This window comes from Ovis canadensis, chromosome 2 (genome assembly GCF_042477335.2).
Source record: "Ovis canadensis isolate MfBH-ARS-UI-01 breed Bighorn chromosome 2, ARS-UI_OviCan_v2, whole genome shotgun sequence".
In the NCBI taxonomy this organism is placed as follows: Eukaryota; Metazoa; Chordata; class Mammalia; order Artiodactyla; family Bovidae; genus Ovis; species Ovis canadensis.
In genome coordinates, this window is record NC_091246.1 from 247,249,076 (window position 1) to 247,391,292 (window position 142,217).

Here is a 142,217-nt window from a genome sequence, read left to right on the forward strand (position 1 = left end):
TCTGACTCTTTGTGACCCCACAGATTGCAGCATGCCAGGCTTCCCTGTCCTTCACTGACTCCCAGAGCTTGCTCAAACTCATGTCCTTAGCATCGGTGATGCCATCCAACCATCTCATCCTCTCTTGTCCCCTTCTCCTCCTGCCTTCAATCTTTCCCAGCATCAGGGTCTTTTCAAATGAGTCAGTTCTTCACATCAGGTGACCAAAGTATTGGAGCTTCAGCATCAGTCTTTCCAATGAATATTCAGGACTGATTTCCTTTAGGATGGAGTGGTCGGATCTCCTTGCAGTCCAAGGGACTCTCAAGAGTCTTCTCCAATACCATAGTTCAAAAGCCCCTGTTGTGAAGGCCACTTCAAATTTGACGCAGACCTGCAACATGGGAGAGGCTGTAGCCAGAGCCATGGGGTTTCTGAATAGTGGGTACCACGGCTGACACGACCTATGTACGGGTCCTGAAGAACAATAGGGTGGACAGAAGGAGAAGGGAAGGAAGGGAAAGAACAAATGCCCAGAGGTGGGAAAGCCCTACCTGAGAAGCAGGATCAGTGTATTATGGCTAGAGAGCTGGGGGCATGGTGGTGAGTGTGTGTCGGGGGGTGGGGGATGGATGAGAACAGAAGGGAGGGCTGGGAAGAGAGCATAGAGCCGCTGATTGGACTTCTACGTCTTGGGCAGTGAGGAGCCAGGGAGAAGGATAGGGTCTGATCAGACACATGTTTTTGAAGATTCACCTTAAAGGACAGAGTGAAACAGGGGGACAGAAGGGCTGGTCTGGGTCAGGAGGCCATGAAGATGCTGCAGGTGGGATGCAGGAGGAGTGGAGCGGCAGCAGGGAAGCGAGAAAGGCAGGAAGGGAGGAGAGTCAAGAAAATGAGGAGAGAACAGAGAGAGCCGCACGAGAGATCAGCCTGGAGGGGCCTCAGCGCTGCCCCCAGCTCAGTGCACCCCTTCTGCAAATGTGGGCACTGCAAGCCAGAAACCAGGGTGTGTCCAGGCTTAGACCCTCAGCCCAGTGTTCCTTGCCCAGCAAATACAGGAGCCCAGCTCTGGAAGCTATCATAAGGACCCTGTCTGCAGGCTCAGCTCCTGAGGTCCCCTTCCTGGGGGTCAGCACCACCCCTGTAGAGAGGCAAAGACCCAGGGCCTACTCCCTGACCGCAGGGGAAGCTACACCTTGGGAGACAGGTACAGGCCCGGGGGATGGGGTGGGTTGGGAGGTGGGGCTAACTATCATGAGGCCTTTTGAAGGGAACTTGCCAGAAGGTAGGAGTGGGGAAAAGGAAAGAGCAATTGACACTGGGATGCAAGGGTCAGGCTGTGAAGTGGACCAGCTATGCACTGGCAAGGACCATGCCCACTTCATGGGCCCCTTCCCTGGCTAGTGCAACGTGCCCAGACACCAGGGAATGTTGTCACCACCATCAGGGAGAACAGAGCGGACCGTCCTTACTGACGATCGATCTGAACTTCTCCTTTGGCCCCTGGGAAACTGAGGCCCAGAGAGGGACAGAAACTTGCCCAAGGCTACACAGTAGGTCAACGTCAGAGCAAGGGCTAGAACCAGATTGATGATCCCGGGCCAGAGCTGTCAAACACAGACCACCAGGCTATTTTTCAGGTTCAAAATCTAGGGCTACAGCGGAACAGCAATGAGCTGAAGCACCAAAAATGTATCAAGGTTATCCTTGAACCTGGAAGGTGTCTCCTGGGCTAAGTCTCCGTCCTTACAGGCTGGGGCTTCCCAGCACGCTCTGCAGTCTGCCCACACCAGCTGACCTCCAAGCAAAGTGTTTCCAAAAGTCAAGGGAAATTACTTCCTGCCTCCAAACCCTCTGCCCTCATCTGCTAGGCTGAGTCCGATCGATTTCAGATTTGGAAAATAACAGCTGTTTTCCCTGTGCTCATAGCACAGATCAATAGAAATAGCCCTGTCCTTGCCAGGCCAGACAGGTTTGCATGGTGGGTGGGCAGTGGATCTATACCAACCCAAGAACTTGGAATCCCACCTGCCCCAGCTGTCTGGGGAGAGGCCAGGGATATTAAGGGAGAGAGGCCAGGAAATATATACATACACAACCCACTGTTTCTCAGAGTGAGTTCCCAGGGGAGGGAACAGGGTTTGGGGATGGGAAGAATGGACCACATGGGGCAGGAGGCAGAGAGGTGCTAAGAGCCCAGAAGGTGGAAAGCTGTGGAGCAACTTCTTTGAGAATGCATCTCACTGATAGAGGAAAAGTGAGGCTCAGAGAGGAGCCAAGACCTCAGGGTCACAGGTGAGTGAGGTCAGAACTGGGATTCCCAGATCTGGGACATGGCCTGTTCTGCCTCCTCGAAACCAGAACCAACCAGGAAACTAGAGAGAGGGTCCAAGAGCCATTACCCTTGCTCCACAAAGACAGACAAACTCCCCCTGGCTCAGCACAGGTGCTACAGTGAGTAGTTTAAGCACGTGGACCACGAATCAGACACCTGAGCTCATATCGCAGCTCTCCACAAATTGGCTGTGTGACCTTTTGGTGACTTCAGTTTTCCTACCTGTAAAATGGAAATAATAGCATTTTTCTCAGCTGTGAAGCATTCAGAGCAGCAAGCCAGGGCTCAGTAAATGTTAGCAGTTTTATTTCCCAGCACTTGACAATTAATGGTTTAGTAAATAAATGAGGACCTTCTCCAAGATCACAGAGTGAGTCAGCTGCAAAACCAGCACCAGACATCTGTAAAATGAGTAGAAAAATGCTGAGAAGAGGCAAGGAGAGCATGCCCAAACTTGCTTGGGACAGTGCCGGTCACATGACAAGAGCGGACTCTGCCTGAACTCAGGGTTGGGCTCTCATTGGCCCATCTTGGGTCACATGCCCAGCCACAAACCAATCAGAAAATCTCTGAGTGGCCAGGTCTGGGTCACGTGTTGGCCCCAGAGATGGGGGTGTTGCCACCAGAACGGCAGGAACTGGACCGCAGGTGGTGATATGGCACAGAGAGGTTAGCCTCTCACGTCCGGAGCTCGTGGAATCTGAGCAACCAGGAAGAAAAAGAGTAATACCGCCATCATTTCCAAGCACTGCCCATGGGGGTGCGCACCCCATGTAGCAAGTGAGGACACTGGGGCAGCGCTGAGTCATTAAGAGCCTCTGAAGGCAGATGCCTGGGAGGAAAATATATGGAGCTCGTCTCTATCAGGGGCCTCCTCAAATTTAACTGAGAAGCGTCACAATGTTCTCCTGTCAAATGGCTGTTAGGAATGTAAAAATCAACGGTAATGATAGCTTGCATTAATTAAGCACGTACTATATGCTGGGCATGGCTTTAAACATTTTTCATGTATCAGCTTGTTTAACCTATGTAATATTCCTATGTGGTAGGTCCTGTCATAAACTCCACTCTACAGATTAGGAAATTAAGGTGTGAGTAGGTTAAGTAACCTGCCTAAGGTCCTACAGCCAATTATTAGGGGTTTCAAGAGAATTTCAATTAACCGTGGTTTTGCCATATACAGGGTGGAGATTTCAGTTAGTATCTACAGAGAACACCTCCCTTCCGCTTCCTCCCCATTGGACAAAATAACTAATGTTACCTCAGCACCACCTACTTGCCAGGCATTTTTCTGGTTATATGACCTCCATTTAGTCTCTCACTGGCAAGAGTCATCCCCATTTTACAGATGAGGACACTGAGGCTTGGAGACGCAGAGTGTTGTGTGCCTCAAGTCACACCCACACCAGAAAGAGCTGAATAGAGTCGACTGGCCAGGACCCCTTCTTGCCCTGTGGTGAGGACCTGGATAAATGGAGCCTAACAGTGGTGTGCAGTGGAATGTTCCCTGCCCATCCCAGCTCTCTCCCAGCACATGTCCCATAAATGTATCTTCCAAAAGGATGGGAGTGGCCTGGGTGCCCCATGGGCTGCTCTGTCTCAGGCCTGATTCCCGGTGACCTTGGCATCAGCTCCTCCAGGACCACAGCCTGACCCTTGTTTTGCTCAGAAAGCCCACACATCATTTCACACAGGAAATTCAACCTGGCCCTCTCACGTCCTGTTCTCAAGAACAGGGGAAAAAAACCTGTAAAGTGAGTCGCTGTGTTGTTTTTTAAGCCGACTTTGAAAAGTTTCCTGAGAGGGAGGGAGAGTCAAGAGAAGGAGAGAGAGAGAGAGAAACCTGCAGGTAGAAATGGGAGGGGAAATGTGTCAGAAGGACCAAGAATCAGAAAGGAAGAGAGATGGAGCCGAGGGGGCTTCTGGGAGGAGCCCACCATGGGAAAGCATCAGATGGCACCAGCAGGTGATGGAGAGAAACAGAGTAGCGAAGGGAGCCAGTGGGGCTGAGAGAAGCACAGGGGGAATCTGAGCCTGGGGAGGAGCCCTACCCCCGCCTCCAGGGCCACCCTCACCCACATCTCAGCTCCACCGGCCTGTGCTCCCACCACCCACTTATCCAGGGCAGTGGAAGGGGGCCTCATCTGGGGGTAAGACAGACCTTTAGATGTGCGCTGGAGCCAGCTGGTGCTGGTTGCTGTGAGCTTGCAGGAGGCAACTGTGAAACCCTTGGGAATTTTGTAGGTCAGTTGTTGGTAACTTGAAATTGACCTTGGTGGGAGTTACACCATAGAAGTTGGCCACAAATCAAGGCTTTCTTTCTTTTTTTTTTTGAAAGCCAGAACACCACTGCCTGGAGTCCAATTCCATCCATGTCTCTTAACAGCTGTGTGTCTGTGGTCTTGTCACTATCTAATCCTCTTTCTCCTCCTGTGCAATTAGAAGACTGATACCCACCTCCCAGGGCTGTTGGGAAAATAAACCAAGAGTCTGTGTGAAGCACCTGCACACAGCAGACACCTAGCATATGCTCCCTTCTTCCCTTGGAGAACTTGGAACCCTGTTTCTCTTCACCCTCTTTGCTTCCCCTTCACGTCTGAGATTCCCCTGCTAGAGGAAGATGGATTTAAACCTTCCTGTCATTCAGTAGAAAAGTACTCCTCTTCTGGGTAGGGGAGGACATTGGTATGTTTCTCAGGCCTTTAGTCGTTTTAATTCAGTAGGTATTAAGCCCTTTGTAGGCCCCACATGCCAGGAAGGGCGTGGGAAGGGAATGGGGAGGCTAGAGGAAAAGATGGAGATGAAGATGTATTTCCTAGAATCACAGAAAGGAGAGATGAGGTGGCATATCCCAAAATGACTGATGCTCAGAAATACTGACACGTGGCTTTGAAACATGGAAATCAGGGGAGGCTCCCGAGGAAGATCACATTTGAACTGGGCTGTCCTCCCTTCCTCCCTCTGTTCCTCATTCCCCCTTTCATCATTCGATTATAATTTATTTGTTCATCATTCATTATTCAGCCAGCATTTCCTGCCCACCTGCCCAGCTGAAGTGATGAGGACACAGGAGAACATGTTCCCCCCTCCCTCCTGGAGCTTGTGGACAAGTTGGGGAGACAGGCCCACAAGTGGCCCATTTTAGTGAGTCATGGTCCCCTTTGCAGGCTGGCTGGATCGCGACACGTGCAGATGGTCAGGCGGTCATTCCAGGAAGAGGAAATGGCAGGAGCAAAGGCCCAGAGGCTGGATTGGGTGGAGCATGCTCAGAAGCAGTGAGGAGCCTGAGTGGCTGGAGAAGCAAGACAGGGAGGAGAGCAGGAAAGTGAAGCCAGGCCCTTGAATGCCTGAGACAGGACCTTTTGATTCATAGGGTAGGACCGTTTCCAAGGACTGACAGCCTAAAGCGAGGAGGAGCGGGGAGGAGGGTCCCCAGAGACCCCGGTCCCTAACACCAGCGCTGCCTTCCAGACAGCCCTGTTCCATGAGCCAGCCTTCCTCTGCAGAGCTAGGCAGCTGCAGTGGACGCCGTGTTTGGGGCACCCCCAGCATCTGTCCTGTCTTCCTTTGAAAACGCTATCTGGATTTTCTTGTGAGGAACCACCCGTCCTTCCTGCTCCCTCCTTGTGGTTCTGCATCATCTGGTTACAAGTGAGATCAGGCCACTCCTCTGCTCAAGATCCTCCAATGGCTCCCACCACCCTGGAAAGATGAGAAAAAATCCTTCTCATGGGCTTCAGGCCCTACGAGCCTGGCCTGTGTTACTTTCAGACTCCTCCTCTCCCCTCACTCACCCACTCGGTTCACACCAGTTCCTGCACTTCTCCTGGGAGCACGCCAAGCCTGCTCTCACCTCAGGACCTTTGCATGTGCTGTTCCTTTGCCTGGAATGTTCTTCCTCCAGGTCACAGTGTGGCTCACTCACTCATTTCATTGAGGCCTGTCCTCAAATGTCCCCTTGTCAGAGAGGCCTTTCCTGACACCACATAACTTTCAGTCCTCTTATCTTGCATACTGTTTGCTTCTTCATGCTCTTCGCTGTCCGACATATCCCATCTTTGTTTGTGCTTTGTGGTTTATTATCTCTCTGACTTCTCTGGGCCTGGCCAGTGAGAGCCCTGAAGTGGTTTATTATCTCTCTGACTTCTCTGGGCCTGGCCAGTGAAAGCCCTGAATCCAAATGCATCTAGCCCTTGGTGTAAAGGTGAGCACATGATCCAAACCAGGCCAGTGAGACCCTGTCCTGCGATTTGCCTAGATCTATGGAAAGGCTGAGATGGCAACTGGACGGAGAAGGCAATGGCAACCCACTGCAGTACTCTTGCCGGGAAGGTCCCATGGATGGAGGAGCCTGGTAGGCTGCAGTCCATGGGATCGCTAGGACTCGGACATGGCTTCACTTTCACTTTTCACTTTCACGCATTGAAGAAGGAAATGGCAACCCATTCCAGTGTTCTTGCCTGGAGAATCCGAGGGACGGGGGAGCCTGGTGGGCTGCCATCTATGGGGTCACACAGAGTCAGACACGACTGAAGCGACTTAGCAGTAGCAGCATGGAAAGGAGAGCTCATTTCCTGGGACTGCTAAACTGAAGAAATGTAAATTTTTGGGTACTGAAGGCCACAGAAACTAAGAGGAAATGGTGCCTGAAAATTGGGCCAAGACCGAGGACGGCATTCTGGGGAGCTGCAGAAGAAGGAGAGAGACCTTATCCTGATAATGCTGCTTGAGCCTCTGGATCCAGCCATGCCTGAAGCCATAGCCCCTTGGAATTTTCAGTTATGAGCCAATCATTAGACCAGTCTGAGAGAAATTTCCATAATATGGAACCATAGAAGTCCTTACCAACTCAGCTCAGTCCTGGCCATCCCACTGTGAGAAGCTTTTATCTACTGAACCACAATCAGAAGAAAGTTTCAAGGATAGCAGGGGTTTCTTGAAACCATATCATTTGAGGAACTGTTGAAGGCAGATTAACCTGGTGGCAAAAAACCCCACAGGATTTAGAGTCAGAGCAGGCTTCCTACTCTGTCCTGTATCGGTTGGGTGACCTTAAGAAACTTCTTCAACATCTCAAGGCTCACAATGGGAGTGCCCACCTCAGGGACAAGGGCATGAGATAACGTGAGTAGTATTCATGGCTCGGCATCTGGAGAACAGCTGATAGGAGAGCTGGCTTAGAGGCTGGAGACTTTGGTGTGGGTGAGGGGTTAGCATAGTGCTGGACTGGGCAGAAAGGGACAGCGGGGTGGGAGACAGAATGGGAGAGGGCAGAACTGTGGCTACTGAGTGAGCAGACTCCAGCTCAACGTAAAAGGGAAGTTTCACCTAGTCAGAACTAGCCAAAAATGCCATGGGCTGCCTTAATAGGTAATGAATTCCCTGTCACTAGAGGCATGTAACCGTTTGCAAATGGTATAGAACTGGCTCAAGTGTTGGGCAGAGGCAGGCACTAAAGTCTCCTGAGTTCCATGGAGGGTAGGGAAGCATCATGAGCCAGTTCCCTGGAGATTTCAGTTTCAGCCAAACTGGTCCCCAGGGGACGATTCAAAGCCTGACTCCACCCCCAAAGCTGTTCAGACGAAACCCTGGGCTTTGTCACATAAATGTGCTTTTTCTTCAAATCTGCAGTTTCCAGTTCAGAGTGATTCCATCCCCTGGACGTACCTCAAGGCAGTGAACAAACAAACATGTAGGCGTCACCATCAGACCACAGAAAGGAGGCTTACCTGGTTCCCTGGCCAGAGTCTCAGCAGTTGGCTCAGGACAAGTCACGTGACCTAAGCAGGCCACTGAGTGGCAACCCCAGAACTTTTGCTGGAGTTATTTGAAAAGCAGCCCTCCCTTTCTATGGTTTGCTAAGCTTAGACAATAACTTAGAACATAAGGCAGCTTTCTTTGTGCCCCATGAGGAGAGCCTGCTCAAGAATGAAGTCAGCACAGAGGAAAGAAGAACAGAGAGAGAGATTCTAAGGAAGAGGTCCACTCCGGTGAGCCTAGAACATCCACAGTTTGCAGAGGAAGACCTATGGGAGAGCTGACGTGGCAGTTCCAGTTTGGAGGTCTATCTGCTGACCTCCTTCTCCGGGGAAGTCAGTCTTTTTTCTCTTAAGGCCATCCACTGATTGGATGCGGCCCACCCACATTAGGGAGGACAATCTACTTTACTCAAAGATTTAAATGTTAACCTTATCTAAAAATCCCTTCCCAGCAACATTTAGAGTGGTGCTTGATCAAATATCTGGGTACTAGCACCTCGCCAAGTTGGCACACAATATTAACCATCACGGTTGGGTTCCTGTCAGTTGCAATAGGGCTTCCCTGGTAGCTCAGCTGTAAGAATCTGTCTGCAAAGCAGGAGACCCTGATTCGATTCCTGGGTTGGGAAGATCCGCTGGAGAAGGGATAGGCTACCCACTCCATTGTTCTTGGGCTTCCCTTGTGGCTCAGTTGGTAAAGAATCTGCCTGCAATGCGGGAGACCTGGCTTCAATCCCTGGGTTAGGAAGATCCCCTGGAGAAGGGAAAGGCTACCCACTCTAGTATTTTGGCCTGGAGAATTCCATGGACTATACAGTCCATGGAGTCGCAAAGAATCGGACTCAACTGAGCGAGTTTCACTTTCAGTTGTAATAACCAAGGGAGTTCTGACTAGAAGCAGGGGAATGGACCAAATGACCTTTCTGTCTTTTTCTAGCTCAGGGGTTCCACCTGAAACAGAGGCAATAGAGTGTTTTAGAAAGAGCCCTGGATTAAGTGTCAGAGCTGAGCACAAATATCTTTTGTTGTAAGAAAAGACATAAGAAAGAAGAAAGAGTAGGTTGAAATGAAAGTCAGTGTGAAAACAATCTGATCACTCCTCTCTGCTTCTTCCAAAACACTATTTGATGGAAGATGTTCCAGCTGGAAAGATAAAGTGTGGAGTAGAAACACCGAGATTGTGCACTCAGGAAGGCCTCAGCATGGTCTCGACGCTGACACTTCCTGGCGTGTGACTCGGGGGTGTCCCTTAGCCTCTCTGAACCCCAGTTTCCTAGCATGGAAATGGTGGCAGTAGTACTGACATCACCACACCATTATGTAACTTTAAGGAGGTTGGTTCTGTGAATTCTAAGGCTGCATATAGTAGGTGCCTAATATATGTGAGCAAAACCTGAAAGGGTAGGAAATCCAGTGAATGCCTTCACTGATGCCCATGCTCTACATCACACGGTGCCAGACACTCAGGGGGCGCCAGAAGCAGAAGCTAACATCTTGGCTACAAGAAGCACAGAAGAATGGAAGCTTCTTGGGGGAGGGGCACTAAAGCCGGGTCATGAAGGGTGAGCAGGATTTAGACAGTGGCAGAAGGAAGGGGGGGACTTCCAGAAGGAAAAATCCCCATGAACAATGGTCTGAATTTTTTAGGTGCAAAGCATACCCTATCCTGACTAGTACAAGATACATAATTAGAAGCAGCAAGAAGGTTACCTGGAAGGCCTCAGACTCCAGGCTGAAGAGTGGGCAGATGTTACAGTGGGTCCTAGGGAGCCGTGGGAGATGGTATAGCAGGAGAGGACCACGCATTTTGCCTCCCCTGGGGCTGCAATGGAACCGAAGTATCCATCCCAGCCCGGGCTCCAGGAGTGAGCGGCCTCTGCCCATGCCCTCCCCAGGTTTCCCAGAGGCCCAGCTGAACGGTTAGAACCACCGAGGGAAGCAGACAGCAACCGGCTCGTCTGACACCTCGACCACATACAAGACAAGAGGCTTATCTGATGTGCCTTAATGTGCAGAGTTGACAGAGCAGGCAAGGGAAGTGTCTTGATTTCTCTCTTGCTTCTGGTTGCTCTGCTTTGGAAATATCACTGTAGGGGCTGGAGTTGGGGATTGGAGTGGGGGCGGGTGTGAGTCCTGGACTGTCATTATTGGGCCACCAGGAGTGGCAGGGCCCAGGATGACACCGAGGCCAGGCCCCTGGTGCCGGTGTAGTCGCTGGCCCTGCGTGGCTGGGACGAGATTCCTCTCTCTCTCCTGCACCTGAAATCCCACCGTCTCAGCTGCCACCCTGCTGGCTGAAAGCATGCTCGCCTACTCACCAGAGCGCAGGGGAGGAAGGTGGCTCTGTGGTCGGGGCCTCAGAGGGAAGGCCTTCGGGTTGTTTTCTGGGAGTGGATTCTGACGGGGGAAGAATGGAAAGCATAGAGATGCTAAAGGTTGGGGGGACAGGACGAATCAGGCAGGATAAGGGACAGATGGGGACCCTGGGACTTCTGAAGCCCGTCTCTGCCGCCTTTGGCACAGAGCTCCCATGTGGGTCACTCACGCCTCCTATTCCCCCGCATCCTGTCCCCACCACACCAGACCTTGCCACGGAGCCCCCAGTTCCCCAGGCCATGGTTCACCTTAGGGAGTTTCTTTCCACCTCCCACCTGCTCAGAACTTGACCCTTTCCAGAGTCCGCCACCTCTCTGCAGCCCTCCAGGAGAGCCTGCCCCTCCCTCATTTCCCCACTGTCCAGGCTGCTTCTGGACACTGCCCCGAAGAGTCCCCGCCTTGTCTCCCATGGAACCTTCTGCTCCTCTGGGCCGCTCACCTCTTCACTGTACCTTGGCTGTGGTCCCCTGGCCATGCCCCCTGGCCACGCCCCCCACCCTTCCAGCCTAGGCCCCCCCACCCTTCCAGCCTAGGCCCCCCCAACCCTTCCAGCCTAGGCCCCTCCCACCCTTCCAGCCTAGGCCCCCCCCACCCTTCCAGCCTACCCCCCCCACCCTTCCAGCCTAGGCCCCTCCCACCCTTCCAGCCTACCCCCCCCCACCCTTCCAGCCTAGGCCCCTCCCACCCTTCCAGCCTAGGCCCCCGCCACCCTTCCAGCCTACCCCCCCCACCCTTCCAGCCTAGGCCCCCCCCACCCTTCCAGCCTAGGCCCCTCCCACCCTTCCAGCCTAGGCCCCCGAAGGCCTTTTTCCTCTTTGCTCCAAGTCTGAAACAATGAATGAATTGAATGGAGGAGTGAGTCAATGATCTGGCATCTGCTGCCTCCACTGAACCCCTCCCATCTGAACTGCACCCCGTTAATCACCAACGCCATCCTCCTAACCGAATCCACGGTCACGTCTCAGGTTCTCTGCCCCATTCCCTCCCATCCATGACACCTTCCTTCCAAACCCTGGCCTGGATGCCCTCTACTTCCCAGTCACCTTCCTGAGCTCACCGCGCCCCCCGCCATCCCTCTGGCTGGTGTGTCCCAGCTTCTTGCCCTCCATTTGGATCTCTTCATACCCATTCTTCCGTGGCCCTGTGTGGGCAAGTGAGGCCCCCATTCCTTTCGGGCTCCAGAGTGATACCTCTACCTGCCTGCTGGACACCTTCTCCAGGAGACCAGCTCAGACATGGCAGGACCAACCTGGACCCCTTGCATCTCAGGCCCTCCCAGGTTCCGCCCGTGTTCCACCCTGTGCCCTCCCACTAGACAGGCCCCAGCCCAGTGCTCCTTACCACCGTCCACCCAGCCTCTAGACCACAATGCCAGAGCCACACTTGGCTCATTCTAACCAGCATCCTAAGTGCCTCTTGAATCCATCTCCCCTCTTTCTTGTCACTTCCAGCCACTGTCCTGTTTCAGGCCTTGGTACTCAAGCCCAGACATCACTGAAGCCTGGATACCTCCCTGCCTCCAGGCAGATACCTTAGGTATAGGTAAGGTGTCTTCAAACCCCTTTTCCCACCCATGTAACTCTTCCCAACTGCAAACCAGCCTCTGTGCTCCCACTCAGTTCCCCGCATGGCTCCCCATGGCCTGCCCAGGAATCAGGGCAGACGCTGTGGCAAGACATACCTGCTGTGCCTTTTGAATCTCCTTTGCTGCTTTAAGGCCCACCTGTCCACAGTCCAGACCCAGGTAGGACTGATGATCAAATACAGAGTTCCCAGTTAACTCTGAATTTCTGATAAATCGGAATCATTTTTTAGTGTATCTCAGGCGATACTTTGCCTCCTGCATTTTTATTTGCCAAGTCTGGCAACCTGAGGTCCAGAGCCACCTCACGCTGTGTCCGCTGACCACTGGCCACCAGTGGTCTTGACCACAGACTGGCTCAGTTGACCCTTGGCATGTGGAGCTGACCTTGTGTGGTGGGAAGGCGGGGAGCCGCCGCCTTCTGACCGTTGCTCTGCACAACTCTGTTTTGGCTGCTGCTGTGGCCTGGAATACACTGTTGTTCAGTCACTCAGTCGTGTCCGACTCTTTGAGACCATGGACTATAGCACACCAGTCTTCCCTGTCCTTCACCATCTCCCAGAGTTTGCTTAAACTCATGTCCATTGAGTCAGTGATGCCATCCAACCATCTCATCCTCTGGTCCCCGCCCCCTTTTCCTCCTGGCCTCAGTCTTTCTTAGCATCAGGGACTTTTCTAATGATTAGGCTCTTCCCATCAGGTAGAACACACTTCTCTGGACTAAATGCCCATGACTCATCCCCTCGTTTCCTTGGGGTGGGGGTCTCTGCTTATTTGTCACCCACTGAGAGGTGCCCCAACGACCTACCTAGGCCAGCCCCTCACTCTCTCTTTGTCCCTGTTCCTGCCTCGATTTCTTCATCTCACGGGCTCCACCCAGCACGACGCCCACTTACCTGTTTGCTGTTCTTGACCATCTGTCTCCTCGCCAAGGACCCAGCTTCAGGAGGACAGAGACCTTATTCTGCTCACTGTGAATCTTAGAATCGAGACTCATGCCTGACACACAGTCAGTGCTGAATGAACACCTGTGAGTGGAACAAAGCGATGCAGCCTCCTGCCATTTCAGCTCTCTGCCCTGGGGAGCCACACACGAGGTGGCTGGACACACTGCCCCAGCTCCCCAAAGTAAAGGGCACCTTGGAAACCAGAGGGGACTCCTCAAACATTGGTGGAGGGCTCTTTGGAGAGCCATCACATGGGAGTGGGTGGAAGTGGCTGCAGACCTGGGGATCTGTGCTGTGACAACCCCCAGATGCACGTGGGCCACAGACCTTGCCCCCCAAAGACCTGCACCATCGAGCTCCTTCCCGCAGGCAGCCCTCTGGCACCGCAGAGCCCACTGTGAAGGGCAGCCATCCCAGGACACCCAAAGGGCAAGCCTTCCCCAGTCACAGCTCCATCTGTGACCTGGGCCAGCGGGCAGAAGAAAGGGGGGATCTTAACCTTTATGTGGGCCCTGGGCTCCTTCGGGAATTTTATGAAAATGAGGGGCTGGAAACTACATATCTGACATGATTTTATGTGTGGTTTCAAGGAGTCCCCAGGTACCCCCAAAGCTTGTATACTCAGGGGAAGAATGCCTGCTGTGGATTTCTGAAAATTCAGCTATGATAATGACATCTGGGGAAAAGAAAGAAAAAAAGGAAAGAAATAGACAGACCCTGACTCAAGAGAGAGAGACACACCAAACTATTGACAGTGTTTAATTTTAAGTAAGAGGTGTGGGGTGATTATTGTATTTTTTTTTTCCTCTTTGGTCTTCCCAAGGCTTCAGCATTGTACATGTGTGGCTTTTGTAATTAGGGAGGGAGACAACTAACTATAGGGAGAGGAGGAAGGCAGGAGGGGGGAGTTGGCCCCAGGGTAGGGGGCAGGGCAGGCAGGCAGGCCTGGAGGGGGCTCCGGGAGGCAGAGCCCAGCTCCACTCAGGGCTGTGGAGCAGCCCCTGACCTGCAGGGTCAGGGACTTGCCTGGCTTGAGCCTCAGTTTCCCATCCATTAAATGGGGACAAGGGTGACCTTAGCCAGCAGGTGCGGGTGGCGATGGAGCAGTAGGGGCAGGGAGCGTGTAAAAGTCCAGCAAACAGAGCTGAACCCCCAGTCACCTCCCCTCCCGCCCTCCCCCTCCCCCGAGGCAGCTTCAGGCTCTTTGATCTATTTCCTCGAAAGAGGGAACTTGAACATCCACGCCTGAGGGGCAGGGTGGGTAGGAGCTGGGGTTGGGGGTGGGCAACTTCCCCTAAGCCCCTCCAGGTTCCTGGAGGGCCCCTTCCCCCACACCAGGGACAAGACCATTTTCCGAGGGTCCTTGGTCCTCTGAGGGGCCACAGGCCAAGGAAGGGGCCTCCTGGGTGGGCTGATGGGCAAACCTGAGCCTGTGGGGCTGACCCCTGGGGCCAAGGGGACTTGCTGAAACCACCTGCCAACTGGTTGCCCCAAATCCAGTTCCCCGATGCCCTCCTGACCCTCAGTTGGGAGTACAAGTTCAGAGAGGTTGAGGTGTTCAGCCTGGGTGCACAGCAGCAGGTGGCAGAGCTGCAAATTTAACCCAAGTCTTTTCCACCCACCGCCTTGACAGGTGCTGTTGTCGCCCCCATTTATAGACACAAACGGCAGAAGGGGTGTGAACCCAGGATGGGTGGCCTGGCTGGCAAGCCCGTGCCTTTCCACGTGCAAAACTCACTTCAGTTCGGCTGAGAGCCATGCACTGAGCAACACACGATGGGTGGCAAGCCCCAGGTAGGCATTTTGGAAGCAGGGGCCCAGTCGTGTTTCATGCACAAGGTCCATGCTGTCAGACCCTGGACAGAGCACCAGCCGCCAGCCCAGGATCCCAGCGAGGAGGGATCTCAGCTGCACGTTCGTCTCCTAGGTCTGCCGAAACGAACCCTCACCGACTAGGCAGCTTGAAACAGCAGAAACCTGTTCTTTCACAGTTCTGAGGGCCAGGACTCCCAAATCAGGGTGTGGGCAGGGCAGTGCTCCCTCCCGAGGCTCTCGAGGACAGTCCCTCTCTGGCCTCGTCCCACTTCCGGTGGGGCCAGCGTTCCTTGACTTGCGGCCGGATCCCTCCGGTCCCCGCCTCCTCTTTTCCGAGTGGCCTCCCTTTGCCTCAGAGACATGTGAGACGGCACCTAGGGCCCACTGGGTAAACCCAAGTAACCTCAGCTCAAAATCTGTAATTTAACCACACCTGTTACCATATAGGGGCGGGCTTCCCTGGTAACTCGGCTGGTAAAGAATTTGCCTGCAATTCGGGAGACCCCGGTTCGATTCCTGGGTCGGGAAGATCCACTGGAGAAGGAATAGGCTACTCACTCCAGTATTCTTGGGCTTCCCCTGTGGCTCAGCTGGTAAAGAATCCGCCTGCAATGTGGGAGACCTGGGTTTGGTCCTGTATTGCCATATCGAGTTTCCCAGGTAGATCAGTGATAAGGAATTTTCTTGCCAAAGCAGGAGCTTCAGGAAATGATCCCTGGGTTGGGAAGATCCCTGGAGTAGGAAACGGCAACTCGCTTCACAATATTCTTGCCTGGAGAATCCCATGGACAGAGGAGCCTGGCGGGGCTACAGTCCATAGGTTCACAAAGAGCCGGACTCAACTGAGCATGCATGATTGTTACCATACAAGGCCATGTTCTCTTTTTGCCATATAAAGTAACCTTCACAGTTTCCAGAGACACTTTTGGGGAGTCACCACTCAACCCATGACAGGCAGGCAGGCCTACGGTGAGGTGTTGGGACCGGCTGTCCCCTTCTCCAAAAATGTGGGGCAGTCCAGGGAGACCCCTCATGGGGGGTATTAGTCGGGGGACAGGTTCAGAGGAGACAGCCTTATCTCAGGGAGGTGGGGCCAGGGGCCCCAGGGCTAACCTTAACAGGAAGCCACCACGCGGGGTGTGGGGAGGGAGGGTGAAGGGTCACCCCGTCCTTCTGCCCTTGGTGACAGGGGCTGCAGCCTGCGTGCGTGTGTGTGTACACAGCCCCAGTCCCCCTTCAACTACTTCTCTAGAGAAAGCCTAACGCGTGCACGTCTGACCGCGTGACACCCCCGCCCCAGGACTTACCAACACTCTCTTCACCTCTGGCTGCCTTGACATCCTTCCAGAGCTGTCCCCGCCTACCTGTTCAGCCTCCCCTCTGCCTGGGCCTACAGCCTTGATCTGCAGCTCCCGGGTCAGGCTGGCCCCTTGCCCTCCTCTGGTCCTCGGCCCGTGCTGTGCCCTCCTCTGGCCCTAGCCCACTCCTCACAGATCTCACCCCTACCCACGGGTCACCACGGCTCCTGACTCTGTAAAATGTCACTTCACCCGTGGCTAAAATGAAGTAATTATTTGTGAAGTTACTTGTTGAATGTTGATTTCCCCCTCCAGCCTCTAAGTCCCATGAGTGGAGAGATCGCGCCTGTCGTGTTAACCGCTGGGTACTCAGTACCAAGCACAGAGTGTCACACATGGTAAGACCACAATGCACAACTGTTGAGTAAATGACACGAACGTCAAGCCCAACGGCCCAAGCCTTCTCGTCTTCAGTGTTTCAGAAAAGGAGGGCCCTTCATTCAATCACTTGTTTGGTCACGCGATCATGGATTCGTTTGTCAAACATCATGGGTGCTTGCTTAGGGGATCTGGAGACACACTTCCTGTTTTTGCAAACTCACAGAGGGTGGAGGGGGCCAGACATAGGAAAGACAGCAGCTAGAGATACGGAGCGAGCAAGGAGGTTGGATGACAGAGCAGTTTCGTGGAGGCGTGAGCTTTCTACGGACAAGAAGCAAGGGCTGGGGGCAGGCAGGCCTCTCGGGAGAGATTATAGGAGGGGCAGAGTCCTGGAGATGTGAGGACCCCACACCTAGCCTGGAAGGAAGATGGAGGGAAAGAGCAGGGGTTTTCCTGCAGAAAATGGGAAGTTGTTGAAAGCATAGGCAGAGTACTGGCTGATTCTCCACCTACCTGGCTGATAGATGGAGAATGAGCTGCCATCCCACCAGACAAGAAGCAACACGGGGATTATTTTGAAGGCAAATAGCGTATTTAAAAGCAGAGACATTATTTGCCGACAAATGTCCGTCTAGTCAAAGCTATGGTTTTTACAGTAGTCATGTAGAGATGTGAGAGTTGGACTATAAAGAAATCTGAGCACCAAAGAACTGATGCTCTTGAGCTGTGGTGTTGGAGAAGACTCTTGAGAGTCCTTTAGACTGCAAGGAGATCCAACCAGTCCATCCTAAGGGAAATCAGTCCTCAATATTCATAGGAAGGACTGATGCTGAAGCTGAAACTCCAATACTTTGGCCATCTGATGTGAAGAGCTGATTCATTTGAAAAGACCCTAATGCTGGGAAAGATTGAGGGCAGGAGGAGAAGGGGACGACAGAGGATGAGGCGGTTGGATGACATCACCGACTCGATGGACATGAGTTTGAGCAAGCTCTGAGAGTTGGTAATGGACAGGGAGGCCTGGCATGCTGCAGTCCATGGGGTCACAAAGAGTCAGACATAACTGAGCAACTGAACTGAAATTCAACAGTCAGGCAGAAGAGTGATCCAGGACCTAGCTTGGGGACAGGGTTCATGACTGTGCCACTCACAGAAGAAGGACAAGTAGGTTCTGAAGAAGCCACTTTGGGAGCTGTGGCATCTGCATCGTCTGTGGAACCTTTGAGTGGACTACCGGGGAGATGGTTAGCTAGTATTGGTTTTTCTCCATTCCCCTAACTCGGGTCTGCTCATTACCTTTCCCTACCCCTGCTCTGTGTGCCTCGAGGCGGACATCTGTGACCTACTTGGCCTTTGTGCTCTCTGACCCCCCTGCTGGGTTCAGCCAGAGGGAGGCGCTGCTGGAGGGGCTCCTTGCTCACCTGGCCTGCCTTGGTTTGGGCAGTGCCTGTATTCCTTCTGTGAGGCACCTCCCTTCCCAGAGCTATTGGCTTCCTTAGCCATCTCCCTGCCTCGTCCCCTCATCCCATTGGTTTCCCATTGCTTCCCCTTGCTGCTGGAATCTGGAAGCATCAGCATACCTTGCTGGCTCCCTCATCCTGCCCCACCTCCACAAAGTCCTGCTGCCTTAAACACTCCTCAGCCAAGCCTTTGGGGGGTACCACCTGTTTCCTGCAGGATCCTGACTGATGGACCCTTGCAGGGCCATCTGTTTCTGGGCTCTTCATTCTATTCCATTGGCCTAATCGTCTCCTGCTAGTACCTCTCTGACTTGATGACTTTAACGTGTCCTAGGTCCTGATATCAAGCAGGATAAGCCTTCTTGCTTCCCTCTTACGGACCTGTCTTATCTTTTCCTGGCCACTTATTCTTCCGCATGGGCTTTAGAAACGGTTTGTCAAGTTTTATGGAAAAATCCTAGAATTACTAATATAATTTACAAATGAATTTTGGGAAGAACTCACTGTTATTTTTAAAATTTATTTACGTTTAACTGAAGGACAATTGCTTTACAATCTTGTTGTTTTCTGTCAAACCTCAACATGAAACACTCACGTTTTCTAAAGTTGGGTGCTCCCAAACACAAACGAGATAGACCTGGAATCCTTATTTCAATCAAAATCTTCCCCACAATCTAGAAAACAGAGGAGAGGTTTGAAGGCCTGTGTTCACCTCTACTTCCCAGGTGTAGAGTGCTGTTGTTGGCTAAGTAATTGGTGCTGGTGTGTTTTTTTCGGTTTGAGGGGTTATTTTAGGTTGTCTGACTACAAAATCAGAGAACAAGAGAAAAGATAATAGTAGCAAAGCGTAGGAACCTGGAAAGCATCTGTTCGGCAAGACACTGACTTGGCAGACCTGAGTGGCCTAAATCCCCACAGACATGCCGTGGGAAAGCAGAAAGCAGCTCCATTTCTTACAGAGCGAAACGGCCAAAGACTCAGGGATTGGGCACAGGAGAAACATCCAGAAATGGGGTGGGGAAGGAACTGAGAACAAGAGGGATGTTTGAAATGCAGGAGGGCTTCCCCCAGAGCCCAGTGGCTAAGAATCCCCCTTGCAATGCAGGGGACGTGGGCTCAATACCTGGCCGCATGGGTTCGATCCCTGGCTGGGAAACTAAGATCCCACAGCCACAGGGCAACTAAGCCCATGTACTGCCAACTATGAAGTCCAAGCACTCTGGGGCCCGTGTGCCACAACTGAAGTCCATGCACTGCAATGAAGACCCCGAGTCCTGCGGTTAACACCTGATGCAGCCGAATAAGCAGATAATAAATAGACAGATAAGGAAAATCTACAGGAAGCAGGTAGCCCCCTAGACTCTCTCTCCTATCTCAGGAGGATACTTGAGGTTTATTTTTTGGAGAGAAAGAAAACAGAGGGTCTCTAGACAGTCAGGGACCAACCACATAAAAGGCAGGGGCTATGGCATAAAAAATGAAGGATCAAGAGAATGTTACATATATGCATTCACAACCTTCTTGCCCCCAAACACTGGCAGTCAGTCCAGTACCTTCTAAGCACATTAGGAGAGTCTACCCCTAGGAATCCGAGCAGACCAAGGTGAAAGAGCTAAAGATACTGGCCAAGAGAATGATCTAGTCTGACCCTTCTATGAAGTCCAGAGTCAGGCTCACACAATTACACAGAGCTTCTTTCATTATAAATAGGGCAGACAGCTAAGGGTCATCAGCCATATGAAGAAAGCCTCTACCAAGAAAGATAAGACAAAATAAAATGGAAAAATAAAGCAACTCAAAAGAAACACACTAGGCAGGAAGATGAAATATGGTTTTAAGTCTATCATTAATATCGTCAGAGTGATGAGAGAAGGTACTGCATCTGTGCAATAAGAATAGACAGGAAATGCAATAGCTAGAAAATTGAAAAGTACACATTCAAATTACTATAACAAAAATTAGAATAGAGACATGGAAAGAGAAAGATGAAGATATCCTCCCCTGAAAGACAACACAAGAAAACAGAAAATAGGAAAGGACAGAATTTTAGAATTTATGAAAATCTTAAATGATTCAGAACTTTGGAAGCCTCAACAGAAAGAGAGAACAGTGAAAAAGTAAAAACATCAAAGAAATAATTCATGAAAACCGCCCAGGACTGATCACGATAAAAGTCTAAGTCATAGGATCAATGAAATGTCCAGAACAATGGGGGAAAATAGGACCATACAAAAGGCATGTAATTGTGGAATCTTGGGACATTTGGGACAAGGACTATCATCAAAACTTTCAGAGAGAAAAAAAAATACTCGATTTTCAGAGATTAAGAATCAAAATGTCTTTAGACTCATCAGTAGCAACATAAGAAGCAAGAAGACAATGGAGAGATACCTTTGAAGAGAGGAAATTATTTTAACTATGACTTCTATGCCCAGCCAAACTACCCATGATGTATGACTAATGACATAATCAAATGCTCATAAATAAATCTACCTCTTATGCACCCTTTCTTAGGAAGCTACTAGTAGATGTGCTCCATCAAAACAAGGAAGTGAACCAAGAGAGAGAGGGTGGATCCAGAAAACAGAGCCTCCGGTGGAAGAGGGGGCAGAGAACTCTAGGGAAACAGTGTAGAAAGCTCTCTGATTGGTAACTGAGCAGCAGACCTGGAGAGCAGCCAGTCCAGACTAGAGCAGGTTAGAGGATTCCAGAAGAGAGGACTCCATACGTGAATAGATACTATTGAATTTCATAATAGGAGATGTGGACAGTTATGGAGAGTTTAGGAACACATTTGTGGTAAGCACACAGAAAATTATGCAAATGAAAAGCTAAACAAATTACAACTCCAGGGAAAACAAAAGGCTATGCAATCAAGGAAATGTGATCAGAGCATATTATATGAGCATGTACCCAGCTGAAAAAAGGAAATATTAGCAGACAGCTCATCATCTAACCAAAATAACTACTATCCTAGAAGGATAGAAATGGTGCATGGTAAGAAGTTCAGGTAAAAGGAGCTAAATCCTCTTCCACGGGGAAAGTCCATAGGTAATATCTAAAACTGAAGAATCACAATGAGCTTGGTGAACATGTTATTTAGAGAAACAGAAAAAAAAAGTGAAATTGTTAGTCACTCAGTCATGTTCGATTCCTTGCAACCCCATGGACTGTAGCCCACCAGGCTCCTCTGTCCATGGAATTCTCCAGGCAACAATACTGGAGTGGGTAGCCATTCCACTCTCCAGAGAATCCTCCTAAACCAGGGACTGAACCCAGGTCTCCCACATTGCCGACAGACTCTTAACTATCTGAGCCACTAGAGAAGCCCGTTAGAGAAATAGAGTAAGTACTAACAGTCGAATGTGTTTTTCTGTGAGGATTGGTGAAGAGTGCCTTATAGAAGTACTTGACTGTTTAAGTAACTTCAAGGGGAAAAAAGTTTAGATAAAAATTAATAAACAAAGCAGACTTCTTCAGTCAAAGTGATGGAGAACAGGCTCTTCCATTCAGCCTATGCCCTGGGACCACCCTCCTCAAGGGCACCCTGAGGCACTGACCCTCAGGACTTTCAACACTTTTTAAAAATCAGGACCCAAGGGGATTGCTCTGGTGGTCCAGTGGTTAAGACTCCACACTCCCAATGTAGGGCACACAGGTTTGATCCCTTGTCAGGGAACTAGATCCCACATGCCACGACTAAGACCTGGCACAGTCAAATAAATAACATATTTTTTTTTGATGTCCAAAATGCTGCAGCATGGATAGGGGAAGTCAAGCTCTGGGATAGGCAGGCAATGGTTTTGTGCCACATCTATTGTGTCAATTAAATTACCTCTCAATTAAAAGACGCTTGCTCCTTGGAAGAAAAGCTATGACTAACCTAGACAGGGTATTAAAAAGCAGAGACATTACTCTGCCCACAAAGGTCCATCTAGTCAAAGCTATGGTTTTTCCAATAGTCATGTATGGACATGAGAGTTGGACCACAAAGAAGGCTGAATGTCAAAGAACTGATGCTTTTGAACTGTGGTGTTGGAGAAGACTCTTGTCAGTCCCTTGGACTGCAAGGAGATCAAACCAGTCCATCCTAATGGAAATCAACCTTGAATATTCATTGGCAGGACTGATGAAGAAGCTGAAGCTGCAATATTTTGGCCAATGAGGTGAAGAGCCGACTCATTGGAAAAGACCCTGATGCTGGAAAAGATTGAAGGCAGGAGGAGACGGGGATGACAGAGGATGAGATGGTTGGATGGCATCACCTACTTCAATGGATAGGAGTTTAAGCAAACTCCGGAGTTGGTGATGGACAGGGAGGCCAGGCGTGCTGCAGTCCATGGGATCACAAAGAGTCAGACACGACTGAGTGCCTGAACAACTACTGTGCCAATACGTCACTCCCCTGATGTCATGACAGCTCAGAAGGGTTGAGAGGATACTGAGGAAGATGCCTTTGAAATATGAAATCCTTATTTCTCAGAGCCAAGAGATGCCTTAGAAATCACACACCCTCCCCCAAAGAGTTCCCCTAAAGCACAGATTGGGCATTTTCTGGTCTTGAGTGACCTTTGTCCAGAGGAGTGACAAGAACTGTTGGAGGGTCATTATTCCCGGGATAACCCTCAACGAAGGAGAGACGGGAGTAGGAAGATACATACTCCAGCTCCCTGGCCTCTGGCGAAGCAGTTCTGCGTGGGTTCCACCCACTTCCTCAGAGGGTTCCCGGAGGGGAGGAGCTCCAGGGATCAGAGCAGCAAGCTGCTGCTCCTGCACCCTGTATGGGTTGCCTGCCCTTCCCTGTGCCTCTTCCCCGATTCCTCACTCCTGCTTGCTGGTGCCAGCCCCCAAATAAACTGCTTACACTTATTCCCTAGGTTCAAGGTCTGTCTTTGGAGGAACCCCAAAACTAAGACAGGGTTTCCCAGGTGGCACTAGTGGTGAAGAACCCGCCTGTCAATACAGGAGACAGAAGAGACATGGGTTTGATCTCTGGGTCGGGAAGATCCCCTGGAGGAGGAGGGCAGGGCAACCCACTCCAGTATTCTTGCCTGGAGAATCCCATGCACAGAGGAGCCTGGTGAGCTACACAGTCCACAGGCTTGCAAAGAGTCAGACACGACTGAAGTGACTTAGCACACACACACTCAGACTAAGACGGTGATCTCACTCCTACCTTTTACATACAAGGAAGAATGACCCTGAGAGGGGGAAAGGACTTGTTTGATTTCACACAGCAAATTGCTCGCGGAACAGCGCATAGTGGAAAGAAAATCTGGCTGCAAGTCAGGTGGTGTCACTTTTTGGCCTTAGCTGTGTCACCTAGCGGAGAAGGCGATGACACCCCACTCCAGTACTCTTGCCTGGAAAATCCCATGGACGGAGGAGCCTGGTAGGCTGCAGTCCACGGGGTCGAGAAGAGTCGGGCACGACTGAAGCGACTTGGCAGCAGCAGCAGCAGCAGCAGCAGCAGTGTGACCTAGGGCGAGTTCCTGCCCCTCTGTGAGCCTGTAGCCTCACCGGCCAGGACTTTCTCCTTACCCTAGGCAGCCCCTCTTCCTCCTACAATGCTGCCGCTTGCATGCAGATGCTCAGAGCATCCTATTTAAAGTCAAGAAAATGCACGCGCACAGTGAGGAGGAAGCCGCAGCCCTGGATGGTAGCTAATTCTTTAATTTCCTTGAGGGCAGCAGAAATTCCTGGGATACTAGATCGGTGGCATATGAAATGCCTCACCATTTCCCAACCGCATAATGACACCCCCCCTTCCTTTTGCCTGGGTCAGCAAATTTGCTGGCCGGCACGCCCCTGCAAACCGGGTCATTATGATTGAAGGAGAGAGAGAGAAAGGGAGGGAGATGCAGGAGGTGGGGGGCGGTCATTAAGACCAAATCATTTTTTTAAAAATTGTGGCCCTATCCAGACTCCTCTGGGGGCCCAAACCCCTCAGAGAAAGCAGCAGGGATTTGGGGGGGGGTGTATCTGGAGTGGGGGATGGGAAGCTGGCAGCAAAGCTTAGCAAAGCCTTCAGGAATTCCAGCAGATGAGGCTCACCACCACGGCCTAACTCTGCAAACTCCGGTGGGTCCCTTTTTCTTGTTGGAGCCTCAGTTTCCTCAGGAAGATGGGAGATTCTAGTACCTCCAGCCCCCACAGCCCCCAGCACACCCAAACACCACTTGTTGGGAGAGTGAACTGAGGCCATAGGGGCTGCACCCCGGAAGCTCAGGGGCTGGGGTGAGGGTCTGAGCCAGAAGCCCTGAGTCGGCCACCTTGGGTAGATCCTGGCCTCGCTGTCTGCTGTCCAGGTAATTTTGAGTGCATTCATTCGTTTCCCTGAGCTTCGGTTTCCTCAGTGGTAACGTGAGACCAATGGCTGATTAAACAGACTATCAAATCCTGGCACCATCCGTCCTGAGTCAAACTTGGGGAAGTTGCTTAAGCTCTCTGAGACTGTCTCCTTGTCTGTGAGTTCATTTACCTGAGGCTCTTGGGAGAGTGCTTGGCCTATGGGGAGTGCTAGTTTAAGATTACTGTTATTATTATTATTTTCAGGTTTGTGGGGAGAAAGCACTGGGTGTGGGGAGGTGGTCTGGCCCCAAACGAGCCTTCCCTGAACAGGAGAAGAGGGAGCCCTGAGCCAGAGTCTGCAGTGTGTGACCCTGGGGGCGAGCGTGGGGGGCACACCCTTCCTCGCTGCCCTCCTGCCCCACCACCACCCCTCTGAGGGGTGCCCACCTCCGGCAGGGTTTGTGGTCACACGAAGCCAGTCCCTCCGCAGGTCGAAGCCCCTGGCAGAGCTCTTTGATGCTAAAAATAGATTATTCCACTGAAAAAACCCAGAGAAAAAGATCGTTTTATGAGCCAAAAGGGGCTAGAGCTTGGGGTTTTCTTGCTTCCTCTGAGGGGCCTGGGACTCTGAGAGAGGAAGCATGTTATGGGCAAGGCTTTCCAGCTATCATAGGAACACAGCCTGGAAACCTGGGTTCAGGTGGCCCTTGACTGGAGTTGGCCTTTGGAACTCAGCTGCTGGAAGCAGGGCCTTGGTGGGACTGGGGCTGGAGGCAAGAGTCTGCCAGGGGGCCACCAAGGACCCTGGGGAAGTGGTGAGTCAGCCACATGCCCCCTCCTATTGCCCAGTTCTGCCCTGCCCCCGACCCCACACACAACAGCCTTAAACATTGCCGCTGAGGCTCTCTTAGACCGTCAGCCAGAAAACTGCTTACCCCAGCCAACTGCCTGCGTGTATTCCTCCCCGGGGTGGTCCCTCCTCACCTGCCCACCCTGGGAGAAAGACTTTTGATTTTCCCCATCTAGCAGATGAGGGCGCTGAGATTGGGAAAGGACCAGCTGACACCAGCATCACACAGTCAGGAAGTACCTGACTCCCAAGACCCCAGCACCTCAGCCTCCCTGGTGGTGGGGGGGGGCGGGCCTTGAGGGAGACAAGGGAAGTCAAGGGGGGCCCTGGGGGTGGCTGGATGTGGCGGCAGCAGACCAGCTGTTGACTCCCTCTTACCACGCCTGAGACTGCAGGTGAGGCCCTTCACCTCTGCCAGCCTCAGTTTCCCCAGCTGTAAAAGGGAGAGAACCATCTCGGCTGTGTCTGCCTGGGGTGTTCGCGTGCTGGGGGCAGTGGGACAGGGGCCCCTGGGGTCATGATTTTAAGCAGTGAGGAAACTCAGTCCAGAGAGGGAGGCAGCAAGCCCTTCCAGGGGGCAGCTGACCAACCCAGCCTGGGCTCTTCCCTCTTCAGGCGGCTCCGTGACTCCTCCACCCACTTCTCTCTGCCTCTTTTGACAGAGAGCTTGTGGCTGAAATATATCCAAGCCCAAATGTGTGCTAGTGGTAGAATTCCAGGCGGAAGGAAAAGCCACTGTGTGGAGCTATGGAGGTCCCTGGTGAAGCAGATGCTGGGAGTAAAGATGGTTACAGGATAGTCCTCAGTACCCCCAAGCCTCTGGCAGCCCCACTGGATGGCAGCGAGGGGTCCGGCAAAGGGAGGCCTGCCTGCAGAAGGGGGCTGAGACCGGAAGGTGGAGGAGAGGGAGGGGGGAGTTCTGAAGGGGGCACCCTGAGCAGTTTTCTGAAACAAACAACAGGAAAGAGAGAAGCTGGGGGTGGGGCGGGGAGAAGCCCAGAAAGCGGATGGTGGGCAGGTTGGGTTTGATCCTGCTTCTTCCACCTGCAAACTGGGTGCCCTTGGGCGGGTCTCCTGGCCTCTCTGACTGCCCCCAAGAAATGGCTGGAAGACCACTTTGCATGGTGGGCTGTCCTGAGAGCCCACTACTGGAGATTCTGTGCATAAAGCTCCCATCATGTGCATCCCACCTGGTAGGTTCTTAGCTAATGACCCTTGATCTGGGTATCCTGGCCCCTGGGTAGGAGGCATGCCTGCAGAACTCATCTGCTACCCTCATCTCGTGATAGATCAGGGGGTGGTGACCTGGCTGGTGGGAAGAGGGAAGATGGAGTTGGTGGGGGGGTACATCTTATCTGGACATCTCTGCACTCAGCTCTGAAGGTGGAGCCCCCTGGGCAGCCTGTGTATTTGCGTGCTTCGTCGCCTCAGTCGTGTCTGACTCTTTGACCCTATAGACTATAGCCTACCAGTTTCCTCTGTCCATGGGATTCTCCAGGCAAGAATGCTGGGGAGGGTTGCCATTTCCTTTTCCAGGGGATTTTCCTGACCCGGGGATTAAACCCATATCTCCTGCATTGCAGGTGGTGTCTTTACCTGCTGAGCCACTGGGGAAGCCTGCAGTAGATATCAGATATCATTCCAGCACCTTCCTTGGGCCCAGCAATGTGACTGACTGCTGGAAAGTCGGAGTTTGACCTTGGAGACCAGTGCCCACCTCAAATCTGCCAGCTATTTGCTCCAAGCTGGCTCTGCTGACCCCTAGAAACTAAAACATGGGGTTAATCCCTGGGATTAGTCTTTTACTCATCAGAAAAGTGAGAGACACACCTATCCCACAGGTGGTTGGGAGAGTCCAGTGGGCTCAGAAATGTGCCATCTTTGTAAAGTTCACAGACAAGCCTGGAAGCCAATGCTTCTAATTCCCCAGTCACAGTCACCCAAAGCCCTAGTGAAGACATCAGCTCTGCACACAGGTTAAGAAAACAAATTTCATCACCATTCACAGTAGGTGTTTTCTTAACTGACCACAATGTAAGTGGCCCATGGAGCTCATGGGTAATTCTGGGGTAATATACCAGTGGATATATGACTGGGTGGCAGGTCCCTCACTGGGACCCACACCTTCTGGCCCCACCAGCCCACCAAGCTGTCAACTTGCCAAATATCTCTTGGCTTTGTTCCCATACCCATTCGCTCCCGTTGGGTTTCCATGGTTACAGAACTCCAGGGGCCACCATGCCAGTTTGGGGCCACTTTGCCTTCAGATCTATATACTCCCTCTCCTGTTTGGCTCTATAATGCAGAGGTCTGATTCCACTGAGTCAGCCTGCTCCAGCTCATTCAGCTATCAGGAGGCACCGGGAGGAGATGGAAGGATGGGAGGAAGGGAGAAGTCTCTTTACTCTTTGTCTCAGGGGCCTCTCCGTGGCGGCTGAGTCTCCTCCGTGGCTCCCGTAAATGCGAGACTGGCCCACCACGCTCCTGCTTCCACGGGGGCACTGGCGATGCCACTCTTCCTGTGTCCCTCGGGTGGCGGTGGCTTCTTGCTATTGGGGCTCCTCCCCACCTCTGTCTTCTCAGCTCTTCCATCACCTGGGTTTCCAGTAATCCCTGAACTAAGGCCCTTCCCTCGGTTTCCATCACTCTACGTGGCTTCTGCTCTCGTCATTGGACCCTCACTAGCGGTGATGTGATGTTACGGGTGGTGTGAGGCAGAGCGGGGGTGTCTGTTTCTATGAAAACTTTCCAAGGTTGAAGACCTTGGAAAGATTCGGTGAAGGCAAGTTGCTAAAAAATAAACTGAATTAAGTGTGGGTGAAACATTGTGAAAGACTGGGCAAAAGGGTCAGAACTGCTACCGGGTGCTAATCGCTTCATAAGCATCTTTACATTTGTGTTCCACATTAAAGAGGACAAACCTGGACATCGTAGGAGACTCCTTCTGGGTTGATTAAAGACAGAAGAACAAGAGGGAGGCCATTTGGTACACACTGATAAACTTACACATAAAAAAGGAGCATCATTATTTTTTTTCAGTGATTTCCTTCTTCAACCAAAATTTTAGATTAAATGGTTCAGAGGCATCTATGGTATCAGATTTTTTTTTTCTAGTGGGGAACAAGAGGACACTCGACTGCTCACTGCATACCAAGAGGGTGCATGGTCAGAAGTGGCAGCAACGGGAGTCCTGGGAACTGGGCAGCTACCACGTGCCGGGCATACTCAAAGTATGTTTTTCATTTAATCCTCTTTGCAGTTGTAAGTGGGTCCCATCTCACAGGCGAGGAAGCAGGCTCAAAGGAAAAAGCCTTCACCCATGATCTCACAGCTCATAAGGACCAAAGGCAGGCTTCAGGAAGGTGCTTCCCTGGGCACCCTTCAGAGGTTCGTGCAAAGTCTGGTGCACGCTTCTGAAAGGGCACGTGGAGATTATAAGCCTCTTGAGGGAGAAACCAAGCTTGTCACCCAGCAGGCCTTTGCTGCATGGTCCCAGGAAGGCAGCAAACCACCTGCCTCACAGATGTACCCTCTATGGGCCCCCCTCCTCCCTGGGCCTGAACTCAGCTTCCCAGGGAGGGGGAGTCCCTCAGAGTGACCAAATTATAGGTGTTATGGGGGAGCCCACTCTTACGTGTGGAAAAAACAGCCAAGTGCGTAGGGTGGTACATTAGAAACTCGAGGCGGCGTCGGCAGAGTGGAAACAGCTCCTGGGCAGGGAAGCAAGGGGCCCGGGTTCCACTGACTCACTGGTGAGTTCAGAGTGTGTCTCTGCCCCTCTGGGGGCCTCAGTTTCCATTCTGTTAAAGGGGGGTCTTTCCAGTTGTTTTCATCTCTGATCAGTTTCACAACATGGCAGACTCCAAAACACTCCAAATTTAGCCAGGAGGCCAAGACCCCTTGGCGGGCTGTGCCGCTGACCCACCCCCTTGCCCACCGCCCAGCCCTGCCCAGGCCGGGCCAGCCGATGAGTTTCCAGCAGGGGCAGTCTATACTCCTATGTGACCATGATGTCTCTTTTCCTGCACTTACTCATAACAGAGCCCGAATTACGTCACCCAGACTCGGGCAAGGAAACCAGCCTTCATGGCGTCCTCACCTCATTGCCTGTCCTCCGAGAAATGTGTTATCCCCATTCTACAGGAAAGGAAACTGAGGCCCAGAGGAGGGCAGTGACTTGGCCCCACGGCGTTGCAGCTGGGGTTCGGCAGAGCTGGACTAGAAGTTGAATCTGACCTCACAACCCTGCACCTTTCACTTAAACCTGTTTCCTCCCTGGAGAAGTTAGAACCCCCACCCCCACCCCCAGCAACTTGCCACTAGGGAACAGAAGACTGAGTTTTCAGGAGGACGCAGGTGAGACTCAGACAGCGAATTTCCAAGGTCATCCCACTCCCAGGTGACCCAGTGAGGCGGTGAGCAGAGGCAAGTCTCCCCGGGACCTGGGACAAGCTCCTCCTCCCCCGGATGCCCCTTCTCTGCCGTGTTAGCCTACAGAGATGACGGGGCCTGCGCCCAAGCTTGGGCTCCCTAGGAGAGGCCGGGTGGTGGGGCCCAGGCTGCAGAGGGCTCTTGGGAGCCTCGGGATTTGGCTTAGAGGACACTGCAGAGCCCTGGGGTGTTGTGGCTGAGGCCCAGCCTGGTGAGCCAGAGGCTGACATTCCAATCCCACTCAGAATACTGTGTGGCCTTGCACGAGCTGACTTCAATGTCTCGGGCCTCAGTGGTCTTGCCCATGAAATGGGAGATAGAGCTTTCCAGGGAAATGCTGAAGCTTCCACCCTCCCCCCAAAGCCTGACCTGGCTTCCGGGAAAACACGGAAATGTGGAGTTGAATCATCTTCCATGTCTTTCCTACTTCTGAGTCCCTCTGGGAGTTGAAGGATGCAGGGGGCTGACGAGCTCCCACTGGGAGCCTGAAGGGTGGGGGCGGGAGGGCTGGAGGCAGTGGGGACCGGAGAGCAGGAGGAAAGGCCTAGAGACAGGCAAGTCCAGGCACCTGAGGCGGGAACAGAGAACCCCATAGTATCGATGCACAGGTGGGCAAAGTGAGCAAAGGGCCTTGAACGATTGGGTGCAGGCCTCCGACCCCAAGCTCTGCACAAGGCCCCTTGGCAAGGCCGTGCCCCCTAGGAAGCCCTTTCTGGAAGCCCAAGGGCTCCAGGGTGAGCACTGGTGACGCCCCTTCATGTATTTCCCTTGGTGCCTGATCCCAACTCCCATAAAATCTCCCCAAAGTGTCACCCAGCCACCCGCGTGGATACCTCTCTGGGACTGAATTGGTTGACGATGGCCGGGTGACAGCCACCCACAGCCCAGGTGGGGGGCGCCTGGAGGGATCCGGGCTCCTGGGGCTCCCTGCTACCTGGGCCCACACTGGCCTTCATTAAAAAGGAGTCTCCCACAGGATCCAAACCACCACCCAGCCACTCCTGCCCCAGCCTCTTCCAGTTCTGCTTTTGGGCCGCGTGCTGAGGCCAGCCCCACAAATAAAAGCCATCCTTTTTTTTTTCCTCTCTCTCTCTCTCTTTTTTTTTTTTTTCTAAAAAGGGAGAGAGGCAGCCACAAGATCTTCTAAGAGGCTGTGACATCACGGCCCAGGTGACTGCTGCCCAGCCAATGGGCCAAGGCCGCGAGCTGGCTTCTTGCATCCTGTGAGCTGAGGTTGGGTTGACACCGTGAAGGCCTGGTCCCTCAACCACAGAACCACAAGGCCAGGCCCTCGGCCGCCTTCGGGGGGCCCTGCGCCGGAGCTGGTTGGCTCCCGGTCCTCCCACCCCTGGCCGCCCTCGCACCCACTGAGCTGAGCTCTGACGGGGGCGAGCCTCATTCATTCATTCCCGCGGTGCTCGGTGCTGGGCTGCCTCGGCTCTCACCGCCCCGCGACTCCTGCCCTGGCTGCCGAAGGCCCCTTCCCGCCATCTAATGATACACTCTGCATACGCTTCTGTTGAAAATTTGTGGCGAGACATTCCTGTGGGACCGGGAATCCAAATTCTTGGGTACAAACAGAAACTTACTTTCCTTGGGGATTTTTTTCCTCTCTCGCTCACACACACACTCTCGCGTTCTTTCCTTTTTTCTTTTTCATAGCAGTAGGTGGGGGTGGGGGGGCAAAAGAGACAAAACGACACACACACAAAAAAACAAAAAGCAACTCCCCCCCCCCACTTTATTTTCAAAAGTAGCTAAGAAAAAATAAAACAACAGCCAACCAAGTTATCCCAACCCAACCCCCAGAAGGGCTGAAACCTCGCCTTCCTCCGAGCGGGGCATGGCATCGAACAGCATCTTCGATTCCTTCCCGACCTACTCGCAGACCTTCATCCGCGGTGAGTAATGAGCGCCCTTTCGGGTGGGGAGCTGGGGCCAGGCCCCGGACCACGACCCTCCACCGCCTGCCCCTGGCTGCCTTCAAGGGCCCAGGGTTGGTTACCTAAATCCGCTGGCTTCTGAAAGCCGGAGGTGGGAACTGGGCTTGGTGGCCTCCGTGGTCTCCTGGAGTGGGACATGTTTGTGAACTTTTATCCTCAGCTGGTGGGAACCGTTCGTGGTGGGGGTCATGGATACCACAAGACCTCAAGACCTCAAACACCAGAGCTCTGAGGGTCGTGAGATGGAGAAGACATGGGGGTGTCTCTGTGACCCCACGAGGCTTCCTGCCTCCCCCGTGGAGCTCTGGGCCCTGCAACCCTAGCCCCTGGCCCTCCTGGGGTGCTCAGACCCTCTACCTGGACTCAGGTAGATACTCAGATTCTCCCATTCCCCAGGGCCCCGGCCGGCTTCTGCCCAGAGCTGCGGAGCAGGCAGGAGGCAAGAGTCTTACATTGGTGGACTCAGAGACCTTCCCAAGGACCTTCCCCTAACTCTGCATTTTCTGAGGAACCCCTGGGACTAAGGAAGCAGAGGGAGAAAGGGGTCCAGGCTTTTGCTGGAATGCATGCAGCTCTGGCTGGCCCTGAGCCTGGATCAGAGTTTGGGGAGCAGGCCTCGGGAAGGTTTGTGGATTTGGTCACGGGGAGAAATCAGTTGTTTCTATATATAGCCGAGAGGGACCCAGAGGTCTAAGTTATGTCCCTCAAAAAGGATTTAGTTCCCAGATTCCCCACTGGGAACCTCTGATTGAGGCTAGAACTCGGGGGGAGACTGTTCCTGCTTCTGTCTGGCCCTTCGAGGTGACGTGCCCGGGCCTCACACAACACCTTGTTGCCTTCCTCCTCACTAGTGGGAGCCCAGAGGGGGCTGTGGCACCTGAGATCGGGGGTCAAGAGACCCTGAGGCCAAGACCAGTGGCTACCCTGCTGGGCAGCCTTAGACAAGTTACTTAAAGTCTCTGTGCCTCAAATGAAGGCCCCTCTGGCTGTGACATTCTGATTGCCTGAGGCTGGGAATGGCCTGTGTGTGAGGACAGGGCCTCGGGGTTGTAGACGGGGACGACTTCTCCTCCGGAATAGAGGGATGGAATGGAAGCCAGAACTCCAGGGCTTGGGGGCTAGGCCCTGCCTTTGCTCTGCTGAGGTGGTTAGCTGAGGTGCAGTAGCCGGTCTGACTGTCCATCTGCCCATCTGCCTGTCCCGCTGTGGACTGACTCCAAGCCAGTCCTTGGGCAGCCAGCTCTGTGCAGGCATATTTGAGTGCTTATTGTTCAAAGGCTTCTGCATGGGCTTGCCTGAGGGCTGGACCCGCTCCCTCCTCCCTGGAGAGGGGCTGAGGCAGGCTGTGTGGCTGCAGTTGGGGGACTGAGTCGGGGAGACGCGGGTTGTGGAGGGCTGCCATCCCCGTGGTGGGGGCACTCCAGTCAAACCTGCTTGTGGCCGGTGACCAGCAACAGCCCTGGGTCTGGGAGCCGAGCGCCGTGGGCTCCTTCCTTCCAGCGGCTCCTATTATAACGCTGCTCCCTTTGTAGTCCTGCGAGCTAATTAAAGGCAGTGCTGTGGCAAGAAAATAGGAGTTTATAAAAACCATTTGCTGGGTCTTTGTAATCTGTACTTCTCCCTCCATGAGCAAGATGGAGAAACATTGAGTTCAAAACAAAGGAAATTTAGGAGCCGGGACTAAAGGGCCACCCACCTAGGGTGGGCTCCTGAGAGATGGTAGAGGTGACCCAGAGGGAGAGGGAGGGGACAGCTGGTGGCTTTGGGCTGGCTGCGTGCACAGAGCTGGGAGGCTGCCGCGCAGAGCGCGCTGATCCCTGCAGGGTGATCTGGTAAGCAAGGCTGGGGGGGGGGGGTGGGGTGGGGTGCTCTGTTTGCCATCTGAAGCTTTCCCTGAAGTTCCATGTCCTGTCCACACCGTCTGGCCCCCTCTGTCTTGCCCAGTTCTATCCCCCCGACTTCCCACTCACTTAGAGGGACCTGCCTCCCAAATTTTGTCTCCAGAGGTTTCCCAATTCTGGCCCCAGAGAGATCCAACCCTGGGGTCCTGCAGCGCTCACTCCATGCTAATCCAAGCTTAACCTGCTGGGAGCCGGGGACCTTTGCAGACTCTCAGGGAGCCTACGGACTCCTCAGAATCGTATTTTTAAATGCATAAAACAAAATACAAAGAACTATTAAAAAAAAAACCCTAAAATCTACAGAAACGCTATCTTTAAACTATCAAAAAAGCCAGTGTGTGACACCGTGACCACGGGCCTCTCAGTGGCGACGGTAAGGGCATGATGCAACGGGGATGGGCATACACCATACTTCAGGAGAACTGTGACAGCCTGAAGGAGACCGAAGGATGTCTGCGATTTCCACAGGTGACAAAGTCACTGTGGAAAAAAGATGCTAAACTTTAGCTAGAGGTCAGTGAAAAGAAAGACGTCATGTGTTTCCTGCCTGAGTCCATGGAGGCCCTGAATTCAGGCCTACGGTCCTAGTTCCTTAGCTGGAAATGGTAGAGCAAGCAGGTCTCAGGACATCACCGCCTCTTGAAAGGTTTTCCAAGCTGGATCCCGGATTCCAGAACTCCTCTCAGTCCTCTGTGATGACGAGGTCTGGGGAGAGCCTGGCGTGTGTGCACGTGTGCCGGCCAGGCTGCTGGGTCCATGGGATCCTCCAGGCAAGAATACTGGCGTGGGTTGCCATTTCCTCCTCCAGGAGATCTTCCCGACCTAGGGATCGAGCCTGGGCCTCCTGTGTCCCCTGCAGTGGTAGGCAGATTCTTTACCACTGAGCCACCTGGGAGGATGGGGAGAGCGTGGAGAGGCATTTGATCCCCATCTGAGTCAGAGGGTGAGGAGGGGACGAGAAGAGGGAGAGGCTTACCCCACAGAGCTGGCAGACTGATGGCAGAATTCCAGGCACTGAGTGGGTAGAGGGGGCTCCTGGGGTGCAATTCTCCGCCTTCTCCCATCTCTTGGGAGATTCTCCCAAGGATCCTCTCCCGAGGATTCTCCCAGGCAGGAGAAGGGGTATGAATCCTCTCTTTGACAAATGGGGAAGCTGAGGCCTAAGAACACATTGCATGACTATGGGCAAGTCCTGCCCAGTCTCTGGGCCTTGGGGTCCCCACCGGACAAACAGGGCTATGGCTTGGGAATGCCTGAGGGCCTGTCCACAGCCCTTGGAGGGCCAGCACCTTCATTCTGGATCTGCCCACGAGGCCCATCTCTGCACCCTCTGGGGTGTCTTCTTGCAGCAGGCCCCCCCTCATAATACCCCCAAAACGCACCCTCCTCAGGACACTCAGGGAGGGTACCCCTCCAGGGAGGGGACTGGAGGAAATGGGTCTAAACTGCCATGTGCAGGAATCGCAGGGAAGCAAAGGTTTTCCCTGACTCAGTAATTCCACATAAGGTCATCAAGGAGGAGATAATGAGATTCAAGCTGGGTTCTGGAATCAGACACTCCAGGCTCAAGTCCTGCCTCTGCCCTTCAGAGCATCATAGCCCAAGGCAAGTTGCTTCACCTCTCTGTACCTGTTTCCCCATCTGTAAAATGGGAGCGATGATTACACCAACCTCATGGGCTCTGGAGAGAATTAAACAAGTAGGGTACCTGGCACAGAGTAAGCGCTTGCTAAACGTCTTCATTTTTCAAATTATCTTGAGCCTGCCCTTGTGCAGGAGCTCAGCTGCAAGGGTGACTAGGTCAGGCTCTCCACCCTTGAAGAAGTCACAGTCTAGTGTAGAAAAAGATGGGTGAACTGAAAATTGTACCGGGGTGGGATAAATGTTATAAGGGACTAAGAACAAGAGGGCTGGGGGATCAGAGAGGGCGACTGGCCAGACAGTTCTCCTGGAGCTGGGCCTTGCAGGCTGAGGAGGTGACCAACGGGGAAAGGATGTCCCAGGCAGGGGGTAAAGTGGGGAAGCAGGAAAGGATGCGATGATGCCAGGAGCCTTCAGGGATGGCTGGGGGGCGCCATGCGGGGTGAGCTGCTGGAAGGGGACCAGGATGGGCCTGTCTGGCTGGGGTTCTCGGAGCAGTGGCGGGCAGTTGACCGACCGACAGCTCTGCCCCTGAAGACAGCTGGAAGGAATGGGAAACGGCCTCTCAGGTGGGAGGCAGGCTTGTGCAGGGGCAGGGGGTGAACAGAACGGCCCTGGGTAGAGTCTGACTCAGAGGTCACCAGACAGCGGGGCAGCTGCTCGGACCAGAGAGGTCACTCACTGTGTCCTTTGCTCAGCTCTAGGCAGTGGGCAAACAACAGGGGACTCTCCCAAGTCCCGGGCACCCCATGATGGTTGGTCACCCCGAGCAGCGTGCCCTTGGAGGCTTCCCCTCCCCCACAGCCCCGGGAGATGAAGGGACTGACCGCCAGCCACCCACACCCACTCCGGCGCTTGCCTGGCGCCACCTCTGCGGAGCCCCTTTGACGGCGGCTCCTGAGGCCGCCCTGCACACGCCCGTCTCCCCAGACCACCCTGCCTGTCCAAAGTACCCCCCAGGCAGGAAGGGCATTCCTGGGAGTCCCCCCACTGGCCACAGGGTTTGGGCAGGCATGAGGCGGCCCCACACAGTGGGACTGTGTGTCCAGGCCTCACCCGTGCCCACGACGGCGGCCGGCGGCCCCCAGCAGCCCTGCTGGTCACATAGAGAGCCCATTGACACCCTGGCCTGGAGGTGGCCGCATCAAAGCTGAGGCCTCCTCGGCTATCCAGGGGGTGGCGGGGGGTGGGGGGAGCTCTCGGGGGAGATGGGGGCCAGGAGTCGGATGCCCCAAGCAACAGGGCCTGACCTTCCAGAAGGCTCTGAGAGCAGGAAGGCAGTGGCACCCCCAACCCACCCTGCCCCATCCTCACCTGGGAGCCAGTCTGGATACCTTCATTGACGGGAAGACTGGAGTCCGGGCTCAGGGTTCAGTGGGGCAGGAGGATGCTGGTCCTCCGGCCGTCTCCTGGGGATGCCTCATCTACAGACCCTTCCTCAAACCCACCAAGCAGGGGGATGCCCCACTGGCAGCTAAGGACCCTCACCCAGTCTTCAAGACTGAGCTCACACATCCCCTCTAGCCAGCAGTATTCCTCAGGACCCTGTGGCCATCAGGGACCCCTGGCCTCCTGGGAGCTTCAGATCCAAGCTGGCCTGGGCCTCAGTCAGTCACTCCTGCCTTGGTGCCCAGTAGCCTGCCTTACCTGCTGGAAGTTAGGGGGACAGGGGGAGGTGGGAAGGAAGGGTTTTACCCCCTCAGTGGATTTGGAGCCCAAGTCTTCCATCCCACCCTCCTTGAAACGGCACGTCCTGGAGGAACACAGCCAGGTTGGGAGCAAGACTGTCCTACCTGGAGACATGGCGAGAAGCAAGAACAGTGAGTGAATTCAGGAGAAACGTTGGAGCTGGCAGGCAGAGCACCTCCCACCTTGGTTTATAGATGGGGAAACTGAGGTCCTGAGAGGCGTGTGGTCTTGCGTGAGGCCGGGACACAGCAGGAACACCGACTTTCCCCAGCCACTTGGGGACCAACCTTACACATAGCTCAGGAGTCAGGCCAGGTTGAAGCCGTTAGGTTAGCTGGGTGACCCAACACGTGACTTCAGCTCTTTGAGTGGGTTTCCTCCTCCGTAAGATAGGGCTAGAGCGGTTGCAAGAGAGAAGGCCACCCTGCCCTGAAGGCCTGCATGGCACTTGGTCTATAGTGAGCGCTCGCTCAGCACGGCCACCTCCTCAAAACTCTTGGCCCTGTGCCCCGCCCCGTTTGCTAACTTGCCACCTGGCGGACATTCCCACGTCTCACCCTCCAGCTCTGTCTCTAACACTGACCCCCTGGTGTTAATGCTGGAGAAGAAAGCGCAGGGAGCCTGTAAGAAGGACCGTCAGGCCCCTTGTCAATGGCTCCAAGAGACGGGGATAGAGAAGAGCCAATATGAAGTGCAGTTAGTCACAAGCCCCGGCGGCCGCTAGGTCCCGCCACTTCCTTGCTATGTGGCCACAGGCAAAGTGTGGCCTCTCTGAACTCAGTTTTCTCATCTGTACAATGGGAAGAACAAACAGTAGCCACCTTAAGGCATGCTGGGTGGGTTAATGAGCTCATGTATATTACATGCTTAATAGAGGTCTTGGCGCAGAGGCAAGACCTCCCCAATTATGGAAATTATGACTATTTAGTGTTCCTGTTTCTCCTGGGCAAGAGTCTGACTCTGAACTGGATGGGGAAGGTGAGAAACCCACCTCTCTTCTCAAGGCCCAGTCTAAAGACCTCCTCTTCTGGGGAGCCTTCCTGGGTTCCCCTCTTCTCCTCTCCAGGCCTCAGGAGTGCCCTGCTCCTGCCCGCACTACCCCCTACCCTCCTCCTGGAAAGGGGGGTGCCCCCGGGAGCAGGTTGGGCTTAGAGGAGGGAGTGGGGGTGGTGAAAGGACCAATGACTGGATGGACCAACACGGACCCTCGGGAGGGTTCCAGCTTCTCCGCTTACTTCCTCTTCACCGTCTGGCTTGTTCTTTGAAACAATGCTTGCTGGTGGGAGTCTGAGCTCTCATGTCCAATCGGCACAGCCGTGTGAAGGTTTAGGTTCCTCTTTGGGGTTTTCATTTGCGTCTGGGAAAAGTGTTTTTGGCAAAAGGTTCAGACTTACGTGTGGGCGGAGAGGGCGGATGCCCATAACTTATGATTTGCTGAGGTGACCGAAGTTAGTCCCCCCTAGAACATCTGACTAAAATTCCACCATGGCCTTTGGCCCCTCTGGGGTGAAGGGTTGCCCACTGGGCTTTTCTAGAATGCAGGGTAATTTCAGGGATCTGCTCACCTTTGTAAAGAAGAGAACAATGGCTGGGTGTAGAGCAAGCGGAAGACATAAGGGAAGGAAAACTTGGGGCGTGCAAATGAACGGGGTGAAAGGAAAGGGGATGGGGAGGAGAAGGGAGGTGCATTTTGGTCATGCCCCTGCCTCAGACTCAACTCGCCCAGGTGCCCTGTGGCTAAAGACAAACACACCACTATGGCCCCAAGAAGTGCCCTCCCCACCGAGGACTTTCCTTCCATCCTCCTTGCCTCCCATGGAGGGAGCCTCCCACCCACAGCTCTGGCCAGCAAGATGGTTGGAGCAAGGAGCCTCATGTCCTAGGTAGCAAGGGTTCATGGCACTGAGCCTGGTTCTCCCCTATAAGCAGCCATGTCCCCTCCCAGAGGGCGGAGGACATCACCCGTGGGAACAAGTCCGCCTTAGAAAAAAGACTGGAAGGAAAACACGAAAATGCTGTAGTTTGTGCTACATGATGCAATGATAGTGAGGAGCGTTTATTTCTAATTCTTTTGATGATTGTAGGTTTTCCAAAATTTTTTAAATTTTTATTTATCTATTTTTGGCCATGCTGGATCTTCGTTGCTGTGAGTAGGCTTTCTCTAGTGGAGGCAAGCAGGAGCTATTCTCTAGTTGTGATATGCAGGCTTCTCATTGCGGTGGCTTCTCTCATTGCAGAGCACGGCTTCTGAGGCAAGTGGGCTTCAGTAGCTGCAGCATGTGGGCTCAGTAGTTGTGGTTCCCGGGCCCTAGGACACAGGATCAATGGTCTTGGCGCACAGGCTTAGTTGCTCTGGGGCATGTGAGATTTTCGTGGATCAGGGATCGAACCCAGGTCTCCTGCATTGGCAGGAGGATTCATTACCACTGAGCCACCAGGGACGCCTGGTTTTCCAAAGTTTCAAATGCTGAACACGTATTGCTTATAAATTTAGAGGGGATAACTTTAGTTTTTCAAAACAAAGAAGAGGAAGGGGCAGCCCCGCCCTGCTAGGAGCAGGTGAACTGGGTCCCCTGTCAGTCGGGGTTGCAGCGTGGGGTTGGTCTGCTCCCGCCCAGCCAAGACCCCACTGGCCGGCCCTGGTCTCTGTTCCTCTCCCCACGCCCCTTGCCTGTCACCTTCCTCCCGGTCTCTCTCCCACCTGGCAGTGGAGCGAGCGTCTGTCCTGGGCCAGGCAGAGCCGTACACATAACAGGTGCTCAGGAAATGCCAGTGGCCTGTACCGTGGCCCCAGTCTGAAGACAGGTTCCCTGAGGAGGGCTGGTTTCCCTGGATTCTCCCATGCCCAGTGCCCAGGACCTGGGTGCAGTGTGGGCCAGGTGGTGCTGTTCAGTAGACATTTGCTGAGTACCATCTGCACTCCAAACACTGCGCTTGGCACTGAGGATTCAGGTGCGGACCAAACAGACAATGTTGCCTGCACTCCTGGAGCCTGGTGATGTATGGAAAGAGTTTTTCTCAAGAAAATGCCCCAATGAGAAAGGCCAGCACCTCTTTGGCTGATGCCTTTCCTATCGATATAGAATCTCAGCCTCCTGGGATTTCTGTAAATCTTCCCATGACCCCACTGAATCCTCATCACAGCTCCGTGCGCTGGGCACCACTACCTTCATTGCAGAGATGAACAAACAGAGGCAGACCAACAAGTGACGGGCTAAAACTAACATTTCATAGAAGACCCTAAGGAAAGGAGACGGGAACCATGTTTGTTAATGACTTGCTATGCCAGGCACTGTGGGAGCTCCCATCTTAGTTAATCAGTTAATCTCTAACCCATGTAGTAGGTGTGATCGAAGTTTTACAGATGAAGAAACTAAGGCCCAGCAAAGGGAAGTAACTAACCCAATGTCATGCAGCTAGTAACCACCAAAGCCCAAATTCACATCAGAATCTGTCTGATATCAAAGCCAACCCAACAAAAGTCTCCTTTCTACCTGGCAGACATCTCTTCTTTAAGGTCTCAGCTTACCACCTCCATGGAGGCCTCCCTCATTCCTCCAGGCAAGGTGATCCATATTCTCTTCTGTGCTACTAGAGTACCTTCAGGCCCTTCTCACATACTTCCAGGCTTCCCAGAAAGGATAGGATCCGGGATAGCCAGATCTTGGAGGGAGGATCATTGATGTTCCAGGCAGAATAAATGGCATCAGCAAAGGTATGGCAGCAGGACCTTGCAGAGACACTTGCTAAGAGACGAGAGGGCCTGGGGAGTCCTGCAGCAATGTGGAGGGAGAAGATGCTAGCAGGAAGGTAAGCCAAGCCTAGAGCTGGGCATGGCCTTCAAGGCAGTGGGGTCCAGGCAGGATCCGAGCGAAGCGGTGATGTGGGGCACAGCATCCCGTGATGCACCGGGCTGCTGTCTCTGAAATAGGCCAGTGCAGACGTGCGCCTTGAGCTCCTGTGTGTGAGTAGAGACCACAGGGGCCCTCCTGCACCCGCTTGCAAGTCCTATTTTTATCACTCTCTAGACACACATCTTAGTAACTAAAGCAAACTTGTTCTCAGGCACGTAGAGTGCACCATGGATGGGCTCGTCTGTGGTCTGACGAGGACAAGCCGATGGTTCAGAGCAGCCAAAACGAGACCCATTCCGGGGAGAATCCCGGGACCGGTGCCCATGGAACAACTTGCAGGGCACAGTGCAAAAGGAGAATGCAGGGCCCCTTGTTCGAAAACCATTAAGAATTTAAGGATGGCAAGATACCGAGCATGAAACCAAGAGTGGGGCTCTTCTTCTTTTTAAAAAATATTTATTTATTTATTTTTGGCTGCACTGGGTCTCAGATGTGGTGTGCAAGCTCGGTGGTTGCGGGCACAACTAGCTTAGTTGCCCCGAGGCATGTGGGGTCTTAGTTCCTCGACCAGGGATCGAACCCGAGTCCCCTGCACTGGAAGGCAGATTCTTAGCCACTGGACCACCCAGCAGGAAGTCCCAGTGGGGGCTCTTCTAAACAAGGGACACTGTGTGACTGCTTGGCCTGCATGTCCGTGAAGCCGACCTCCCTAGAACAGGAGGGACCTGCCCTGAGCAGGAGGGACCCTGGGCTGAAAATGAACCTCTGTCTGCTTTTCCTTCTTGTGCTTCATTCCTTTGACTTGTACAGGCTTCCATTCTTCATGTGTCCACAATTTTAAAAATAATAATAAACTAAGTCTTATGTAAGCACATCCCTTGAAGCTTTTAGAACCAGGAAGAACTTTAGGGAAAACATGAATTCACCAAATGCCCACCCCTCCTGCATTTTAGGTTGTAGATCACCTGAAGGACTTAGGAAATGTAAAAATAAACTCTGTAATCTCAACACCCAGAGAAAACCGCTATCATTCAGTGTATTTCGGTCTAGACTCGTTTCCCCTGTGTCTGTTTTTTGCCTCTAGAGCGTTGTTCCCTTTAAGGGTAAGGCTATACAGAGACTATGACATATTCAAGAACTTCACCAAATATATTGATAATCAGTATGATATATGTTGGGATATGTCTTGCAAGAGTCTAGAGTGACGCTATTCCATAGAACTTTCTGCGAAGATGAAAACGTTCTGTCTCTACAGGCTGACGCTGTAGCCACTCACTGTGTGTGAATACTGAATGCTTGAAATGGGCTGGCCCAGGTCCACAATGAGTCTGAATAAAGGACTGAATTTTTAATATTATTTTACCTTAACTATTTTTATTTAAATAGCACATGTTGGACCATCTAGATCTAGAAGAACATATGTGCCCAACTGTCAACCCACATTATCTCTTGAGGTGAGGTTATGAAGTTTTTCATTTTCCAACTCAAAATGTTTGAAAAATTTTATACTCAACCATCACGAACTGCTTTCTGTAAGCAGAAGAAAGCTGCTGAAGATTTAAGTTTGTAATGTATTCAGTGCTATGGCAGGGAGGCTTTAGATTTTTAAAAGCATATCACCAGGGAAGATCGATCCTGGAAGAATGAGATCTATTTTTATTTTTCCTATCAATGTGCAAGAGAAAGAATGTGGGGTTTAGAATCAGAAGCTGTGGGTTTGCCTCCTGTATCTGCCACTTACTGGCTGTGTGGCCATTTAACCTCCGTGAACCTCAATTTCCTCATCTGTAAGATGGGGATATTGATGCTACTGACCTTGCCAGGATGCTGTGGGGACTGAATCAGACAGTGATGATGAGAACCCAGGGGACCAGCTGAGCAGTGGAAGCGAGTTACTGGAGATGATTTCCGTAGAGGTGGAACCGCTCACTCATCTCTGTGGGGGGCACTGCTCACATCTCTGCCATTTCCTAGAAACCAGGAAATGAGGGGGACATCTCCCGACGTGTGTTCGGCAGATGTCATCAGGTGCCGAGCAGAAATGAAGGGGGCTCATAAAAAGGAACAAAATAATGCCACTTGCAGCAACATGGATGGGCGCAGAGATTGTCAGACATAATAGAGTAAGTCAGACAGAGAAAGATAAATATCGTATCATATGTGGAATCTAGAAAAATGGTACAGTAAGTTATTTGCAAAGCAGAAATAAAGTCACAGATGTAGAAAACAAACTTAAGGTTACCAAGGGGGTGGGGCGGGGGTGAATTAGAAGATTAAGTTTGGCGTGTATACACTGCTGCTGCTGCTGCTGCTGAGTCACTTCAGTTGTGTCTGACTCTGTGTGACCCCATAGACGGCAGCCCCCCAGGCTCCCCCGCCCCTGGGATTCTCCAGGCAAGAACACTGTTGACTAATGCGAACCTACTGCACAAGGAACTCTACTCAGTGCTCTGTGGTGACCTAAATGGGAAGCAAAGGAATCTAAAAAAGAGTGGAGATATTATATATATATATATACATATATATATATATATATGATTCACTTTGCTCTATAGCAGAAACTAGCATAACACTGTAAAGCAACTATAGTCCAATAAAAATCAATCTAAAAAGAAAAAGAAGTGAAGGGGACTCTGTGACCAAATAAGATAGAGAATAACTGTACCAACCAGTGCTCCACTGGGGGTTTTGTGGAGGACTTTTCAGACTTTGTTTTGTTTTGTTTTGTTTTTCAGACTTTGATATGCTAACAAACACTGGCTTCTCAAAGGAGCTGGTGCGCTGAGAGCCCACTTAGGGAAAAGTTGCTCTCGGGACAGCTGTTAAATCCATCATAGCTGCGGGTGCTGTGGGAGCAGAGAGTTATCTTCTCAAGGACCTAGGAAATTATGTGAAACTTAAAAGGGAAATTTGCTGGATCCTAAATACAAAATGGAAAGTACAAAATTGGAATCAATAAATGCAAAATTGTCTAGCATTCTCCAGGCCAGAATACTGGAGTAGGTAGCCTTTCCTTTCTGTAAGCATAATTGTCTAGAAAATATAAATTATGACAATTCTTAAAGAGTCATATTAGTATCAAACACTTACATGACCCTTACTATATGCCAGGCACTAAGTGCTTTGCTCTCTTAATCCTTGAAAGTGAAAGTGAAGTCACTCAGTCAAGTCCGACTCTGCGACCCCATGGACTGTAGCCCACCAGGCTCCTCCGTCCATGGAATTTTCCAGGCAAGAGTACTGGAGTGGGTTGCCATTTCCTTCTCCAGGGGATCTTCCCAACCCAGGGAGCGAACCCGGGTCTCCCGCATTGCGAGCAGACGCTTTACCATCTGAGCCACCAGGGAAGCCCCTCTTAATCCTCACAACCTTACAAAATGGATACTAGTATTAAGCCCGTTTTATGCGTGAGACTACTGAAGCCCAGAGACATTAAACCACCTGCCCAGGACCATCCAGCTGAGGCTCTAACCTGCACCTGGAGCCTGTGCACCTCACCATAGCACGTGGGCTCTGAGTTACTAACAACTGAGGTTTTCCCCGGATAAAGGACCAGCCCTCGGCTTCCCCCGGCCTCCTTCCTGGGAAAGGCTGGTGGCACTTGCGAGAGCCTAGCCAATCAGAATTGGCTCTGCTGCTTTCTCTCTGGTGAGTCATTACGCTTGCTGGGTTGCAGTTTCCTCATCTGAGAAACAGGCCAGCGGTCATTGGAGGACCCACATGGGGAGGTCTGTAAAACATAGCCCGTGGTCTACGGAGAAGGCACTTGATGGATGGCGGTCTTCTCCTTCATCAGTGCATAGTTGGGGAAACTGAGACACGGAGTGGTGGGAGCCCGGAGGTGGGGGAAGTTGAGCCAAAGGTGAGCTCAGAGAGCACTCCAAGAGCCAAGCCAAAGTCCGATGGCTGACCCAGATCCACAAAGGGCTCCTATCCCATTTGGCAGGGAGAGACCCTGCTGCCCCTCTCCTAAGAGCACTCTGAGCCCTTCGGTGGGGGCCTATCCCCCCCGGGCTCCTCTCCCTGGAGTCCCTCCCACCTGGTACAGGTTCTGTGTGATCCAGCACTGTGCCCCAAGCCTCCTGCCTAGGCATCTTGCAGCAGTCCTCTGGAATTTTCTATTTGGGTCCCCCATGTGGGGTGAGCCGCACACAGACATGCTTCTACCCCAGTTCATGGACCTCTTGCTTGTCCAGGGGAATATTCCTCTGCCCCAAGTCACCTCTGAAATTCTGGACTCAGCACTTGATGTCACTCTGAAACCCCAAGCGGTTGGTATTTTTGTCCCCATTTTGCCGAGGAGGAAAGTAAGGCCCAGAGAAGTGAAGACACTTGTCTACATTCACATCGTGTGTAAGGGGTGGAGCTGGAGTTGGATGCCAGGCTCTGCTCCCCACTGCCACGGGGTCCCCCACGGGCACAGCCCAGGGCACAAAAGGCAGCTCCTGAGTGCACATGCTGGATACACACCCCACACTCCCCCCAGCACCCCTGCATGTCAGGGGCTTTGTTGCTGGGGTAGAAGTTGAATGACTGAGCTGGGGCCCTCCCTCAGGCAGGGCCAGCTTCATGGGCTGTAACCCATGGGATGGCGCAGCGCTCCAAGTTCAGAAGGTCCCCACACTTGTGTTTCATGCTCCACAGTTGCCTCTTGACATTCCTAATAACCCTATCCTTGGCTAAAAGGGGCTGCTGCGGGGTACATGCCAGCTCAGACTCCAGGGTGGCCCCATGCTCATTCAGCCGAGGCAGGATGGAAGCTGGGCTTCTCTGCCCCCTGCCCCAGGTTGGGGGCGCTTGGCCCAGAGTGGTGGGCCTGGGGCATTGGATGGGCTCCTGAGGGTCTCCCTGCCTGAGCAGACAGTGGGACGAGTGAGGCAGGCACCTGGCCTCGCCTTTGGACACATGGTGGCCCTCCTCGATAAGATCACAGAGGCCCCACTGACGGGAGGAGGCGGCACTACAGCTCAGTCAGCGACACTGGGTTGGGGACCAAGCTGTGGTGTGTGCCCATTTGGGGCTCCGTTTAGGGCCTGCCTTGTTCACAGCCAGGTCCCCAGTGGTGAGCTAGGTTTGATTCCCAGGAGGGCTCAGTAAATACCTCTGGAGGAACAAATAAGACAACACAGTTTTCCCAGAGGAGCCAAGCCCTGGATTCCAACCCTGGGATGATCTGCACTTTCAGATTAGCCAGCCCTGGCTCTGAATCTTAGCCCTGCTACTTGCTCCCCATGGGATACATGTAACCTCCCTTTCATACAGTTTCCTCATGTGGACAAGGGGGAAAATAACAGTTCAGAGAATTAACCAAGACAATACTTCAAGTGCTTAGCTCTGCCCGCAGCCCTAGTGAAATGCTCAGGGTGTGAGAACTAAGATGATTATATCAAAAAGCTCTGCCAACTCCTTCCTCCTCAAAGATGCACGGTATTTACTCTGATGCTAAGATTTCCAGCTTTAACATTTTTTGGGTGGTTTTTCTGTGTTTCTCCAACGTTTTCATTTAACTCATATTACTTGTATCACAGGGACGGGGTGTGTTATATAAGGCACTCAATTAACGTTGCTCAGACAGTAAAGAATCTGGCTGCAATGCAGAAGACTTGGGTTTAATCCCTGAGTCTGGAAGATCCTCTAGAGAAGGGAATGGCAACCCACTCCAGCATTCTTGCCTAGAGAATTCCGTGGACAGAGGAGCCTGGTGGGCTACACAGTCCATGGGGTTGCAAAGAGTTGGACACGACTGAGCGACTTCCCTAGTTGCTCAGTGGGAAAGACTCTGCCTGCCAGTGCAGGAGATGCAGGAGACACATGTTCGATCCTTGGATCAGGATGACCCCCTGGAGGAGGGCCTGGCAACCCACTCCAGTATTCTTGCCTGGAGAATCCCATGGACAGAGGAGCCTGGCGGGCTACAGTCCCTGGCGTCGCAAAGACAGAGCTGAGAGATTGAGCACGAGCGACTAACACAATTAATGTTATTTATTAACGGTATTGTTTGAAACAGACAATAAGAAGGAGGTAAGTCAGAGTCAGCTGCCTGCAAGCATTCACTGGGGTCCCAGCTCCTTGGGGCCCTGATGGCATTTGGGGGCTGTGCCTTCACCCACATGCACCCCTCCCCCACTGATGCCACTGTTTCCCATGATCCATCCCCCAGGGGCACACCTTCCCCACATGTACCCCTCCCTCACTTGTGCCCCTCCCCACCTGTACTCCTGCCCTTCAGGCGCCGCTCCCCCCCCCCACCCACATGCCTCCCACCATCGGGTTAGACCAGCCCCAGTCCAGGGCTCTGGGTAGGAGCTGTGGGTGTGGTCGGGCCACCGTCACAAGCTGCCCCAGTTCAGCAGCCAAAGTCTGGCACCCCCCCATCTACGTCAGGCCCCCAGGCTGTGTGCCCAGCAACCCCCATGCTCCCCACACCCCCACTCCCACAGGCAAACACACATCAGAGGCTGCACCCACTGTGACAGACACCCGACTTTTCAGGAACCCCTGCCTGTGGGGACCCGGGGACATCTGGTGGTGTGGTCTGAGGGAGACCGCAGGGGAAGCAGCTTTGCCCCTACCCAGGCTGGTCCCCGCTTCTCGGGCCAGGAAGTTCATCCTCTTCCTGGGCCGGGGGGGTGGAGGGTGGTCCCCAGACACCTGCCACTGGGCCGTGTCCATGTGGCTGATGCTCCGAAAGGGATGAGGCCTTTGGGAAACCCAGGACAGATGGGACAGAGTGGCGGCCCCAGCTCAGAAGGAGGCTCTCCAGCTGGGAGGTGCTTCAGAGATGCCCGGCGGGGACCTTACAAGTGGGGAAACTGAGGCCATGCAGGAAGGGCCCGCCCTGGGTCACCCCAGAAAGGCAGAGGCAGAGGAGGCGGGAACAGAGAGGCAGTGAGGAAGGCAGGCCCGGCCCAACCCCTCTGGGCTTCGGTTCCCCTCCCATCACATGGGGATCACGCGGGCACCTTCCAGATCCAGCAGCCTGATCTGCTGGGAGCTTTGGAAGGCTCCAGGGAGCTCCAGGTGAAGTCCCCTTAGCTCCCTGCCTGCTGCGGGAGAAGAGGATGCAAATAGGAGGGGTCCCCAGGGACCTGGGTTAACCCCCCGCCGAGCTCATTTCTGGCCTCTTCTTCCTGTGGGGTTGGTTAAAAAATAGCTTCCCATCTGCCGGGGCTGGAGGGGGAGGGTCCATCTGGGGCGGTTAGGTACCCCCAGCCTGGCCTAGGGCAGAGACTTGCCTACTCCAGCCCCCCGAGGACCAGGCTTGGCAGCCTATGATGACGTGGCCTGTCTGACAAAGTTCTCTCCCTTTGACTCAGCACTGAGTTATCACCACTGCTGGGCTCAGACAAGCCACATGCCCAGGAGGCTGTCCTCTGAGTCCCTGCTCTCCCATTTCACAGATGGAGAGGGTGAGGGCATACACCTGCACCGGGACAGAGGGCAGGATCTGGCCCACCCAGCTTGCAGACCAAAGTTCCCTCCTGGCTTCCCAGTTACGCTGGGACAGTGCCCCATCATGCAGCAGCTAGAAGGGGCAGCGGCACTGGGTCTTTGCAGCCCCAGGTTACAAGGTTCACAGCCCTTTAGGGCAGGACCAGTGGTCTACAGGGGTGCAGCCTCTGGGGGGCGGGGCAGAAGTCAGCTTTACACCAAGTCAGGCCAACCGGAGCTGAACCCCAGATGCCCTGTTTCCTTGCTCTGTGACTTCTACAAGCCACTTAGTTCTTGGGCCCTTGGGGATCCCATCTGTAAGATGGGAGACAGTCATCCCAATCACTAAGGAGAGTTGTAGGGGTGCACAGGGCCTGCTCTGTGGTGAATTCAGTCATTGACTTATTAACACGCGTGATGTATACGCAGGCCTGGGGCCGTGAGCACCCTCAGAGATGTCTCAGGCTGCTGCATTTAGGACCCAGTGTCTGAGATGGAAGTCACGAGCCTCAGACCATAACGTGGACAAGTGGCTGAGTACATGAGTATCTTCAGCCTGGATGGAACCAGAGAGGCCTTGGATGTAGATGGGGCCATTCTTCTGAGGAGGTCAAACGATCCCCAGGGTTTCCTGCCAGGGCCAGGGGTGGGGTGGCGCTGGGGAGCAGCGGGCAGGTGGTGTTGCGGGCACAACAGTGTCCACGTGGGCTTCCCAGTCCTAGAATGTTCTCCAAGGGAGGACCCAGGAACACCCCCGAGGCGTCCACACCGGGGTATTCCAGGCAGTGTCTTCTTCATAACTGAAATCTGGAAACACCCCAAAGGGCGGACCACGAGGGAGCACCTTGGTGGTCCAGCCAGAGGTGGGAGTCTGTCCACACTCAACCCCCACCATTCCCAGTCAGCACAGTCACATCACCCACAGTTGAGGAGAGGATTAATAACACGGGGAAATGCACACTGTAGGTTGGTGAGTTTCAAAACCGGGTTCCAAACATGGAATATTATAAGTTCCCACCATTAGAAAAGAAAAGAAAGAGGGAGGGAGAGAAGAAATTGAATCTATACATACAGTAAGGATACCAAAAGGCTGAAGACCAAAATATTAACAATTGTTCTGGGTGGCAGGATTATGGATGGTTTTAATTTTCTTGTGCATAATTTCATTATTTTCCAATTTTTCTTTAATGAGTATGCATTATCCTTCTAATTAGAAAAAAATGTGTTTTGTTTCCAGAGATGGGGGTGTAGGGGTTAGAGGTTGTTCTTCCCCTTTCATAGACTCTAAAACTGAGGCCCAGAGTGAGACAGATGTTCACTCATTGCCCTGTTCATTCATTCAGTCATTCATTGGTCCTTAAATCCTTCCGGAAAGCCCCCTAGAGGAAGGCTCGGTTCTAAGTTCCTGGGCCAAAGAGCTGAAAGTACTCAGTTCTGGCCTCAGGGTGGTCACAGTCTGGGAGAGTAAAGGACACAAAAGCAAGTCCTTATAATGCATTCAGAGGAGGGGACAAGTCCTCCTGGGAGCATCAGAGACAGTCTCACAATGAAGGGGAATTAGGACCAGGCTTTGATGTATGAGCAAGGGTTCTGCAGTCAGAGAAAAGCGGGAAGCCACCCCTCACAAAGCACCATGGGCTATTAGAGAGAAAGCATCTGCTATGTGTGGGAAAGTGTATCAGGAGATAAAGTGAGAATGTTCTGTGAGGGAATTTAAGGGCCTTGAGTTGCTTGGCTCTGCAGGCTGTGTGACTGAGAAAGTTACTGAACCTCGGGGGCCTCAGTTTCCTCATCTGTAAAATGGGCTAATGACCTCATTGAGTTACTGCAAGAACTAAGTTAGCAATCATAAAGCACTCAGAATGGTATTTGGTATACAGGAATGGTCATGAAACTGTTTGCTTTTATGATTGGTTGTTATATACCCTGCATGCATTCTGGGAGCCAAAAAGATTTTTAAGCTAAAATTTAATGTTCGTTCATTCATTTATTTATTTCAGTCATTCAACAGAAACTTATTGAGATCCTAGTATGACCCTAAGCCTTTTTTTAATCACTGGGAGTAGAGTTACCAGACAAAATACAGGATACCCAAGTCAGCTGAATTTCAGATAAACAATGAGTGACTGCACTTGCTGGGACAAGTTTATACTGAAAAAGTGTTTCTTGTTTATCTGAAATTCAATTTAACTGAGTATTCTGTATTTTTATTTGCTAAATCTGGCAAGTCTAACTGGGGATGTGAAACCAAATGGAAAAAGATTTGCTGTAACAAATCACCGCCAATGCAGTAGTTTAAAGCAACAGACATTTATTATCATACAAATCTGGGGGGTCAGAAAGCCTGCATGGGTTTCACTAAGAGTAAGGTGTTGGCAAGGTTGTGCTTCTTTCTGGGCTATGGGAGAATCCACTTCCTCATCTTGCCCAGCTGCTAAAAGCCATCTGCTTTCCTTGACGAGTGGCCCTTTCCTGTCTTCACAGCCAGCAATGCTGGGCCAGGTCTTTCTCATGCCACCATCTCTCTGGTTCCCCAGCTTTCCAGATCACAGCTCTCACTGACTGCCCTCTTCTGTCTCCCTCTGCCACTTGTAGGGACTCTTGTGATGGATTGGGCCCATCAGATAATCTCCTTGTGTCAAAGTCCTAAACCTTCACCATATCTACAGAGCTCCTTTTGCCACATGAAGTAATGTATTCAGTTTTAGGGGCTGGCATATGGGCATCTTTGGGGGCCATTAATCTGCCTGCTGCTGGGGCTCCAAGAAGGCCTTTCACTGGGGTGTCAGGGACCTGACTGAGGTGGGGAGCTGAGCCATGTGGACTGAATGTAAAGACTTTCCAGGCAGAGAGGACAGCACGTGCAAGGGCACTGTGGTGGGGATATAACTATGTGTTGAGGACCAGCGAAAAGGCCAGTGTGGCTGGAGTGGGATGAGGGAAGGGGAGAGTGGAAAGAGATGAGGACAGACAGATGCAAGGTGGGTGTGGTCGTGAAGAACCCCACAGGGCTGACTGGAAGGGCAGAATCAGTGATGTCCCTCTCCCCTCCCCGCCCTCATCTGCCCTCAACCCCCACCCCCAAGACCATCCTGATCTGCTAACACCCACTCATACCAAAGGCCAAACTGCCCTCCGAGGTACGGCAAGCTGAGAAGGAAAAGGGGTTCCAATGAATTAGACTTAAGGATCTTCAAGGTCTTCCCAACACTAGGTATGCTCAGTTGCATCTGACTCTCCACAACCTCATCGACTGTACCCCACCAGGCTCCTCTGCCCATGGGATGTCCCAGGCAAGGATACTGGAATGGGTTGCTGTTTCCTCCTGCAGGGGATCTTCTCAACCCAGGGATCAAACCCTCATCTCCTGTGTCTCCTGCACTGGCAGGCAGATTCTTGACCACTTGCGCCACCTACCACTTGTGCCAACATAGATGCTTATGTTGACCTGCTGTGATTCCCACACTCTTAAGACCCTCTGATTCTAGGGATCTTATATTCCAGGACAAAAGCCTCATAACAGTGTGACCTTAGGCAGGTTACTGAACTCTGCTGAACCTCAGTCTCCCTGCCTGAAAGTGGGGGTGATCACAGAACCCAGCCCCCTGGGCAGAGGGATGATGCCAGGAGTTAAACTGTACCAAGTACTCAGCACCGTGCCTGGCACAGAGTGAGCACTTAAAAGCTGTGCGTCCTGATGACAAAGATTCTGACATTCTTGGAGTCTTGGAGCCTAGAGTCCGAGACCCTGCCTCCAGGAGCCTGACACTGGCCAGCTGTAGAATTCCAAGTCTCCGGACCACCCCCCTACACACACACTGCCAGCGTGCCCCTAATGCCCTGGCCTCCTCCACGTGCTGGGTGGCAGGCCTACCCCACAACCACATGAGAGACCATTCCCCCAGGGTGTCCCCACACCTGGGAAAACCGGCAGCCTGCCCGGCGCTGGCCCCGCCCAGTGGCTGGAACACCGGGCAAGATCAATGGAGCCCGGCTGGGCTCCCAGGCCCGGCACCTTGTTCCAATCAGGGCCGGGCGCCTTCCGCTCAGGACCCCCGCCCGGGGTTGGGGGGCCCAGCACCACCCCTCCCGGGCCCTGCCCAGCTGCCCACGTTTCCAGCCCCGTGACCCCTGAGGAGCTGTGCCCAAGGCCCAACTCCACTCCGGCTGCTGCCTGCCTGGACTTGGAGGTTTTAGAACCTGCTGGATGGTGGGGTCTGGCCTGAGAAGCACCAGGCTGGGTATGGGCTTGAAGGAGTCCTGTACGAGCCCCTCCCAGCTCCAGCTCAGTTTCTTCAGCGGCAGGTTGGGCTACTTAGATTCAGTCCCCATGTGCTTCTCAAGGCTACTGTGGGAGAAGCAAAAAGGGAGACACAAGATTCGGAGTCATGGACACTCCCGGTGCAGAAAAGGCAGGAGAAGGCAGATGGGAGCAGCAGCTTCCTGCCGCGCCGTGGGCCCTCACATAGGTTCCCCACTTCCTTCCTCCATCCTGAGTCCTTCAACCTCAGGTCTTGGCTCAGATGTCACCTCCTCCAAGAGACTTTCGCTGACAGCCACCCTGCCCCGTCTAGGGAATTAGTGACCCACCCACTAGGCTTCTCAGGGGGCGCTGGTGGTAAAGAATCCACCTGCCAAAGCAGGAGACATAAGAGACGTGGGTTCAATCCCTAGGTCGGGAAGATTCCCTGGAGGAGGGCATGGCAACCCACCCCAGTATTCTTGCCTGGAGAAATCCCATAGACAGAGGAGCCCGGCAGGCTACAGTCCATAAGGTCGCACAGAGGTGGACAAGACCAAATCGACTTAGCACGTACACACTAATTTTGCTGGCCTGTATATGTATTCACTCCTTGTTTATCTTCCGTCTTCCCTGCTGGAATCAAAGCCATCAGGTCCATTGCTGGATCCTCAGCACCTAAAATAACTCCTGGCAAATAGTAGGCGCTCAAAAAACGTTTGTTGACTGAGTGAATCTAGCGCCTCCTCCATCCATTTGCTTATTTCTCCCTTTCCTTTCCTTCTCTTTCCCTCACCAAATGCAGGGCTCCCCTGTATGACTGGGAACATTCTCCCCTATGCTCCTGGGATAGACCAGGTTCTGTGAGCTAAGGACTTTCAGACCATCAAGCTCCCCTGCCCACTTGGTTTGTCTGAAGTTTAGAGATGGAGCAGGAGGAGGACCCAGCCCCACCCAGGTTCTGAGTACATTCTAGGATCCCCTTTCAGAAGCTCACTCAGGGGCGCCCCGAAAGTCACAAGTGATGAACATCACCTTCTTGCCAGTGACAAATTCACGCCAACAGCAAACGACAAAGAGTGCCCAGTGTCTGAGCCTGTGGTGCAGACATGCCAGGTGGGAATTCATGAGCTTGCTCTAGTCTCTGTTTGGCACTGCCTTTATCCTCAGCCCCGCCCCAAGGGCCACAGGCCTGCTAGGCGAGGAGGGGCAGAACACTGCTCGCCACACGTTACTGGTGTCACTCTGGGCTTCCCAGGTAGCTCAGTGGTAAACAACCTGCCTGCAGTGCTGGAGACGCAGGAGACATGGGTTCGATCCCTGGGTCAGGAAGATCCCCTGGAGGGGGGAATGGCTACCCACTCCAGTATTCTTGCCTGGAGAATCCCATGGACAGAGGAGCCTGGCGGGCTGCAGTCCATAGGGTCACACAGAGCCGGACAGGCAGGGCAGCTCAGGTTGCCAAGGTTCAAAAAGCTCAGCTCTGACCTTCACCCAGGGTGTGAACTGGAGCCAGTTATTAACCTTTCTGTGCCTCAGTTTTCCTAGTGGTATAATGGAAGTAATAATAAGGTTACCCACTGCAAGGAGATCCAACCAGTCCATTCTGAAGGAGATCAGTCCTCGGTGTTCTTTGGAAGGAATGATGCTACAGCTGAAACTCCAGTACTTTGGCCACCTCATGTGAAGAGTTGACTCATTGAAAGACTCTGATGCTGGGAGGGATTGGGGGCAGGAGGAGAAGGGGACGACAGAGAATGAGATGGCTGGATGGCATCCCCGAGTCGATGGACGTGAGTCTGAGTGAACTCTGGAAGTTGGTGATGGACAGTGAGGCCTGGCGTGCTGCAATTCATGGGGTCGCAAAGAGTCGGACATGACTGAGCGACTGAACTGAACTGAGATGAACACACAAGGTGGGCTTCCTAGGTGGCGCTAATGGTAAAGAATCTGCCTGCCAACGCAGAAGACATAGAGCCCCAGGTTCAATCCCTGGGTCGGGAAGATCCCCTGGAGGAGAGCATGGCAACCACTCCAGTATTCTTGCCTGGAGAATCCCGCGGACAGAGGAGCCGAGTGGGCTACAGTCCATGGGGTCGCAAAGAGTCTGACACACTGGAGCAACTTAGCCCCTGTGCATGCAACACATGAGGTGGTCATGAGGATAAATGACATGATACATGTAAAGTGTGAATAGCATTAGTTATTGTAAAAGAGGGGCCTGGCCCCTGGGATGAGGCTGCTGCATACAGCAATGCACGATTTCAGCATCAGTAGACCTTGGTTCAAATCCCAGCTCCACCCCTTCCTAACCGGCTCCAGGAGACTTATTCAATGCACTTCAGTCCCTCACCTGTAAAGAATGCCCAATGACAGGTACCTGGAGGGCTACTGGTAAGGTCTAATGAGCTTGGTAGGGACCGTGCTTAGCAGGGGCTAGAAACACTGAAATTCTCAGCATGGTGGGGTTGTCATGATGAGGATGGCGTAAGGCCACCAGATAGTTCAGCTGAGTGAGCTGGTGGACAGGACAATCTGGTTGAAACAGTGATTTCGCCAAGAATAAACATGTCCCAATTTTGATGCACCATGGGCAATTCTGCAACTCTATGCAAATTTAAGCATTTTTGTCTATTCTTTTTTCAGAAGTTTCAGGGAGGGAGAGCTTTTTAAATATTTTTTATCTTTTGCTGTTCTTTACTGCATAATATAGTAACAGGGGGTATATATAAATATTATTTAAGTTATAATAATAAAATAGAGACCCTTAAACCTACCGCTCATCTTTTTAGAAACCCCACCAAGTGGACCTTAGGGCTCCCACCAACACCCCCTCCCCAGTCACATCCCTCCTCCTTCCCTGCTGCCAAGGTCAGATGGAGGACCCACTCTCCTGGTCTTTGCGTTAACCATCATCTTGTTTATACGCTTTTTGCTTTCGATGTCATTTTCCATTTATGTGGAGATACTTTGGAATAAACTGAAAGGCAGAAGTAAAGGATGTGAGCCGTTGAGCTACTAAAGTTTACTTGTGGGGAAACCATGGAAGATGGTCAGCCTGTGTGCTCAGTCATGTCTGACTCTTTGCAACCCCTGCTGGACTGTAGCCAGCCAGGCTCATCTGCCCATGGAATGTTTCAGGCAATAATATTGGAGCAGGTTGCCATTTCCTCCTCTAGGGATCTTCCCAACCCAGGGATCAAGCCTGTATCTTTTGCATTTCCTGCACTAGCAGGCGATTTCTTTACCACTGTGCCACCTGAGAAGATGGTCAATTCTCCCCATTTTACAGATGAGGAGACTGAGGCTAAGGTCACACATTAGCAGGTAAAAATGCCAAGGCGAGAACTCAGAGTTGGTAGGCACTGTGTCACTAACTGTCAGGTCACACGTGAAACTTTGGTTTCATTCTCTCGTTTGTTCAATAAGTGCTTACTATGAGCCAATCTAGGCTGGACACTGGCACATCGTCCAGCTTCCAGTCCCATCCAACACTTGTATTCCCACTACAATATCCTGACCTCAACTTGAATACCTCCCACAATGGGGAACTCTCTACCTCCCGAGGAAAATCTCGTTCTGGGAAGGAGGTTAGCAGATACTGGGGATGTGTCTGAAAGCTCTGGGCTCACAAACCACCTAGAGAGTCAATGCCCCTAGACTAAGAACAAATAGAAACTTCCATAGCCAGACCTCAGCTCCTCCCAGTGCCTCAAAGTTGGGTCCAGCTGCCTGTGTAACCTTGAACAAGTCCCTGACCTTGCCTGGGCTTCAGTGCTCCCAGTTCCAGATTAATATGGAATTCTAGAACATTGAAGATGGACAGTCCTCCTGGGGATTAAGCGTGTGCCAATGCATTTCTCTCCCTGGTGGGGTTTGTTGGAGGCCCAGAGAGGGAAGGAACTTGCCTGGGAACACCAGCAAGGAATAAGGGGCTAGAGCCAGGTCATAAGTCATGACCACAGTTAGGCTCCATTCAGCCCCAACTTTCTGATTCACGGAGGACTGGTTTGAATTTATAAAGGTGCAAGGCACAACTGCTTCCCCAATCGATGAGGGCAGCAGAGGAAACCTGGAACATGAAAGAGTGGACAAAGAAGGACTTCCAGATGTTTAGAAGGGAAAGCTGGGGCTAGGGCTCCCACTACATCCCAGGCCAGACTTAAGGCAATGACCCACACAGAAGACCTAATAAATTTAAAAGTGGAACAAACAGCTATAAAACTGGGACACCCGCCCCCACCAAGTCCTATGGATCTAGGCACAGGCCCACTGCTACCCAGCCTGGGAGAGAGTGCTCCACTCCCCACTGACTGGGTATGACCATGAGTCCCTTCACTGGTCTGGCCTCAGTTATCCCTTCGTTTTGGGAGAATAAAAAAACCTGCCCATATGCAACACCGTCCCCACTGGGCATGGTGAACATAAAGGACCGCAGAATGGGGAGCGGTTCAGACACTGGCTTTGGTGTCAGAGGGACCTGATTCCCTGTCTAGGATTCCTAGCTGCATGGAAACCTCTCTGAGCCTCAGTTTTCCACATGTGCCGAAATCAGAAAGTTGTTCTGAAGTTCATCTCAGACAATGTAGGTGCTCAGAAAACACTCTCCCTGGGCCTGGACCCATGCAAGGGGCCAGGGGACCTGTGGCAATTGGCTAATGGGAGGACCTGTTGCGCAGGACCGGTCATATCGTTGCAAAATGAAAATACAGGCCCCCTTGTTCAAAAAGTAATGAAGAAATGTCAAGGCAGGGATGGCAGAGCAGAAGCCAAGGGTAAGGTCTGGGCGACTGCACGGCTCATGGGCCCGGGAAGCTGGCCCCGTCTGTGGGGACATCTGGCATGGCTCAGACTCGGTTCAGGTTGAGGGGCTGAGGCCCTGACACCCCGGCTTCCACCAGCAAGCGGAGGGCCACCCCCTCTCCCCGGGGCTGCAGCTGGGATCACGACCACTGGGCCCGGCCACGCTCGGTGGCTGTCGGAGGCGGCATGAAAGACCAACTGTTCTCCACCTCGTCCTACCCCGTTTTTATCTCATGCCATGCATACAGCGCATAGCTGATTTCTTTCCGCAAAGAGCTGCGCTTTTTCTTTTTTTTTCCTTTTCCAAGGGCAACGCTGGAAAGCCATGTGGCTTTTATTGCTGGCAGGAATGTCTGAGGCGTTCCTCCACCACCACATGAAATGGAGCCGTAATCTTCATCTGCGTAAGGCCAAAGCCCCTGGTCTCCTCAGAGCCATCGGCCTCTGAGATTAATTAAGGCTTCACAAGGACTGACAGTCATTAGAACCTTTTTGGGGAGGTGGAAAATCCCTAATGGGACTGGCTGGGCCCGGGAGCCACTGGGTGGGCAGGGAGGCGGGGGGCAGCGAGGAGGGCCTGCCGTGGAGGGGAAACTACCCTGGACCAGAGTCACTGGGCAGCGGTGAGAGGGGGTCCAAGGCTCTGCCCTTGGCCTAGGCTGTGACCTTGAGCGAGACCCTTCCCCTCCCAAGGCCTTGGTTCCACCCCTTGATAAACGGGAGATTTGGATATGCTATCTCAGAACCCTGTGGAGTCTGACATTATAAAATCCTGAATCCTGCCCACAATTTTCCTGCCAGGATTCTAATTCTATTCCATGACTGTAACTTCAAGCATCTGATTCTGGTCCATGAGAACAGAGTGTGGTAGTCAGGAACGTGGGCTCTGCAGCCAGTCTGCCTGGTTGGAATCTGAGCGCCACAGTTTCCCAGCTGTGTGTTCTTGGGCAACTTACTTAGCCTCTCTGTCTTTGGTTTTCTCACCCGTAAAAGGGGGTGATAACTGTACCTCTCCCATAAAAGTACTGGGAGGCATGGATGAACTTACCTGCCATCAGTAATGATGAATAATGCTCAGAAATGTAATCGTGTGGTTGCAATCCTATCCCCCAAATTGGTTTGGCATGCCGATTTCTTGGAATCCCATTCTTGCCACCTGCTTAAGGTTTGGAGACATGTTGAACCTGGAAACTCTCCTATCTTTCTCCTAGTCTGCAAGAGGAAACAGCCACTCAGAGAGCCCTTTCCCTCCATGACTGCCAGAGCTGAAGTCCTATGCTGGGACTAGGGGAAGGCCATGCTCTTCCCGGAAGCCCACTTGGGCTGCAAGATACCGGGATCTCCTCTGCCCCCAACAGAAGAGTCCTCTGATTTGATGGGTGCAATAGAGGGTCGTTTGGCACCCACCCATTGCGTGGATGGAGGAAGGCCCTGTGACCAGCCAGCGGAGGGGAGACAGAGCCTAGCTCTGCACCAAGAAGTCATGTTAGAAGAAGGGTCTTTGAAGGACTTCCCTGCAGTCTAGTGGTTAGGACTTGGCAGTGGCCTCGGGTTCGATCCCCGGTCAGGGAACTAAGATCTCACAAAAACAACAACAAAGAAGGGCCCTCAAGACCTTCTTGTTTGAACCTCTCAGGTTCTGAGACCCAGAGGAAATAAGTTATTTACTGTCTGAACCTCAACTGCCCCATCTGTAAAATGGAGAAGACAAAATCTCAACCCTGCAGAAGCATCATGAGGGTTAGTGATAACTGAGGTAGCACCCCCAGCACACGGCAGGAGACTAATCAATTAGGGTAATTATTCATCATAGACCAAAGAGCTCTGCCAGAATTATTTCTGCTTTATAGATGACCATGGGCTTCCCTGGCGGGAAGTTCAGCCCTAAAAAATCTGCCTGCCAGTGCAAGAAACAGGGGTTTGATCCCCAGGTCGGGAAGATCCCCTGGAGGAGGGCATGGCAACCCACTCCAGTATTCCTGCCTGGAAAATCCCACGGACAGCGGAACCTGGCGGGCTACAGTCCATGGGGGTTGCAAAGAGTCGGACACAACTGAGCGATTAAACAACAGCAACAGGTGACCAAAGAGAGCAACAAGGAGGGTGGCAGGAAGACCAGATCCAGGGGTGGGAGCCGGAGCCAGAACACACTTCCCTGGCCACTGATGGGGCCACCTCCTCTCCTCTGGCCAGGCTCGTGTTGAGACCAACACCCTGCCCTCCTTCCACCCTCTCCCTTTTGGAATCTGGGCATCCAGATGCCATGGGCATCCCTGCAGGGAAGCATGGCATTTCTCCTGGAGCAAGGGGTCAAAACCACCTGGGAGGTGGGGGTGGGGTGGGGTGCAGTGTGGTCCTGGCCCAGGGTTCCACCTGCGAGGTTCCAGCAGGGTGGGCGGAAGTCAGGCCACCCCATTTTGGGGGCCACGCCGTGCTGCCCCCGGCCTTGCCGAGTCTCTCTTCTTCTTCTTCGGTGACATGGGTTAAGTCTCTCCCCATTCTGGACCTCCATCGTTCCTATCTGTAAATTGGGGACTATAGCTGAGTCAGCCTCCTCGCAGGTGGATTGGTTCCGAGGTGAAAGGAGAGTGGGCAGTGGGTGGGCCTCAGTGGACAACTCCCGCAGCCCCTTCCCTGAGTCCAAAGGGTCTGCTCATTTCCCAGTCCACAGCTATTTAACAGCTGTCATTGCCTCTAGGCCCCCCGCCCTTTTGCAGTTAACGGTATTGAGGTCTTTCAGTATCCACCCCTATGTGGGGCTCTTCCCATTTCCTCATTTAACCAGTGCAAGGTCGGAGGGGGGAGGCAAGGAATGTACACCACCATTTGGGGTGCCTCCTCCCCAAATTTTGAGTCAGATTGAGCTTTTAATCTGGTTCTGGTCCTCTTTAGCCCAGAAAACCTTGGGCAATGTTCCTTTTCATTTAAACTTGCGTTGACACCTACCACACACAATTGAGGGTTGAAGGACCACATCAAGCCCAAACACAGTGCCGGTACGTGGGAACACCTCTGCTAACATGGCTGTTACTGGTTTCCCGCTTTACCATCCAGGGGACCAAGGTTCAGAGAGGCGCAGGCCCTGCGCAAAAGTCCAACCAGCCAACGGCAAAGCCTCTAGCTGTGTCCTACCTGCCATCTTCTCTCCAGCTCCCTCCCCCTCCTCTCTGGAGTCCGGCCCTTTCCGAAAGAAAACAGTCTACAGTTTGAGAAGACGCCTGTCTTCCTCCTCCAGTCCTAGCAGCAGGAGCCTTCCTGAAAGGCTGCCTAGGGCGGGTGGCCTCAGAGCTGGATTCTCTAGGGTGAAGGCTCCCTGCCCTGAGGGCGACAACCCTTCAGCCACGCTATTGTCTTTCATGGCCCTTTCTCACTAATTATATATGTATATTTTATCATATAAATATTAATATTCCCTGGTGGCTCAGACAGTAAAGAATCCACCTGCGATGCGGGAGACCTGGTTTTGGTCCCTAGGTTGGGAAGATCCCCTGGAGGAGGGCATGGCAACCCACTCCAGTATTCTCGCCGGGAGAATCCCCACGGACACAGGAGCCTGGCGGCTCCAGTCCATGGGGTCGCAAAGATTTGGACATGACTGAGAGACTAAACACACACACATTTTAATATATAATACATATGTATCATATACAGGGCCTTCCCTGGTGGCTCAGTGGTAAAGAATCCGCCTGCAATGCAAGAGCTGTGGGTTCGATCCTTGGATTGGGAAGATCCCCTGGAACAGGAAATGGCAACCCACTCCAGCGTTCCTGCCTGAGAAACCCCATGGACAGAGGAACCTGGCAGGCTACAGTTCATGGGGTCGCAAGAGTCGGATACGACTGAGCTACCTCCACCACCATATAGCATATATATTAGTAATAAAACTTACATATGTGTAAATGCGTATATCTGAAATAAGGATGCAGACAAGCCCTAGTTTAATTAACAGCATTTGCTTTCTTATTCTTGCACATAGAACAACTGATGGTATATCTGATGTGGTGAAGCACAATACCCCTCCCCTTCAGGTGTGGAACCATCAGAACAACCTCCGTTCACAGTAGAGGAGACTGAGGCAAAGCGAGGGACAGGAATGTTCCTCCTGGAGTTCCAGGGCACAAGGCATGAAACAGGTTTCCTCATGGGTCCCTCTGGAGTTGGGGTGTGGAAGCCAGGCTGGGAGAAATCATTAGCTTCTAGCTGATTGTCCTCTGTGTTATTCACTGGACTAGGGCTCCTGCGAGAGGCTCCAGGGAATAAAGGGAACAACCACCTCCCGGGGAGGGAGAGGGGGCTAAGGGAAGTTTCAAGTTAGGAAAGTGTCTGCCTGGGGGGAGGTAGGGAGCGGGACCAGTGGGTTTCCCGAAGGAGCGTCTGAGAGCCCAGGGGAAGGTGAGTCCTCAAGATCAAGGCAGGGTAGTCCTCTGGTGGTGGCTGAAAACCCTCCTGCAAGCTGCCTCTGCCTGGAGGCAGGTCACAGAGTCCTTAGCTCCCCAAGGGACCCCACCACCACCTCCAGGAGAACCATCCGGGACAGGACCGCCATGGACCAGGCTCTGACTCGGGCAAGCTTTAAATGTGAGGACTGGATATTTCACAAACGGAAAATGTGAGGCCCAGAGAGAGGAAGGGACTTGCCAAAGTCCCTGGACAACGGGTGATCAGGACTTATTTTTGAGCATAACAGTACCAGCTCGCATGGACGGAGCACCACCTACGTGCCAGACGTGTGCCAAACACCTTATGCACGATTCTAAGAGACCACTGTTATTACTCCCACTTCACAGAAGAAACAGATGAGGCTCGGAGAGTTTTAAGCAATTTACCCCAGATCACGGTAGGTGATGGAAAAACTCAGGCAGGGAAACCGCAGACCCAAGCTCCTTCCACAGCCAATGGACCTCTTAGAAGAAGGTTTTCCAGAGCATCTATGTCCACTACCTGCCACAGACGGGGGATCCTCACCCCTCCTCAGGCATCGTGACTCCCTGGAAATCAGACTCGCTCTTAGAAGCTCTCTGATGGGAGGGGAGACACGTGCAGGCACCTCACTACCAGGAATGCAGCTGAAGCGCCCTCCTAAGCACCCTCTAGCAGCAGGAGCGCGGCGCCCACCATGGGATCATTCTGACTCCCTCCCCCTGGCGGAAGGAGTGTCTCCCAGAACCCAGTTTCTGCAAGGTCCCAGGCTGTGTTTCTCTTTACCCAGCTCTGGGCCAAGGTAGGTCCAGACCTCCTGGCTTCCTCTCCCTGTTGCAGACAACCTGGCATGCCCTTAGATGGGGGCTATTCGAGAGTGGCTGTCGATGGGTCCCAGAGAAGAAGAAGGGATCCCTGTCCACACAAGATGGGGAAGGGAGAGATATCTGTGGGCCCCAAGGGGGAAAGTAGATTTCCAATCGAAACTGTCTTTTGAAAATGGGGAGAGACGGGGTGGGGAGAGGAGAGAGAGGTGTGATGCTAGGTCTGTCCGTCTGGGGTGGGGACAAAAACGGGTTGGTCTTAGGTTGAAATTGGGACCGAGCTGGTCTATTTCTCTGTGTGTGCTCCTCCCCCCGGGTTCCCCAGAACAGGACAAGACTGCACACATCTACCAGAGAGAACGTTCTGCAGGGGGTCAGAGGGTGCTGGACCCTCCGGGGTCTGAGATAAGGCACAGAGCGTCCACGTCCATGGGGGGCGGGGAGGGCAGCCTTCGATCTACCACAAAGCCACTGGTTTGTCCGATATGTGGCCGCACAGATGGTGAGGAATTGGGCGGGAGGGTGGCTTGTAGGAGCTGGCCGGTGGCGCCTGGTGCACATCTGTGCCCAGAACCTCAGCGGCTGGCAGAGTGCAAGCGTCAACTAGCGGTGGGTCCCGGGACTGCTCCTTGCCCCGCGGCCCCGGCGACCTCAGGCTGGGGACCCAAGTGTCTACAAACCCAGGTTCCCTGGTTCTGGCGCCCACCGGCAGCAAGCGCCTTTCTCTTGGGCTGGAGCCGTGCGGGCACTTGTGGCCAGGTGCCAGGACCCACAGGAGTCCTATCCTCAGGAAACCCATTTGTAAACCGGCCATAGGACGGACGAGAGGGAGAAATCAGGCGGAGAGACCAGGAAGGGCACTGCTGCAAACCAAAACCACCCAACAAATCGAATTTACAAACCCCAGATGCAGCAGGTCCTGACCCCCAAAACCGCTCTGGGGCAGCACAGAGTCACCCGCCCTTCCTGGCCCCAGGCCCTACCTGGACAAGACAAGGCGGGCCTTTGCAGCGGGAAGCTCCCAGAGGTCCGACGTCCCAAGGCCCCTGTACCTCACTTTCCTCCAGGTCTGCAGCCAGTGCCAGCACTCCCCAGAGTGTGCAGGCCCCTCCTGGCGATCTGCATCTCCGACGTGCAGGCTCTGTAAAAAGGTCCAGCGAGGGACCTTCATTGTCCCCGCTCTCTAAATGGTCTGAGGGGCCTGGTGTGAGGCTGACAGGGCTGGGGACCACCTCTCCAGGTGGTCGAGGTTGGGTCAGGGCCGGTCCATCCTAGACCCCATACAGGGCTTGATTTCGTTTGGCAAAGACTAAGCAGCCCGCGATGGGTCAGATCCAGGGCGAGATCTTGCTGCCGCCATCGAATCCTATGCTTCTCCGCTCCCGAGGTTTGGAATCCGTCGTTTTGCACCTGTCCAAGGCCGGGAACAACGAATATCCAACCCGATCTCCAAAACGGCGGGCAGATTCTGCACGCGTTCGTTTCCCAGACTCCAGGGGGTCCATCTGGGGCGATAATCCAGAGCAATGGGACTTGATCTTTCCAGTCCTCCTCCTCTGTGTAGCTTGTCCCTAGGCCCGCTATCCAGGCGTTAAGAGGCCTGTTTTGCCTCCGGGAGCGGATGGGCCACGCGGTCGGGAGAGGGGAGAAGGGGAGAATGAGCCGGGCCGGCAAGCAGAAAGAGATGTCTGCGTTCCTGCCGCAGGGCCAGAGCGCACTGCCCGGGAAGACGTGGGCGTGGACCCGCGTGGGCCAGTTTGCATCCACCGGGTGGATGAAAATTCCCTGCTTTGGAAGCCGGGGCCCTTATCCTTTGCAGCCTTTCCCGCGCGTTCTCTGCACGGTTTCTTTCTCATCACGAACTCTGGTCCTCTCCTACGAAGCAGGATGGCGTTTACATGCCCGCGGGGGGTTGGGGCTCGGGGGTTGGGGGAGCGATGGGGGAGTGGAAACGCTCGCGTTTTTCAGGCACCGTCGTGTTTTTCAAAGAGCCATAGGCCGACGACGCAGCGAGGCCTGCGCGATCCTGAAAGTCATTTTTGGAGGGGAGAGCGGAGAGGAATGGTGTTGCTTGCCCCCACGCCGATGCGGGCACGGAGGGGACACCCTTCTCTCTGGCCCCGGGCCGGGAGGAAAGTTGCGCAGGGCTCGGTGCTGCAGAGGCCTCTGGCTGGTGAGCGTCATCTCGTGTGCGGTCATCTCGTCTTGGGGTCAAAATAATTTGCGGGACATGTAGGGGCAGGGAAAAGGCACTCTGGGGCCGCTACCCGCTTGGTGTTACCGGCCTTGAGGGCCCCCCGCCCCGTACAGTCCCCATCTGGGGGGTGGGGGGTGCAAGCTTCACAGGCCGAAAGCAGCTGGAGCTGGGGAGGCCTGGCTGCCGGCGGCCAGGAAGGGCACCCGAAGAAGCTGGAGGTGGGGGTGGGGGGGGGTGGCGGCTGGAAGGACTAGACGTTTTAAACAAATTCTCAGCCTCGGCTCCAGCTCCCCAGAACTCTGGAGGAGCCCAGGGTTGTCGCGCAGGGAGTCGGGGGACCCAGCCCGGACCCCAGGCGCCCTCCCCGGGCGGAGCCTTCCGCCCCTCCCCGTTGGGCGGCCTTCGGCGGCCCCCGTTCCTCCCAGGCGAGCGCAGCCGAGGTGCCCGCGATGGGGGCTCCCATTGGCTGCGCGACGCGTCGCTCGGGCCGGCCCCGCCCTCGCGGGCCCCCGGGGGTACTAACCCCGCGCGAGCCGAGGCGGCGGCGGCGCGGCCACTCGGTTCTCGAGGATTTTGTTCTGGGGCTGCGGCCGCCCAGTTGGTGGGGCGGCCGCGAGCGGGCTGCGGGCGGCGGGCTCCGCCGCAGCCTGAGCGAGGCCGCCGGGACCGCCGCGAGGAGCCGCCGCACGCGGGCCGCGCTACACGCCCGCCGCGCTACACGCCCAAGATGCGGGACTAGCGGGCCCGGCCAGCGGCGCGGCCGTCGGGGGGGCGGTGAGGCCTCGCGGCGGGCGTCTCCGGACGCCGCCCCCCGCCACCCCACCCCACCCCACCCCACCCCACCCCACCCCACGCCCCGGCGCCTTGAGGCCCCAGCCCGGCCGCTTCTGCTTTCCCGCTTCTCGCAGCGGCAGCAGCAGCAGCGGCGGCGGAGGAGAGGCGCCCGCGCCGGCCGCCCCCGGGGGAGCCGAGCCGCCGCCGCCGCCCGCCCGGCGCCCTGACGGCCGCTGTTATGCGTATTCCTGTAGACCCGAGCACCAGCCGCCGCTTCACACCTCCCTCCACGGCCTTCCCCTGCGGCGGCGGCGGCGGCGGCGGCGGCGGCGGCGGCGGCAAGATGGGCGAGAACAGCGGCGCGCTGACCGCGCAGGCGGCCGTGGGCCCCGGCGGGCGCGCCCGACCCGAGGTGCGCTCGATGGTGGACGTGCTGGCGGACCACGCGGGCGAGCTCGTGCGCACAGACAGCCCCAACTTCCTCTGCTCCGTACTGCCCTCGCACTGGCGTTGCAACAAGACGCTGCCCGTCGCCTTCAAGGTGAGTGCGGGGGGAGGCCCCCCACCCCCGGACGGGAGGACACCGGCCAGGCGGCTCCGGGCGTCTCCGCTGCAGGAGCCAAAGCCCCGGAAAAGGGAGGGGAAGGGAGGCGCCCGAGGGACCCCCGCGGTGAGAGCCCAGCCGCCGGGCCCCCCGGAGCTTTTGCGCGCTCCACCCGGGGACTTGGGCGTACACTCTAGAATGCACCCGGCACGGGTAACTTTTTAAGGGCTTTGCCACCTTCGGTCTTGGGGTGGAGAAGAGGGGCCCTGCAGAGAGACCGTTGATGCGGAAACGAGCAGATGGGGTTTCGCTCTTCCCCAGCCGGATCCCTCGGATACAGCCCTGCGGGCAGCGAGCGGGGCAGAGAGGAGCCCTGGGATCCGGGCGAGGACCCCGGAGGCGGGGTGCGGAGGGTGGGAGAGGGCCTACCCTCCGCTGCCCGCACCCCTCCTCCTGCACGGCTCTCAGAAAACACTTCCTGCTCACACCGTCAACCCCTGGCTTCTGAAATTTCACACCAGGAGGCTCCAGGCTGGGATGGGGGGCCCTGAACCCTAAAGGATTGCTGGCCGGGATCCCGAATGTCAGACCGCGATTGGGGCGGGGGGTGCGCTCCCACCCCTGGCAGCCCCTGGTAGCCATCCCGAGGAGCTTTTTTCTCTTCGCTGGGGAGTAGGCGACTGTTTCATTTTCATTTTTTTTAAGGGGGCAGCGAGATGAAACGAAAACGCCTTGGTTTTCCCCTAAACCTCTCACAGCTGCCGTGAGAAAGGGCAACGCAGGAAGGGCCATCGGCTGGGGGTGGCGGGTGCCCGAGGTGGCTGCAAACAGCGGCTCCTGGAAGCCGAGGCCGTCGTCGGTCCCATTAAGACGACTCCAAATTGGAAAAAGGGATGAGTGGCTCTTTGAGGTCTCCCGGGTGACATCTTAAAATACCAGTGGGGAAAATCTCCCGGGGAGGAGGGGGAGGGGGAGGCCCGTGTGACTTTAATCCTCAGAACGGAGGTTTTACTGTCACTTGGAGCTTAAAAGGAATCTTTGAAATTAAAAGAAGACAGGATGTTGACAGGAAATCTGGCCTTTTTAATCAGACCCCAAACATTTTCTCCTTGAAATTTTTACCATCTGGATCCCTAGTCCCTGCACGCGGTGGCCACGTTTAAATGGCTGTGACTGCCTTTGCAGTCTGATTTCCTTTGCAAAAGGCATCTGCCTCTCCACGTTCCTTGGGGCTGGGGGTGGGGAAAACTGTATTAGGGGGGCATCGCCACCTTCATTTTGTAATTCCCCAGCAGGTGCATCCTCCTGCTATCAGAAGCCCCTCTCTCATTTTAAAGGGGGGTTCTGGGCAGCCCCTCTCAAAACAGCAGTTTGTTTTGCGTTTTGCATTTTCCCTGCATAACGAATTCAGGCTCTGCAGAGGCAGATAAACTGGGCCTGGGCCGCATTTCAGGGCCCCATTTCATACCCCAAAGGGCTCTTGCATTAATTGAATGTGGGGGAGCAGTCCCGTTATTGTTGTTGATAATATTTTCACTCAGAGACTCGGTTGCTAGGAGCGTGTTGATTCCTCTTTTGCTCAAGCCGAAGGAAAGAGAGGAACTGCACCCCAGGACATAGTGGCTGTGTTCATTCCCCGCTTTCGCTTAGGTTTCATTGCATTGAAAGGATCAATTCTTCAGGACGTGACTTAACCAGTTGATGTAGGATTTGGGTGTGGAAAGTAGAGATTTTTGCCTTCTGATTTTTGTGGTATTGGTGGTGGGGGCGCAAGCGTCTATTGTTTTTAAGCCTCTTCTCCACCCCCGCATTTGAAAAATCCGCATTGCGCCTGGTCCGCGTAGGAGAGCTGCTGACCCTGCCCCTCCCCTTCTTTCGCTGGCCTCCCCTACCTGCCTAAGCTGTCCCGCTGCCCCCATGCCCTCAGGTGGTGGCGCTGGGGGACGTGCCAGATGGAACGGTGGTGACGGTGATGGCGGGCAACGATGAGAACTACTCTGCTGAGCTGCGCAACGCGTCGGCCGTCATGAAGAACCAGGTGGCCAGGTTCAACGACCTCCGCTTCGTGGGCCGCAGTGGGCGAGGTGAGCGGAAGGGCGACTTTGGCGATGGCAGAGGTGCAGGGAAGTAAGCTGAGAACGAGGTTTTGGGGTCCTTGCAGAAGCCCTTGAAGCAGGTCTCCAGGCCCAGCTCCGTCCAAAACAGCAGTTTGGAACCTCTTAAGGTGTTTCAGACGCTTTTGAGGACATGGAGAAAGTTAGGGTCCTTGGCCAGAAAAGACACAATTTTCTTCCCATTTCTGGGGTTTACTAACTTGTGAAACCTTCCGCATCTCCCCTCTTTCCCGATTAAGCACCTCAGCCTCACAAAAGATGCTGGGAGGTCGTGGACCAACAAGCTCAAAATGGGGCCTCGTGGGTCTTTACCGTGCGGGGCCTTACTTAGAAGCTGGTTTAGACAAATCCTTGGTCTTTGGGGCCCCGAACACCCCAACCACTCTCTCCACTGGGGTGGAGTCTCCCCCACACTTTGAGGCTGCCTTTCCCCAACTGTGGTCTCCCGAAGCCACAGTTTCGCCAGCCCCTTTGAACCTTAAGGTGGTTTAGAAAAGAAAAAAAAAAAACGAATGCAGGGCAGGATGCTGGGTGCTGGAAAGCAGAGCTTGAAGGCTGCCATCTCCCACTCTAGAAACAAGGCTGGTGTGCCAGCCTGCCTATCTGACCTTCCTGGGGCATTGTGAGGGAAGGCAGGACCAGACACCACTGTGGCTGCCACCAGGGGCTATCAAGTGGGAGGCGGCTGGGACCTGAAACCCCATCATCACTTCTGGATTGAGAAATCCTAGAACCCGGGCTAGGCGAAATGGAGACTTAAGGGCTTGCTGGCCCTTTAAGACCAGGCTGCCGAAAAGCTAAAAGCCGGGAGTGTCCTTTCCAGGCAACCAGCCGACCCCTCCAGCTTGTTAAGAAAGCTAGCTAGGTTCCCTCTGCTTCCAGTCTCCACAGAGGCTGAGGCAGAATTGTACTTTTCAACACCAATAAACAAGACCTTCTTAAGGTTTTAGTTCCCTCTGAGCCGCCAGCCCAGCTCGGAAACGGGCATCTGGGCACCATTTTTTCCTCTCCAGCCATTCCATGTATACATACAAATGTCAAACATATTTTGACTTTTCAGCATTAATTAAAACCAGGGCATTATTTGCATGTAATAACTGTTTACTTGTTACTTTTTTATGAAACTGAAATAGTTTACATTCTTTCAAACATTTCCTGTTCCTGTTGGCTCCCTTCCCCACGCACAGATTTCTTTCAAACGTTGCCCTTAACTGGTTGCAGGTTGATGGATGGAAAATGTTTGCTTTTATGAATTAAGCTTTCATTGCTGCTCCTAATTAGTCTCCAAGCCCCCTTTGTCATTCCCAATCTCTCAAGCCTTTTGCAACTTAATCCCAGCCCCAGCCCCAAGTGGAGAGTCGCGCCACTGGTCGGCGGGGGGCTCGCTAGGATGCGGTTGGATGCGGTTGGATCTCAGGTGGTGGCCGGGTCCGCCAGTGGCGGTGGAGGCCTCCTGGAGCTGCCGCAGAAGGGGTGGTCAATGCTGGGAGCCCAGCGAAGCATCAGGGTGGTTCTCCCTACTTCCTCTCCTGGAAAGTGACAAGTTGGTTATTCTGTGTGTTCCTGAGACCTCACCTGGCCGTCCCTGCCACTGAAAGTGATTTCTTGGTAGTATTTATACCTACAGACCTGCACCCACCCCGCAAGGCCCATAGAGAGGGAGCTAGGTTTCCAAAGCATCATTCAGCCGTGCGCTCTGGGAGCAGGCACTGGGGAGGGAGGCTGGGATCCTGGCTCTGGGAGGTGCAGGAGGTGGAGTTTACAAACTCCATTCTCTCTCCAGTCTCAGTGGTCATAGGAGGCAGAAGAGGCCTGAGTGGATGTTCTGATGCCCATGGAACTCGATGAGCCTTTCAGACCTTGGAGGCTCATCAGACAGCCTGGGCTCTGTGACCAGCCAACCCGGATCCAGTCCCAGCTCTGCCGGTGACTCGCTGGATGACACTGGGCAAATGGCTTACTAACCTCTGTGTGTCTCTGTTGTTTCCTCATCTGTAAAATGGGGCAATACTCGTACCTCCCTTGTGGGATTTCTTTGAGCATTAAGGAAACTGGAACCAGTGTATCGGTTGGCACCTACTGAGAACGGGATACAGTTAGAGATTGTGTTACTTCAAGTGCCTGGGACTGGAGGAGACCTTTGAAGTCCCTTTGAGTGGTGACAGTCACTGATTCTCTGATTATGGTGTGGTTTGGGCGGGGGTGGGGGAAAACCAGAAGGTGTGAATTGTTGAGTGGGAGAAGTGGAGGCGGCTGGCAGTGAGGAAGGAGGACACAGGGGTCCTGTGGCATGCAGCCACACCTCTGCTGCACCCAGCCTGCCCATTGGGAAATTCCCTCCCAGGAACACATCGGTGGTTGACACAGACAGTTTGGGCCAGTGAGGAATCAGGACAGCCTGGGGTTTGGGACTCCAAGCCTTTCCCTGGCTCTCTGACTTCTGCCAGAACTTAAGAAGCCAAATGGAAACTTCTGTTCAACTCCTTGCTTTTTATCCCTTGATCCTGCCTTAATTCTAAGAAAGAGATTTCCGTGCAAGACATATACACAGAACTACCACAGAGCTCTCATGATAAACCTGAAAGTGTAAACCAAGAGAAGAAAGGGAAGGAAACCAAGTCATTCTGCAGTGATTAGGGCTGACGTCCCCGCCCTGCCGGACGCAGCACCCCTTCTTACAGAAGATTTTTGCAACATGTCCTCTACCATCCTACGGTTGAAACGTGCATGATATCATCATAACCTGTCCACCTACGTGCATGCTCAAAATCGATAGAATTCCATAACTCGAATGGAGAGAAAAAGGAAAAGTAACTTATCACGATGTATCTATTTGAATATGTAAATGTTGGAGCTGACAGACACTGTGGGGTGGATGGATGTTTGCACCTCCAGAGGAAGCCCTGTGACCCCAGCCCTACAGGCCAGGTGCGTGCGACTCAGTCTGAATGTGGCACCATCGCCAGGGACACGATTTGCTGAAGCTGTGAGAAATTTTTGGCAAAACTCTGAGCAAAATTTTTTTGAAACAATTAAGAACTATCTTCTTTCCTGGAAAATTCAATAGTTGTTAAAAGAGTGCAAAAACTTCTGTTTTATGTCAAACTGAGTTAGGCTCATGGCTCAGAGACTCTCTATAAGCTGGTTTTCACACTGAAAGAGCAAATAATCCATTGCCTTGTGCAGTGCCCAACATTTTTATCTCCCCTACCCACCACATCCCACCTCTTGAGGACCACGCACTATAAACTCCCAAAATGGCCCCTAGTCAAAGCTGTGGTTTTTCCAATAGTCATGTATGGATGTGAGAGTTGAACTATAAAGAAAGCTGAGCACTGAAGAATTGATGCTTTTGAACTGTGGTGTTGGAGAAGACTCTTGAGAGTCCCTGGGACTGCAAGGAGGTCCAATCAGTCCATCCTAAAGGAGATGAGTCCTGAATATTCATTGGAAGAACTGATGCTGAAGCTGAAACTCCAATACTTTGGCCACCTCATGTGAAGAGTTGACTTATTGGAAAAGACCCTGATGCTAGAAAAAATTGAAGGTAGAAGGAGAAGGGGACAACAGGGGATGAGGTGGTTGGATGGCATCACTGACTCAATGGACCTGAGTTTGAGTAAACTTCGGGAGTTGGTGATGGACAGGGAGGCCTGGAGTGCTGCAGTCCCTGGGGTCGCAAAGAGTCAGACACGACTGACCGACTGAACTGAATTGAACTGAGGAGGGGGCCACTAGGTGAAGATGAAAAGAACTGAACCGTCATGAACCGGTTAAAAAGAAACCTCAGTGTGTGGCGAGAAATTTGGAATGTGATTATGGACACAGGCTTAGGGGGGACCACTGGTGAGAGAGGAGTAGATGGCTTCTTGGTTGATCCTGAACAAATCCAGAGGCCCCCAGAGATGAGTCCTCCCCTGTCCATGAAGCCCCAGGGGCGGGGACTTGTTCCACAGGAACCCAGGCCTAGAGGGACAGAGACTGGCCCAGGACCACACTGCCAGACCTCACAACGTGCTGCTGCATTCAGCAACCGAAACCCGGGTCCTCTGGCGAAGTCTGGGGGCTGTTCTCAGCCCCACGGTGCAGCAATTTCCAGGCTAGGACTCCACCCCCCCACTTCCAGGTCCACCTGCCCACAGTCCAGGAGTTGCACCTTGATGTGCAAGTGAGCCTGGGATTCCTGCACAAGGTCCTCTCGGCTTCCTGCCCTTAAGAGACGGCTGGATGGGTTTGCTGCCAGGCACAGAGAGAGGCAGGGGCGCTCTGGGAGCCGGCTTCCCCCACCTCTGGCTTCCCCGACCTTTGGACCTTTGGTTCTGGGGCGGGGGGCGCAGCCTTCTGTGGCACCTGACACCTGACCCCTCCCACTCCTGCTCCCAGGTCCCAGCTCCTCCCCTCCTTCTTCCTCCCTCCCTCCTCTCTGTGGGTACCTGGGAAGGGTGGTGTCAGGCCTGGAAACTGGGAGGAAGCTGTTGAGGTGGGCTGGTGACCTCAGGGCTGGCCTGTGGCTTGCTGCCTAGTGGGGTGGAGTTTCTCACACCCAAGGAGTAGATGCTTAGGGTCATTGTGGTGGGGCAGGCTCCAGTAAGTGCTAACCTTTCCGGATTCTGCTTGATTATCAGGTGACCTGGCCAACTCTTTGCCCTGCCGTGAGCCTCAGTTTTCTCATCTGTAAAATGGGAGCAGTAACCTCTGCCCTCTCATTTCACAAACATTCACTGGGCACGTGCTATGTGCCCGATGCTGTCCTAGGGGCTGGGGACAGAGCGATGAAGAAGACAGATACTCTGGCCCCCACAGAGCGTATCATCTAGTTGTCGTTCAGTCGCTCAGCCGTGTCTGGCTCTTTGCGACCCCATGGACTGCAGCACACCAGGCCTCCGTATCCTTCACTATCTCCCAGAGTTTGCTCACACTCATGTCCATTGAGTTGATGATGCCTTTCAACTGTCTCATCTAGTAGAGGGAGACAGAATAAACAAGTAGATGGATTATTAGCAGTAATAAGCCTTACGAGGAAATTCAAGCCTAACAAGTGGGAGTGGGAAGGTCTGTGATGCTTCAGAGTGAGCTTCTTAACCTTTCATCGCTCCAGGAACCCCTTTAACAGTCTCAGAATAGTGTTTTTCAACCTAGAGGGGTGGGATGGAGTGGGAGGTGGGAGGGAAGTTCAAGAGGGAGGGCACATATGTAACCTACGGCTGATTCATGTTGATGTATGGCAGACATTTATACAATATTGCAAAGCAGTTATCCTCTAATTAAAAATAAATTTTTTAGAAGGTGGACCATAAAAAAATGAAATAAAATGCAAAGGATAGTGATGAAAGCCAATTATATTAAAACATAGTTAGCAAAACATTTTTTTTAATGTAATAAATATGCTGTCTAGTTAGCATGTTAAATAGCAAGATCTAGCAATGGGTTTGATGATGACTGTGACTTTGAAGTTGTGACGAGCACAAAAGATATTTAAAGAAATCTGCACTGTCTGTAACGTGATATGTTAACATCTGTGACATCTGTGGGCGACAAGGTCACGGAGACTGCTGTCATGCCTCTGCGGTTTGTTGCCTGCGTTCCTCCTTCAGAGAGATGCTACATTTCAGGTGGAGGCTAAGGAAGATACAGATGTTGTCCTTTTCTTTTTTTTCTCTCCCACTTATCAGGCCTGGTCGATTCTAAGAGGCATGCCAGGGTAAAAATGCCTCCTTTAGATGAAGTGACCCGGGAGGGCCTCCCTGGGAAGGTGACTTTTCAGTGACGACCTGAAGGAAGGAGGTTAGAAACAGAGGGCTACAGTGATCTGGCGAGTGCAGGGACCCCGGAGCCCATCGGCTCTGGACTGGCCACCTAAACCACCCTGGTACCAGGGAGGTGATGGAAGGGTCAGAAGCCCAGGGACCTTGGGACAGTGCCTGACTGGTTGGGGAGAGGGTCTAGCAGGGAACACCTCAGAATGAGAGGAAGCAGTAATGGCGCAGAAGGGTCCCTGGGAGGGGGTGGGCGGAGAGCCTGAGGCCAAGAGACTTTCTGCACGCCCTGTTTCCAGAAGCCATGGAAAGTGCCCCTGTGGTCTGTGAGGGGCCAGGCTGGTTTCTCTGGCCCAGACGCCAAGTCAGACGCAGGTGCATTTCCATCCCTGCCTCCAGCTGCCAGTTCTGGAAAGTTCCTCCAGAGAGGCCCCTCTCTGCCCCAGTTCGAGTCATACCTCACTTTAAACGGCTACCCTTCCTCTGCGCGCACACACATACACACACACACACAAACACACTCCCCCAGGCTCAGAAGCCCCTGTTGGTCTGCACACACACACACACTCCCCCAGGCTCAGAAGCACACACACACACACACACACACAGGCTCAGAAGCCCCTCAATTTAAATGGCACACACACACACACACACACACACTCTTCCAGGCTCAGAAGCCCCTGTCAATTTAAATGGCACACACACACACACACTCTCCCAAGCTCAGAAGCCCCTGTCAATTTAAATGGCACACACACACACACACACACACACACTCTCCCAGGCTCAGAAGCCCCTGTCAATTTAAATGGCACACACACACACACACACACACGCACTCTCCCAGGCTCAGAAGCCCCTGTCAATTTAAATGGCTACCCTTCCTCTGCACACACAAACATACACACACACACACACACACTCCTCCAGGCTCAGAAGCACACACACACACACACACACACTCCCCCAGGCTCAGAAGCCCCTGTCAATTTAAATGGCACACACACACACACACACACACTCTCCCAGGCTCAGAAGCCCCTGTCAATTTAAACGGCTACCCTTCCTCTGCACACACACACACACGCACACACTCTCCTCCAGGCTCAGAAGCACACACATACACTCCCCCAGGCTCAGAAGCCCCTGTTGGTCTGCACACACACACACACACACACACTCACTCTCCCCCAGGCTCAGAAGCCCCTGTTGGTCTGCGCACACACACACACACACACACAAGCACACACTCTCCCCCAGGCTCAGAAGCACACACACACACACACACACTCTCCCCCAGGCTCAGAAGCCACTGTTGGTCTGCACACACACACACACACACACACACACACACAAGCACACTCCCCCAGGCTCAGAAGCGCGCACACACACACACACACACACACACACTCTCCCCCAGGCTCAGAAGCGCGCGCACACACACACACACACACACACACACACACTCTCCCCCAGGCTCAGAAGCCCCTGTTGGTCTGCACACACACACACACACACACACACACAAGCACACTCCCCCAGGCTCAGAAGCGCGCACACACACACACACACACACACACACACACACACACTCTCCCCCAGGCTCAGAAGCGCGCGCACACACACACACACACACACACTCTCCCCCAGGCTCAGAAGCGCGCGCACACACACACACACACACACACACACACACTCTCCCCCAGGCTCAGAAGCCCCTGTTGGTCACACACACACACACACACACACACACACTCTCCCTCTCCCTCCCTCTCCCTCCCTCTCTCTCTCTCTCTCTCTCTCTCTCTCTCTCTCTCTCTCTCTCCCCCAGGCTCAGAAGCCCCTGTTGGTGTGGCCCGAGCAGCCTGACTGGTTTTCTTTTCTTTCTTTTTTTTTTTATCTGAGTATCTTTGCTTTTAGGGGCTTCCCTGGTTGTGATTCGTGGATTCGCCAAGAGCCGGACGAGACTGAGCGACTCAATTGAACTGGTGACTCAGACAGTAAAGAACCTGCCTGCAATGCAGGAGACCCGGGTTCGATCCCTGGGTGGGGAAGATCCCCTGGAGAAGAGAATGGCCACCCACCCCAGTACTCTTGCCTGACAGATCCCGTGGACGGGGAGCCTGGTGGGCTGCAGTCCATGGCGTCACAAAGAGTCAGACGTGACTGAGCGACTGACACGCATTATTGCTTTACAGTGCTGTGCTAGTTTCTGCCGTAGAGCAAAGTGAGGCAGCTGTATGTGTACATATATCTGCTCTTTTTTTTTTAAAATTTCCTTTCCATTTAGGTCACTGCAGAGCACTGAGTAGAGTTCCCTGTCTGTACAGTAGGTTCTCCTTATTCTGTTCTCTATTTCGTACATAGTAGTGTGTATATGCCAGTCGTAATCTCCCACTTTATCCCACCCACTCTCCCCTGTGGTGTCCATACATTTGTTCTCTTTGTCTGTGTCTCTGTGTCTGCTTTGCAAATAGGTTCACGTGGGTCATTTTTCTAGATTTCACATGTATGTGCTAATATGCGCTATTTGTTTTTCTCTTTCTGACTTGCTTCGGTCCGTGTGACAGTCTCTAGGTCCATCCATGTCTCTGCAGATGTCACAGTTTTGTCCCTTTTTCTGCTGCTTTCTTTTGCGCTGGGTTGTCCTGTTTCTGGGGCTGGAATTTTCACTCCCATCACTGGGTCATCAAGTACCAGCCATGCCAAGCTGGCTATTGGTCCCTCCCCCCAACACACACCCCTCAAACGTTTGTCTTCCACCTGTGAAGTGGGCATATGGAATTGGGTCTGCCTGTCCTGGGTGGGTGTTGAGAGTACGAGGACAGCCCTGGGGGAACGCAGGTGCACAGAGCCATCAGCCCCTGCCCTCGGGGAGTCCCCAGGCCCATAACTGGGGACTGGAGGTAGGGGTGCTCAGAGGCAGAGCAGAAGGAGGCCAGTGTGACTTGGGGATCAGTGATCCTTACGCACCCCCCCACCCCCCAACCTCATATATCGTGGAGACTTTGATGATAATGGAGAGCAGGGCAGGAAGGGAGACTCCAACTTCAGAAAAGGTGCTGGGAAAATCAGGTTGCCCTTTGAGGAAAAACCTTTACCTTCTACCAGGCCAACCGGTAAATCCTTAGAAGAATCAAAGAGCAACGTAGGAGGTAGAGAGGATGATACTGATCGAAGGCACCCTTTATCTGCTTGTTCCACGGGGAAACCTCCCCAAACATGAAAAGACAGGAGCAGCCACAAATCAAGAGGCAGAACTGAAAATGCAAATCAGCCCGGAGTCAGAAAGCGAAATGTAAGGGCCAGTGAAGTGGGAGACCGATTGCCACAAACAGGACGAGGACAGTGTTAAGGAGCTTGCTAGAGAGTGGGGTGTGTGTGTGTGTGTGTTTAAAACCTTAAAACTCGGGAAGACTGTGAAGCAGTCATTTGTGTTGGATGAGGACAGATGATAAACAAAACATTTCGGTCTCACTGATAATAGAACAAAGGTGTTGAAGTTAAGAGCGTTTCAGAGATCTTCCACCTTGATAGACTTGGTCCTGAAGATGCTGACCACATCACAGTAGACTCGGCCCCACAACGATCACCATGCTTCTCTCTGGAGAGTCATCTCACTGGAGAGATCAGTGCCCCTGAATCCATCTCAGCCCTCTGATGAGATGAAATCACTCACCGCTGCCTAGAGTCTGCTGTTGCTGCTGCTGCTAAGTCCCTTCAGTCGTGTCCGACTCTGTGCGACCCCATAGACGGCAGCCTACCAGGCTCCCCCGTCCCTGGGATTCTCCAGGCAAGAACACTGGAGTGGGTTGCCATGTCCTTCTCCAATGCATGAAAGTGAAAAGTGAAAGCGAAGTCTAAGGAAATAAGCAGAGGTGTAGACAAAGATTTTTATAAACAGAAGGTCATTTTCCTTTTATTTTAAACGGTAACACAAAAATCATGATTTTTAAAGTTTTTTTTGCCCTCCTCAGGAATTTTGAATGGAGAATTTGGGGCCAAATGTCTATCTAAAAATAGAACAGAGTTCTGGAAATAATGATTGTGTCTACAAGTGAAATGTCTGTAGCTCCCAAATCAGTCCTTTTTCAAGCCCCAGTTGCACACGCCAATAAGAAATGAGCAGCAGCATAAATACCCAAGATAAGGAGACGGATAAATAAAAGATGAGGCTTCCATGAGTGGAAATATTTTGAAGCCATTAAAAATGAAGTTTATGAAGAATTTTTAATGATGTAAGTGCTCATGATGTGATGTTAAGTGAACAGGAAAAAAATGGTACGGAAATATTTAGTGTCATTTTTACAACTGTGTAAAAACATACACTCGCCCGAAAAGGGTTGCAGGAGAGAACATTCAAGTGTTAATAGTGTTTCTCTCTAGCTAGTGGAACTGTGGGTGATTTTTTCTTCTTTTTTTATATTTTCTGCATTCTCAAAATTTTCTCTAAAGGTTACGAATTATTTTCAGGAAAAAACATGTACCTATCCTAGCTCCCCACCCCAAAATCCTGAGAGTCTCGGGGGAATAGCAAAAAGCCCGAAAAACGGAATAAATAAACCAGGGTGGCCAGAACGCAGGGTAAGGGGAATGTGATCAAATGGGTAACAGGCCTCCAGGGGGCCTTGAATGCCAAGCCCAGCAGCTTGAAGTTCACCCAGAGTCCTCTCTTCTGCCCCGGGGTCACAGGAGAGAGGCCCGGCCCTCCTGGAAGAGGAGGGCTTCAGGCTGTTGTGAATAGCTTCCTGGTGCCAACCTCCTGCCTTTATTTCCGCCTCCCAGGTAAAAGTTTCACGCTGACCATCACCGTGTTCACCAACCCCACGCAAGTGGCCACCTACCATCGTGCCATCAAAGTGACCGTGGATGGACCCCGGGAGCCTAGACGTAAGTGCCAAAGCCACTGAGCCGACTGGGCTGGGGAGGAGGGCCCAGCGGGGTCACCAGGGTCAGGCGGATGGCAATGAATCCCTGGAGCCGTGGGGAACTGCAGTCCTGCTGCTCAGCTCTGCACCTGGCCTCCCTGCACTGTGTGCTAATGCTTAGCCTGGGGCTGTAGGAAGCCCCGCTGCAAAGGGGAGGTGATGGAATCAGCGTGACCCCCAGCCTGCCACCCCCAGGGTTGACTGCCCATGAGGGGCCGACGCGGGACTGTGGAGAGGAAAGGACGGAAAAGACTGCAGAGAGGGCGGTGTGTGTTTGGGGTGGAGGTGGGGCCCGGTTGCCTTGACTCCACCTCAGCTTCCTCTGCCAGCGTGGGAGGGAGGGAGCTTGGGAAGCAGGTGCTACTCGGGGTGCGAGGCCACATCCCCTCCTTGGAAACCCTTCCTTTGAATCTCAGTGTGTGATTCAAGTCTCACGGAGCCCAGACACTCTGACCCCAGGACCCACCTCTTGAGATCAGGAATGCACATCTGATTCCACAAATGTTTATTGAGCACGTATTCTCTGCAGGGAGCAGGGCATCCATGCATTTTAGCATCAAAGAGGGTTTCTGTTTCGTTGCTTCTGCCTGCTGGATGACCCAGAGTTTCAGATTCAGATTAGGGAAACCGGAGGGGCAGCTGCCACTGTGGGCCAGAGACCGGTGTTTGCTGAATGAATGAGGGAATGAATGAAACAAAGACGTAGCCGGTCGTCTCTGGATTGTTGCTTCCTGAGCTCAGAGCAGAGCTCTTATGTGGACTGGCCCCGACTTGTGGCATGATCGATGTATTGAGAGTTGCCATGTCCTTCTCTCTGTCACTGTGGCCCTTTACAGTTGAGAAAACCCTCTCACATTTCTTGTCTCATGGGATTCTGAACCAGAGGGTCACTGGGTTCCCAGGAGGAGGAATCCAGCCCTGGGGATGTTGAGAACCTGGCCAGGGCCTCACACTGTCTTAGATGTAGGGAGGTGCCCTGTCTTCCCAGAAATAGCTTTCAGTTCCAATTCCAGGCCTGGGTGGGCCTGAGGAAGGAGGCTGGGAAGGGGCTATGGCTGTGCAAGGGCAACATCAGTGAGGACCACCCAGGCCTGGCCCTGGGCCACTCTCCCTTTGGGGGAATCAGGCCTGGCCCCCTGATCTGTCCAGCCCACACCAGCACCTGGCCACGGGGAAAGGGCTCAGAGCTGGGTTTTCCAGCCCTGGAAGTGTTTCCCTGCAGGCTTCTCAAGGCCACCTCCTCTAACCCCCTCCACCCAGGCTCCTGATCATGGTCATCAGGCCCAGGTGATTCACCTCCCAGCTGGCACCTGCCCTGGCCAAATTCCTGCTGGTTCCTTCCTGCAGGGATTAGATGTAGATGGGCCCATGACTGTGACGTTGGGCTTTGTGTCTCAAGAGAAGTCTTGTCTCCCTTTTTGGTCTCGGTTTTGTCATCTGTGAACCAGGTCAGTGACCCCAAGAGTCTCAAGGCGGTGATGGCTGGGAAGCCCTTGTGAGCCACAGGTGCATGGTACAGAGAGCAGATCTGACCCGGCTTGCCTGGCCGGGGGACCTTGGGGCAGTCCTTGACCTCTCTGCACCTTGGTCGCCTTCTCCAGGAAATGGGATGATACCTCCCAGCCTGCTGGCCAGTGATGGCATGTGGATAGTATCTGGCTGTAGCAGAGGGAGGGTCCTTGTGGATCTCTGGATCCCTGGTGCTCTGTTAATCCTTGTTGTCTGGCTTCCCCCATACTCCCACCACCACCACCACCATTGGTCGATGGTTGAACCTTTCTTGGTCAGCAGCAAGGTGGCTGCTGAGAAACCCAGGTCATAGTAATAGAGGTGCTGAGTTTCTGATGAAGGAGGTGCTATTTTACTATAAGTCTCCAGGGGCTGAATCAGGATGAATGGGAGCCACAGTTGGCCTCAGCATGATACTGAGCACTGAGGAGCCACTCCATAAAGCAGCGAGCTTCCATGCATAGAGGCAGGCGGGCAGGGGACTTGGAGCTTGGTTGGAAGGCTCCCAGGACCCAGCCAATGCCTGGATCCCTCAGATTCCAGAAGGGTCCAATGCCTGGACCCTCTTGTTCAGCCCTGCCCAGCCCCGAGCTGCCCACCCTCCCCGACTAAGGCCGCTGGATGAGGGAGGGGGCTCAGCTCTCTGCCCTTGAGAGCCCCCAAGTCCCTTGTGTGCTCATCTCTCCCTAGGTCTCCCACGCCTGAGACAGCCCTTTCCTGGGGTGAGCTGATGGGGGCAGGGATGGCATGGTTGGAGACAGCAAGAGGAAGGGAATGAAGCTGGGTTCTGAAAGACCCTGGAGTCAGAAGCAAGTCAGTGTGGGCCAGATCAGTGGTTTTAAAGCAGTTTCTTGAAACAAAATCTTGGTTGTTGTTCAGACGGTAAGTCATATCCAACTCTTTGCAACCCCATGGATGGCAGCACACGCCAGGCTTCCCTGTCCTTCACTGTCTCCAGGAATTTGCTCAGACTCATGTCCATTGAGTTGGTGATGCCATCCAACCGTCTTACCCTCTGCCACCCTCTGGTCTTAGCAGAAGCTCACTTACAGAAAAGGGCGGATGTGGGAGGTGGCCCTCCTGGTCTCCTCCCCTCTGCCCGGCCCTCAGGGCAGGTCTCCCCAGCACCCCTGGTTCCAGCCCCAACCTGGCCTGCACTCTTCCACCTTTGGACGCCGCTGCCTCCTTCCTCGGCTTCCATTTCCCCACCTGTAAGTGGTCAGAGGCCGGCTCAGCTGCGTTTGGTCAGCGAGCATTCCTGGGGTGCCGGGCCCTTTGCAGAGTCTCTCTCTTTTTGTTGGGGGCGCTACACTGTGCGTCACGTCTGATCTCAGTTCGCAGACTAGGAATCAAACCTGTGCCCCCCTGCAGTGGAAGTATCTTAACCACTGGACTACCAGAGAAGTCCCCCAGAGTCTCTTAACTGATTCTCGACTACCCCAGGAGGAGACAGGCTGGCAGACAGAGCCGCTTCGGTACACCCTCGGGGCTCCAGCCTGGGGCTCAGGGAAGCCAGGGCTGCATGGAAGGGTCTTCTAAGCCCAGTGTGCTCATCTGTAAGGCAGGGACGGCACTAGCCGGTGCTATGGGGAGCTGTGAGTGTTCCATGAGTCTGTTGCTGACTGGCCCTCAAGACTCTCCTGATGGATGTTCGCTGGGTTTTCCTTCTGGGCTTTTCTCCTGCTTTGGGACCGCACCACCACCCCCAAACCCCATGTGAGGGCTGAGCCTTCTGTGGGGAGGAATGGGAGTCGAGGCTGGTCCTGGGAGCCAGGGAGCGGGCGCCTTGCAGCTCCCCGAGGCCCGGCTGTGGGTTCTGTGGCTGGGTCGTTCCCCTCTGCTGCCCTGCAGAGCGTGCCCAGCCTGCAGCCAGGTGGCCGGCTGGGTTTGAAGGCTGGCTTGGTGGCTTCCTGCCTGTGTGGCCTTGGTTTCCGAGGTTCTCAGGGCTGGTGTCCCTCAGAGTCACCAGGGGCTGGTCACGAAGCAGGTGGAGCAGGATCCTGAAACATGGTGGCGGGCGGGGTCGTGCTCGGGCGGGGTCGTGCTCGAGCGGGCCTGGGCTGGACCACAGTTCGGGAGCCACTCACCCCGACTCCCAGGCTCAGGGTTGTTGTACTTGGGAGCGCTTCCTTGGTGGCTCAGGCTGTAAAGAATCCGCCTGCAATGCAGGAGACCCAGGTTCAATCCCTGGATCAGGAAGACCGCTGGAGAAGGAAACGGCTACCCACTTCAGTAATCTTGCCTGGGAAATCCCAAGGACAGAGGAGCTTGGCGGGCTACAGTCCGGGCTACAGTCCGTGGGGTTGCAAAGCACTGGACGCGACTGAGCAGCTAACACACACTTGGGAGGGTGGGGCACAGGTTCCTCACTGAGGCACCAGCCCATCTTGCCTGGGGCTGGGGGCGGTGGTCGGGTCTTCTCTTCCCCAAAATATACATGGGATGATTTCAACAAATACTACTTTCCTGGGGCCCAGCCGTTGTTCTAGAAACTGAGGAGGCTGCACTGAACCCAGCAGACCAGGTTCTGGCCCTCCTGGGTCTCACACACTCGGGGGTGGGGAGAGGGTAAGTCATGCTGCTATTGCCACGGCTGTGAAGCCCGGATCTGATGTGTGACTGGGCCCCCTCCACCCTCCTCTCCTCCACCTTCCTCTTTGCTTACCCTACTCTGGCGGCTCTGCCCTGCTGACTCGTCGTTGAAGTAGGCAGCTTCACGCTCTGGCCTCTTGGCCTTTGTCCAGCTGTTCCCTCTACCTGGGCTTGCCTCTCCTGACCCCCTGGACGCACAGACATCCCCGTTCCCCTAAACTTCCTGGCTTTTGTTTTACTTGTCACCTTCTAAGATGCTATATAGCTCACTCACTTATTTCAGCTATTTTTCATCTTCCCTGATTACTGTTTGTGCCCCGCTACCCCAGGGGCGTGGGTGGTCTTTTGCTTTGCCAGACATTGGTGTAGACCCTGGAACACAGACGTGAGTGCGTTACCGGTGTTCAGTAGATAGTTGTTGAATGGATAAACGAGGTAAAACAAACAATTTAGCGAGTTAGATTTCTGGTAGTGAGAAGTCCGGCGGAGAAAACCAAAGCTTGGGGAGGGGTGGAGCGAGCAGGGCTGGGACCCACAGGGACGTGTCACCTCCTGAAGAGGTGATGTTGGAGCAGAGGCCTGAAGGAGGTGAGCAGACAGCCACGGGGGTGGCTGTGAGCTGGAGACAGCATGGGCAGGCCAAGTGACCCTGAGCCGGCCACCAACCTCAGGTCGCCACAGTTCCATCCTCCATTCCAGGTGTGGGCACTGGAGGGGTGCCCAGGATGCCCACCCCCAGGGAGTGCACCCGGCAGGCAGGAAGGGGTTAACCTCAGACTCCTGTGCTCCCCCCTGATCAGGGTCCTGGCTCCCAGTTCCCAGCCACCCACCCACCCCCAGGGAGTGCACCCAGCAGGCGGGAAGGGGTTAACCTCAGACCTCCGGGGCTCCCCCCAAATCAGGCCCAGGCCGCTGGAAGCCCCAGTTGTGGCCCCAGGAGGGACCCGCTGGCCCCTCGCCTGCCCGCCCGCTTCTCTGCCCAGCCGCCGACCGGCTTTCATCTGCTCACAGGGGGCCGATTCACAGCGGACCACCCCGGGCCCAGCACCCGCCTGCGATGCCGTGCGGCTGTTAAGAGCCGGGTGTAAATCTCCTGACAGGCCACAGAGCGGGCCTTGGGCCCGGGTGCCCCACCCGTGAGGCCGGGCAGACAGTGGCCGCTGTGTCTGAGCTGTGGCCGCACCAGGCCCGGGCCGGGTAGCCAAGGAGGTGGCCAAGAGGCTTCAGATGGCAGAAGGGCCCCATGGCTGGGGCCCACATTGTCGCCCGCAGACCGCGCCTCTCCCGCGGCCCCACCCAGCACTGCTGCTCCTGGCTCCCGGCTCCAGTTGGCCTGCTGCCCTTCTCGCCCCCTCCAGGGCAGGACACGGAGCTGGCCTCCTGCCAGTCCGGCCTTGCTGCCAAGGAGCCCAGCTGTACTCTCTCTCAGAGGTCTCGGGAAGCCAAGACCTTAGCAGCTGAGCTACATGCACCCTGCTCACCCTTCCGGGTGTGCCCTTCGCCACTTGCCTCCACTTTCCCATGTGGAAAATGGGTGTGATGGTAGCAGCCTCCCAGAGGATCATCATGGCCCCTGGAGATGATACGTGTGGCGTGCCCAGCACAGTGTGTGGCCCATCGAAACTGTCTGCTCACGTGGTTGCCACACTCGTCTCGGGGAGCTTGTGTTGGGCCCGGGTGAAGCCAGGGCATGGCCCTGACGGCCCCCGGGTTTCCCCCTGGAAGCACCAGATTCCTGGCAGTCCCTGAGGACCCAGTGCTGGCCCAGGGACGAACGATGCCTGGGAGTAGAGAGAAGGGAGGCCCCTCCGCTCCCGCTGGAACCCAGCCCTGGTCCTCAGGCTTCTGCCGCTGTGACCCCCGGGTGAGTCACCCGCCCGGCTGGGATCCAGTATTCGTCCCCCAACTCTGATCCTTCTCGCACACCTGTGAGGCTACATCCACACACCTGCCCCCAACACTTCCCCCCGACTACTGACTAGATCATTGAAGAGGAGCTGTGAATCTTGAGGGTGTTTCATTCTCCCCAGCCTGTCTGCACCCTCAGGAGTTAAGAGTGTGAGCTCCGTTTCACAGATGACACACCGGAGGCCCAGAAGAGAGAGTGACCTGCCCCAGTCACCACTGGGTGAGAGCTGCCCGGGACAGGCCCTGGGTCGCTGGGGCCTGGAGGCTCACACACGAGGTCAGAGCCTTGATCAAGATGACATCGGAGGGGCCCTCAGTGAGTTGAGGCCAGCTGCTTGCAGGGGGTCGGGCCGCCAGGTCCAGACGGCAAGGGGGGTGCCCTCCCCCAGCGTCCCATCCTCGCTCTATTCAGAAACACTTGGGGGCCTGTCCTTTGGCTCAGCCTTAGCCCAGGGCTTAGACAGTACGATAACCACTCGACGGGTGTGGAAACCGAGGTCCAGAGGGAGGAGAGGGACTTGGGGGTTTAGAGCAGGGTTTGAGTTTAGAAGTTTGGACCGGGCTTCAGAGTGGGGTGGGGCTCCTGCTGGGGTCCACTGAGACCCTCTCATCTGCCTTTTCCCGGGCCTGTCCTCCAGGCCCTGGGCCTAGGCTGGGCCCTAACAGCCAACCGTTTGGATCCCCCCCACCCCGACTTTGCAAACCCAGGCCCTGTAGGGTGGGCTCCAGGAAGGCAAGGTGGCCAGGTGCTTCTGTGTGACCTCGAGCATGTCACTGAGCCTCAGTTTCTTTACCTGTGTACTAAGGACAGTGGTGCACACCTCTCTACCCGCCCCCGCCGCCATGGGGATGATGCAGGTGAAACAAGGCAGAGTGTGGCAACTGCTGAGACCCTGCAGAGGAGAAAGGGCTCAGTAAGCGTCAGCGCAGTTTTCCTTTGCATTACTGCTAGCTACTGCTCTTAGCCTTGCAGAGGAGCTGTGGGGCTCCGTGCTGGGAGAAGGGGGCTTCCTAGAGGGGGTAGGGGCCTCTTGGACTGAGCCCCAAAGGACAGGAAGACTCCTGACGGGCTGTACCTGAGCCGCTGCCCTGGAGTGTGCGAGGCAGAGAATACTAGAGAAACCCTGTGAACAGCCGTGGAAGGAGCAGGCGGAGGGGCCCCGAGCCAGCAGCCCCTGCCTCCCTTCCTTCTGGGGCCGCTTCCTCGCCAGTGGCTAGTTCTTGGAGTCTAAAGTCAGGGACTTTTGAAGCTGGAGGGGCCTCGGGGAGCAGTATGTACAGAGGGGAAACTGAGTCCTAGCGTGAAAGGGCTGGGCCCCTGGTGACCCGGTGAACTGGGCCAGGGCTCCCCATCCCCAGCTCTCACTGTGGGCGGCGGAATGAAAGAGGTCTATTCTGAAGGCTCATCTTCTTTCCTTGGGCACAGGGAGTTCCGTTCTGCTCCCAGTGTGAAGGCTGGGGCCCCTTGGCTCTGAGACTCTCTGGCGCCCTGGCCCCATGGAGCCGCCTGGGCTCCCTTTCGGCCCTCCCAGGCCTTGACTCAGGGGTTCCACAGCAACACGGAAGCGGTTCCCCCACGTGCTGTGAAAACTCCCCTCCAGGAAGTCTGCCCTTCGCGAAAGTAGGGTAGCGTGTGGTTGGAGCGTATGCGCCGGGACCACATTACCTGCTTTATATCCCAGACCAGTCGCTTAGCATAGGGTTCATCTTGAAGCCTCAGTGGCCCCATCTGTACAATGGGGACGAAAGGGAAGTATCCGGAGAAGGAACACTGGACTTGGGATCAGGGGTCTGGGTGCCGACACTGGCTCTGCTGGCCTGGCTTTGTGTCCCAGACAGGACTCACCGTCCTGGCCTCAGTGTCCCGGTCTCCACATGGAGACGATAATCCTGCCTTCCTTGGCGTGAGCTGGGTTAGAGGTGACCACACAGGGGACAGTGACCTGGGTGGGTGGAAAGCATCCAGAGACCCGCAGGGGCACCGTGTGGCCCACCCACTGTGGCTTGGGGTGGGGGAAAGGGGTGTGACTCGAGCGCAGCTACCGGCTACCAGGCTGCGGGCGGTCCTTGAACCCAGGCGAGCTGTGAACCCCGCCCTCCTTCCGTCGGCCCGCAGGCGTCTCTGTAAACACTCTGTACTCAGTGTGACTCAGAAACGGGACTCTATCCGCCAGCGACAATAACAGCAAGGCCTGAGGGTTTGCAGCAGCTTTTGTGTAGGCCCATTGGCTCACTTCAAGCTTGTGGTTGACTAAGACACCCAGATCCTTTGCACCGAGCTGCTGTCAGGTCAGTCTGCGGTCTCCACATCTCTCCAGCCGGCTTCCTGCCTGTTGAGATTGTTCTCAGTGCGTTCATGATCCAGCTCATCCACGTCACCCTGCCGTCCCCAGTGGCCGCAGCAGCCAGGGCGAGAGCACGCCCTCCAAGGCCTTCCAGGACCGAGGCTGAGCCCCGTGGCACTGCCCTGGAGACCCTTTCCCCAGGGCTATCCATTAGTCAGTCCTCGATGGCTCACGTTAGACAGCCAACCAGAAAATGAAACCTCAAACTTGGAGGCTGCAAACTGGCAACCCCTGAGCAGGACACATTGTGCCAAGTGGGTTATTTTGTTGTTGTTGTTGGTTTCAGTATGCCGGGCTTCCCTGGCGGCTCAGCTGGTAAAGGATCCGCTGCAATGCAGGAGACCCTGGATCTCCTAGAGAAGGGAATAGCTACGCACTCCAGTATCCTAGCCTGGAGAATTCCATGGACTGTATATAGTCCATGGGGTCGCAAAGAGTCAGACATGACGGAGTGACTTTCACGTTTCAGTATTTGGGTTAATCGCCGACATATATAATACGGGAGATTTCACAGAAAAGCAGGTTTATGGCTTCTGGTAAATTGGAAACGCAACACTGGGCCCACCTCCATTGGGGCATCAGTCAGCTGGGCTGGATGGCAACTGCCCCTTCTACAAGGCTCACCCTCTCCAGTCTGCCCCAGTCCCCACCCATTCCATCTGCCTCATTTATGAGACTTGTCTGGTCCCCTTAAGCATCTGAGTTTGCAGCCTCAGCTCCAGCCAAACTCACCCCAGCCCACGTTTTTCCTGTCCAGGAGTCCTGGGAGGCAGTAGTGGGGCCTGGCTGGTGTCAAGTGGGCTCATTTTGGCTGCCATGTATCCCATCGGCCCGGGCCTGGGCCCTCCTTGGAGGAGAAATTGGGTTTCTTGGTTCTTGGTGGCTTGCTGAGCCCAGTGTGGCCCCCAGGACAACCGGTTCCATTCCTCGGGGCTCTCAGATGCCTATGTGAGCTGGTGGCAGGGGTGTGGAGCCAGCCTGGGGGACTGTGGGTACCAGAATCCATTGTATCCTCATTTGAAAATCAGGAATCAGGCCCATTCTGCAGCCTCTAGCTCTGTCCCCTCGTTCTCAACAGCAGTGAAGAGTCCCATCACACTTTCCCGGGCCCCCCAGGGGGGCCATATTCTGAGACTGTCGTCTTCTTTCTCTGTCAAGCTAGAAAATTCCTCATGGCAGACCCCAGGACTCAGGCAAGCCTTCGCCTCTCCCCCAGCCCATTCCCCACACTTCTTTTCCAAGAATCCCAGGTCTAGAAAATCCTCCCCACTTCCTCGCTGTGTGACCTCAGGCAAGCCTCTTTACCTCTCTGAGCCGCAGCCCTGTTGTCTTATAGAAAGAGGACCAGGCCAGCCTGCCTGCCTCAGCAGGAGTGCGGGACACACATGGGCTCAGTGAGGCCACTCTGCCCCGACTCATGGCTCCTCACTACACCCCAGGGTGGGCTCCCAAGGTTTTGCGGAAACTCTGTGGTTTCTCTGAGGCAGGGGTACTCTCTCCATTTATCAGATAAGGAAATTGAGGGGCCCCCACCCGGGTGGGCTATGGAAGAGCAAGTTACAGAATGATACAACCAGGCTGAGACCATTCAAGGAAGTTCCATGAAAAACTTGCTGTGTGTTTTCCATGCACATGAAACCCTAAAGAAGGCCTGGAAAGAAAGACCTCCAAATTGATCACTTGGGGATTTCTGGGCAGGATTTAGGGTGGGTCAGAGGAGCCACCTGTAATGCTTTTCTTTTTGTAGATGTTCACGTGTTGCTTGTGAAATGTAAAATGAGTAATTGAAAAAGTTGTGCGTGTGTGTATGTGTGAGGGGGTGATCCCTGTAAGCCTGATGTCATTCAAGAAGGGTTGAGGGTGGCCTTGACTGGCTGCTTAAAAGCAGGGCCACGGCCATCTTGACCCTGCCAGCTCCTCCAGGGTCTTGCAGACGAGGCTGGGGTCCTTCTTATATGGTAATGGCAGAAGAATCCTGCAAGACGCTGGTAGTTTCTCCAAGCTCAGTGCCCCAAGCAGGTGCACTTATCCCCCTGTCCCCAGCTTCTGGGCAAAGATGGGAGTCCGGCCCCTCACACAGTGCCCCGCAGCACTTGCTGGCATCCTGGTGACTTTATCCTCCTGTCTGAGGCCCAGAGGGGAGAAGGCATGTGCTGGGGGTTCCCAGGTAGCTCTGGACTGGAGGAGCCGGCATTCCCATCCTGGGCCTTGTCTCATTCCTCTTGCAGATGGAAATGCTGGGGGCGGGGGCAGGGAATGCTGGGAGCAGAGAGTGGTACCATCCCTGGGCTCTCTCCCTGCCTGCCACAGAGCCTGCCTGAGCCCCTATGTATGCCTGTTGCCTCAGATTTCCCTTCTGCCAAAAAGTGTAACATAGGGACTTCCCAGGTGGTCCAGTGGCTAAGACTCCCCACTGGCAGTGCAGGGTCCAGAGTTCGATCCCTAGTCAGGGAACTAGGTTCCACATGCCCCAGCTAAGACCCGACACAGCCAAATAAGTGAAAGTAAATATTTTTTTACAAGTGTAACATAGAGGTGTAGATCTCGGGCTTTGAGTTGAACTCCCAAGTTCAGATCTTGACTCCACAACTTACTGGCTGTGTTGCCTCACCTGTGGCATTGGAAGGTTAGGGTAACATCATGGCAGCCGCAGGGCGGCCCGTACTGACTGTTCTCTGTTCAGAAAAGAGGTGGGTAACGGCCTATGGGACCTCCCTGCAGAGGCCTAAGGTTAGACCGCAGGTCCAACGGAGCGAGGCGTTTCTGCCCACCCCACCCCCATCCCCACCCCATCCCCACCCCCACCCCCACCCCGAGACTCGGGGATGAGCTGCTCACGGGCTCCATGCTCTGCAGGGCATCGGCAGAAGCTGGAGGACCAGACCAAGGCGTTCCCCGACCGCTTCGGAGAGCTGGAGCGTCTGCGCATGCGGGTGACGCCCAGCACGCCCAGCCCCCGGAGCTCGCTCAGCACCACCAGCCACTTCGGCAGCCAGGCCCAGACCCCCATCCAAGGTATGTCACCCAGCGGGGATGGTGGCTGGGGTGGGCAGGGGCCGGGGGCATTAGGGGCCTGGGCTTGGTCCCTATGCCCCAGAACGGAAGCTCGTAGGAAGGTCCTTGACTGCACCGCCCTGGTCTTAACGACGGGAGTGCGGGTGCCCACTTGCTCTGACACTCATCCTGCTCTGAGGGCCTGCTCAGCCCGGTCCTGGGCTCAGCCCTTCCTTCCTTCACTCAGCAAATAGATACTGCCACCCTCCCTGTGCCATCACAGTGCCGGGCCTCAAGGATCAGTGTGAACAGGCAGACACAGTCCCTTCCCTGCCCCGCCAGGAGCTCCCTGTCCCCTGCGGGAAATAGCCATTGGTCCCCCAGTGTGCCTATTTGAGTTGGACAGGACCTGCCCCAAGAGCCTGAGACAGACATCTGTCTCCCGAGGACATGGTGGGCCCCCAAACCTTGCCTTTCTCATTTGAAAGCACAGTGGTTGGTGGATGCCTCTGCATGGGCCCTGGTGACGTTCAGATGATCTCACTGCGCTCAGAAAAACTTGTAAAGTCAGGTTGTAGCCCTGAAGGGACACAGAACTTTCACCTAAGAAAGGTCCCCGCCAACCCAGAGCCTTCCCAGACAGGGAGGAGGAGGAGGGGGGCCTCTGGGCGGAGGCGGGGGATGGAGTCCCTCCCCATGGCCGGATGGACCCGGCAGGCCGTGGGAGCCCCGGCCTCAGGCGGACCGTCCAGGTGCACGGGGCCTGGTGCGCAGCTGTCCGGGTTCTCCTGGCCAGTAGGATGGGTGCAGGGGGCTGAGTGCATGGCTGACCCTCAAGCTAGGCGGGGACAGAACGCGTTCATCCCCAGTGCCAGACGAGGCTGGGAGGGCCGGCTGCCATCAGGCGCCGCGGGTTTGTGTCCTTTCTCAGCCCTCCGGGTCTGGTTAGATCCCATTTGGCAGATGTGTGAACTGAGGCTTCAGAGGTGAAGGGCCACCCTTGGGTCACACAGACCATCACTGGCCAGATTCAAAACGTCCATAGCACCTGCCCTTGGGCACCTCCTGTACTTCTGAGGGCCTAGGGGGTCCCTACTGTGTCTCTCTGTTAAAGGAGGCCCTGCCCTCAACCCTGGCCGTGTGTGCCAGGCATGATGCCACACTGAAGCATTTGATGAAGCCCCCTGGCATGAAGAGAAACTTCCTCCCTTCTGGCCTAGGGAGCTGGGCCTTGGCCCTGCTGAGCCCTGAAGGTAGGGAGAGGCTCCCATCACCCCCCCACCCCCCCCCCCACGCCCTATCCTGCAGCTCTGGGCCAGGGGCTGTCCACTTTTGAGACACTCAACTCTTGAGCCTGGGGGATTGCAGGGTGGAGGGGTCTGGGCTCGGGATGCAGGGAGAGGTCTTCTGGGCTTGTGCCCAGCCCTACCCAGAAGCTGTCTGTGTTTCCGTCGCCCATCAGCTGGCCTCGGTGCAGGTGAAGTGGTCTCAGATGCTTCAGTGTGGCATCATGCCTGGCACACATGGCCAGGGTTGAGGGCAGGGCCTCCCTTAACAGAGACCCAGTAGGGACCCCCTAGGCCCTCAGAAGTACAGGAGGTGCCCAAGGGCAGATGCTATGGACGTTTTGAATCTGCCATGGTGGGGCTGGCACCCAGCCAGGGGCTCCTGGACCCCAGCAGGTGGGCACAGAGTGGTGTCCCAGCCAGCAGCTCCCATGGAAGGGTAGCCCCCCTCCCCTTTCCAGCTGTGTGGACATGGCTTGGGAAGCAGCACCTGACGGAGTCTGAGACAGACCTACTCACCCCTGTCTAGCCCCAGAGGGCCTCGCCTGGCCCAGCAGCAGGCAGAGGCCCTGCCTCCCTGGGGCCTGTGTGGGACACCAGCTCACCCCACCCCACCCCTTTGGAGTGAGAGGTAGGGCTTCTGACATCCAAGACCAGGCAAGGAGCTTGACCTTTGCAGTCAGGTAGGCTCTGCTGGCTGTGTGATCTCAGGCAAGTCGCTTCCCCTCTCTGAGCCTCAGTTTTCTTATCTCTAAAATGGGAAGAAGGAGGTATCTGTCACAGAGGAGTTGTTGGCAGAGCCAGGCTTGGGGAATCCCTCTTTCTGACCCTCCCCTCCTGGTGGGACAGATCTCTGCCTTCAGACTCCCATCCTGGGGGTCCTTTTCAGGGCACCCCCCACCACTCCTCTTGGTTCCTGTTAACAGCTTTGACCCCCCAGCTTTGGTCACTGGCAAGCAGCGCTGAGGCCCCAACCCTCCCATTCCCCAGCCCCCAGCCCCCTGGCTGTGGCCGCCCACAATGGGGGCTTCTCACAGCTCAAAGGCCTCATTCAGCCACCATGCAGCAGCTGGGGCAATTTGGAGAAGAAAATAAACATTTCCTTCCAGTGTTGGGATTGGCTGCTCGACAGCGGCCTGGCCAGCTCGGGTTTCCTGGGGCTACTGGGCTGGAGGGGGTGAGGGGTTGGGGGGGGCAGGAGCTGAGGGGTGCTGGGGGCAGATGCTCCCCCCGCCACCCTGCCCTAGGAGGGAGACGGAAGGGGATGGTGGCAGATCCAGGCAGGCCTGCCTGCGGCCCATGGGACCGCCCAAGGGCCGCACACACCTGCGCCCACCCGGCACAGCCCCTGTGTTTCCCAGACTGTGGTCCTGTCATCGCATCCTGTGGCCCCTGTTTGGGCTCCCTTTGTTTTGAAAAAAGCCTTCCCTGTCATGGGGCAGCACTCACTTCCCTGAGCTCAGAGCAAGGTGTTAGCCTCATGCTCCGCTCTTCGGGGGGTGCCAGGCGATGCCTGCAAGGGTTCTTCCCCGGGGTTGGGAGGTGAGGACAGGAGCCAGGCTCCCCTGACCCCCTAGGCTTCGGGGCAGCACTAACCAGTCAAGGGATCTGTTAGGGAGGGTACCAGTTGTGCCAGAAGACCCCAGTCTCCTGGACCCTCACCCCCTACATCTTCCCAACGTGGAGCCTGGGGTACAACATCGCATTCTGGTCCACATCCAGGACCAGAGCCTGCTGCTGAGGAGGTAACCCCCAGCTGAGCCGGGAAGACCCCAAAGCCCAGAGAGGTTGCAGGTGTCTGAGGCCACACAGCGCCTCAGGCAGATCTGGGAAAGCAAAGCCTGAGAGCACCTGCAGCTCTTATCCCAGCCGCACCTCAGGCCCTGCAAGCAGTGCCCTCCCAGAGCTGGCCAGGGGAAGGGCTGGGCACCTCCTGAGTCCTCTCTGGCCCCTAGTTTTTGGTGGACAAAGGGCTTGGGGACAGACTGACTTCCAAGTGGAACTGCTGCTGGGAGCTCACCTGCCCGCCCCCAACTGCTGCCCAGAGTCACCCCTGTGGCCAGGGTACGAGGAGGACCATGGTCAGGGGTTCATCTTTGCTGGGCCCCAAATGGGCTGGTTTTCCTGGGTGCCAGGAACGGGAGGTGTCACAGCCACAGCAGCAGCACAGGCCCTCATCAGGCCCCAGCTCAGTGTCAGCACTTTGCATGCATTAAATCCCTAGGGCCTGTTACCGTCTCCATTTTTCACGTGGGATAGCCCGATGCACAGAGAGGTCAAGTGACTTGCCCAGGGACACACAGCTAGTCAGTGACAGAACTAAGATCTGTATCTAAGCTTGGAGACGATACAGTTAACTTCCAGTGTGCTGCCTCAGAGATGGGACAGCTCCCCCTCAGGCACGTGTGAGTCCTCAGGACGAAGAACCCCGGGTTCCGTGCCAGGTCCAAGCTGCTGTGTGACCCTCTGGCGAGAGCCTCACCCTCTCTTAGTCTCAGGTTTCCTACTAAGGGATTTGGACTCGTTCCTGAAGCCTCTTGGGAAGTTGAGGGTTCAGGAGTCTGATTACAAAAGGTGAGGCAGAGGCTAGGATACCCTCGTCTTGGAGCCAAACCCCTGGGGGAGTCAGGGCAAGGCCTGGGCTGGACACTGGGTCTCTCTGCGATGAGGGCAGAGTCCAGGCCACCAGACCCCTCTATGTGCCATCTCACTTTGTTGTGGAGGCAGGTGAGGGTGGCATCTGACCCTCATCTGGCCACCAGGCAGCTCCAGCCTGCAGGCAGCCCTGGAGATGACAGGCCCAGGGTGAGGCCGGATGGCAGGGAAGGACAGAGCTGCTGTGGACGCAGCCCCCTCAAATGTAGTCCAGACAGCTCCCGTAGCTTCGCTGAGCCCCGCTGGGCAGAGAGGTGAGGCAGGCGCATGCACACGGGTACATCCCAGCGGGAGCAGAAAGCCGAGAGCCCCTGACAAGTTCCAGTCCCTTCCGTGCAACATGGGAGAAGCCATCTTTCTCTCTCCGCCTGTTCCCTTTATCTGCAAAAAGCAGGGCTAACTTCTTATCTTGCAGGACCACCAGAGACCCTTTTTACACCCACGGTCTTCCCAGCTCTTACTTAACCCAGAGGGAGAGAGGGAGGCAGGAGCTGTCGGGCCAGGCTGCTGGGCGGCCGGTGCTGGCCCTATCCTCAGTGTCCCCGACACCAGCAGCCCAGCTGGGGACCCAGCTTCACCCCTTCGATAGGCCTCTGCACGGCCAGGCTGTGACAAGGACTCGGGGAGGAGAGAGACAAGCCCTCTCCCTCCTCTCTCTGCCCCGGCAGGCACCCCCCGCCCCCCCCCAGCCACCCACACCCAGACACCTGCTCTCACCTGTCCTCAGGTGGGGGCCAGATTCAGGGTCCACAGGCTCCAGCCCCCAAGGGTCAGAGCAGAGCCAGATCTCGAACCGGGGGTCCCCCACATGGGCATAGGAACCAGAGCCTGAGGTCCTGCTTTGATTATTTTTTCTTTCTTTAAAAATGAGTTTATTTTTTAATTTTTGGCTGCACTGGGTCTTTGTTGCTGCCGGTGGGATTTCTCCAGTTGTGGCGAACGAGGGCTGCTCTTCCTTGTGGGGCACAGGCTTCTTACAGCGGTGGCTTCTCTTGTCGGCAGAGCACGGCTCGGTAGCCGTAGCCCGATGGCTGAGTTGCCTTGCTTTTGCGATATCTTCCCAGACCAGGGATCGAACCTGCGTCCCCTGACCTGGCAGGCGGATTCTTAACCCCTAGATCAACCAGGGCCGTCGCCCGAGGTCATCCTTGAAGAAGGGCCCCCGGGCGGAAGGAGGGCGGGAGGGTGTCGGGCTGCGACTGACCGGTCCTCTTTGCTGTTCCCCCGCTTCCACCAGGCACCTCGGAACTGAGCCCCTTCTCCGACCCCCGCCAGTTCGACCGCTCCTTCCTGCCGCCCCTCACGGAGAGCCGCTTCCCCGACCCCCGGATGCATTACCCGGGGGCCATGTCAGCCGCCTTCCCGTACAGCGCCACGCCCTCGGGCACCAGCATCAGCAGCCTCAGCGTGGCCAGCATGCCGGCCACCGGCCGCTTCCACCACACCTACCTGCCGCCGCCCTACCCGGGGGCCCCGCAGAACCAGAGCGGGCCCTTCCCGGCCAGCCCGTCCCCCTATCACCTCTACTACGGCGCGTCCTCGGGCTCCTACCAGTTCTCCATGGCGGCCGGCAGCGGAGGCGGCGGCAGCGGCGGCGACCGCTCCCCGACGCGCATGCTGGCCTCCTGCACCAGCAGCGCCGCCGCGGTCGCCACCGGCAGCCTCATGAACCCCAGCCTGGGCGGCCAGAGCGACGGCGTGGAGGCCGACGGCAGCCACAGCAACTCGCCCACCGCGCTGAGCACGCCCGGCCGCATGGACGAGGCCGTGTGGCGGCCCTACTGACCGCCTGTGTCGGAGTGGACGGCTCTCGCCGGCGGCGCACGGCGGTAGGGGGCGGTACCCCCAAGAACCTTCCAGACGAGCGCGGCGGGCCCACCTCCAAGGCTCAGGGCACCAACTGGACTTAACGCTCCAGGGCAGTCGTGGGCCCCAGATGGGTCCACCGGCCTGAGGGGCGGCCCCGGAGCTGGTGGCCGGCTCTAAGAGCGTCTCATCCCAGAGCCACGTCTTTGTACAGAGGGGTGAGGACCTCCCCCAGGACCCCGCCCCCCAGCCCAGGTCCTGTTCATCTCATCCCACATCCCTGTGGGAGAAGTCCCCTCCTGCCCCCCCCCCCCGCCCCCTGCCCCCCCTGCCCAGGGTGACCTGGCTGTCCCCAGCTATGCCCACTGCTGTCAGGGGCCCAGGCCCCCTGGACAGAGACCATCTCTTTCCCAAAGAGAGGTGGTATTTGCCCACATGGTTTGCCCTCTTATCCGCAGAGCCCTAGAAAGACCTCCCCCGGCCATTTTCCTCAGAGACCCCTCACCCCGTGGGCCCAGCCCTTCCCTCCACATTTACACAAGTTGAGTCACAACTGGAAGGTTCCCGCAGCCCTGAAGGGGGGGGCTCCCTCATGGTATGGATGAGGAAGGAACCCCTCCAGAGGTCCCGGGGGATCACTAGCAGAGATGGAAAGAGAACACCCCAGGCCCGCCCCACCCCTCCCTGAGCTCTGCTCCCCGACAACTCGTACAGCTGAGAAGCCCCAGCCCGGTCCCAGGGCCCCCCAGCAGACTGGCCTGTGACAGCAGGTCCCTGAAACCAGGGTAGGCACCTACAGATGGGTTCTCCGTGCACTTTACCAATCCAAGCCGTTCGCCCTCTCTCCTCTGGGTGGGGACTGGGAAGGGTCCCTTTTCCCCTAGGCTGGTCTCCATGTTGCCATTTTTGGCGAGAGCACCAGAACAGGACAGGTCCCAGCAGAAAGCCTTGGGGTGAGGTGTCATCATGGGGTCAGATGTCAGCCTCTGTGTCCTACCTGGGTCCAGCCAAGCTGCACACACCCCTGACCCCCAACCTCCTGAGAAGGCCCAGCCAAACCTCCCAACCTCTGACATACAACCCTCCATCTTTAACCAGTCTGCTCCCAAAGCAGTTTTGAACAACAAAAACAAAGAAAAAACAGTTGTCAAAGATGATTTTAGAAAAAGAAGTTTCTCAAACGTTTTCAGACACCCAGTCCCTTACAGGAAAAGGCCCCGTGATAGTGATTGATACTCCCCCCACCCCTCGAGGGTGTGGAATTGTTAGCTGCCCCCCCTAAAACCTCAAGATGTCACATTCCTTCAGCAGCATCCCACCAGCTGCCACCAAAGGGTAACCCTGCTGCGGAACAAAGGAGGCGCTGGCGAAAGGCTGGAATCTCACGTCTGTGGCGCTCAGGCATTCGGGTGTGAGCTGGGGCGCGGTGTCTGAGTGACGGCAGATCACAAGGGCTGTGAAGGGCTTGGCAGCCTCAGCCCCGGCTCTGCTCACGGGAAGTGCTACAGTTTGCAGATGGGAAGACAGTCCTGGCCCCGGGTTTAGGCACGTCCGAGTGTTCTGGTTCTAGAAAGGCATAAGAAACCCATGCCTGAGGGTTGTTTTTTTTTAAATTCTAGAAAGGCAGAAGTGGAAAAGGACAAGAAAACTCTTAGAAGCGTTGGGCAGCATGCGGGTTTAGTCACTTTTTATTCCCATCTTCTGTGGAGGTGGAGTCTCCTGCACACAGCGCCCCTTGGCGGTTGTCTCTGTAACAGGCCGTGGCCGGCCTGTCACCCCAGCCTGCAGCAACTGCCGGAGAAGCACACGGGATACACACTCAGGCAGGTTAGGAAGTCCTTCTGGTGGTCTTACTCAACCCCCCTCTTGCTGCAGTTTGTCTTCTGGAAAAAAATCACGTCTCCTCCCTTCAGAACAGCTGCTGGGGGATTCCACTGACTCTCAGGCGGGGCACAGGTACTGGGGGATGGCGGGCTCCCCACTCCTCCTCAGGAAGCAGCTACAAATTCACTGCCTGGTGTCTTCTCTCCTGTTCCCTGTGGTTGTAGATGGGCCCCCAGGGGGAGGCACCCTTGGGTCCCCAGGGCCCAGCACTTTGTAGCCCGCCCCCGCACAGATGACTTCACGCTTCCTGATATCCAAGCCCTGATGGGGGCAGGGACTGGAAAATAAATTGACCCCCTCGCCCCCTGCACAGTCTCTGACTAAAAGTGACGGCAGCCGTGCTGAGTCTTGTTTTTTAATGCCCATGGTGGGTGCAGACAGCTTGGGCTGGTAAAAATGGGTCCTTATTTTATAAGGCTACTTTAAAGTCATATAAGGCAAACACTGACTCAGAAAGCACAAGGAAACAAGGGGTTTGGGTACCATGTTACTGTAAGCCTATTGGTGATGGGTGCAGATTGGTTGTGACATATTGTCATGCTGAGGTGTTCAAACCTGCTATACGCATACCTTCCATAAAACTGTCCCAGGGCTGGGAAGAGGGTGGGGGAGGGATGGAAACTTGCTTTGCACTATAATTTGCTTGGTGTGTTTGTTTTTAATGCACAAGTTGCTTGTACAGTAAACCATCTTCTATACTATTTAACTGTAACATGGAATTTTGACTGATTTGTTACAATAATAGGACTCTGAGATGCCAGACCTCCAGGGCTGTGTGTATGGGGTTGGGGATAGGAGGGGGCGGTGGGAGAGGATGGACCCGCACACCAAGGCCAAGGTGGAAGAGGGCAGGCCAGGGGGCAGGATCAGGACTGACCTTGCTGTTTTGGAGACACCCCCCCTCCTCACAGCTCCCTGGCCTCCCTGCATCCAGCTCCATCAGGAATGGCCACCCTGGGCAAGGGCAGCTGGTGAGGTGTCTTCCTGGTGTGGCTGGAACACCAGGGAAACTGATGTCTGCGGGTGCCAACATCCTTCCTCCCTTCACATGCGACCCATGACTTCTCATGAGTCCACAGAACGAACAGAGCCCCTCCTCCAGCTCATCCCCCAGGCCCTGAGTTAGGAAGGGGCCGAGGCGGGTGGGCTGTGAAGTGGCCTTGGTGAGAGCCCCTCACTGGGAACTGTTTGCTGCAACACTTGACAACCTGGCAGCAATCAGAAGTGCAAGGCAAGCAGCACCAGCAGCTCCCCCACCATGCGGATGAGGGGACTGAGGTGCAAAGAGGGGGTGTCATCTGGCTCCGCCTCTCCACAGAGCTGTCTGTGGTCGATGGTGGGGCCCGTGGGTGTGATGGTGTGGGGACCCGGGTGGGCTGACTCCCTCCCCACCCCACCAGCGAGGAGGCCTGGCCCGCCGTGCCTGTCCAGCTGGGACTTGTGGAGGGGAAATTTCATAAAACAGACCTTATTTTTGAGTGCAAAGACTTCAAAAGCTAATCCCAAGACTTTGCCTTGTTCGGTTAGGTTGGTCTGCCCGAAACCCAACACCCAGCAGGAAGTTCCCATTTCTCCAGCCAAACCGTGATCCCCGCCCCTCTGCCCTGCAGCACCCCCTCTGCCCCAGGGCCAGCGGAGTCTTCTCTGAGCAGGATTCCAGCCAGAGTGCCAGGCTGGCTCTGTGGGTGTGCTCTGAGTGCCCTCTGCCCGGATGAGCAGGACTGGTCCTGAAGCAGCGTCTATAATAAGCCAACACTCTGCTTCCGTGTACGTGTTTATGTGGGGGCACTTTGGAGGGCTTCCCAGGTGGCGGTCGTGGTAAAGTACCCTGCCTGCCGAGGCAGGAGATGTAAGAGACGTGGGTTCCATCCCTGGGTTGGGAAGATGCCCTGGAGAAGGAAATGGCAACCCACTCCAGTACTCTTGCCAATCCCCATGGACAGAGGAGCCCGGCCGGGCTACAGGGTCACAAAGAGCTGGATGCAACTCGGAAGTGACTTAGCAGGCTTGGAGGGGATGACGGAGCTTCTGAGTGAGCCCCCGTCCAAGCTCCTTCCTGCCAGCCACGCTTGGGTGTCGCAGCTGAGAGAAAAGGAGGTGTGGCCTCCACAGTCCCTGACTCAGAGCTCCAGCACCTTCACCCTAGAAGGCACAGACCAGTACACTCAGCTTCCCAGAGGGAAATGGAGGTCCAGAGAAGTCGAGGACTTGCCTGAGGTCACACAATCCTGGGGCTGTTGAGGCAAGCGCTGCAGTGACTCCATCAGCCTGCAGGTGGCAGCAGACAAGGAGTGTGGACCTTCCCCTTCAGAGAAGGAGGAGAAGGGACGTGGCCTCACTTAACAGCCAGAATTCAGGTTAGGTATTAAGAAGAACTTCCTCACCTCAGGAGGGTCATCCCAGAAGGGCCTGGGAAATGTCTCGATATGGAAGAAGGGTTTTCTTCCCTTCTTGAGCTCTGTAGCCGTGGGAGGTCCCCGTCCCTCTCTGAGCCTCCCTTTTCACTCACGTTATACACGCACCTCCTATGTCCCAGGTGTGTAGCAGAACCCAGGTCCCATGACCCCTGGAGGCCCCACTTTGGGACAGAGGTTTACTTGGCTTGCCGGGAAGGTTGACGTCCCTGGCCCGGCCACTGCAGCCTACTGCTGGAGCCCTGGCCCAGGCCCCCCACCTCCTGCACCTCCCGGCCAGGGAAAGGCCTTTCTGTTCCAGAGTCTGTGAGCCCCTGAACCCTGGAATTCCAAGTCCTCGAGGACTTGGACCAGTTTGAACAGCACCTGCAGGCTCTCCAGCCCCTGCGCAGCCCTACAGGCCTGTGTCCGGCCTGGCCAGAGGCTGAGAGCAGTGGTCCAGGCCTTGGCATGTCCAGGGGTGGTCTGCTGGGCACCGGGCTGTGCTTGGCACCCCCTGCTGAGGAATGAAGTGGCCCCAGACAGAATTCTAGCCTTCTGGGCTTCTGGCCTTGGAGAAGACTTGGACTTTCGTTGGGAGAGATGGACGCCTTGGCAGGGGTATCCAGGCCCGGGGTCGGGGGGACTGTGAGGGTCAGAGGAGACTTGCAGTGAGGGGCTGCCTGTGTGGGGCCAGCCCCGGTGTTATGAGGAAGGGCCGCAGACTGCCTCTCTTCCCTGCTGCCCCAGGCTGCACCCCACAGACACAGCCAGCCAGCCCCCGCCCCCGCAGCGTGGCCCAGGGGGCAGTGCTGAGCCGCCCCAGACACCCAGACTGGCTGCGTGAGCCGGGAATGCGCCTCAGTGGGTCGGTTCATTTTGGGGTCGTAAATGAAATGAGCTGTCAAACAGACCGGGTGGTGGGGAGTGGAGGTGGGAGGCGCCAGAGTGAAAGAATGAACTGTTCCTTGAAGAACCTCAGGGTGCCCCCATTCTTCCCCACGAGGACCAGGGGAGCTGAGGTGAGGGGCCGTGTGCATCCGCATCCACACCTGTGTGGCCCAGCAGCTAGAGGAGCCGGGGAGCTGGATTCCAGGCTTCCTATTTTTAGTTTTGCAGCTCAAGGCCTGCTGTTTGTTTTATATATTTATATTCACCCGCAGAGGGACCCGGCCCGGAGCCCCGCCCAGAGGCAGCCCTCAAGCGGAGGGGAGGGGAGCAAGCCCTAGAGCCCGCTTCCTGGAGCCACCCTCCCTTGGTGCCCAGGCCAGCTGCTGAAACCGGGGTGGCCTCCTGGGTGTCCTAATGGGTGGCACCCATTTGGGCCACACACCCAACTCTGCTCTTCTGAGCTGGTATCTTCAAGGCCTTGGCCAGAGTTCATTCACTCATTCACCAGAGACCCAAGCCCCATGCCACCCCCACGGGCTGGACTGGCAAGAAAAAAATGCCCATTGATGTGCCCCTGGGGGGAGTTCACGGGGCAGGCAGACAGGAAGACAGGAGGGCTAAGCCAGGAGATCCAGGGCATGGGCGAGACGGGTTGGAAAGATGAACAGACGTTCTCTAAGCAGCAGGAGAGCCTCTGGATGGAGGGAACCACACGTGCAGAGCCTGGAGGACAGAGGTGCGTCCAAGCCGGAGTGGACAGCAGGGAACATGGAGGAATGGTGAGGGGCCTATATGGGAGGCGAGTGGCCCAGGAGGTCGCAGGGGCTGAAGGTCGAGCTGAGGGGCCTGGATTTTGGTTCTGCAGGCTCTGGGGAGTGGGGGCATGTTCAGATGGGTGTGAGTTAGGGGGACACTATGGCAGCCGGGCTGTGCACTGCACGAGGTGCAGAGACCGGCTCACAGGCGACTGCATTAGTCCAGACGAAGAAGGGTGGTGCCTGTGCGAAATGGCTGGAGGAGGCATCTTCAGCACAAAAGTCACAGGAAGGATTGTGGTTCAGTCGCTAAGTCATGTCCAACCGACTCTGCTACCCCACTGATTGCAGCATGCAGGCCTCTGTCCTCCACTGTCTCAAAGCTTGCTCAGATTCATGTCCATCGAGTCGGTGATGCTATTTAACCATCTCATCCTCTGCCGCCCCCTTCTCCCTTTGCCATCAGGGTTTTTGCCATTGAGTTGGCTTTTCCCATCAGGTGGCCAAAGTATTAGAGCTTCAGCTTCAGCATCAGTCCTTCCAGTGAATATTCAGGGTTTATTCAGGAAGGATCCAGTGCCCCAAACCTCAGACTCAAGTGTCTCTTGGTTTCCTAGGTTCATGGGATTTGATGGAGCCACTGGGGACAAAGTTTTGATGATAGTTTTTGTTGCCAAGTGTGTAATAACAGCAGCCCTACCCTCTCCATGATCCTCGGGCTCCTACCCTAAACAGGTCTTAGTGAAGCCTTATGTCCTGGCTCACGACAACCCCTCACCATCCCTGAGGTCATGTACAGCCTCTCAGACTAAAGAGTCCAGGGCTCAAAATCTGGTCCTGGCACCCCAAAAATGTAATGATTTTAAGATCTACTGTCTGAGGTTCCCAGATTCGGTGTATTGAATTTTAAAATCAAAATTTTAAAATTGAAGTATAGTTGATTTAGAATGTTTGTTTCAGGTATGTAGCATGGTGTACTCTATTTTTCAGTATTTTGCAGATGATACTCCATTAAACGTTATTACAGGATAAGAGCTGTAACAGAAGGACTGATGCTGAAGCTGAAACTCCAATACTTTGGCCACCTGATGTGAAGAACTGACTCACTTGAAAAGACCCTGATGCTGGGAAAGACTGAAGGTGGGAGGAGAAGGGGACGACAGAGGATGAGATGGTTGGATGGCATCACTGACTCAATGGACATGAGTTTGAATAAACTCCGGGAGTTGGTGATGGCCAGGGAGGCCTGGCGTGCTGCAGTCCCTGGGGTCACAGAGAGTTGGACACGACTGAGCAACTGCACTGAACTGAACTGAAGTGGATAGCTGTGATTCCCCGTGCTATATAGTATATCCTTGCTGCTTGCCTATTTTCTGCTTAGTAGTTTATATCTGTCTATTCCATACCCCTAGTTTGTCCCTTCCCCTTCCCTCTCCCCTTTGCTAACCACTAGTTTTTTAGAGAATATTGTGTGTATGCGTGTTTAGTGATGTCCGACTCTTGGCAGCCTCATGGACTTTAGCCCACCAGACTCCTCTGTCCCTGGGATTTCCCAGGCAAGAATACTGGAGTGGGTTGCCATTTCCTTTTCCAGGGGATCTTCCTGACCCAGGGATCGAAACTGCGTCTCTTGCATTCTGCATTGGCAGATGGATTCTTTACCACTGCGCCACCTGGAAAGTCCTTTAAAGAATATTATGCTTAGTGAAACAAATCAGACAGAGAAAGACAAATGCTGTATTCACTTATACATGGAATCTTAAAAAATAATACAAATGAAAGTGTATGCAAAGCAGACTCACAGATATAAGACCACATTTTAAAATTACACCAAATAATACATAGTCATGGGAGAAAATGTAGATTACACAGGTTATCCAAAAGAGCACAAGAAAGGTTACTTATAATCCCACCTCTCCAAAGATAACCATTGTTCATATTTTCAGAAATTTTTCCTCCATGCAGATCTTTGTTTTCTATAAATATATAAATATTTTTCCAGGAACAAAGTTTTTTCTAGCCAAGTACACAGTGAGTATACAGAATATCAATTAATATTATTAAAAAACAAATGAAAGGAATCTACAGAGAAATCACTGGAAGACTGTGCTTATAGCTATTTCCTGTTTTCTTCTTTATATTTTTCAGTGTTTTTTCAAGTTTTCTAAAGTGAGCACATTTGTTAGGGGCATAGGGTATTAAACTTTTAGACCTTGATAAATATCCAAGCAGAGGAGTTCAAAATCATGCTTGGACCAACTCTTCTGACATTAGCTGAGGTGTTACCTCTTCAAGGTAGCCTTCCTTGGTAACCTCATGTTGAATTGGGGGCCTTCTCTGCTTTTATATTGGAAATAATAATCAGTATCAGTTCAGTTGCTCAGTCATGTCCGACTCTTTGTGACCCCATGGACTACAGCATGCCAGGCCTCCCTGCCCATCACCAACTCCCGGAGTTTACTCAAACTCATGTCCGTCGTGTCGGTGATGCCATCCAACCATCTCATCCTCTGTCATCCCCTTCTCCTCCTTCCTTCAATCTTTCCCAGCATCAGGGTCTTTTCAAATGAGTCAGTTCTTCACATCAGGTGGCCAGAGTATTGGAGTTTCATCTTTAGCATCAGTCCTTCCAGTGAATATTCAGGACTGATTTCCTTTAGGATGGACTGGTTGGATCTCCTTGCAGTCCAAGGGACTCTCAAGAGTCTTCAACACCACAGTTCAAAAACATCCATTCTTTGGTGCTCACCTTTCTTTTTAGTCCAACTCTCACATCCATACATGACTCCTGGAAAAATGATATCTTTGATAGCTAACATTGCATGTCAGGCACTATTATAAATATTTTGCCATTTTAACTCAGCTTCTTAAGGTCTATACTATCAATATCCCCATTTTAAAGCTCAAAAAAATGAGAAACAAGAAAGGAATCCCCTCCTATTTCTAATAAGGGTAGAGCAATACCTAATAAGGGCTTCCTGGTGGCTCAGACGGTAAAGCGTCTCCCTGCAGTGCAGGACAGCTGGGGTCGATCCCTGGGTTGGGAAGATCCCCTGGAGAAGGAAATGGCAACCCACTCCAGTACTGTTGCCTGGAAAACCCCATGGACAGAGGAGACCGGTAGTTTACAGTCCATGGAGTTGCAAAGAGTAGGACACGACTGAGCGACTTTTTCTTTCTTTCTTTCTTCTTTCGATACCTGATAAAGTTGGGCTTAAATGTCCCATCCACTAAAGGTATAGGTGGCTCAAAGTAAGAGTTGACTTTAGGAAAATTTTGTTATTTCTTGCACACCTGAGTTTGTGCCCCATGAATCATCTTTGACATAAAGGCTGCCCATTAAAGGGGGAAAGAAAGGAAAAAGTTATGAGAATATGCCTTAAAAAAAAAAAAAGGAAACCAGAGATGGAAAGGACATAGACTTACAGCCCTTTCTCCACATCTGAGAATAATGCATCTGTCTTTCTGAACTGTGAACCTGAAATTAGACAGAGGCATGAAATCAAAAGACAGAAATGACATCTCTAGACCCTCCAGTGACCCCACTGCTCGTCCTGCACCCTCAAGGGTGAGGGTGCCCTGTGAATGAGGTCTCCCTGGGCGGGGGAGGGGGGGCACGGAGCCCCTGGCGGCAAGCTGCCTCACTCTGCAGGGGGACACACAGTGGGACGACCAGCTGAGGGGGCGGTCTTCCCCTCCTCAAACAAGTGCTATTTCTCTTTCCATGAAAACAACTCAGTTCTAAATCACCGACGCCTGAAACTAGAAAAATACGCGGCCCATATTATCATAAAACTATTTTAACATGGTGAGGCCCTCTGGGCAACAGGAGGGGTGGCCAGGAGCCCACAGCAGCCCCTTCCAGTTGCAGCCCCTGGAAACGCTCAGGGGACGAGAAATTTGGTTTTCATTAGCGGCGAATGTGAGCGGTTCTGTCGCTCTGAATGGACCTTTGATTCTGGCGGGCGATGGAATCTTTCCAGGACCAGTGAGTTTTGTTTTCTGTGTGCGTGTGTGTTTTTTTTTTTTTTCATAGAAAATGGGCCAGGCCCTTCTAGCTTACTTCTCCCCAAACTACGCGGGAATTAGGCGACTCCCCAACCTCTTGACTTCTAAGATCAACAGCTAGGCCTGGCAGGAGGGGCAGCCGGGACCATTTGGCTTTATTGACTCTGAGGTTTTATTAAAAATGTTATGTTTCCTTGAGGTCTGCGCCAGACCCAACAAGAAGCCCGGGCCAGGGAGGGGCTCTCCAGGCCAAGGGGATTTTCACCACCTGGAAGACAGCCCACCTTGACCTGCCTTCTCTCACCCCAGTGACCCCCAGTAGTGGCCTCTGCTTTAAAATCTCCGCAGAAAACCCTCTGGCTTGCCTCCGATTGATTTCACGTGAAAGAACACAGGCCACTCTTTGATTCATTTGACACATGTTGGTTCAGCACCCACTACCATGATGGGGGCTTGGGATGCAGCTGTGAATAAGCCAGAATCCTCAGCCCCTTGGAGCTCAGGCCCTAGTGGGAGAGAAAGACCATAAACAAGCAAATAAACATGTGCCATGATTTCAGAAAGGAATAAAGGCTACCAAGAATAAGATGGGAGAATATGATGGCGCGAGATGGAGCGCCGGAGGAGGACATTTGAAAAGGTGGTCAGCGAAGGGCCGTCTGAGGAGGGGATTCAGGCTGCCAGGAGCTTTAGCCAGGTGCAGCCGAATCTCCAGGCCAGGTGGCACCTTCCCTGAAACGTCTGGAAGGTGTCCAGCATGTCTGGAATCCGGCAGACAGCCATTGATGTGGCCGACTCTGTTCACGAGGTCCCAGACCCTATTCACGAGGTCCCACAGCAGAGGGGGGCAAAGCAGTTTGCCTGTTCCCGACAGGAGCCACAGAACCCTCTTCCTGGCCCCATCTGATCATCAAAACAACGCTCCTCTGGGCTATCTTTTTTTTCCCCTTCCCTTTAGTTAATTAATTTATTTCTGACTGCGCTGGGTCTTCGTTGCTGCGCACAGGATCTCTCTGGTTGCCGTGAGTGGTGGCTGCTCTCCGCTGCGGTGCGCTGGCTTGTCATCGCGGTGGCGTTGCTTGTGGGTCACAGGCTCTCAGGCACACGCCCTCCAGTAGGGGTGGCGCTCGGTGCACTTGCTCCATGGCAGGTGGGATCTTCCCAGACCGCGGATCGAAATCCGTGTCCCCGGCACTGGCAGGTGGATTCCTATCCACTGTTGCCACCAGGGAAATCCCAGGGGCTGTCTTAACTCAGGCACCCTAGACACAGATCCAGAGGCAGGGATGTTTGGCAGGGAGGGTGGGTTTCAGAAGTGGAATGACAAATAAGACAGAGCAGGAGAAGAAAGCTAATTACCGTGATGCATTTGGGCTGGCGATTTTCCTCCTTCTGGTCTCGCAGGGGTCTCTGGAAGGTGAATTGCACCACTGACTCGACCTCCAGGTGGCCAGTGCGACTGACCGGCCCTTCACGGGGTAGTGACCTCCCTGGTAGGCTCCCTGCGATAGGACAGACTGCAGTTCTCCAAAGAAGGGGGAAGATACGAGCTGCTAGAGCCGACCTGGCGGCCCAGAGTAGTGTCGGGAACGTCAGGAGGATCAGGAATACTGACGTGGATGCTGTCAGGACATAACCCACCCCTCCTCCCTGGGCCAGCATCCCATGCCCCTGCTGCTGGGGAAGCAGGAAGTGGCAAGAACATGGCCAGAGGGTGGGAGATAAACCCCCATGAAGATTCAGGGGTCTAACATGTTGATGTAGTGAGAAACATGGAGCTGAGGCAGGTCACACCCTCACCTCTAAGAGAAGTTGCTACATTTTTGCACCTTTGACCACATAGTAGGCACAAAGGTCCCCCACCAGGGACTTCCCTGGTGGTCTAATGGTTAAGATTCACCTTCCAATGCAGGGGTTTTGGGTTCGATCCCTGTTAGGGGAACTAAGATCCCACATGCCTATCCCACATGCCTCTCGGCCAAAAAACCAAACGCAAGCAATATTATAACAAATTCAATAAAGGCATTAAAAATGGTCCTCATAAAAAAAAATCCTCCCACCAAAAGATACATCCATATCCTTATCCCTGAAACCTGTGAACAGTTTATTTGGGAAATGGGTCATTACAGATGTAATTAAGTTAAGGATCTCAAGATGAGAGTATAATTTTGGGTTATCCGAGGAGCAGGTCCTAAATCCAATGACAAACATTCTCATAAGTGATGCACACGGGAGGAAGCCACGTGACCACAGAGGAAGAGGTTGGAGTAAAGAGGTCACAGGTCAAGGGGTGTCTGGAGCTGCCAGAGGCCAGAGGAAGAGGTCACAGGCCAAGGGGTGTCTGGAGCTGCCAGAGGCTAGAGGAAGCAAAGAAAGGATGGTTCCTGGAGACTTCAGAGAGATGCACAGCCCTGCCAACACCTTGATTTCAGGCTTCTGACCTGCAGAACTTTGAGAAAGTAAATTCTTACTGTTTTAAGCCACCTTCTTCGGCCTCTTTGAATTTCGAAACAGTGTATTATTCCACACTTGGGAATATAGCTTGGATCTGCTTATTAGGTGATGAGAAAGTTATCAACTTTGTGTGTGTGTGTTAAAATACATATAACAAAAGTTTACTATCTTTACTATTTTAAGTATACGGTTCAGTGGTATTAAATGCATTCACATTATCCTATAACCATCACCACCATCCATCCCCATAACTCTTTTCATCTTGCAAATGGAAAACTCTATATCTGTTAAATGATAACCCCCAAGACCCTGGCAGCTATCACTCTGCTTTCTGTCCCTATGATTTTGACTACTCTACGTACCTCATACACATGGGATCAGACTGTATTTGACTTTTTGTGATGGCTGATTTCACTTAGCGTTAACATCCTCAAGGTTCATGTGTGTTGCAGTATATGACAGGATTTCCTTCATTTTTAAGGCTGACTATTGTACCACTGTATGGATATACTACATTTTGCTTTTCCATCCATCCATTGATGCATACTAGGATTGCTTCCATGTTTTAACTATTTGTGAATAATACTGAGTGTAGAATATATCTTCAAAACCCCTCTTTTTATTCATTTGAGTATATACCCAGAAATGGAATTTCTGGCTCATACAGTAATTCTTTTTAATTATTTGAGAAGCCAGCATACTGGGGGGGAGGGAGATATTTTTAAAGTTGATTTACAATATTATATAGTTTTAGGAGTACAAAATAGTGTTTGAAAAATTTTATAGATTATACTTCATTTCAAGTTATAAAAATATTGGCTATATTCCCTATGTTGTATAATATATCCTTGAGCTAATTTATTTCACTAAACATAATACCTTCAAAGTCCATCCATTTGGTTGCAAATAGCAAACTTTTATTCTTTTTTATGCCTGAGTAATATTCCATTGTATATATACACCACGACTTCTTTATCCATTTATCTGTTGAAGGACACTTACGTTGCTGCCGTATCTTGGCTCTTGTAAATAATGCTGCTATGAACAGTGGCATTAGTGGTACAGAAACCTCCTGCCAGTAGAGGAGACGTAAGAGACAGGGGTTTGATCCCTGTGTTGGGAAGATCCCGTGGAGGAGAGCACTGCAGCCCACTCCAGGATTCTTGCCTGGAGAATCCCAGGGATGGGGTAGCCTGGCGGGCTACAGTCCATGGGGTAGCAGAGTCAGACGCAGCTGAAGCGACTTAGCACATGTGAACACTGGGACAGATCTTTTGAAATCAGTGCTTTCATTTTCTGCAGAAATATATCCAGGAGTGATTGCTGGATCATATGGTAGTTCTATTTTTAGTTTTTTGAGAACCACCATAGTTTCCCATAGTGGCTGCACCTCCTTACATTCCCACCAGCAATAACCAAATGTCCCCTTTTCTCCGCATCCTTGCCAATATTCATCATTTCTGGCCCTTTGTACTGTAGACGTTCTGACAGTTGTGATGTGATTTTTCAAGGTAGTTTTGATTCGAATTTCCCTGATGATTAGATATAGAACATTGTTCGTGCTCCTCTTGGCCATCGGTGTGTCTTCCTTGGAAAAATGTCTGTCCAGGTCTTCTGCCCATTTTTCGGTTGAGTTGTTTGGATTTTTTTAAGTTGTACGATCTGTTTATATAGTTTAGGTATTTACCAGTCTATCGTTTGCAAATATCTTCTTCCATTCTATAGGTTGTCTTTTTGTTTTGTTGACAGTCTCCTTTGCTGTGCCAAAGCTTTTAGGTTTAATTAGGTCCCATTTGTTTATTTTTGCTTTTGTTTCTTTTGCCTTAGGAGAAAGATCCCCCCAAAATTGCTGCAGTTTATGTTGAAGAGTGTTGTCTATGTTTTCTTCCAGGAGTTTTATGGTTTCTAGTCTTACACTTAGGCCTTTAACCCATTTTTAGTTTATTTTTGTATATGATGTGAGAAAATGTTCTAATTTCATCCTTTTCCATGTAGCCACCCAGTTTGTCCAGCACCATTTATTGGAGAGACTGTCTTTTCTCCACTATATATTCTTGTCTCCTTTGCTAGATTCGTTGACCATAACTGTATTGGTTTAGTTTGCATCTGTCTAGTCTGTTTCGGTACCATCTTGTTTTGATTATTGTCGCTTTGTAGAGGAGGCTGAAATCAGAGACTGTGATACCTCTAACTCTGTTCTCCTTTCTCAAGATGATTTTTGACACACTATACTGTTTTTCACAGTGGCTGTACCCTCTACATGCCCACAAACAGTGCACAAGGGTTCCAGTTTCTTCACATCCTCATTAACATTTGTTATTTAAAAAAAAAAACAAAAAACAAAAAACTATCATTTCTGAGACAAAGAAAGAGATAACTCTGTAGAGGCTGAGGCTGCAATGCAAGCTGCCTTGTTATTTAAGCCACGTGACCAAGAAGATTCCACAGTGCTAGGTACGGATATTGGACAGAGTCTTTGGCAAACCCTAGTGACAGAGTGCTAGGGCACACTCCTCAGGTTTTCTGCAGCAGAGACCTACTCTTAAAAACACAAAAAGTTTCTGACATTCTCCTGATTCCTAATTGGGACTGCATGCCTGACCATGAGACACTCAGCAACTAAAGGGTAGCTCTCTCCTGAGTGACCCTTGTGAGCTGAGCATTATCAAATCCATCAGCTCATAATATTAGGGAGGCACAGCAGCAATCCATTACAGAATTAAAATGACATATTTGGAATGGGGACTGAGCGGCCCAAAGCATCCAGGCAAGTTCCATGGAGAGGTGCGCCAGGCCCCGGGTCACCCGTCCCCCACGTTCTCCTGTATCCTCTACAGTCAGCTGCCAGAGAAGTCGAGGAGTCAGGGCACGTTGCCTGTCTGTGCACAGTGACGAGCTATCCACGTGGTCTTCCCTTCACGTGGAGGAAGAAGGACCACCTATCGGCACTAACTGGATGGCCAGAAGCCTGAAAGGACAGATGAGACCTCAGATGGCATGGCTGGGAAGACAGTCTCAGCAGTACATGTGGGAGATGGCCTCAGTGCCCCCAAAGGGCAAGTCCATTTTCAAAGCACCACCAGTCACAAGTCACTGAGACTTGGGACCTGTGAGATGGGTCCCTCTGTGGCTCCTCTGGGCTAGGTTCCTACATCAGTCCTGGCCATAGCAGGCTCCAGGTATGGGTATCCGTCTCAGGTTGGGATGCCCAGAACAGACTTTGAGAAGAGGACCCTTATGAAAGCAAATTTCTTAAGACATTGCACCCAGAACAAGTTACAAACAAATTTGGGGGAACTGGACATGGAGAGTGAATTAGTCAGCTCTACCCTGACCTGTGGGGGCACTCTAGAGTGTCAGCTCCACCTCAGAGTTTGTCCCCAGCCGAAGACAAATGAGCTGGGCTTTCAAACTCCTGCATGAGGACCAGTCGGTCGTTATCATGCTAAGGCAGCCCAGAGGACATAAATGCCCAGGCACTTCTGGATGTGTGTGTGTGTGTCTGTGAACAGAACAGCTCTAGTAGCTCAAGGGGATGCCTCTGAAGAGAGCCGCAGTTGCAGGCTATTAGAAGCAAAGGCATCCAGGAGGGGCTCACAGAAACAGAATGCCAGCTCCAGCGAGTTTCCCAGGAGCCACAGCTCTTCGCCCCGGGCATGGGGTTTCATAGCGTCCCTTCCAAAATCATGTTCTTCCTGGAACCTCAGAATGTGACTTAATTCAGAAATAGGATCACAGCAGATGTAATTAGTTAAGATGAGGTCAAAAGATTAGCATTAGATGAATAGAGTGGGCTTTTTTTTTCTTTTAAGATGCAATGTCCTCTTTTTAAAAATATTTGTTTGTTTCTTTGGCTGTACCAGGTCTTAGTTGTAGCACACGGGATCTTTGATCTTCATTGCCGCATGCCGGATCTTTAGTTGCAGCATGTGGGATCCAGTTCCCTGACCAGGGATCAAACCCAGGGCCCCTGCATTGGGACCATGGGGTCTTAGCCAGTGGACCAGCAGGAAAGTCCCCTGAGTAGGATAGGCTTTGCATCTACTGTGACTGATGTCCTTAAAAGAGGAGAAGACACAGAGACAGAGACACAGGGAGACGGTCAGGTGAAGAAGGCGGAAGCAAGGGATGCAGCTACAAGTCGAGGGACACCAAGGCTTGCCAGCAGCCCCCAGCAGCTCGAGGAGAAGATGGAGCAGACTTCCCTGCTCAGAGCTCCCAGAAGGAATCAACTCTGCCAGCACCTTGATTCTGAATTTCTAGCTTTCAGACCTGAGGGAAAGTACATTCCTGCTGTAATAAGTTACCCAGTTCGTGGTCCTTTGTTATGGCAGCCCTAGGACATGAGCACACCTGGAAGGACCTGGGTGATGGGCAGGAGACGCAGCTCACAGACTCACTTGGCTTTGACAAGGAAGCCAACAGGCCCGCACTGTCCCCATCTGGCCAGAGAGACTTGGAGAGATATTCATGTTCTAAAAACAAATGAGAAAAAGCAAAACCACATGCTTCCATCACCTTCCAGAAGATGAGGAGCTGCTCCCCCACCCAACAGGAACCTGGGTCTGGGCCATGGATGGGAGCACCATTAGTCTGGGCTGGAAACACATCCAAGTGCTCCCAAGATTGTTTTTGGAACTGCACTTGGCCAGATGGGATAGGCGCTGGGCCTGGCAGCAGGACCACGGCCCAGTTAGGAAAAGAGGAAGGAGCAGATGGGTACCAAGTGAGCAAGTGAGGAGGGTCGTTCTTCTTTGCTCCTGGAGACCCTAGTCATGAATGTAGGCCTAGGAAGAGCAGCAGAAAAGAAGCTTGGCTGGGATCTTGCCAAGTTGTCCCTCTGGGTGGGAGGCAGCAGCCATTTCACCTCAATCCTCGCATCTTTTACTAATCAGAGCATCTCCCTGGGCCAGAAGAAATCTTCAAGGAGCAAAAAATCCACTAGATGGGAATACCAGACCACCTAGCCTCCCTCTTGAGAAATCTGTATGCAGGTCAGGAAGCAACAGTTTGAACTGGACATGGAACAACAGACTGGTCCCAAATAGGAAAAAGAGTACGTCAAGGCTTTATATTGTCACCCTGCTTATTTAACTTATATGCAGAGCACATCATGAGAAACACTGGACTGGAAGAAACACAAGCTGGAATCAAGATTGCCGGGAGAAATATCAATAACCTCAGATATGCAGATTACTCCACCCTTATGGCAGAAAGTGAAGAGGAACTAAAAAGCCTCTTGATGAAAGTGAAAGAGGAGAGTGAAAAAGTTGGCCTAAAGCTCAACATTCAGAAAACGAAGATCATGGCATCTGGTCCCATCACTTCATGGGAAATAGATGGGGAAACAGTGGAAACAGTGTCAGACTTTATTTTTTGGGGCTCCAAAATCACAGCAGATGGTGACTGCAGCCATGAAATTAAAAGATGCTTACTCCTTGGAAGAAAAGTTATGACCAACCTAGATAGCATATTGAAAAACAGAGACATTACTTTGCCAACAAAGGTTTGTCTAGTCAAGACTATGGTTTTTCCTGTGGTCATGTATGGATGTGAGAGTCGGACTGTGAAGAAAGCTGAGCACCAAAGAATTGATGCTTTTGAACTGTGGTGTTGGAGAAGACTCTTGAGAGTCCCTTGGACTACAAGGAGATCCAGCCAGTCCATTCTGAAGGAGATCAGCCCTGGGATTTCTTTGGAAGGAATGATGCTAAAGCTGAAGCTCCAGTACTTTGGCCACCTCATGTGAAGAGTTGACTCATTGGAAAAGACTCTGATGCTGGAAGGGATTGGGGGCAGGAGGAGAAGGGGACGGCAGAGGATGAGATGGCTGGATGGCATCACTGACTTGATGGACGTGAGTCTGAGTGAACTCTGGGAGTTGGTGATGGACAGGGAGGCCTGGCGTGCTGCGATTCATGGGGCTACAAAGAGTCGGACACGACTGAGCGACTGAACTGACTGAAGAGCTTCACCCAAACTTCCCTTACTCAAGTACCACATCCCCACTTTTTGCATATGTGGCACATATCAGCTTCATAAGTATTTTACTTCACATTTTTCTTTAAATTATTGCCTCTTTTTAGTCTCTTCAACAAGTGGTAATGGGATAATTGGCTACCCAAAGGCAAAAGAATGAAGTTGGACCCCTACCTCACATTGTATACAAAAACCAACTCAAAATGGGTCAAAGAGCTAAATGTAAGCACTGAAGCTTATAGAGGTTAAATCTTCATGACTTTGAAATTAGCAATGGCTTCTCAGATATATGACCCCAAAGCACAGCAACAAAAGGAAAAAAGCAGATAAACTGAACTTCATCAAAATGAAAAAATGTTGTGCATCAAAAGACACTACCAACAGAATAAAAAGGCAAACCACAGATTGAGAGAAAGTATCTGCAAGTCACATATGTAATAAAGGATTAATATTGAGAATATGTAGAGAACTCCTCAAACTCAACAACGAAAAGACAAACCAATTCAAAAATGGACAAAGGACTTAAAAGACAATCTGGAAAGAAGATATTCAGGTGGCCAACCAGCACATGAAAAGATGTTTAATATCACTAATCACTCAGTTCAGTTCAGTTCTGTTCAGTCGCTCAGTCGTGTCTGACTCTTTGCGACCCTATGAATCGCAGCACGCCAGGCCTCCCTGTCCATCACCAACTCCCGGAGTTCACTCAGACTCACGTCCATCAAGTCCGTGATGCCATCCAGCCATCTCATCCTCTGTCGTCCCCTTCTCCTCCTGCTTCAATCTTTCCCAGCATCAGGGTCTTTTCCAGTGAGTCAGCTCTTTGCATCAGGTGACCAAAGTATTGGAGTTTCAGCTTTAGCATCATTCCTTCCAAAGAACACCCAGGACTGATCTCCTTTAGGAGGGACTGGTTGGATCTCCTTGCAGTCTAAGGGACTCACCAGAGTCTTCTCCAACATCGCAGTTCAAAAGCATCAATTCTTTGGCGCTCAGCTTTCTTCACAGTCCAACTTTCACATCCATACATGACCACTGGAAAAACCATAGCCTTGACTAGACGGACCTTTGTTGGCAAAGTAATGTTTCTGCTTTTGAATATGCTATCTAGGTTGGTCATAACTTTCCTTCCAAGGAGTAAGTGTCTTTTAATTTCATGGGTGCAATCATTAGGGAAATGCAAATCGAAACCATGATGAGATACCACTTTACATCCACTAGAATGGATATAATGTTTAAAACAGAGAGAAAATGGGAAGTGTTGACAAGGATGTGGAAAATTAGAACCCTCATACATTCTTGGTGAGAATGTAAAATGGTGCAGCCACCTTGAAAACACAGACAGGCATTTCTTCAAAAAGTTGTGCACAAGGTTACCATATGACCCATATAGACGTATACTCCAAAGAACTGAAAATAGGTGGTCAAACAAGTGCTTGTACATGAATGTTCGTCAAAGCACTATCCACCTTAGCTAAAAGTGGAAACAACGAGAACGTCAGGGGGTGAACGGGTAAACAAAATGTGGTCTATCTGTACAATAAACTATTATTCTGCCATTTAAAAAAAAATGAAGGACTGAGGCATGCTGACTACATAGATGAACTTTGAAAACACTGTGCTCAATCAAATAAGTCAGACACAGAAGATCTCATATTGAATAACTCCTCTTATATGAAATATCCAAAATAGTTAAATCCATGGAGACAGAAAACAGATGAGTGGTTGCCAGAGCTTAGGGGAAGGAGGAATGAGAAGTAGGTGCAAGGGTCTCTTTTAGGGGTGAGGAAATGTTTGCAACCAGGTAGAGGTGATGGTTGCATAATATTGCACATTCAGTGCACAATGAGTTAACAAAAAATGGAGAAAAATCCAACCGCCCATCAGCAGTAGAAAGTGTAAACAAAATGTGGTATATCCATACAATGGAGTATTATTTGGCCATTAAAAGAAATCAAGTACAACATGGAAGAAGCTGGAAACCATTATGTAAGTGAAACAAAAGAGCACGTATTATTATGATCCCATTTACGGGAAATATCCAGAAGAGATATTGACAGTAGCATCGTCTATGGTCCACAATGTCCAGAAATGTCTGTCCTTAAAACAGAATGGATTAATGGCTCCTAAGGCCTAAGAGGAAAGAGGAATGGAGTGCGACTGCTAAATGGTACACCGTTTCTTTGGGGGTCAGTGAAAATAGTCTGAAATTAGTGGTAATGGCTACATGATGATGGGAATATGCTAAAAATCACTGAATTGCACACTCTGTAAAAGGGTTAATTGTACAATATATGAATCATATCATTTTTCAAAAAACTAATTTTGAGTCTGGAAAAATTGGGCACCATCCAGCATGACTGAGGCTTTTACTCTTCACAATACCAGCACTCACCTCACAGCAGAATGAGCAGACCAAGAAGCTAACGCCATGATTCTCAAATTTTAGGTTTCAGCAGAATCTCCGAGAGAGTTTGTTCAAATACAAACTGCTGGCCACGTTCCCAGGGCTTCAGATTCAGCAGGAGCCCAAGAATTTGCATTTCTAACAAGTTCCCAAGTGATGCTGATAATGCTGCTGGTCTGGGGACCACACTTTGAGAAGTGCTGAATTAATTCATGAAAAGTGCTCCGAGTCTGGCCCCTGAACAGGGACTCACTATCATATACGTACATTTTAATTTTTCCCCATAACCACAACTGGGAGGTTTGCAGAATCAGGGTTATCATCTGAGTGGTGAAACTGAGGTCTAGAAAAGGCAGTAGCAGCCTGGAGGCATGAGGATGGGAGGGAGCCAGGTTGGGACTTGAGCCTGGACATTCTGGTCCACGCACTTCCCTCTGATTTCTCCCAGCTCCTGAAGAACATGCTAGGTCCTTTCCAAACTCCCAGTGCTCCAACGCACTCAGTCCATCTCCAGCAAACTCCTGCAGTCTCCTTGCTCTTCTGCAGTTTGATCTAAACCCACTGCTCTGATCGGCTTCACTCTTGATGCTGTGTCCTGCCATGCCCTCCTCCAGCTCCAGAGCAGGCCTCAGCCTGATCCTCCCTGTCACTCTCAGCCCCTCCTGCCAGAGACCCAGGACTTGGCCCTGGCAGGCAGGGTTGGGGTAGGGCAGCCTGAACCAAGACACAGAAGGAAGGAGTGGTCCTGAGGTCTCCAAAGGGGTCACCTACGATGCTTTCAATGAACCCCTCTGAGCCAGCGTGAAGCCAGGATGCATACCATCCTGTTAGTTTCAGAGAAGTGGTTTTTCTCCAGGGCAAGGAATCAGACAGGCTGCAGAATGGCATCTCTCCACCCAGGTCTGTCATTGGCTCCTTCATTTAAATGTTTTCTGGGCACTTGTTCCACGTCAGTGGCATGCTGGACTTTGAGGAAACATAATACACGGGGCTTCCCCGGTGGCTCTGGTGGTGAAGAAGCCACTGCAGGAGAAATAAGAGATGCAGGTTCTATTGCTGGGTCAGGAAGAGCCCCTGGAGGAGGGCATGGCAGCCCACTCCAGGATTCTGGCCTGGAGAATCCCATGGACAGAGGAGCCTGGTGGGCTACAGTCCACGGGGTCACAAAGAGTCGGACATGACTAAAGCAACTTGACACACATACATGCAAATTTGCAGAAGGTCACTGCTAGGCTGGAAAGAGGACGCTGACCCTTTGAAATAGTCATCACAGGGGTGTGTCTGTGGTGGAAGCCCATAAAGAACCCCTTGAACCATTCCCAGAGGGCACAAGCCCTGCCTTCGTCTGCAAAAAAGATGATCCAGAAGAAGTCTGGTGTCAGAGCCACGGTTTCCCTGTCTTTCCAGGTCAGAGCCAGAGGTAGTAACACCCAGCTGACCCTGAAGAAATGGGCAGATGTCAGCGGCTTAGGCACGGGACCACCACAGAGACTGCTGGCCACGAGGAAATCGAGATGCTTCCGTTCCACGGGGCTTAACCATCAAGACAAGTTACTTCTCAAAGGAAACTGCTTCTGCAAAGGAAGAATTTCAAAAAAGTAATAATACCCTGTATCTCAGCCATCCTAAGAGGCATGGCCTTCACATTTTAATAGCTCTGAAATCAGGGTGCATCTCCCAGTCTCTGCTGGCCAGGAGCCCTCTGGGCTGGATGGAGTCATCAGTGCCTGCCCAGCACTCTGGGATGGGTTTCTGTGGCTTGGAAGAAAACCTTAGAGACAATAGAGAAGCATTCTTTTAACCTTTAGGAAACAACCCCATCGTGGGTAAAGCAGACAGACGCGTTCAGCCACATTCCTCACTGGGAATCAAATGTGGAAAGAGCCCAAAAGGCAGGGCCAGTGTAAGGACCCTCACCTCTCAGTCTATCTGTGGAATTCTTGTAAAAAGAAAATGCTGCTTCAGAGGTTCCTTGGTGGAGATGGGCTAGGAGAGCACAGAAGGGCCTTCTAGGCGGCTAGAAAACTCGCTCCTGACCCTGATGGTTCAGTTCAGTTCAGTTCAGTCGCTCAGTCATGTCTGATTCTTTTGTGATACCATGGACTGCAGCACACCAGGCCTCCCTGTCCATCACCAACTCCCGGAGTCTACCCAAACTCATGTCCATTGAGTCGGTGATGTCATCCAAACATATCATCTTCTGCCCCACCTCCTGATGGTGGTTACAGTCAATGAAGGGGTGCTGGTATACCAACCTCTGAGGATGGCGGGGAGGGGGAGCCCTGAACTATAGCACTTGCCAGTTTCCATGGTGTAGATATCCCCACCGTGGCGACTAAGCGTTTAATTTAAAAACTGGTTTGCAAAAGTCCTAGCTATTAATACTTAACAATCAGCCCATCACTGATCATACATGTACACATACGTGGGTAAAAGCCCATCAGAAATACTTATGATTTGTCTATATTATTATATGAGAACTTTGGTTCCATAAAATGTTTCTAAAAGACAGAGAGTGAGGTCTGTATCACCAGTACTGGCCGGCTCAGTGGATGATGTTGTGTGAAAAAGCATGAGCCTTGGCTGTTCCCTGAGTTGGAGTCAGATTTTGTATGTGAAGTTTATTTTTATATAAATTTAGTTTCATTTCACATAAATTTGTTTTCATACAAATTTCCTCTTATGTATATACAAGACTGTTGTATATAAATATACCTATATACGATATGCATCTAAGTCTGAAAGGGTTCTTTCACTAAGTAGGAAACAAATTCTAAGTGATAAAGTACCGTGTCTTAGTTTAACTTACAGCATTCCTATTTCCTAGGATATATAAAATACTAGTATACCTATGTTCAATGATGTGGATTTGTTGAAATATAGTAATGTGTTTTTTTCCAGTTTTATGGCTGTTCTCGAGAGCTGGTTAGAACACTGGGCCAGCAATCACAAGGTGGGTTCTAGGTCTAGATTTGCTGCTGTGTGACCTTGAGCAATCAGTTATCCTCTCTGAGCTTCAGTTTTCCTACCTCTAAAATAGGGAGGAGGGCGTCCCTGGTAGTCCTGTGGTTAAGACTCCAAGGTTCCACTGCAGGGGGGCACGGGTTCGATTCCTGGTTGGGAAAGTTCCACATGCCCCCACCAAGGGGGTGGCCAAAATAAAATAAAATAGGGATGACAATATCCTTTGGGGACTTTCCTGGTGGCTCAGTCAGTAAATAATCCAACTGCAATGCAGGTGACCCAGATTCGATACCTGGGCCAGAAAGATCCCCTGGAGGAGGAAAGGGCAACCCATTCCAGTATCTTTGCCTGGAAAATCCTATGAACAGAGGAGCCTGGGGGGCTACAGTCAATGGGGTCGCAAATATCATTTACCTTATATAGCTGCTGGGAAGATTAAAGGAGAACTGTATGCAGCGTGATTGAGAGTCTTGATTTTAGAAAGGCATAAAAGAGCTCAATAAAGGGCGACAAACTGTCACTGGCATTTCTTAGTTTCTCTGAGCCTCCATCTATCAAACAGACACAGGTTCCAGGTTTGCCAGGAAGATCCACTGAGCTGTTGCATATAAAAGTGCTATGCAAACTAGAAAGTGCTCTGCTAATGAGAAAAAGTGGTGAGAACAGTCTAAGGAGTGTGTGCAATAGACGTGAAACACCCCAGAGCATCAAGACCAGACTAGACACATTACCCGAGGGAGAGAGTGAAAAGGGAACCGTGAAAACGCACGTCAAGCTCAAACCCCACTTCCACACGTGGAAGCATCTGTCAGCCTGTGGTTAGACCTGCCGCCCAAGCCCAGCCTCTTGGTCATTTCAGAATGGAGAAGTGGCCATGGGAACGGCCTCCTCATCTGCAGGGGACTGACGTCGGGGCTTGGATGGAGGGTAAGGGACGAGGCACCAGAGCTGAACTGAAAACGTTCCCAGGGAGGTATCCTGTGCGTTTCCACCCCACTGCCCAGCTGTACCGGGGCAAGACCGTGTGGGCTGGCCCGGCACTTATGGAACCTGGCCTTCACAGATGAGAAGTGGGTTCAGATCCCAGCTCTGTTTCCCAGAGCCAAGTGGGCGTGGACACTCTCCTCTCTGAACCTCAGATTCCCCAGCTGAGAAATGAGAATAATAGTAGCTAATTTCATGTAGTTGGGAGAATTAAGTAATGTATGCAAAGTAGCACTGGGGAGGCAAAGTCAAGTCCATCAGGTTCTATTCCCTGATGAATCAGACAGACCAACAGAGAGATTCGAGCGTGACATGATGTACTTAGTGCTAAATAGGGAAGGAGGCATGAGGTGCTTTGAATGGGCAACAGGGTGCCATCACACAGTATGGGGTGCTGGGAGGTTTTCTGGAGGAGCTGAAATCATCAGATGGGTGAGAGTCAACTGGGTGGAAGGGGCATTCCTGGCAGTTATGGCAGCATGAGCGAAGCCGGGAGTCATGAGGCCACTGTCTCATACAAAGGGTTCCTGCAGCAAAGACGAACCTTCGTCTTCAGGATGGGGTCACAGACACTTCTCCTTTATCCCGAGCCAGTGTTTGTACTCAGCAAGCAGTGAAATGGACTACTGCTGCTGCCCCTAAGGTTAGAGAGTGAGCTCCCTGGCACCTGCAGCATTTAAGCACAAATAGTCATAGGCCAGGTGTGGGCTTCCAGTCTCAAACACTTTCCTGTCTATGTTGCAGAGGGGGTTGATGCCTGTGGGCTCTATTGCCCAGGCTCCCTTGCCAGCCAGTTTTCAGTTACGTTCTGCCCTGTTGAGGTGCTGGGGGAAATGGAGGAGGGGGGCATGAAGGGAGAAGCTGAACTATTCCTCCCACGTTCAAGTCTGCTCTGGGGGGCAGGGGGAGGGGGCAGTCACCTGGAGGCTGCTGCATTTCCTCTGCGCTCCACCCAGCCAGGTTCCAGCTGGCACCAAGTAGCCCGGGATTCTGGGCCCTGCACACCCCAGCGCCTCACCTGGTCCCTCCACCCCTGGGTGGTGGCAGATTCCCACGGTGGCTGATCTCTGGGTTGACTCATCATTCCCCGCTTTGGCTTCTCAGCTCCCCTATAAACAACCTAAGAAACCAGCACCCTGTTTTTAAGTACATCTATCTGAAATACCCTTGGATTGCAAGGAGATCAAACCAGTCAATCAACCCTGAATATTCATTGAAAGGACGGATACTGAAGCTGAAGCTCCAATACTGTGGCCACCTGATGCGAAAAAGACTCATTGGAAAAGACTCTGATGCTGGGAAAGTTTGAGAGCAAGAGGAAAAGGGAGCAGCAGAGGATGAGATGGTCAGATAGCATCACCGACTCAATGGACATGAATTCGAGAAAACTCCAGGAGACAGTGGAGGACAGAGGAGCCTAGTGTGCTGCCGTCCATGGGGTTGCAAAGAGTCGGACAAGACTTAGTGACTGAACAACAACAATCGGAAATGCCTGGAGTGTGTCTGTTACTTAGCTAACCCTGGAATGACGCAAGTCCTTACTGAAAGTGTGAAGGGAAGGCGCTCAGGCGTGTCCGACTCTCTGCGACCCCATGGACTGTAGCCCACCAGGCTCCTCCGTCCATGGGATTCTCCAGGCAAGAGTACTGGAGTGGGTTGCCATTTCCTTCTCCAGGGGATCTCCCCGACCCAGGATTGAACCCGGGATTGAACCCGGGTCTCCCGCATTGCAGGCAGACGATTTACCGTCTGAGCCACCAGGGAAGTCCTTACTGAAGCCACATGAAAAGCCTTGTCCTGAGGAATCAGGGAGAGAGGTTGACCCAGAAGGTCCTTCGTAAGCCTTTGACTCTCACCCGGGTCCTCCCCTCCCATCCCAGTGCCATCTTCCCTCTGACGTGGCACCGGACCGGCTGCCTCCACCCAGACAGGTCCTAGAGCAGAGACTGAGCCTCCTCCAGACCACCAGACAAGCCCAGTAGCCTTTCGCGGCCACCAGAGCAGAGAGGCCTTCTGAATAGCGGAATAGAACTGCAGGGCCCTGGAGGAGACTCCGCGCTGCTTTATGCACTGGGGTCTGATGCAAGCCAGGAAAGGCTACCAGTGCCCTCTGGGCCAGCATCCTCATTCGAGGAGGAAGAACGAGGGTCAGAATGGGGAAGTGGCTCCCTCTAAACCCAGGCCTCCTGACTCCTGGCCTGGTGCCCTTTCTCCTCCTGTGTTGTCCTATGCCCGGCCACCTCCCAGGAGGGAATCGGGGTCTTCAGGGCTGCTGGCATCCTGGCAGGGACTGGTGCTGCAGTGGCCTGGCCAACCCCACCTTGGGAAGGTTTTCTACGCAGCCCTAAACTTTTAAAAGTGACAAGCTAGGGATTTCCCTGCTGGTCCAGCAGTTAAGACTATCGTTTCCAATGCAGGGGCATGGGTTTAATCCCTAGTCAAGGAAGTAAGATCCCACATGCCACGGAGCAGCCCCAAAAATCCAAGAACAGAAGTGAAAAGCTAGAGATAACCTAAGTGACATCAGCAGGAGTTCAGTCACAAAGCATAGGCAGCTGTTTGACCAAACGCGATGTGACTTGCCCTGCCCTATGCGTTTGGGGTGCAGAGAGCTCAGAGAAAAAGGTCAGTGGTGGAGGCAGGGACCGGGTGGAAGGATAACTCGTTTTTCACAATAAATCCTTTATGCTATTTACATGGCTGAAATGGGCACAGCATTATTCTAAGAACAGTAATGTTGCTTTTCATATTTGATTTTTTAATAAAAAGAATGAGGTTGTGCTCAAGGTGCGGTGTGGAAACCTCTTCCTGATAAATGAACGGTCTCTGTGGGTAGTGCTCCCTTTGGGAGGAAAAGAGATTTACTTCCATGAGGAAAGAAAAATGTTTGAAGGTGCCCCACCAATCTGTCGACAGAGGTTAAGATTTGGGGAGAGAGAGCTATGAAAGGGGCCTTTGCTTTGTACTCTGTACACTTTGGAATTGCTTCAGACTTTTACAGCGAGTTTGTTTTATTTTTGCCACTTAAAGACGAGAGGAAGAAAACGCGTTTTCAGTTTAATATGCCCACGGTTGGCTGGACTCTCCTCTGGTCTCCGGGCACGTGGCTGGCTCAGCCTGACCTGCCTCTGCTAAGGAAGGGGGCAGTCTAGGAGCCCGCTCCGTGACTCAGACAGCTGTGTCTGTGCTTTTAGGACGACAGAGAAAGGAAAGGATGGGAGAGGGCTGGCAAAGGCCCCGATGTCAGATAAGCCTACCTTGTACACGGAGGAGGCCGGAGGCCCCTGTGTCTTCTCTGTGATCTGCACCAAGTCTTGTGCTCAGCCCTTCATGGAAAAGGAATCCAGACAAATGAAGAGGTGCGAGGTGGGGAATCAGAGCTAGAACATCGTGATGGAGGGTGGCTAGGGGGACCAGAGAGCAGACCCAGGTAACCGTAATCTGTGTGTGGATTAGACACGTGATGTGCTCTATGCGGGGACTTCCCAGGCGGCTCAGTGGTCAAAAAAATCCTCCTGCCAGTGCAGGAGACACAGGAGATGAGGGTTCGATCCCTGGGTCAGGAAGATCCACTGGAGGAGGGCAGGGCAACACACTCCAGTATTCCTGCCTGGAGAATCCCAAGGACAGAGGAGCCTGGCGGGCTACAGACCACAGGGTCACAGAGTCAGACACGACTGAGTAACTTAGCATGAGGCCCACACGTGCTCTTTGCAATCCCAAGAGAAAAGACTGGAACCCCTGTTTGGAGACAAAGGCTATAAAGCTGGGCTCTGCAAAAGGGAGACCTGCCAACAGACCTGCCTAAGACTGGACTGAGCTGACTTGAGGGGTGAGAGGTGAGCATCCTCTCATCAGAGGAGACCAGGCTGAGGTGGGTGATGCCCAGCAGGACTCCATAGAAGTGACCAGTCAGTGGATGGAGGGGTAGGTTCTGGGACCTCCCTTCCACCCTGAGAGTCTGTGACCCTGTGACTGGGGGACCCAGGACTGGAACAGCCCCCTTGCCGGTTCCTCACTTTGGGCCAAGTGCTAAGCAGAGGGCTCTGCAAGCACAAGAGCCTCAAGCCTCCCAGCAAAGTTGCAGGCAGGGAGGAAACTCAGGGTGCCAGAGTGACGCTGGCAGGCTCCACCCCCGCAGGGCGCCCTCCTAGAGATGTCCCACGGGCACCCCCATCAGACCAATTGCACTGGGGAGAAAATGGCATTTCTAGAAAGACCCATCCTGCTAAGGATCATGAGCTGCGGATGGGCATTAGACGTCTGGGGTTTTTTGAGAGTGTGGCAACTCCAAGGACCAGTCCAAACCCCTGCCTTCAATGGGGGTGCCTGGGAGAATACATTCCAGAGCCTCCCTGGGCACCTCTCTGAGCCCCTTTCTGGGGGCCTCCTGGGTCCCCCGTTGGCCCCCTACTTTGGGTCTGTCCACATCTTCCCAAATCTGGGGACATTAGGCTCTTCTTGCCCCTTGAGCTCCCCTACTTTGCGCCCCACTGCCGCCCTTTAATCCACCCTGGCCGCTCCCAGGGACCAAGGCCTCTGGACGGGTGTTTCCTCCTCCCACCTCCCAGCAGCCCTGCCCAAAGTGCTCCTGCTCTTCCCTGATGTCAGCAGGAAAGCCTCTCTCTGCTTCCAGGAAATGACACAAGTCCTCAGACACATGTCCACCTCCTGAGATGGATACACAAGCCCCCTGCGAAGGGCCTCTGGCTGAGTATGGGGGGCATCGAGGAGGCACATGAGCACCCCGGGAAAGCCATTTACTGTCCCCACGAGGCCTTCCAGCTTCGGCCCGGCCCCCAGCCTCTCTCTGCTCTCCCTGCCCTCGCCTTCCTAGCACCTCGACCACACCAGCTCTTCTCTTCCTCGGGGCTGTCCCCTGCCTGGGCACTCCCCTGAAGAGCTTCCCACGCTGACCTCCCACGTCTTGGCCTTGGTCAGAGCTCACCTTCCCCAGAGGCCTCCTCTGGCCGCCCACTCAGCGCCCACGCCCACCCTCCACCCCACGCCGGGTCACCACCGCGGCAAACTCTCCCTGGCCTCCGGGTTGCCTGTCGGTTCCCAGCATCGCAGGTCGCTTCGGGGGAACAGAACTCAGTCTGTTGTGAGAAGGGCCTGCCAGGCACGAAAGCAGGGGTGATATTGATGCAGCGCTTGGCAGTTTACATGGTGCCCTCGGGTCCGCCACACATTCAGTCCACACAAGCCCAGCAGCAGGTGGTTTCTCATCCCTTCTGAAGGTGAACAAAGGCTCAGAGAGGTGAAGGGACCTGCCTGAGGTCACACAGCCAGCGAGCGCTGGAACCAGCGGCCTTTCTTTCTGATGCTAAAACCCTTGCCCGCTCCGACAGGATGTTGTGAATTCTGGCCCTGGTGACACATTCTGTGAGCTGTTTCTCACCTTGTGCCAGGAAGCCACTCGAGTCTTGCCCTGCCCAGCAGGTCACCCAGGGGCTGCTGTGGTCAAGATTTGCTTGGGGACCAACTGTCCCCCAGGGGTAAGCTGTGCAGGAGGCCAGAATCAGCCTCGGCCTTTCCTGGCTGTGTGACCCTGGGACAGTCACCCACTCCTCTGGGCTTTGTTTTCCTCACCCCGAAAAGGGACATCTTAATAACCCTCACGGTCTGCTACAGAGCCGGAGTCCAATCAATGGAGACCATGATTAATGTTATTTATTCTTCTGCAAATAAATTAAAAGCTTTTCAATACAAAAGTACAACCTCAGTACGTTCCTGTTACCAAAACATTGCAAATAAAGCTGATGAGCTCCTAGCAACTGCTGTTGGCTTGGTGAGTAATTTCCATTCCAGACCGCATCTGGAGAGATAAGGCAGGGGAAGGCGTACAGCGGGGGAGGGGGGGCAGTGAGTTAAAAAAATGAGCATCACCATCCTGTATGGCTTGGCCTGGACTTGATTTTCCCATCAGCACTTTGTCTCACAGACGTCCTGGTGCTTCCAGGACGTGTTTCCCTCCTGCCTTTTACCTTGATCTTCACAGGCCCCTGATGGGAAACAGGCAGGTGATATCCCCAGTCAGCAGATGGAAAAACTGAAGTTTCTAGAAGCGACAGCTGCCCCAGGTCACAGAGGAGGAAGGGGTGGAGCCACAGGAAAGCTGAATGGGGTGCTCCCTGGGACGATCCACCCATGTGGGGACGGACTGCTCAGCGCATCTTCACCCACCCATCCGTCCACTCCCTCATTCACTCCCTCCTTCATTCATTTGCTCATTCATTCACTCAGCCTTGGCCAGGCGCCTGCAGCAAGCCAGGCTTCCCGCTTCGAGGAAATGACACACGTCCTCAGACACACGCCCACCTCCTGAGCTGGATACACAACGCCCCTGCGAAGGGCTCCCCGCCGAGGATGGGAGGAGTGTAGAGGATTCCAACAGGGGCCTCGAGCAATTCCGACTCCAGACGAGGGATGATAAATCCATACCTGCTCCCAAGACAGTGCAGGCCATTCAGACAAGAAGAGACGAGGACATTCGGGTCTGGGTTCTTTACAGTCTTAAAGACAGACAGACATTTTTTTATTACTTGAAAAAAGAAAAAAAGGAAAGAAAGAAAGCACAAAGCTGTCAGAAGTTATAACAGAGGTTCAGCTGGTAACTCCGAGCAAGAAATGGGGGTGACTGGAGGACTTCGTGAGTCTTTACACCAGCGGGTAAAGCCGGGAAGCCAGGAGCTGTCAGCAGAGCTCAGGTCCCATTAAAAAGGCCCCCAGACCCGAAGGTCACTTCCTCCCGTGCAGTGGATGTATTTATTTTATAGATCTGGCCAAACGCCGGGGAGAAACCCGGGCTGCCGCGAGAGGGAAAAGCGGGGGAAAGCAAACATCGTCAAGCCGGTGTTTTACGAGCCGCATTAAATCCCCTCACACGACGAACCGCGCGGCCGCTAAAGAGGACGACTCCGGAAAGTCTAGGGGATGGCGAGTCTCGAGATGCAGGAAATCGGATCACGGTGGATACAAACGCACATGTGCCACACACTCACACACACACTCACACACACACACACACACACACACACACACACACACACACACACACAGAATTGGTCCCAGAAGAAAGGGGATGCGGAGAAAAGACACCCCCGAGGTCAGAACTCTGGGACCATCCCAAGCAGACTCCCTCGGTCAGAACCCTCCAGGGCAGGGTCACCCGCGCAGGACAGCCGGGTCTCACTTCCTGTCCCCCTGCCTCTCCCAAAGCGCGGCGGAGCTGGGCCTGGCTCCACTTCTCTCCCTCACACTCATCTACACATCTTGACCAAAACTTCAAAACCATCAGAAGGTCCTCCATGGGGAGTGGGGGGGTGGTAGTGTCCACAATTGCCAGTGGCCCACCCCCTGGGCTGCAGGAAGAGACAGTTTTCCCCACGTGGTGTGGCCTGAGGCCCGATGAGACCTGCAAGCCCTTAGCTGCAGGGCCTGGTACAGTCTTGGTAAATGGGAGATACTATTTTTATGTCGTGTTATTATCATCAGCAGGGACCTTGGGAGACCCTGTATTTGGGATGGGGGGAGGTGAGGGAGATGGAAGAAGACGGAGGAAGCCGGAGCACAAGGGATCAGGGAGGGATCGCTGAGCACTGTCCCAGCAGAGACCAGGCCCATCCAAGGAGCTCAGCGAGGGTCCACAGTAGGGTTAGGGAGCTGGGGTGAGGCCTGAGTCACCGCAGGTCAACTAGACAGCAGTCAGAAAGGAAAACTGGACGTGGATGAGAGCAGGGACCTCCAGGTCCCCTGAGGATGGAGTCTGAGCATCTACCACTGACATGGGTGGTGGGGGAGGGGGTGGTCTGTCAGGAGGATGGACAGGGAGTGGCCTGGAAAGATGTCTGGTGTCCGCTCAGTTGTATTTAGGAGATTTGCCCCGAAGTGTGTGACCCTGGGGTCACCCCTGACCACTCGGAGGCTCAGTTTCCTCACTGGGAATCTCGGGGTCCCTCCTCCCCACCATCTGTAGCTCAGTCTGATGCTTCCCACTGGCCACACCAAACGTGGTTCCTGCACACCCAAACCTGTGCCCTCCGCCTCACCCCGAGCCTCCCTAGCTCAGGCAGCAGCCAAGAATTTCTAATTGCCTCTCCCTCCAAAACAAACAATCCAGGAGTCACGATCCAAGTGTCTTTTGGGTCTGCTGTGGATCTCCTTGAAGTCCCGCCTGATTTCTTTTAGGACCCCTTTATACAAAACATCACTTTATCTGACAATTGAGAAACAGCTCTGGGTTCTGATGTTTGTTCTGGAAAACAGGTAACCTGGCAAGTCCCAGGCCGGTGAGTGCAGAGTTGAAATTATTCAAGGCCGCACCCCAGCCTTCTCAAGCACCTACCCAGACTGCAGAGGCCATGTAGTCAATTCATCCAAGTTAACAACGGGTTCTGCCAAGAGGGAGTGCCTGTCAGAACCCACATCCCTGCGAGCCAACTTCTGGGCAGGCGGGTGGTAAACTGCTCATTGTCTAGAAGATGGCCTGGGGCCTGCGGGGCGGGGTTGGGGGTCCTTGTCAGGGCCGCAGACTTCAGCATCTACAACCCCCTCTCCAGGGCTCCCCAGGCCCCAGTTATGGTCACAGCCAGAGGAACCAGCAACATCACTGCATTTTGGGGGAGCCCGGGGCAAGCCGCGATCCCCAGTCTCTCAGGGGCCGTGCAGCTGGCAGAGTCGCCAGGACAACTGAGTGCCTCTGTGGGTCACACCCAACCTCACCTCCTTCCCGCCACCCTGCCCCGTGTCTGATGCCCCAGGGAGGGGGCAGTGACAAGACTGGGACCTGTTGTGGCCTCAGTACAGAATCCCCACCACCTTCCTGACGCCCCTCTGCACCTCCGGGTGGGGACTTCTGCCTTGGGGACCTACGGTCAGCACACAGCCGCCGACAGTTACCAAGAGAGGGCGGGGCCCTGGATTTCCAGATGTTTTTGTCGCCCAGTGGTTCCTAAACAGTGGGGGTGGGGGGCACATGAGTGCGCCCCAGAGTGGGTGGAGAGGGCCTCATTCGAACCTGACTACACAGACCCCACTTTGGACTTATGAAACAGAACCCCTAAGGTCCTGGCCCTGGAATGCGCCCCTGGGCCCCTAACAATGCCACGGTTCTTAAGGCACAATCCCAAGAGCCAACAGACCCAGGATGGAGCCCTGATTCAGCCCCTTATGAGCAGTGCAGCCTTGGGCAAACAACCGAACCTCTCTGAGCCTGTATTCTCATCCCTGGAGGGAGGGTAATACTGGAACCAATGAAACAACGTGAGAGAATTCGAGGCAGCGCCCAGTGCAGGGCTCAGCACAGAGAGATGCCCAGTAAACCCTGCTGCTGTCGTTGCAGTCGCTGGGTGGTAGGGAGCCCGCTGGTAACCACTACCTTGCTCACTTTCAGGCTGGAAGCTCTCCGCCCTGCCTTGCTGACTAAACTGCCCCTCCCGGTCAGGGTTGCCGCACGCAGTTGCCTAGTCTGCGCACTACCCAAATGCTGTCGCCGGCACTGGGGCTGGAGTCCAACCTGCCTCCACTGAGCCAGGCACACTGGCATGTGAGCTGTGCCCACAAGGGCCATGATTTCTACTCTTTCCAAAAGCACCACACGGGTAGTGATGGGTTTTGCGGAGCTCAGGCCACTTCCCATCACAGGGCCAGTATCAGCCTTTGCCAAGGACTGTCATCCAGCCCCGGGTCACCGGAGCCTGCCTGGTTTGTAAAATTATTTTATATGGAGGACAACTTGGGAAATTTGAAAATCCATTTATTATTAGATGATATTGCTGCTGCCGCTGCTGCTGCTAAGTTGCTTCAGTCGTGTCCGACTCTGTGCGACCCCACAGATGGCAGCCCACCAGGCTGCCCCGTCCCTGGGATTCTCCAGGCAAGAACAATGGAGTGGGTTGCCATATTAGGAAATGCTTTTTAATTTCCTCAGGTCTTGGGTTATATAGAAGAATATCTATATTCTTAGCAGATGAATGTTGAGTTATTTGGGAGGGATATGTTGTGAAGTTTACAGCTTACTTTGAAATATTCCAGCCAAACTGTAGGGCTAGAGATAGAGAAAGGTAAAATACAAATGGGGAAAACACACACGGCCACGTGACAACAGTCGTTACATTTAATGGTAGATATATGCACGTACGCTTCCCCAGGGGCTCAGTCGGTAAAGAATCCGCCTGCACTGCAGGAGCCCCAGGCTAGATCCCTGAGTCAGGAAGATTCTGGGAGAAGGGAAAGGCTACCCACTCCAGTATTGCGGCCTGGAGAATTCCTTGGACTGTCTAGTCCATGGGGTTGCAAAGAGTGGGACACAGCTGAGCGACTGACACTTCTTCTACTACTGTATGCATGTTCGTTAGACTAGTCTTGCATCTTTTATACGTGCCTGATAATTTTATAATAAATATTTAAATAATAATTTTTAAGAAGGGAATGGTGAGAAAGGGGCTCTCGAGTCATCTGAGTGCCTGTCATCCTCTCCTCAACGTGCTCTGCCGTCTTCACCTCCAGGAGGGACCGTCCTGGGCGGACTCCTGTGTCCTTTGGGGACATGGAGGGGGTCCTCCCAGGGTGACACAGTAGATCCACTCAGAACACTCACTAGCACTGACAGGCCCGTCCAGGGTAGGAGCAATGAGCAGCTCGTGCCCCCTACCCCCTCCTCCCGGGGTACTCTTTTGGGAATGAGAAACTCTAAAAAGGGATGTTCCTAGCTGTACTTTGCATAGTCAAAAAATGGAAATAGTCAAACTGTCCATTTACAGGGAGTTGGAGGCATAAATTTAACAGCCATGTCTCTGCACCTTGTGACATGAAAGTATGTTCAATAACATCCTGAGTGAAAAAGCAATTTGCAGAATATGTAATGCTTTTAAGAGAAAACAGTCCCTGTATATGTTCTGGAAGGTGGCCCACCGATCTATTCTCAGTGGTTATTTCTGGAGTGTGAGAGTAGGTGACGGAGAAGAAACTCACTTTCTACGTCAATTGCATTTGCATTTTTTGGAAACTGCTTACAGTTCTACACAGCACAGATCTCAGATCACTGACTACCTTCTGGACAGTGTAGTAATACCAATACCCACATAGGACTGCAGGGAGATCAAACCAGTCAATCCTAAAGGGACTCAACCTTGAATATTCATTTTGGAAGGACTGATGCTGACGTTCCATAACCCAATGGAGAGGAGCCAACTCATTGAAAAAGACCCTGATGCTGGGAACGATTGAAGGCAGGAGGAGAAGGTGGTGACAGAGGATGAGATGGTTAGGTGGCATCACTGACTCAGTGGACCAGAGTTTGGGCAAACTCTGAGAGATACTGAAGGACAGGGAAGCCTGGAGTGCTGCAGTCCAGTGGGTTGCAAAGAATCAAACATGACTGAGTAACTACAATAACAGTACGTACCACATGCCAAGGACATTAGGCATACTAACTCAGTTAATCCACATACAATTTAACACACACATTACCATCTTCATCCTTCCTGGTTTACAGATGAGTGAGACACAGCTCTTTGAGGAACTTACTCAAGGCCACACAGTTAGTGGCAAAGCTGGGATTTGAACCTGGGCAGTCCTTCTCTACCAGTGGTACCATGACAACTCTATCAGCACAGAGGCCGGTACACAACGCTGTTCCCTTTCCTCCTCGGGGAGCTCTCAGAAGGGCTCCTTGCCTGACCTGAGACTCCCAGAGCAACTGAGGAGCTGATTGGAGATGGTCCAGGTGGCAGCATGATCTGAAGCTGGGGGAGGTGCCCATCTTCTTCTAAGGAGGAAAAGGGACGGGCGCCGGAGGAATAAAGGAGACGCGCATGTGTTCAGGTGACACAGATACCACCAAGACACCCAGGGCTAATCCTGCAAATCAAGGCCCAGCTGCTCACCGGACAGATGAGGAAACCAAGGCCTGGAGACAGGAAGTGCCCGAGTCTGGATGAGTCTGATCAGGGCCTTGCAGAGGAAAGGGGAAGAACAAAGACGGCCCTTCGCCCCACAGGGCTTGCCCCATGTGGTCTTGCTCTCCACGGGCGGTGAGGATGTCTTGAAATCCTATCTGCTTCCCGTGAGCAGCGAAAGGTGAGGCTGCCAGGGGCAGCCGGTCACAGCTGGGACCTGACCGCTCCAGCGCACCCCATCCTTGGCATCTCTGGGGTGGGGCCGGACAGAGGTGATGCCACGCTGGCCTGGAGCCACACCTTAGAATTCTGAGAATAAGCAGCAGCTCCGACACCCTGAGAACACACCCCGATGTTCGCAGTGGCAGATCTGAGGCGTGAAATTGTGGGTAATTTTTATTTCCTTCTTTGTACTTTCCCACAGTTTCCAAATTTTTATTGGGTGAGCACACATCAGTGTTATAATTAGAAAAAAAATACTGTTTTTTTTTTTCTCCCCTCCAGGAGAAACCAAGGACATATCGCAGGAAGTAATTTATCCAAATGAAGGTAAAATGTGTGACTCTTGTTAAACAAGAAGAGCGACTAGGAGAGGGCACAAGGGGGATGACCAATATTTGTTGGGTGCCTATTATGTGGCAAGCATAGGGCTAGGAACCCCTCATCCATTATCTCTTCAATCCTCACACCGACCCCGGGAGTTCGGTGCCTTGATCCCCATTTTACAGATGGGGACGCTGAGAGTGAAAGCAACTTTCCACTCACCATGCTGCTTCTCCAAGAGGTGGCAGAAAAATGCAGCTCCAAAACCAGTTTGGTGACTTCCCTGGCGATCCAGTGGTTAAGAATCCACCTTGTAATGCAAGGGACACGAGTTTGATCCCTGGTGTGGGAACTAACACCCCACATGCTTCAGAGCAACTAAACCCCACAACGACTGAGCCTGCCTGCTCTGGAGCCCAAGTGCCACGACTAGGGAGTCTGTGTGCTACAACGACAGGTCCTGCGTGACGCAGCTGAGACCCGACACATATTAAACAAACAAACAAGCGAACCAGTTTGCTTTAGAGTATCCATTATCCAGGGCTTCTTAGAGAACAGTCACCAGTTTCTCACAATACAGCTGCCCTTGCAGCTATTGTTTGCCAGATGACAGAAGGTCATTTTTATGTTCTGTAGACAATGTTTTATCTGGAAGTGTCAATGCCTAATGCAGATAAAGCTGCAGTGGGTTCCATCTGCCATTTGGTTGCTGGTAGCCCAGAAAATCAGTACAATCCATTTTGGAAGCAATGGGTGACAATAGAGCAAGACTCATAAACAAGTTAAGATCTTTTGACTCAGGAATTCCATTCCCAAGCATGTATTTCTAAGAACTACTTCAGCAGAAAAAAATAGAAATTGACATGCATAAAGATGTTTGTGTCAGTATTAACTACAATAGCAACTGACTTATAACACGACAAATGCGATTTTGTTGCTTAGTTGCAAAGTCGTGTCCAACTCTTTTTCGACCCCTTAGGCTGTCCATGGGATTTTCCAGGCAAGAATACTGGAGTGGGTTGCCACTCCCTTCTCCAGGGGATCTCCCCGACTCAAGGATCAAACACACATCTCCTGCCACATCTCCTACACTGCAGGCGGGTTCTTTACAGCTGAGCCACCAGGGGAAGCCCCAATGATGTGATGGGAGATGCTTTAGAAAGTGACTTTTTATGATGAGTAGTTTTTCCATATGTGGTAGCCAGTCCCCAAGTTGCCCTCTGTGAGTCTCACCTCCTGGTAGTCATGGCCTGGTGAAGTCCCTTCTTGATGCTGAATAGAACTGACTTAGTAACCAGTAGGGCTGGGTGGAAGTGACCATGTGTGACTTCTAAGGAGAGGTCCTGGAAGATGTTGCAGCTTCTGCCTTGGTCTCTTGATCATTCACTCTGGGGGAGGCCAGCCACCACACTGTAAAGAAACCCAAGCCATGAAGAGGGCCTGGGGCCTCCGGCCAAGAGCCAGGTGAGTGCACCACTTTGGGAATTGATGGCCAGCCCCAGTCAAGCCTTCAGATGACTGCAGCCCTATCTGACATCTCAAGGGCAAACTCATGACAGGCCCCGAGCCAGAATTGCCCAGCTAAGCTGCTCCTGACATTCTTAACAGCTAGAAACTATGGGAGACAATAAACACCACTGTTTAAAGTCACTAGGATTTGGGTCATTTGTTTGAGAGCAACAGACATGATGGAATTCATACAGCAGTGAAAGTAAACAGTGATTAAACTACTGTTATTCACACAATAGCCGTAGTTTCACAAACACGATGAATTTCACAAACACAGTGTTAAGCCAAAGAAGCCAGATACCAAAGAGGACATTCTCTGTGATTTTATTGGCACAAAGATCCTAAATACGCAAAGTTAATCTTTGCTGTCTGCATAGTGGTTCTTTTCTGGGAGGAGAAGCGTGGTCACCACTGGGACCAGTTAGCAGGGGGCCTCCAAGTGCTGATAACGCTTCACTTCTTGGGCTGGGGGCCATGTAGTTTAGACAAGATCGGCCACGTTCAGGGTGGTATGGCCATAGACTGGGGGCTGTATAGTTTAGATCATGGGTATGCTCCTTTTGTAAAAACTCATCAAGCTGTACATTTATGATGCATGCTGTAGTCTGTATGCACACTATATTTCAACATGAAATATCTCTAAATGATCACTGTATGGATACTGTTTGAAATCTAGAGACCGAAAATGAGGTTCTGGGCCATGAAAAGGGAAGAACTTCAGGAGAGCCTGTACAATGATTTGCAGTCCTGTAAAACACGCATATAGAAGGCAAGATGGAAAAAAGATGAAATGTTTGTGTTGTGAGGCAGGGGTGCTGGGCAACTTAAAAATCTTTTAAGTATTTCATTTAGGAATATATTAGACTGTCTTGTCATAGAGAATGAATAAAGGGCCGAGAGGTATAATACATTTTCACAGGAGGTCTAACCAGAAACTAAAACACGATCCTGTAAAGAGTAAGCTTGTTATTCACCCAAAATTTGACCACCCAGAATAACGCCTTCCCAGAGATTTCACCAGTAGTTCAAGCGCAGTTCCTCTAGCAGAATCAGTTATTGAAACTGCCGTCCTCATTAAGCAGAAAAGTGGGCGCCCGCGCTCAACGTTTACCGTCCGGCTGTTCGTGGAGAGAAGCTAGGCCAGGTGGACAGGAGGTGTCGGCAACGTTGTGGGCAAACAGAGCAGCAGGTATTAATTTGCTGTGAAGTAAGGAAATTTGCGGGCCTGGAGGAACCCTTCCAGTGCTGATAGTAATAGCATCAGAAATATCACCTTCAAATCCCCAAACAGCTGCAGGCTCAGAAGACAGAGGAGAAAATTCTCCAATTTCACTGAGCGATAAATTTTGGATTTCCCATACCAGCTTTCCAGAACAGGTTCCACATTGTTCTCAGTAGAAAGCACACATCACAGTATTCGGTAGCATCCTGAAGACACAGACTCGGGCACACTCCTGTATGCTCTCTCCCAGCTCAAAACAGGTCAGTGGATTCCCCCACCTAACCCCCAGCACAACCTTAAAAAGTGTCCCTGATCTGGCCCAGCACGGTAAAAAGTAACAAATCCAACCCAGGCACCCCACACTGTGTCACCTCCGGCCACCTGGCCAAGGGCCCACTGTATCACCTGGGAACTCCCTTCACCAAATGATCTTTACATGGGGAAGGGCTTTCTAAGCTTCAAAGCTGTGGAAGAAACCACAGAGGAAATGCTTGACAGTCCCACGCTACATAAAAACAAGAAATTCCGGTGCGATTAAGAAAATCAAGCAAAATTAAAAGACAAACAACTGGGGGAAAATGTTAGCAACAAATACCACAGACAGATGGTGAGGACCCTTACTTTATAAAGAACCCACATAAATCAGTTTTGAAGATACATATACAAAGATGCTCACGGATAAAAGGGCAAGTGGCTTAATAAAAAGCAAATATAAGAGGCTAACAAACACTTGGAGGCAGAAGGAATGCCCGATCTCTCTAAAGGTCAAAGAAATGCAAATAGCAATAAGATAGATTAACTTATCAAAGACACTGCTCCCTGCTAACTGAAGCACAGAGGGATAGCATTCGAGTAGGCACTGGGGCGTATAAATTCATGAGCTATTTCTGGCAAGCCGCTCGGTGATCTTTATCAAAAGCCTGAAAAATTTTCCTACTTTGTTCACATTTTTTTTTTTACTGTTTCTTTAGAAACTTTTCAGCAAATAATTTGGTGATATTTATCAATCTTCTTGAGATGTTTGCACTTTTGACTCATATTTCTGATTATTTTCTCCGAAATCTAAAAGTTGGCATGCGGCTGAAGATGGATGTACGTAGAGATGTCTGCTGCAATGTGAACAGGCTATAACGAAAAGCTGGAAAGAACCTAAGTGACCTACAGCTGGGGAGCGGGTGAGGCAATTACCGTACGTCCATGTGACTAAAAGCACTGGGTAAAAAAACCTTATAACAGTCAAGGGTTCCAAACGATGTGGGGAAATGCTTATGAGGTAATAGGTTTGCAGTGGGAAGTAAGCTCTCAATTTCTTAAAGAAAAAAAATTTTAGCCAATAGAAGGGAAAACACACCACACATGGATTGTCTCTGGCTGGGGAGCTTAGGGGAAGTTTGCATATGTTGCTTCTTTACCATTTTCCGTGCTTTCCAAAATGTCTTCAGTGTGCAGAATTACTTTGATAATCACTTAAGTAGTTAAAATCTGTAAAACAAAAAAAATTATTCTCCTTGATACAGTCGATTTTTCTAGTGAAAAGCAATTGTTCCCTTTATGAATTGACTCATAGGTTCAACAAATATTCGTGAGCAAATGAGTGAATAATGCTTTTAAGACTCTTGTGAATTATTTCTCACTTTCTGCTTTTATTGCCTAGTTATTTGTGTATATGTCTTTCTCCCTCGTGACCCTGGAAGGTCTCAGAAGGCAGAAATCACGTGTCTCCATTTATTCACATCCAGCCAGTGCCTTGAGCCCAGGTGGAGCTCCAAATGTTATTTTTAAATGAATGGAGCATATCATACAGTTAAGTGTTTTTCATATGAGATAAAGATTCAGGATGCCAAAGACTGTTAAACCCAAGCCTCCTGAAGTAGAACTCCCTGAAAGCCAAGAACAAGGAGATGAAAAAGGGATTCTAGTGGCAACTCTGCCCCAACCCAGAAGCCATCAGGTGTTTATGCCAAAGCTGCTGTCTGGTCCTAAAAGCGCTGTCCTAGGAGCCCTCATGTACCTACGGGACCCTGGGCAAGTCACTCATCCTTAGTTCACTCATGGGTGAACCAAAGGTGCTGGAGTACTTCCAGCTTGCTGTCACTAGGATTTCTAAAAAGCATCTGATAGTGAAAGTTGGTTTGGAATACCAAGGTGAAAGGGAACTTCAGAACATGGCAGAATTTTTCTTAAAATAAAAAAAAAAAGCAAAGCACCCTCTATTGATAAAGCAAATCAATAATGTGCACCCGTGAGCTGGGCTCCACTTCATTGACATTTTTGTCTTTATCGTCAATCTTAATTAAATTAGGCAACCTTAAGGTTCTGGCAAGGACCCCGGGATTCCTGGAGCATCTGTAGAGATAAGCAACAATTCCTCTCGCAGTCAGTGACTTCAGAGAATGAGATGACTCACTGAAATGTCACTGTTTCCAGTGAGGGCAGAGAATGGAGAGGATCCTGGGCTTTTCTTCTCTTGCCCCTCCTCGGTCCAGAATTCTCCCATTCATCCGCAGCAGGGTGGTTTCGCTGGTTTAGAGTGACCTCTGCAGACAGCAGGGTGTTGCATGTCTGTCTCTGAGCCCAAGAACTGGGGAGGTCCCTCCGGCTCTCCCCGGACTTCCAGAGGCCCTTCTTATCAACCAGGACTCTCTCGATCACACAGAAATGGAGCGCCGGCCCTGAAGCTTGGTTCTTGGTGTTAGAGCCCTGAGCTCCGCTTGCTTTGTCCACACTTGCATGCACTTCAGAGACTGGAGCTGGGCATGGTGTAGCCAGGAACTCCCAAACTCGCCACGAGAAAAGCCCAGTGGGAAGCTCAGGGCTGCTCCACCACAGTGCCACGGAATCAGCCTTCTGGTGTCCCCAACTGGAGCTCCTTCCAACACTGGAGAGGTGACAGCGCAGAACCCAGGGCTCTGGAGCCGGATGGCCTCCATCCGTTCTTTACTGCATGAGCTTGGGCCAATTACTGAAACTCTGGATGCTCAATGTTTCTTATCTTTAAAATGGGGTTAATACTCCAAGAGACTGTTGACAAGCTGAAAAGATGAAACAGTTACTTATATTAAAAATATATTTATACCTATACGTATATAAAATCGGGTAATTGGCAGGGGCTTCCCTGTTGGCTCAGAAGGGGAAGAATCCGCCTGCAATGCGGGAGACCTAGGTTCAGTCCCTGGGTTGGGAAGATACCCTGGAGGAGGGAATGACTACCCACTTCAGTATTCTTGCCTAGAGAATTCCACGGACAGAGGAGCCCGGTGGGCTACAAGTCCATGGGCTCACCAAGAGTCGGGCACATGGCGTTTAAGGAAAAGCATTTATTCTTCTTTGACTGAGGAAATCGGAGAACGAAGAAACACTGGAAGGAACGGAAGCAGGTTCATTTCTTATAAGAAATGAGATCAGAAATGGGTGGCTGGCTTTTTCTTCCCACCCCCGCCCCCCGCCCCCAATGGCCGTCCCAAAGGCAGCTCGCCTCCCTTGAGGACAGTCCCCCCTCCGAGGCCGTCTCTCAGGCGGGGGCCGTCCTCCCGGGGGTCAGGGTCAAGTTCAGCGCGGGGAGCCCCCTCGCGGAGGCACGCGGGCCGGGCACCTTGCGGGAGCTGGACCCAGGAGTAGGGGGCCCGCCCCCGGCGCGAGGGCGAAGCTGGGAGGAGGCCCGGGCCTTAACGTCGGCTGCATCCCGGCCCCCGCGTCCCAACTGCCCCCGAACCTGCCAAGAGTTTCGCTTCCGAGGCGCTTCCTCCAGCCGCCGCGGGCCCAGCGCGTGCAGAAGTGCGCAAAGAGCTGCAAGAAGCGGCTCCGCGGGCGGCCCCGGGCCGGGGGACAGGGGGGGCAAACCAGAGCCCCCCGGCGACCTGACCTCAAAGCAGGGTCCCGCACCCCCCGGCCCTCCTCCCCGAAAAGGGTGCGAGCCCGGCCCGCGGGGCCCGCGGCGGGCGGCGGGGGCGGAGATGAGCGGCGGCGCGGGGCACGTCGGTTCGCCACAGGAAGGAGGGAAGAGGCCGGAGGCGCCTTCACAGCGCGGCAGCCCTGACAGATCTGATAAAAGAGGAAGGAAGCCCTCGACGCGGCTGAGCCGAGCTGCCGACTCCCCAAACCGACGAGGTCCTGCAGCTGTCACGGCCCCTGCGGGCGCGCGGCGGCCCGGCCGAAAGGCCGGGGAGCCTGCGCCCCCTGCCGGTCGTTCGGAGCGACGGGCCCGGAGAGCCGGCCGGGCTGCGGGGACCAGGGCGCGGCCACCGCCTCCTCCGCGGTTCAGTTCAGTCGCTCAGTCGTGTCAGATCTTTGCGACCCCACGGACTGCAGCACGCCAGGCCTCCCTGTCCATCGCCAGCTCCCGGAGTGTACCCAAACTCATGTCCATGGAGTTGGTGATGCCATCCAACCATCTCATCCTCTGTCGTCCCTTTCTACTCCCGCCTCCAGTCTTAGGTGGTAAAGGCCCTGGGTGGGGAAGTCCCCGGGGCGGGGCGGCGGCGGACACGGGGCTTGCCTGGGCCTGGATCCTGTCTTCGGCTCCCTGCCAGACACCACAGAGAAAGAATCCCAGGGCCAGGTTTGCTCCAGCTGGGGCTCTCCTTACCTAGTAGCATTTAGTCGCTCAGTCGTGTCCAGCTCTTTGCGACCCCACGGGCTGAAGCCCGCCAGGCTTCTCTGTCCGTGGGGAGTCTCCATGCAGAAATACTAGACCGGACTGCCATTCCCTTCTCCAGAGGATCTTCCTGACCCAGGGATGGAACCCGAGTCTCCTGCGTTGCAGGCAGATTGCTTACCCGTTTGAGCGACCGGGAAGACCCTGGCAACCCATTACCTTGGCAGACCAGAGGTCGGGGCCAAGCCCACCCTACTGAGAAAAATATAGAAGCACTTCTAAGACTGCAGAGCACCGCTCCGGGGCTCTGATTTTGCTGTCGCTTCCTAGCTGTGTGACCTTGAGCAAGTTCCCTGTGCTTCAGTTTCCTCATTCATAAAATGGGAATCATAGTCTCCACCCCACAAGGTTGTAGGGAAGACCGAGTTAATATATGTAAAAGTGCTTAGAACAGCTTCCTGACTTAGTGCATATATGTCTGTTAAATTGTTTAAATTTCACTGTAGGGTGAAGGCTTGTTGAACTTGCTGTAACTGGTTCCTTATTTGGGGGGTTTTCTTGCTGTCTATATATAAAATTTTATTTATTTTTGGCCGTGCTGGATCCTCCTTGCTGCTCAGGCTTTCTCCAGTTGTGGAGAAGGGGGGCTACTCTCTAGTTGTGGTGGAAGGGTTTCTCATTGCCCTGACTTGTCTTGTTGTGGAGCACAGGCTCTGGGGGGAGGGTGGGGGTGGCAGGCAAGCTTCAAGAGTTGCGGTTCCTGGGCTCTAGAGCACAGACTCACTTAGTTGCTCCGCTGCAGAGCGGGGGGAGGGGGGGTTGGGGGGGAGGGGCGGGGGGGTGGGGGGGGGCGCTGAAACAAATAAATAAATCTTCCCCCAGCAGGGGTCGAACCTGTGTCTCTCGAAGTGACAGACTTTACCACGGAGCCCCCAGGGAAGCCCTCTTGCTGTCTTGCAACCAAGCCAATTTTTGTTCGGTTCCACTGCAGTGGGAGAACTTGCTTTGTATGATGCCACTCCTTTGACATGTGTGGAGGCTTGCTTTCTGGGCCAGCATATGGACTGCCCTGATAAAACCTCTGTGTGCACCTGGAAAGAATGTGCATTCTGCAGCTGTCAGATGTAATGTTCCAATGTCAATGAAGTCAAATTAGTTAATTGAGTTATTCCTTACTGAGTATGTGGGCGTGTGTGTGTGGTTCATTTCCTGCTTGTTCTGTTAGTGGGAGAGCTGTTAAAAATCTTATGATGGTGAATTTGTCTATTCCTCCTTTCAGCTTCACTAACTTTTGCTGTATGTATCCAAGGCTGTGTTATTAGATGAGTATAAATCTAGGAGTCTTGTATCTTCCTAGTGAATAAAACTTTCATAATTATAAAAGGGCATTGCAATGGCAACCCACTCCAGTCCTCTTGCTTGGAAAAGCCCATGGACCGAGGAGTCTGGTAGGCTGAAGTCCATGGGGTCGCTAAGGGTTGGGACATGACTGAGCGACTTCACTTTCACTTTTCACTTTCATGCATTGGAGAAAGAAATGGCAACCCACTCCAGCGTTCTTGCCTGGAGAATCCCAGGGACTGCGGAGCCTGGTGGGCTGCCGTCTATGGGGTCGCACAGAGTCGGACGAGACTGAAGCAACTTAGCAGCAGCTTAGCAGCAGCTTAGCAACAGCATACATATTGTAAAATGTCCTTTGTCTCTGGTAAATACTCCTTGCCCCAAAGCCTGCTTTTTATAATGGTTACACCCAATTACAATAAATAAAAAAAAATAAAATATAATGGTTACATCCACTTTCCTGTTTGCTGGGTCAATGAAATAACTGTTACATCTGTGAATTTCAAACTTTCTGTGTCCTTATAAAGTTTGTTTCTTGTAAATGTCATATATTGGGTTTTAATTAAACAGTTTCATACTCCCTTTTAGTTGGATTATTTACCCCACTTATATTGACTATAACTAACGGTATAGACTTTATAGCTAACCTTTTGCTGTTTTTCCAATTAGTCCTACCCTTTGTTTCTTTAGTCCTTTTTCCTTTTGCAGTTACTGGATTTTTAAAAAATT

General features: G+C 53.1%; 1 protein-coding gene across 2 annotated transcripts; it reads left to right on the top strand.

Annotated features, from left to right (window-relative positions):
* Nucleotides 1-30,754: 30,754 nt before the first annotated feature.
* RUNX3 (RUNX family transcription factor 3) lies at nt 30,755-98,256 on the top strand. 2 transcript variants are annotated; one of them, XM_069575020.1, is made up of 7 exons: nt 30,755-31,078; nt 31,317-31,408; nt 65,478-65,764; nt 67,695-67,851; nt 78,423-78,527; nt 89,776-89,934; nt 95,092-98,256. In XM_069575020.1, the coding sequence occupies exons 1-7, from the start codon at nt 31,002-31,004 to the stop codon at nt 95,637-95,639; spliced, it is 1,425 nt and encodes a 474-aa protein (XP_069431121.1). In that variant the 5' UTR covers nt 30,755-31,001; the 3' UTR covers nt 95,640-98,256. The 2 variants fall into 2 exon arrangements, with proteins under 2 accessions (XP_069431121.1, XP_069431120.1); XM_069575019.1 differs by lacking the exon at nt 30,755-31,078 and having other exon boundaries at nt 31,263-31,408.
* The last annotated feature ends 43,961 nt before the right edge of the window (nt 98,257-142,217 follow it).

What these genes read in the sequence shown, in the direction of transcription:
- RUNX3 (XM_069575020.1), top strand. Translation starts at nt 31,002, where the DNA reads ATGATACACTCTGCATACGCTTCTGTTGAAAATTTGTGGCGAGACATT. An exon ending in CGCTGCCCGTCGCCTTCAAG is followed by an intron (nt 65,765 to 67,694) that starts GTGAGTGCGGGG and finishes CCATGCCCTCAG; the next exon opens with GTGGTGGCGCTGGGGGACGT. An exon ending in TGGACCCCGGGAGCCTAGAC is followed by an intron (nt 78,528 to 89,775) that starts GTAAGTGCCAAA and finishes CATGCTCTGCAG; the next exon opens with GGCATCGGCAGAAGCTGGAG.